The following is a 138,653-nucleotide window of genomic DNA, read 5'->3' on the forward strand; positions in this document are numbered from 1 at the left end:
GGGGCACTCCAGGGGGCACCAGAGTCAGCACTACGGGGCTTGCTAAGGGGAAAAAAGTTCTGGGAACCATGCACTGTGGCGTGCACACACCTATATTGGAATGGACACGAGCAACACATCTCGAAGAACAACAGTTACTGGTAAGTAACCTTGTTTTCCTGCATGCCAGCAATGCCTTTCGCAGGCTCTGGGCTTTGCCCAGTAACCCTGAAGGATGAACTTTTTACTGGCGGGCCTCAGTTCCTGTCTCCACCGGGTATACAGCAAGCATAGCCTGGCCACACTGCCTCAAAAATACCTGCTGATGAAGTAGTAGCCCGTCTGCTCTCTGCTTGCTGGGGGGGGTTCAGTAAGCAGAGGGCTGTGCAGGCCAGGGAGGGACAGGCCCATTTCTGCCCATAGATCCAGTAGGGGAGCCTCACCCTCCTCCTCCCAGCACCGCACCTGGCCCCGGTCAGAGTCTCTGTCATAATAGGATTTCCTCATGTTCACACCATACACTTGGTGCCAGGGGGTGCAATTAGACAGAGCCAACACCACTGAGAGGCTGCTGACTGCAGTACACTTACTCCAATTTACAGTGAGATGAGTGGAGAATTTATAAAATGTGCCTCCATGATGTAATCCATTGAGCTCAGCTACGACACCCCAGGGAGGAAGCTAGGCCACATGCACTAATATGAATAGCTAAAATATGCAAGTTTATTTTTCATTGTACCTACTCACACAGTGCCGTGTATAAAGTATTTTCCAATGCTCTGGCTAGTTTAGAAGAAATCGGAAGCAGCATTGTACAGATCAACATTTTATTGGCGGGAGAATGGGTGTAACGTGGAAGCTGTTAACACTTCCGTGCTGCAATGCTTTGGTTGTGGAGGAACGGGGCCAGGAAAAAGTAAAACATGCCGTAATCTCAGCCAAGCATCAAGAGGGAATGCAGGTGGCTAGTCCCACTGCCAGCCCCTAGCTGACTAGAACACACTGCCCTTTAACCAGAGTTGTGCTGAACGCGTGCAGGGAGGAACAGTAGCTGCCTAGTGTCACAAAGGGTTGGGCTTGCCAGGGCAGCACAAGCTGAGCTAGCTGGAAGCAGATTGCTGGTGACCACATTGTGCCTCTCCTGCCCCTTTGAAAAATAATGCAGGGCTTTGGCCACCCACACACAGAGCTTAGGAAACCCAGCGTGGGGCCCTTTGTAAGAGCCCAAGAAGCTTTTCAGGGAAAAGGCTTAAAGCCCCTGATCAGCAGCTGTCAGCAGAAACAGCCAAACGTCCCTCTGACAGCTGCCCCTCCACCAGTGGGAGTTGTAAAGAGAGAAGGCGCTGGCAGCATTTTAACCACCATGCTTTCTAGAGCTGCTCCAGGCAGAGTCAGGCAATGTGGGGGAAGGAGGCCAGTACCATGTAGTCTGGAACACCCTGTGGTGCTAGCAGTCAGGGCGCTGCTGTGGGAAATTTGAAGAAAATAATCTTAGTACAGACAAGCCCCATGAGACTTTCTAAAGCCCACAGCCCCCCGTCCCCCAGCCAGAGAGAGCAGCTGATCTTCAGCTGAGCAGCATCCAGGCTTACCCTGATGTTGCGATGTTACCACTTAGTACTAGCTTAGCAGTACTAGGGCACTTCCCCAGCACAGGGCCTCGTGTGTGAAACAGGCTCAGTACGAGCCAGTCTCTAGTTATCACCGTTTCCAGCCTTTCTTAGCCCAACGCTCCCCAGAGCTTTACTTCTTGGCCATGCAGCATCAACGTGCCACCCCCTGTGCAGGCACAAACCCTCGCCTTCAGCTCAGCCACGAGGAGAACCTTCGATTGTTTTCACTGCCCAGGAACAAGGTGATGTGCCCCAGGCAAGTCAGACTTTGCAGTAACTGCATGTCCCCCACAGCAGCTCATTCTGCGTGTCAAAGGCCCAAGGCCACCCCGGGCCAGCAGCACGGGTTCACTGCCGGTCCTGGGGCAGGCAGAGCGGGCTGCAGTTTTCAAGCTCTCCCCCAGCTTCCCCTGTTCTTTTCACGTTGCCAAAAGTAAAATATGACAGATTTTTAAAAATAATGCAGCTGCTTCCCTGCCTTGGTAGACACTGGCCACAACCATCCACCAGGACCCTTGGCACCACACACACTGCACATTGTGTATTGAAGTGTTTGCAAGTTTCCTTTTTTTGGGGCCGTGTAAACAAAAAGGAAAATGCTCCCAAGCCCCACTTGCCAGCCCCCTGCCCCGAGTTTCTGTTGCTTTGTTTAAAACACGCCCTATGCATAATTTATTCGATCCTTTGAGAGAGTCAACAGGAAAAATCCCAGCTATCGCTTCCGCTCGCCCTTCTGTGTCCTCTTCTTCTCTTTCTCCTTCCGCTCCTGCTTTGCCAGCTTGTCTTTCTCTCGCTGCAGTTTGTCTTGATCTTTTTTCTTCTGGGACTCGTCCCGCAGTGAATCTCGCTCCAGCTTCCTTGCGTTCATGACATCCTCCACATTTGTGTTTCGGAACAACGCTGCTTGCAAGGTAAGGAGGATAAAGGACGTGCTTTGGTTCATGTAGCTCCCTGGGCTCTTTTCAATGCTCTTTCCCCATGGGGATATATTTAAATTGGTGCCTAGGAATTACTGCACACACCCACTGTCGGGGAAGCTGCACTTTTCTAGACCCCTCCCTGTCCAGTAGCACTGAATAGTGCAGCTTTTCTCAAGCAGGGTCAGCAGTCCCTGCTGCGCTTTCTTCATGGTTACTTTGCAGCTGATGCCCATGGAAAGCAGAAGCCTAAAGGTGGCTTCTGACTCCAGGCATCGTACACAGCCAATCTGTGCGCCCAGAAAAGCAGCATGGATGGAAGCAGCTCTTCAGAGAAGATTGTCTCACTTCACTGTCTCTGCCGAACGCTAGCCCCGTGCACAGCCAAAGGATGGTGGCTGTACACACAGGATTGGCATAATGGCCAGGGACAAAATTCTCCGATTGCCGAGCAGTGGCTTTTCATAGCTGTGACCATGAACTCCTGGCTCCTGCACTACGCCTCCACGGGGTTAGGAGAACAACCAGCGGTCCCACCAGCCCCACTTCTCCTGGGCCCTCCCAAATCCCTGTGTGCTAGGGGGCAGCGATGCTAGTGATGTTAGGGCAGTTGGAGCCTTGGAAAAGCAGCTTTTTAATGACTAAATCTAAGTAAATAGGCGAAGTGGCACAGCCCCTTCTGTAGACACAGTGATAGCACGGTGACGATGCTCAGCCTGGTGTGGGACAGCGCACACCTGTACTACCAGTGTCACTTCACCCCACTAGCAGGTTGTACCACTAACTAGATACGTTTCTAAACCAATCTGATTAGAGCAGGACAAAACCTGTGCCTTGGCCTTGTACAAGCACCTCGCACAGGACAGATCCTCAGCTGGTGTAAATAACCTTCGGTCCACTGACTCCCATGGAGCTAGGGTGACTTGCACCAGTTGTGAACCTGCCCCAGACACAGATTAGGCTCTGGGGGTGCTGAATCTTTCACCGAGTGTCCACCCTCCTCCCCACCCCCACTAGTGCCGGATGCTGAAGTGAAATGTGTTCATTAAAAAGGCAATAATCTGAATAAATCGCTCCTTTCAATACTGGGCAGGCCGGGTCCTCCTCCAGGCAGCCTCAGCTTTCAGGCAAAACTGGGCAGGGAAGATCCACCTTTCCAAGGTAACAAAACCCAACCGTGGGGGCTGGGAAGTCTCAGATCTTTATTCATCAGATAGCAAGCAGGGCACAGCTGCCAGGTTGGTCCTTGGCAGGTCACCTTTAAATCACCCCTGTGTGTCTTACACAGGGCATAGGCAAGCTACTCACCGACGAGCTACGTCATTTCACCTCTACATTTGACACAAGCCCCAGTGTGCAATGTGATTTACAGCCAGGGCTGTACAGATCTGATAGTAGGATACGTCTAACTTCTAGACATGCCTTATGGTCAGCAGTTGCCTTGGTAACAATTAATTGGCTCTCTAATTGTAACCACAGCTAGGTAGAGCTAGACAACGTAGGTAGAATTGTAATTCCAGCTCTCCCACTGCTTGCGTAGGAGTCACACCAATTGCTTTGGTCCTCTCTGAAAACTTAGGGGAGGATTTTTCAAGTTCATTTGGTGTTGGCCCAACTCTGCTCCCACTGAAATCAGCAGATTTACCTTGGACTTCAATGGCAGCAAAGTCAGGACGACCTAGGACACTTCTGAAAACAATACGCTGCATGGTTAAGAGCCCAAACCCCCACAAGACAATGCAGAGGCAGTCAGGGCCAGTGCACAGAGAAGACCAAGGGGAATTCAGGGCAGAACTGCAGTCCTTCCAGAAAAGCCGCTGTGGCTAAGTGAGCTGGGATTTGAAAAGGATACATTTTTCTGATCCAAGCGCTAGCGCTGCTGCAATGCACGCATCCTGTTCATCTGATCCAGTGAAAGAACTAAGGAAACCTGGAGACTATTAATGAAACTTTGCACCTAGGATCACAAAACATGTCAGAAATTCATTCTTGCAACACAATTAGTGACATGCAGAAGCCGGGGCACAGTGTGATAGAATCATAGAGTTGGAAGGGACCTCAGGAGGTATCTAGTCCAACCCCCTGCTCAAAGCAGGACTAACCTCAGCTAAATCACCCCAGCCAGGGCTTTGTCAAGCCACAGCTTAAAAACCTCTAAAGATGGAGATTCCACCACCTCCCTAGGTAACCCATTCCAATGCTTCACCACCCTCCTAGGGAAAAACTTTTTCCTAATGTCCAACCTAGACCTCCCCCTGCAACTTGAGACCGTTGCTCCTTGTTCTGTCATCTGCCACCACCGAGAACAGCCTAGCCCCATCCTCCCTGGAACCCCCTTTCAGGTAGTTAAAGGCTGCTATCAAATCCCCCCTCACTCTTCTCTGCTGCAGACTAAACAAGCCTAGTTCCCTCAGCCTCGCCTCATAAGTCCTGTGCTCCAGCCCCCTAATCATTTTTGTTGCCCTCCGGTGGACTCTCTCCAACCTCTCCACATCCTTTTTGTAGTGGGGGGCCCAAAACTGGACACAATACTCCAAATGCGGCCTCACCAATGCCCAATAGAGGGGAATAATCACTTCCCATGATCTGCTGGCAATGCTCCTACTAATGCAGCCCAATATGCTATTAGCCTTCTTGGCAATAAGGGCACACTGCTGACTCATATCCAGCTTCTTATCCACTGTTACCCCCAGGTCCTTTTCTGCAGAACTGCTGCCTAGCTTGTCGGTCCCCAGTCTGTAGCTGTGCATCGGATTCTTCCGTCCTAAGTGCAGGACTCTCCACTTGTCCTTGTTGAACCTCATCAGATTTCTTTTGGCCCAATCCTCCAGTTTGTTTAGGTCCTTCTATATCCTATCCCTACTTTCTAGGGTATCTACCACTCCCCCAGCTTAGTGTCATCTGCAAACTTGCTGAGGGTGCAATCTACCCCATCTTCCAGATCATTAATGAAGATGTTGAACAGAACCGGCCCCAGGACCGACCCTGGGGCACTCCACTTGTGACCGGCTGCCAGCTAGACATGGAGCCATTGATCACTACTCGTTGAGCCCTATGCTCTAGCCAGTTCTCTATCCATTTTATAGTCCATTCATCCAACCCATACTTCTTTAACTTGCTGATAAGAATACTGTGAGAGACCCTATCAAAAGCTTTGCTAAAGTCAAGGTATATCACGTCCACCGCTTTCCCCATATCCACAGATGAAGGGACTTGCTTGATGTCACACTGAGTGAGGAATGGAACCCAGGAGTCCTGACTCCTTTTCCTCTGCTCTAACACCAAGTAAGAGTTCCCTCATTTTAACACCCAGCTCTCCAAAGAAAAGCCTGCCCTCTGCTGTGTAACGAGTCCCCTCTATTCACTCCTGTCAGAGGAACAGCTTGAGAGATTCTTCTCAGAAATCAAAGGCTGCCTACAACGCCTTAGCCAGCAGGAATGCTACACAGCGGGCTACTGTGGCCAGCCCATTTTATTCCTGGAGACTGCTTCCGAGAACAGATCCCACGAGCCATTTCAGGTGCAGCCCCGCCCATAGAATGCCAGGCTGCACTTTTTGACAAATGAGGTCAGTGCACAGCAGGGGTCAGGAAGTCTCCCCATGGCCACCCAATCCCACACTACACAATTGGCTAGATACATTCAAGGGATTTTTACACCTTCCTCCAAAACATCAGGCAGCAGCTGCAGCCAGAGGCAAGATATCAGGTTTGATGGACCAATGGTCGGCTCTGATCTAGCAGGACGTAGAATGTTGGGCTGCTATCATCAGGAAAGCTAGTAACAGAAAAATGAAACAGCCTCCCATGGCAAGAGTTCCCTGCCTTTGCTTTGCTTACATGGCTCATTCAGACTGTGCCACACACAGCAGTGGGTGATACAGCTCCCGCCAAACCAGCTACAGCACAGACGGGGGCACGAATGGTCCTAGGTCACTAACTAAAATCCAAAGGGGCAAGAACGCCGCAGGAGATACATTTAACTTTCACCCTCAAAAGCAACCTGGGAAGGTGATCACCACCTTCTAAACATGGGTCTTGTGGTAGGGAAAGGATATTCCTCCTCGTCTGTTACATTGGCATACTGGGCCAGGACGGCAGCCTTCCTCAGCTTCTCTTCCTGGGAAACCTTCTTCGGCTTCACAACGATCTGGGCCTGCTTTTCGATCATGCTGGCAATTGCCTGGATCTCATCTGGGAAGGAGAGAAATCAAGGCATTAATGAGTGCCTCCAATACTGCCAGGAGCTGGGGGTCCAACATGGCCAGATAGAAGCTATGTGCCTTTTTTCAATAGGCAATGGCTTGCATGGCCAAATAGCCTTTCATTCAAATTGTGTCACACACTTTATATGTGTAGCATAATTGAAATGCAGCCATCTCTGGGGAGGAGCATGACATTCAACTAGCACACTGCACAGCGAGTAAGGCATGGGACTCTAGTGATCTGTTTCAGAGAAATGAAGGGCAGAGCTGGACCCTGCTGAGATTTGAACTTGTGGCTCAAGGGAGTTTGGCTTACTTCAGAGCTGTAGGTTTAGTAACCTGAGCCATTGACTGCTGGAAGAAATGGCTTAGACCCTTGCAATCTGGTTAGACCTACCCTCTTGTGGGACTGCCCTCTTGCTTTCTTTTGGCCCATTCTGTATGCATGCATGACGAGACACTACTACTCCTGGAGGAGGTGGGGAAGGCCACTGCCAGTTATTTTCCCTATTTCACAAGGTCTTGGTTTCAGCTTCAGTGTAAGAAACTTAGAGGCACGTGTATCAGTAATACCAGTTGTGGCCCCATCCCACGAATGGCTTCATTCAGTACAAATCAATCCCATTTCAAAGATGAACTATTTCTAATGGCGTTTATCCTTGTAAATAAATAAGATTTTAGTGAATAAAATCCAGTCCGCCCTTGGTCTCTCCCTTGCAATTTAAAGGCGCACACAAGCTAAAAGTCATGTTTCTAAATAAGTTTCTTTACCTGCATTACTATCGTGGTAGGTTATTAACTGAAAGAATTAAAAAATCCAAACCACCCAACACAATTTATGCATTTCCCTCCACTCAATTTGTTTCAAACTGGTCAGTAAACATTAAGTAAATCCTTTGTTTATAGTCAATTTCACTGTCAGTTTCTTAGTACCACAACCTTTAGTTGCCAACTGCTGGGAAATACTTGTTTAAAATCAACTATTTTCATTGGTGGGTGGGGGGGATGGTTAAAGCATAGAAACATTCCTGCTAGGTTTCGGTTTCTTAAAGTCATTTCCACCAAATATAAGTTTTGGGCCAAGTTTCCGCTTCCCAGGGCCTCTCTCGGAACAGTTTGTTTGCACAGCCAGTGCCATGAAGTGGCAGATGCCAGCACAACAGGCACATTTTTCAAAGACTTGCAACAAACAGATTTCGATCATCTCAGAGTTAAAAGATCTAGGAAGCCAAAAGGAAAATATTGATCTAAGTGTAATAACTCCTTATTTTTCTTCAGAGTACACATATATATTGCTACATACATTCTGAATGCCCACATCAGAGACATACATGGTCTGGGAAATAAAACTATTGTTGACTCAGTCAGAAGGCAGACTACTGCATGACTTTAGCAAAGCTTTTGATACCATTTCCCACAGTATTCTTAACAGCAAGTTAAAGAAATCTGGGTTGGATGAATGAACTATAAGGTGGATAGAGAACTGGCTAGATCATTGGGCTCAACGGGTAGAGATCAATGGCTCCATGTCTAGTTGGCTGTTGGTAACAAGCGGAGTTTTGTTCAATATGGCACCAAGCAGTAATATGCATATCTGGAATTGCAAAGGGCCAGTTTCCCAAAGCTTAAAGCTGCTGTCGACATCCTGACCTGGGAATGCCGAAGTAGGAAGTGTTAATGAAATCTAGGAACTGCTCACGGATGCCCTACTGGCCACCCAAGAAGTCGCAGAAGAGTCTCCTCAAGGCAGGCACGCCCTCTTAGGGCTGGGCGTGTGTAGCAGCTCTCCTCCTTTGGCACCCTCTGCTGATAGCCATTCTGGCCCTGCCTCATCCTGTGACTTGGCCCTGTGGCCAGGTGACCTGTAGTCCTACCCCTTCTGAGGAAACTTGAGTCCAACATGCTACTGGTTTGGCAGCATCACTCCAGAAGTTTGGCTCAATTTCAGGCTTTTGGGCCTGCCAGCCCTTGGCTCCAAGGTCATCACAACCCCTGCCCTACATGGGCTGGCAGGGAAACCCAGGCCTGTCTTCTGCTCTGGATCCCAGCTCAGGGACCCTGTGTGGAACAGATAAGGTCTGTTTATTCGGCTCTTGTGCAGTATCCCAGGGCTGCTTCTTGCCGTGGCCTGCACCCGGCCTTTCTCACAGCCTCTTTTCTGGCTGACTCTTTTGCAGGCCCCAAGACAAAGGGAAGCCAAAGTAGCTGAGCAACAAAAGAAACAGAAAGGTCCTGCACCAGGCCTACCTGCACCTAGGCAGCTCTGACACTAAAAAGTCTCTAGTGAGGCTCCAGCCCAGCTGGGCCAAGCCGAAGAGGTCTACTCCCTGGGACAGAAGGCCCCCCCGGAGTCACCCCCTACATGCTGCTGTAATCAGCTTTGTGCAAAAGATGCCTTGTGGGGCATCACCTGAAAACTACTAACTCACTGACTACTAACTCAGTAATACCAGGCTGAAATGTGTGCCGTAACATTATATGTAAAATTCTGAACATCAGCTGAAATCATGACTGACACGTTCACCAGACAAGTCTGGGGAGGGGGAGCACCACAGAGGACAAGCTGACACCTTCAGCCAGCTGTCATCAAAGCTGATGGGCAATCAATCACGTCAAGTGGCCATTCTTTGGCAAAGAAACGGGGCAGGAACAAACAGATCTGCATCTTCGCAAGCAACCTCTTACATCTCCAGATTGTCTCTGTCCTCACAGCAGGAGTGAACTTGATCTAGGGGTAACCCTCAGGAAAATGCAATTTCAAAGGGTGACTGAACTATAAAAGTGAGGGGAAAAAACACCCCAGTTGTGTCTTCCCTGTGCATCTCTTACTCTTTCACATGAGGCAACAAAATAAACCAGCCAATTTGATTTCAGAGAGATCCTGACCTGAAATTTGATCAGCCCTATTACTGGAAGCATGTGGTAAGCATTTTATCTTCAATCAAGTCTAGTTTGTTTAGTACTAGGAAGTGTTTTATCTTTAGTTTTCTTGTGACCATTTCTGATTTTAATGCCTTATATTGTACTCACTTAAAACCTATTTCCTTGTCATTAAATACACTTGTTTTATTCTATAATCAAAACTAATCCAGTGTTGTGAACTGTGTGGGTAACTCCATATAAGGTAGCAGACTGTTGTGTATTGATACCCTTAGAGAGGCAATGCATCTAATATATCTGGACTGTCCAGGAGAGGGCTGGACAGTGCAGAACACACATTTTAAGGGAAAATTTGGGACTGGGAGTGTGTTGGGGTCACCCTGCAAGTAGTAACCAAGGCTGGTGGAAGCCAGGGTGGGGTTGGTTTTTACAGCCAGGGTGCTGGAACAGAGCTGTGGCTGCCCACAACACTCAGAGTGCAAAGTACATGCTGGCGGGCTGTTTGTGAGCAGCCCAGGTGGGAGCGCCAGCAGCAAGGCATTGTGAGGCACCCAAGGGTGCAGGGCAGGCAGTGACCCAGCCCCTTGCTGGTCAGGACTGCACCCCGGAATCTCATACTCCCTCAGTCAGCCCCCCTGAGCTGGGCTTTTCTTCTTTAAATCCTCTCTCCAGACATGATACCTTGCACAGGTGTAATGGGCAGAGGTTAATTAGGTCCACATGCTCTCATTAACCCCTTCCTGCTCAATGTGGGGTCCATATACCCTAACACACCATAACTCCACAGACATGAAAAAGTTACATTGGTCAAGAAGCCACCCTTGCTACAAGGAAGTGTGGAAGCAGTGATAAAATCTAAAAATCAATATGGAAAGAAGGGGACTGAAATGGCAAGGAATAAGTCACAAGCTAACACATGTAAGCAACTGATAAGGGAAGCCAAAGGAATCAATGGCCAACAATATGTAAGACAGAAAAAGGCATTTTAAAACATATTAGGAATAAAAAAGGTCCATGGGAGGGGGTCCCCATCTCAGACGGTGCGGGCTGAGCCGAAGAGGCTCTCACCAAGGAGCTCTCTGACTAGGGATGTAAAATACTAAGCAGTTAAACGGTTAACCATTAAGTATTAGTCTTACTGTTAAGACTAATATTTATTGGTTGACCAGTGGCACGAGCTCTCTGTCTCCATGGTAATGGGGTTGGGCCACGGCAGAGGCTGCTGCTGCCGCCTGGGGAGGCAGAGGCCCTGGTGCAGGCGCTGTGGAGCACCCCGCTGTGGAACCCCAGGGATCACAGGTCCAAGACTGGAGTCCCCTGCAGAACCAGGCAGGGGGTTCTACCAGAGGCTATGGGGTGGGGGAAGAAAAAATGATATTGGTTTAATATTTAACCTTTTGTAACCGATATTTACTTCTTTGTCTCTGACACGCTAATGTTCATTTTCCGTACATCTCAAAATACTGGGGAAATTCCAAAGGGCTGGCGGACTTCCAACGTCGTGCCAATATTTTAAAAAGGCAAAAGGAATGAACCAGGAAACTATAGACCACGAAGCCTGGTGTCAATCCCAGGGTAAAATAATGGAATGGTTAGTCTGGGATTCTACCTACAAAGAATTAGAGGCTAAAAATATAACTAATGCCAGTCACATGTTCTCTCTCCGGTGTTTAATTTAGTATCATGTGACATTTCAATTAAACAACTTGCATTACACAGAATTACCAGGGCATATGTTAGATGGACTAAAAACTCCTTTACAAATGGATCTCAGAATGTAGTGGTTAATGGGAGATATCCATGGGTGGAGCTGTTCCTAGCAGGGCCATGCAGGTTGTTGGCCCCAGGCTAATTTAACACTATTAACCATTTAGATGACAACATAGAGTCTTGGCTGGTAAAGCTTGCAGATGACATGAAGACTGGTGGGGCAGCGACTGATAAGGAGGTCAGGATATTGTTACAGAGTGATAGGAAACAAACCAACAAAATGTGTTTTAACCCAGCTAAGTGCAAGGTAATGTGTCTGGGAAAGAAAAGCACAGGCTATACCTGCAGGAGGGGAGACTGTTCTGGAAAGCAGTGACTCAGAAGGACACGGGGTCATCGTACAGAACCTCAACATGAGCTCTCAGTGCAGTACTGCCGCAAAAAGGGCTCATGTGGTCATTGGATGCACAAAAAGAGGAATATAAAATAGAGCAGGGGACGCTCTTCCATGGTAAGACAGCTACTAGAACACTGCCTCGTTCTAGTGTCTGCACGTCAAGGAGGATGTGGAAATACTGGAGAGAGCTCAAAGGAGGACCACAAAAATGATCCCCAGGGGCTGGAAAACAAGCCGTATGCCATGCGGCTTCAGGAGTTCAATCAATTCAGCTCATTGAACAGAAGGTTGAGGGGACTATCACTATGCCTGGACACATGGACAAGAGACATCTGAGAGTGGGGGGCTTTCGACCTTGCTGACAAGTGACAAAGGCACAAGATCCATTCGCTTGAAGGGGAAATTGGACAAATTCAACCTTGATGTAAGATGCAGTTTGCTAGCACGTGGGGTGAATGAACATTGGAGCAGCTTACTGGGGAGGTGATGGACTTGCCCTGGCTTGGAATCTCTAAAATGCAATTAATTAATTATCTTTCAGAGATATTTTAATCCAGTTTCTGGGAGAAGTTCTGCAGCCAGTGTGGGGGTGGGGGACAGCCTGGCTCACTGGTGATGGTCCCTTCTGGCCTTGGAATCTGTGATTCCCCAGTTCAGTCCCTTCCTTCATGGGCTATTGGAAGAACACTTCGCCTGCGTTGCCCTCAACATGTTCCTAATCACTTGTAGCTCCATATTATGATAAAGGCTATAATTTAATCTCATGCTTCAGGGCTTCAACCAGTCACCTGCAGGGGTCAGCAAGGAATTTTTTCCCCAGTACACAAGTGCAATCTGGGAAGGGTTTTTTTGTTTTGTTTCTTCCATCTTCCTCTGAAGCATCTGAGATCGGCCGTGGCTAGAAAGAGGATATCAGCTGGGTGGGCCAGTGGGGTAAGGTGTGATAGAGAATCCTCTGTCTTCAGTGCCTGGCTGATGTCTCTTGCTTCCATGCTCAGGGTCAAACTGATCACCAGATCTGAAATCAGAAAGGAATTTTCTTGCAAGTCAGATGGGCAGGGACCTTTGTGCTTTTTTAACCTTCTTCTGCACCATAGACCATGGTCCACCTGTTGGAATCATAGGACTGGAAGGGACCTCGAGAGGTCATCTAGTCCAATCCCCTGCACTTAGGGCAGGATCAAGCATTATCCAAACCATCTCTGACAGGTGTTTGTCTAACCTGCTCTTAGAAATCTTCAATGACGTAAATTCCACAACCTCCCTAGGCAATTTATTCCAGTGCTTAATTACCCTGACAGTTGGGAAGTTTTTCCTAATGTCCAACCTAAACCATCCTTGCTGCAATTTAAGCCCATTGCTTCTTTTCCCTAATCTTCGAGGATAGGACAACGATTTTTTCCCTCCTCCTTGTAAAAACCTTTTATGTACTTGAAAACTGTTGTCATGTGCTCCCTCAGTCTTCTCTTCTCCAGGCTAAACAAACCTCTTTTCAATCTTCCCTCATAGGACATGTTTTCTAGACGTTTAATAATTTTTGTTGCTCTTCTTTGGATTTTCCCCAATGTGTCCACATCTTTCCTGAAATGTGGCACGCAGAACTGGACACAATACTCCAGTTGAGGCCTAATCAGCATGGAGTAGAGCAGAAGAATTACTTCTTTTGTCTTGCTTACAACACTGCTGCTAATACATCCCAGAATGATGTTTGCTTTTTTTTTTTTTTGCAAGTGTTACACTGTTGACTCATATTTAGCTTGTGATCCACTATGACCCCCAGATCCCTTTCTGCAGTACTCCTTCCTAGGCAGTCATTACCCATTTTGTATGTGTGCAACTGATAGTTCCTTCCTAAGTGGAGTACTTTGCATTTGTCCTTATTGAATTTCATCCAATTTACGTCAGACCGTTTACTTCCACCTCCCAAGTTGGTATCATCCGAAAACTTTGTGTGTAGTTTCTATGCCATTATTTATATCACTGATGAAGATATTGAATAGAACTGGACTCAGAACTGATCCCTGAGGGACCCCATTTGATATGCCCTTCCAGATTGATGGTAAACCACTGATAACTACTCTCTAAGAATGGTTTTCCAACCAGTTCCAATCATCTGGGCATCTAATCATTTCCCTGCCATGGGAAGGTCCTCAGGCATTGGTGGTGCTTTGGTTTCTCCTGTTCTCTGCCTGGGGCATGCAATGGTTGAATCTCTTAAGGAAATGCTTTGGTTTAACTGATGTCATCAGGCTCAATATAAGGGTATCTTGGTGAAATAGAATAGCCTGAGATATACAGGAGGTCAGATTAGATGGTCCCTTCTGGCCTTAAACTCTACAATAGTTGTCAATAGAGTGTAAGCCCAACATTTGGGCTTGCCTGCACTTTGAAGTTTTGCCAGTTGAATTATGCTGGGATAGCTAACCAGCAACATGCTCCTCATGTATAATTGTTTCTTTGTGTTGTGATAGTTCCTAGGAGCCACAGTCATGGACCAGGACCCCATTGTGCTTCGCGCTGTACAAACATAGAACAAAGACTCTCTGCCCCAAAGAACTTACAATCTAAGTATAAAACTAGAAACAACAGATGGATACAGAGAGGGGGAGCCCATGGAAACACTGACACAATCCTGGTCAACATGATAGGCCATGGTCTCACCACACCAGCTACTTAACTCTCGTCAAGTTTTTTGTAAGGATCGCAACAAAGGCGTTTTAAGGAGGGATTTGAAAGAGGACAATGAGGTAGCACTGTGGAGGTTTACATGGCGATCCTCCAAAACAGGAGGGGCAACATGGGTAAAAGCATGAAGGTGCTTGTCAGACACCTATAAAAGTGCTTCCACCAATACAGTTTATGTCAGTTTGAGGAACCACCACAAACTGTACTGGTACAAGCATTTTGATACCAATACAACTGTCTACAATCACTCCCGTAACCAACATAGCTATGCCAGGAACACTTAGGTGTAGACCAAGCCACAGGGTTTTGTGAAGGAATGTTTTACGCAATCAAATAGAAAAAGTTCTGTCTTCCCCTGCACGGCTTTGAACTCAAACAGCAGCAATAAAACTGACCAGCCGTGTTTCATGTTCCAAGCCGAGTGAAAGGCAAAAAAGGAAAAAAGCAGCAATGCCAATGAAAAGTAAATGAGATTTGCAGCCACATTAGTAATCTCAGGATTTACTGCTAACACGGTAAAGGCTTTTTTAGATGTCAGTCTCATTTTGATAGTGTCCCTTTCATTACATTGACTAAGATATGTGAAGCATCAACACTACCTTCTTTTTTTTCTCTTATGTCAACATTCTGAGCTTCAGACCACTTCATGACTATTTCCCTGCAGACATCAGGTAACAGATCTTCTTCCTAGTACAGAAAAAAAGAGACATCTCAGTTTCTGAACAAAAAATCAGTCTGCCTTAAAATCAGCATGAATAAAAGACTCCTAAAGAATCAGAACAGCAAGAGCCATGCCCAAAGCAGAGATTTAACGCTTCATACGAAACTTAATGGGATATAAGAATGTGCTGAAATTCTTTGCTGAATTGGGGCTAATGCACATAATTTTGGCCAACACACAGAAATTTTCCATAAATAGGTTAAATATCTATCATAGCTTCAGGTGTCTGTGTTCATGTGTTCCCCACACAAATGTCACCACAAAGATTTCGATCATTTTGCAGCATTTCAGGAGATTCTGTGTTGGTATTTTTCTCACTTTAGTGTGGCCTGGTCTCTACTGCCAGTGGCCGTCAACTTACTAACGTTCCTTACCGTGGCATCTTCACTGTGCTGTGTCGACGGGAAACGTCCTCCGGTTGACGCAGCATTACTCTTTTCGGGGGCGCGGGTTTACTGCGTTGGCCAGAGAGCACTTCAGGATCGACTGTGCAGGTCTCCACTGCCCACTCAACCAATACCCTGCATCGATACATGGAGCCTGATGCAGCCCCGGTGGTGTAGACACACCCTACGATTCAGCGCTGGCAGGATGTGCTGGGTTCATAGCCCTAGCGAGTGGAGCCCTCTGCAGGCAGCAGCAAGACAGAAGCTTTCAACCATTGCCAGGCTGACTGAGCTCCGGTCTGAAAGGGAGCACCTCTAAGAGCGTAACAGCAGACGTTTTGCCTAAAACATCCCACTCCCAATACCAGCAGGTCGGCTCCACTGGTGGCAGCGCTAGCAATGGCGTGATATGCACTGTGCAGAAAAAGCCCGCTCAGAGCTGCTTCACACATCAGCGGCAGCCTGGAGCACCACCTGTGCTGTTATTTGTTCTAGGAGCCTGCTGTGCCAGGCACTGCACAAACAGAACAGAAAGACAGCTCCTGCCCCAGAGAATTTACAGGCTAGGTAGGACAAAAGAAACAACAGGTGGATACAGACAGACGGTCGGGGGAGAACAAGAAAACAGAGATAATACTAGACAGTGCTCTCAGCAAACCAGTGGGCTAACCATTGTCTTTATAGGCCTCATGGCAAAGTCATCTTCTCTGAGACCCTTCCTGTCCCTCAAACAAAGGAAGTCAGAAGAGAACGCAGAGAATTCTGGAAGTGAACTGTTGGTTAGGTAAGTGGTGTAAGGTGAAGGGATTTGGTTTTGTGGAACATGGGTTGCCTTTATGGGGAGAAGAGGCTGTACAGTTTGGATGGCCTCTGCCTCAGTAATGGGGCGACCAATCTCCTTGGGGACAGGCTGGTTAGAGTAGTCAGGAGGGGGTGAAACTAACACCAAAAAGGGGAGGTAAAAAGAGAGAAGATATGATGACAAAAATCAAGATGTTACAAACAAAATCAATCAAAAAACCAAGGACATGAAGAGAAGAAATTCTTGAATTGCCAATACACCAATGCTAGAAGGGCTGCATAATAAACAAGAGGAATTGGAATTGCTCATTTATGAGCATAATTTCAATCTAGTTGGTATCACTGAAACCTGCTGGGATGAGTTGCATGATTGGAATGTTAAAATCAAAGGTTAGGAAGGATCAAGAGGGCAAAAAGGTGGGAGAGTGGCACTACAAAATGACATTATCTGTTTCCAAGTCACTGTTAACTCAGAAGAAAATGATCTTCAGTGTTTATGGATCAAGGTCCTAACAGAAAGCACAAGATGGGGTAGTAGTTGGTGTCTGCTACAGCCCACCAAGTCACACTGGGGAACAGGATGACCAGCTCTTTGTGCACCTATCTACAATTTTTGTAGGGAAAAAAAGCTGCATGATCACATGGTACTTGAATCTGATGGATGCTTGAGGTCTCATGCTGCCAGGACTAAAACATCCACGGAATTTCTAAATATAATAGGTGACAATTTCCTAATGCAAAAACTGTTGCAGCCAACATGGAGGAATTCTATATTACGTCTTGTCTTCACAGATAAAGAGGAACTGATCACAGAACTAAAAATAATGGCAGGTCAGGTACAAGGGCTTATGACTTCCTCACATTTATAATGTGCAAGCAGAATAAAGTCCAGACCAGCAATACATATACTTGGTGCTTTAACAGAGCCAATTTCACAAAGCTGAGAACCGTTAAGAGCCAAATCAGCTGAGAAGAAGAATTTAATCAGAAACATGTGAATGAAAATTGGGAATCATTTAAGAATACATGACTAGATGCCTAAAAAGCTACCTTCTCAGAACTGAGGAAGAAGGCTGTGCTGGTTAAAAAAAAAAAATCAACCTGGTTTAGAGGGGAAGTGAAGGCAGCTGTAAAAAAATAAAATATAATATAACAAATGGAAGAAAGGAGAAGTTGATAATAAATATAAATCAGAAGTTAGGGATTGTAGAAAATTGATAAGGGAAGCAAAGGGACACAAGGAGAAATCTATGGCCAGCCGAATTAAAGATAACAAGGAGGGTTTTTTAAAAATATATTAGGAACAATTGACAATATTAAAATACTGACAAGGGTATTAGTCTAGATGGAAGTGGTAGGATTATCAATAATAATGCAGAAAAGACAGAAGTGTTCTGTACATATTTCTGACAGATGAGCACAATGGTCCCTTTAGACCTTGGCATCTATGAAAGACTGTTCAGTCCCAAACAGGTACAATTTCTGTATCATAGAATCATAGATGAGGAGGATTGGAAGGGACCTCTGGAGGTATCTAGTTCAAACCCCTGCTCAAAGCAGGACCAACCCCAACTAAACCATCCCAGCCAGGGCTTTGTCAAGCCGCACATTAAAAACCTCTAAGCATGGAGATTCCACCACCTCCCTAGGTAACCCATTCCAGTGCTTCGCCACCCTCCTAGGGAAAAGTTTTTCCTAATATCCAACCTAGACTTCCCCCACTGCTACTTGAGACCATTGCTCCTAGTTCTGACATCTACCACCACTGAAAACAGCCTAGCTTCATCCTCCCTGCAACCCCCTTTCAGGTAGTTAAAGGCTGCTATCAAATCCCCCCCCTCATTCTTCTCTTCTGCAGGCTAAACAAGCCTAGTCCCCTCAGCCTCTCCTCATAAGTCATGTGCTCCAGCCCCCTAATCATTTTTGTTGCCATCTGCTGAACTCTTTCCAATTTGCCACATCCTTTCTGTAGTGGAGGGCCCAAAACTGGACACAATACTCCAAATGAGGCCTCACCAGTGCCAAATAGAAGAGAATAATCACTTCCCTCCCTCTGCTGGCAATGCTCCTACTAATGCAGCCCAATATGCCATTAGCCTTTTTGGCAATAAGGGCACACTGCTGACTCATGTCCAGCTTCTTGTCCACTGTAACCCTCAAAGAATGCAGGAATGCACCAAGTCACACAGTTTTGATTCAGAGTTCCAGATAAAAGACATTTCTAAGAGTAAATATCTGTGGCATGCTCACAACACTTTATTTTTAAGTACAGATTACAACAGCAGTGCCGGTATATTCCATGTGCGTTTGCTGTTCAGTACTTTACCATTTACCAGGAATCTAACATGAACATTTTATCTGTTGAGATCTGCATCCCAAGTGATTTGTGTTACAAATTTATAACCCACTTCCACCAACTGTGACTTGAAGTAAAATGAGCCCTGAGCTAGAACAGATGCTCTCGTATAAAGTTACAGTGCTGCATTACCAACTTCTTTGGCATTTGATTTTTACAGGACTCCTGGGATGAGGAGCTGACATGTTTTTTAAATACACCCACCCTACACTATACAATTACACATAGGAGGCAGTATCCCAAATCAAAGGCCCTCTAAGATCCATGCAGTGATAAAAAATGAAGTCTTTGAAATAAGTTCATCCTGCCCTTCCACTATCTTCCCTCTCAAAGGCCTGGAAGATCAGATAGGCCCTGCAGTGTAACCGGAAGATCAACAAAACTGTGCTCTGGCCAACTAATGTAGGAAGTGAATACCATATCTGACAATACCTCACACCTCCCCCCAGCCCCTTCTGGATCTAACTGGAAGGTAGCTGGGAACCCTAGCTGATCTCTGCTGCAAAGGAAAAGGTGGTCATCTGAGGTATCCAGGATCCAACCAGTTTAAGGCATTTGAGGTTAAAACCCACACCTTAAATTACACCTGGGAACTAATGGATACTAGCCCAGATCACAAGGTGCAGCTGTAATGTGTCCCCTGCAGTGGACACCCTCTCCAGCCAGCCACCAAGTTCTGCAACTGTTGAGATTTCTGATTGGCCTTAAAATGTAGCATGATGTGGTGAATGTTGCAGTGAAGCCCCAGCCTCTTGGTCAAACATAGGTGATAACAAGAATTCTTGGCCAGTGCTGCTACCTGGCTACCCAGAAGCAATGGGGGTTGCATAACAAACGGGGGGGGGGGGGGGGGGCAATTTTACCGGCCCACATTTTCCAGTTATCCTCCCAAAACCCAGTCTTATCCAGACTACATCAACCAACATGCACACAACCAAAGCCCAATCCCAGAGGACCCTGGGAAAACCTACCAGCTACTCTGGTTGGTGATGATGAAAGAGAGGGATAGAGCGGAGTGTCATCCACACACTGGAGACACCCCAGCCTGCACCTCCTCACTCTCTCTCCTAGAATATCATGTGCACTTTGAGCAGGAGAGGCCACCGGACAAAACCCTTGCAGTACTCCTCAAGAAATTCTTTGGGATAGATGAACAATTACCTAACAACAACCCTGTGTCATCAGAAGGAAATAAGAAAGATACTTGAACCATTCCAGCTCTCCCTCACCAGCTATGCAAGCTTAACAGAAATCTGTCAAAATGCACAGAACCATCTGAGGACCTGATATGTCTGGAAGAATCAGCTTTGCTAGTTATTCATTGCTGTGGGTAAAATGTGCGCCATCAGGTTTTTTCCTTAAAGCTTCTCACGTTCCCCCCGAATACATTCTGTGCACCCACAACAGTTTGTGAACTTCTAGCCCACAGGAATCTCATTTGACAACTCACCAGACTCATTGGCTAATTATGCTCAAGTTCAGAAACCGATAGGTTCATAAGACAAACTCTTAAGAGGTTTTGAGTGTTTCTCAGTGGTCATCTGTCCACGACAGACAATATATTTGTCTTATGTAGTTTTAAGGGCTCAGTGCCATGTTGTTTGACTCAGAATTAAAGACGATTTAATCCCATAGAAATTGGTAAATGAGCAGAATTGCAAAATCTTAAGCACACTGCCTCAGGCAAGGACAACTGCACGGGGTCTCAGAAGAAACAGAGCAATCAGTTGGGACTACGCTCTTGTCAAGGGACAAAACAAACTGGCTGCAGGAAGAGAGTAGCAGGGGAGCGCTAACCCCTCAGGCTGTTGGAAGGACAGTCCCAGGGTGCGTCCAGAGGTAGCTAGGTCAGGGCGATTATAACAAAACACAGGATGGCCACACGGGTCCCAAGATTTAACCCGATCAGGACAGTCTTGAAGAGACGCAAGTCAGGGTTTGACCCCCTCAGCAGCAGGAGGAAGCGAGCTCAGAGCCGGGTGCAAAGAAAGGGGGGCATGATAACTCGTTTTAACAGGATGGCTCCTAGGCGCTTCAGCACAAGGGAGGCACGTCAGGGCCAGGTGGGGATTGCCGCGGGAGCGGGAGCGGGTCAGACCAGGGGAGGCTCAAAATCCCCCAAGGCTCAAAGCGGGAGGGAGGTAAACCTAGGGGAGAATTAACGTGGGGACAGGGCGGGGCTGGACGCCCGCCCCTTGGTCCCAGCCCCCTTGGCGGTTGGCAGCGTGTCAGCCCTCCTGAACCAGCCCCCCCTCGGCCCCAGCCCCCGGCAGAGCGCCCCGCGGCCAGCCCGCGCCCTCACCAGGCAGGCGGCCAGGACCCCGTGCAGCGCGTCCAGCCGCTCCTCGTCGCTCTCCTCCTCCCGGAGCAGCCCCTGGATGTAGGCGGCGTAGACAGCCCGGTCCAGCCCCAGCCCCTCCAGCCGCCCCGCCAGCCACGGCTCGAAGCCGCCCGGCCCGGCCGCAGCCGCAGCCGCGGCCTCCCCTCGGCTGGGCGCCGCCATCTTGGAGCGGGGCGGGGGCGTCCCTCACTGACTGACACGCACCGGCCCTGCCTGCCTGAGCCCGCCCGGCCGCGCGCGAAGGGTCCTCGCCGCGCATGTGCAGGCGGGGCTCGGCACGCGCGGCCCGTGGCGCTCAGCTCGCGGGAGCTGCAGCGCCCCCCCGCGTCCGGACTGCGGCAGCCGCTTGAGCCAAGCGCCGGGCGGGTGTCATGGCAACTTGAGCGCGCTCCGCCCCTCCACCCTGCCCGGCTCGCCCGCGCCCCGCTCGCGCCTCATGGCACGGCGCGGGGTCAGCCCCGACCCGCCGGCGCCGCATCCGTGTGGGAGCAGGGGGCGGGCCCGATATTCGCTGCTCCGTCTGATATGGCGCCTGTCACCCCCACCCGGGCCAGTGTCCGCGCTGCCCACCCGCTCACCTGTGCAGCGGGGCCGGCCGGACAGACGGACAGCGGGGCGACGCGGCGGTGGCTCCCCGCGGGCAGAGACACGAACCGGGGGGAGGAGCCGTGGGGCTGTGCTGGCCGGGCAGCGCTGCCGCGCGCGGAGCGGCTTTCCCGGCCCCGAAGGGAAGCTCCGGGTCACTGCGCAGCGCTCGGCAGCAGAGATCGGTCCAGGGAAAGAGACGGAGAATGAGAATACCCCACCCGCCGGGACGGCTGGACAGACAGGGGTAGACAGACGGCTGGTTGGACCAGATAGAGGTTACAGCTGGGGTGACCAGAGCTGCACTCGGGGCTGGCTGGGCGGGCAGGCTGGGCACAGCTGGGGGACAGAAGGACGGGGGTAGGTCCGGCTGGAATGGGTCGATGTGACGCAGTGCGAAGCGGGGAGCCCAGCTCGGGGAATACCCGGGTAGAGCTAATGGACAGTACTACTTAGTTCTTACATGGTGCGGCTTCGCCAGGACGAGCCAGTATCGTTGTTCCCCCCTTGTAGACATAGGGAAACTGAGGTACAGAGGGGGAAGGGATTTGCTCATGGGTCACCCAGAAGTTAGTGGCGGAGCCAGGACTAGGACTCAGGTCTCTCGCTCCTTGTTCAGTGCCCAAAAGCTGACCCTAAGTAACACAAGGCACCTTGGGTGTGATGCTGCGAGCCGTGCCAACAACAGACGTGCACTGCCCAGCGCCTTGCTTGGGGTGGGTAGGTCTGGCCTGTAGAACTACAGTCCGGACTTGCCCTCTTCCACCTAAACTCGGGCAGGGTGTTTACCACCAGCTGTGCATCGTCCAGCAGTGTCCGGAACGCACTGCACCGCACCGCACCGCACTGCACTCTGGCCTGCAGGCAGTGGGTAGGTGTCACCATCCCCGCCCGTGCAAGGAGATGAGGCGGTCCAGTGGACGGGGCACAGCACTGAGTCAGCCACTGGCTCCCGCTCCTGGCTTCGGGCAGGTGAGGAAGGCAGGCAGCCTCCGGCAGCGGATTCCTCCGTCTGTTAAATGGGGACAATGATGCTTCCAACCCGTCTGCAGTGCTCTGCGACCGCCAGTGAAGGGCCGGTCAAGGAGAACGGATGTGACTGTGGACGGGTGATAGTGCCAGGCTGCCACAGCGAGCGACGGAACCGGCGCGGCGCAGCGCAGGCAGCAGGCGGTGTCATCCCGCACGGATCGCAGCTCAGATACCACCGTGCGGAGCTGGTGTAAGAGCTGGGCGGAGCGGGCTGGCTTTGCAGCTGGGTCCCTGCCCGGCTGCCGTAGCACGTGCCCGTGATGCAGACCTGAGCAGGGGCCACCCCGGGGCTGTGAGTGGCGAAGGAAGGGGCCGAAAATCGCATCTCCAGGCCGCGCGCCCGGTCCGCTGGTGTCAGGCAGGCTGGGCCGGGCCTACCCGCGGGCTGCGAGCGCGGCGGGGCGGGGACTGGAGCGGAGTCGGCTCCGCAGGGGGGCGCTGCCGGGCAGGGACAGGCCTTAGTTCCGAGTTGGTCTTTGGTCCCTGACCGGCCGCTGTAGCCCGCTGCTGGTCCGTCGGCGGGGCGGGGCGGGCAGGAAATTTAAATCGGGGGGCGGGCCCGGCGGTGAGGGAGTTTGTCCGTCCCGGCCGGACCGCTAGGGAGCCGGGAAGTGGGATCGCGGCTCGCTGGGCCGCGCCGCTCCTGCCCTTGTACCGCGCGTCCGTGCAGGGCCGGGAACCGGAGGCCGCTGGCGTCCCTCCGCCCCGCCTCTCCGTGGTGTGGCCTGCCCCCAAGGCCGCCGGGCCGGCCGCTGCTCTGCACCCCCGGGCGCTGCTGCTGCGATCCGCCGCCCGTTCCAGGTCTCCGGGGCGCGGGCGGTTCCTCCGGCCGCTCCCCCCATGGCCGAGCCTGACCCCGGGAGGCCGGGCCCTGGTACGTGTGAGGTGCGGAGCCGGCCCGCTCCGTGCCCCCCCCCCCCCCCCCCCCCAGCCGTGCCTCGGGGCCGGCTTCTGCCGCAGCATTTTACCGCCGCGGTGCACGAAGAGCCCTTCACCCCCTGACACGCAGCCACTGTCTGACCGCGCAGCACCGCTCGCTGCTTTAACCCCGCCCGCCGGCACCCCAGGAGCCGGCCGTTACGGGGTGGGGTGCAGGCCTCCGAGCTAATACCAGGCCTCCACACCCAGCTGTGAGGAGCAGGCCGGGAGTTCAGAGGCTTAACGCTTTCTCTCTTGGAATTGTGCTCTGCGTGGCGTTGGGCAGAAGGAGCCCAACCCAGTTCAGACACCCTAGTCCCTTGTGCTTTCCCCACTGCTCATAGGAGAGGCTGACTCTCTTGATGGCTGTGTTTTTTCGCAGGTAGAATGGGTTGCCAAGCAGAGAAGGGGCAAAGGAGACCCCCAGCGAAAAAACAGCAGCAGGAGGTGGCTGGGTCACCCAAGAACCTGCCCTTCTTGGGGAAATCCTTCTACTTGGACCTGCCAAACAACAAGAATGTGCAGTTTCTGGGGGTGACAATAAAGCAGCTGGGTGGGGTGAGTATGAAGGTGCCTTTCCTGTTGGAGACTGGAGAGCACAAAGCTGCTGAGTTGATGCTGCTGTGGGAGTGCTGTGTTGGCAGGAGGCAGAGATGCTGGACGGGCATGGGTGGGATGGAGGAGTGCCCTGCCTGTAGTCCAGACCTCACCATAAAATGGTGGTGGGGATGTTGGGTAGGAGTGCCTTCCTGGAAAGCCCCAGCCCTGGCACTTTAATGTTAGTGCTTCCGTCTGCAGGGCTTAGGAAGTCACGAGTGCTCTTTTCAAGGCCAAAGATGGGGATACAAGCTGCTTGTGGTTTTTTTTCATGTGGGGCCAGGTTTACGGAAGAGCTCAGCTCCCACAAGTGGTACCAGTTCTTCAGGAGCTCAGCCCCTGGCTGTGTGTTGGGGTCTGGTGGTTGGGCTGGGTTCGATTCACATACCCACAGCTGGGCACCCAGTAACCGTACCAGTGAAGACTAGGAGTCAATCTCTTGAGTGCAAAGCTGTTTATTGGAAAGCAGGCGTCACAGACAGCAAAGGCTACACAATGCCTCAATTCCCCAAGTATAAACCCTCAGTAACTGTGCTGGCCTCACACAGTATCCTGAACAGCAGACAAAGCAGGTACAGCTCCTAATTCTAGATGGAGACCATTTCTGTTCTCCTCCTTGTCCCTTCAGGTACTGGGGCTGTTTTCTGAGTCCCTTGAAGCAGAGTGTCAGTTAATTGAGGCCCTCTGAGCACACAGTCCCTCTTCTGTCCAACAGCATCACTACATCTTTAGATACGTGTGGATGGATAGAACGTGATATTCCCCATGCTTACACCCTTTTTCCAAAGGAGTCACATGTCTCCAAGATATGCAAAATATGCTTTCCTAGCATCTCATCAATTCATAATGTAGGAGGAGGCTACAGGGTTCGGCTGATATTCACTTTTTCCCTTAACTACTCACCCGGGCACCTGATGTCGTGCTGTTCTGTAGGATCAGTTGACCCAGGTCAGTTAGTCCCAGATTCACCATTACACACCTGTATGTACACACACTAGGCAAACTGGCTCTTGGCTGACCATGACCATTTGGTCTTCCACCTCAGCACAGCTGCCCAGACAGGGCCTGGACACACCTTCATGGCTCATGTCAGTGCCAAGTGCAAGTATGGCTTTCTCCATGATTTTCCACTGTCTGGTGCTAAGAGGCCCTGCTCCCAGAATCCTCTAGCACTCAGGCTTACCAGACTTTTCCCCTGCAATACTATGTAGTAATTCAGCACCATCCCACAACTGGCCTCTTGAAAACATGGCCATTAAATGGGAGCTGAGCTCTTGAAGTCACCAAGGGCCATTTTTTCAAGAAGTGTGCATTTGGGAGCTCAGTGGCACTGCGAGTAATCCCTGTACAGAGGGGCTGGGCAGTGGTTCTGAGTACATGTGTAAATTGATTCTCAGGTGTTCCTGCTCACTAGACTGACCAGTATAGTTCCTACAAGGTATCTTTCAGTTGCACATAATCAATACCCTAGCAGGACTGGGGAGTAGGCCGTAAGACTGGAAGGAGAGAGATGTCTAACTTAAAGACAAGGTCTTGTCCAGCACCGCTCCTTGCACTAAGGCAGCTGAAGATGGTGGTTTCTTTGCTTCGCTGGTTCCCGAGATGTTGCAGATCTTGCTGTGGACTCAGTGGCTCTGCAGCTGACTGTTTTTGTCTCTGGTTCCAGGTGATTGAAAGCTTCTTGAGTAAAGAAGTCAGCTATGTGGTTTCCAGCAGCAAAGAGGCCAAGCTGGGCAGTGGGCCTGGGAGACAGACTGAGAAACGGACCAGCACCGCTTCAGGGGATGCCAAGGCAAAGACTCTGCCCGCTGCTGTGCCCAAAGGGAGCCATGCAGGGCTTCCCCACAAGCCAGCAGACAGTGTAAGGACTGTGAAGGTCTGAGCAGCTTTAAGCCTTGGGGCATTTGGCTGTGTGGGGATCAGAGCCTGAGAGCAGTGTCTGCCTCGCTGAGCACATCTGCTGTGTACTCGTGTCTCCCAGTCCCTGGCACTGTTCACACTCAGATCATTAAGCCCTGCTCTCGGGCAGGGGCTCCACATGCCACGTCTTGGTTCGGTAGCATTTTTAATCCCCAGATGTCCTGCAAACTGTCCATAGAGATTGGTGCCACTGCCTCTGGGGTACAGCACTAGCCAAGAGCAGACAGTGGCACAACATGTGCTCTTCATTTACTAGCCTATGATGCACAGCCTGAAGAGGGGGAATGGTAGGCAGGCAGATGACCTCCCCTCGGTGCAGCATGGCCTGCCCACCCAGCTGATTATTTATCCATGCACCACTGATTAATACCATGGGGATTTGCACAGATATGTAGCAGGATACGCTGGCATGAAAGATGATGCGTCCCTTCAGGGTTGCTACAGACTGGAAGCGTGGCAGGCCTAGCTGTCTCGGCTAGAGGGTGTAGATGGTCTTCTGAGCCAGCTTTAATGCTGGAAGAAATTGTTTATTTGGCTGATTTAGTCCCACTGCTCAGATGAGATAATTGGGGCTTGTTTCTTGTATGGAGTTGCTTCTGATTTCCTCTTGTGTGACTTGTTCTGGGACTGGGGTGCCCCAACCCCACCCCAGATTGTGTGTGCAGTGAACAGCTCTGCGTCTCCCTGGATTTTGCACCAGGCTCACAAATGTTGCTAGAGCACAGGAATGATCATCAAGGCGCTGGTATGATGACATCCAGGGCCCCCTACCTAGAATTTCCAGCTTGCAAGGAAAGCATCCTGTCAGTCCCGCTCGCACTCGGCACGCCCCTGTCTGGGGTGGGGGGCTGACTCAGCAGATCTAAGTTGAACTCCTGTTGGGAGCGCTGGCTGTTTGTGCTGCCGCCAAGGCGGAAAATGCCTGTTACTAGAGGAGACACTGTAGCTGGGAAAGAGGTGGAGGCAGTGGGGGTAAGATATGGGGTGGGTTGGGAAGCAGCAATGCTGCCAGAGATGGGAATTATCAGGTCAAGGGGAGTGGGCTAAGTGTTGCACTTCAAGGCCCATCTTCCCAACCTGTGAAACAATCAATGCCTCCACTGAACTGTTAATACAGCATGAATGGGGCGCTGGCTGTGACAAACTGGGCGGCCATAGGGGCAAACAAAGAAATGCAGGGTCAGATGGCTCCCAAACTAGAAGTAACCTTGCTCTCTCCCTGAGGTCTGAAAGGGCATCCTACTGCATCATGGCCTCTGCTGGGCTTTCCTATACAGAGGCCAAATGGCTTCCAGAGCAGATCTAGGAAAAATCCCCTGGCTTCCCTGCTGTGCTGTTAACCTGACCTGTGCTGCAGTCTCTGACCCATCGTGCTGAAACCTGGGCTGGTCTGCAGGCTGGGGGGATTCCAGGCGTCCCTGGCAGGTGCTGCCTGATGAAAGCTGCTTTCGGCCCCATAGGGCAGAACTTCAAAGTACAAAAGCCCCTTGCTGCTGCTCAAGAGAAGCATGGCTTTGCCCGAAGGTGGTCTGCCGTGAAGAACCTGGGTGGAGAAGGGAGCGCTTGGGGCTCTGAGGGGAACTCTCTCCTGGCAAGGATAAAAACTCCCTGGAGGACAGGAAGTTTGGGCGTCACAGGGCATGATGACACTGAGAATGCTCTGGGCAGCAGCACACTGTCCCACCCAGCCCGCGGCTCGTGGGCCATTGGGTCTGAATGCTGTTTGGCTTGTCTTCTGCAGGCTCTGATCAGCAGAGGGAAGGAGCTGCTGCAGAAGGCCATAAGGAACCAGGTGAGTGGCATGCTGATGAGCTTCCCCTCTAGGCAGGTAGGTGCAAGGCATTGCTGAGCTGGAGAGCGATCTCCGTCCTGTGCTTGGGGAACGGTGCAGAGACGTGTCCCATCTCTAGACACCACCTGGGCCATTGCAAGTACAAGTCCCCCACCTGAGAATGCAGGACAGTAACCCTGCCTGGTGCTCCTCACAGGGTCTATTCCTCTGTTCCCACACGCTGCCTCCCAGAGCTGGCCCTTGGATGGGATGTTCTCGCAGGTAGCTGTACCACTGTTGTTCAACCCTACGTGTGTGTCTGTGGCAGTGCTGTAGTGTAGACGCTGCCAACATCAACAGAAGGGGTTTTCTGTCAGTGTGGGTAGCCACCTCTCCACGATGCGGTAGGTTGGTGCATCTACAGTGGGGTTAAACGGTGGACCTAAGAGTATCGCTCAGTGTATGAAATCTTTCACAGCCCTGAATGGTGTAGCTAGGTTGACCTAAGTTTTTTTTCTTCTTTTAGGTGTAGACCAGGCCTATAAGAGCATCACAATGGCATTAGGAGAAGTAGCAATAAGCTGGGGAGAACTAAAGCCACAGGGTTGACATGGACTTGGTGTAGCCACATAGGCTGGCTGGGGAGTTGGAGGAGGCTTTCCCTCTAGCCCTTTGTGCTGGAAGGTTTCTGAGGCCACAATAACAACAAACATGGCATTGATGTTTACCTAGAAGCATGCTACAGCCAGACTTAGTCTAGTTCATACTTCCAGCTCTGAGTCAGGCTAAGAACACGTCTCTTCCCTGTAACGTGGGCCCTAAGACTTGGAAATGCCATCTTCATCTGCAAATCAAGAGATCCCCTTGGGGGCAGGGAGTTGGTCCAGGACTGAGCTCTTTGAAATGTCAAGGCTAGAAATGGCTACTCCTAAATCCCATCATTACAGCAAGAGAGCCCTTGCTTCTAGTCTTGAAGAGAGCAAGCTGGCAAACATCTCAGCTTTGTTACCAAGATGATCTTAGCTACCAGTGATTTCTGGTCAGTCAAGATAAGTTAGAAAACTTTGTGCAGTGGGATTGCAGCCTTTCCACTAGGGAAGCCCTGGTTTCTAACTTGAAGTTCTCAAAGTGGCATCTGCTAAAATCCTGCTGACTGGCTGGTCTTCCTCCTTTTCCCCCCTCCCCCCAATGCTGTAATCTCGTAGCCTGTGGAGGCCAGCAGTCAGACAGATGTCTGCTCTACCCCGGTCTGTACATCACTGAGTCTCCTCTTGTTTGCACAGGACTCCAGCAGTGGCAGTATCCTTGCCAATGCTCGCTCCTGGGGTGTCCGGATCTTGAACGTGGATGGTATCCTTCTACGTAAACTAGCTGCATTGTGGAGAAGGGACTTTGACCTTCAATGTCTAGCTTCTGAATCTGTTAAATCAGTGAACTGGGCAGAGAAGTAAGTCAGTGACTCTGGTTATGGGGGAGCAAGAATTCAACAGCGACAAAGGGTCACATTGACTGAGGCTTTACTGACCCGGGGAAACAGACTTTCAGGGGAGTGTCTTCAAAGGTCTGTGTGTGGGGATTGGGCTCGGTCAGACGCCCTCGGTTCTTCTCTTGGCAGTCTGCCTCGAACCTTCCTCTCCTGATCCGAGCGTTCCACCAGCCAGCACCGAGCGCCCACTGCCCAAAAGGAGAACGGGGGGTGTGTGTCAAAGGAGCGCCCTTTCTGGACGGGATGGCCCTGAAGGCCTCTGTGTAAGCACAGGTCCCGTTTAGCATGAACAGCCTCAAGCAGCCCTGCTGAAAGTGCCTTGATCCTGGCGTGTAGAGAGCCCCCTAGAGAAGCTTGCTGAGACTGTCCATGAAGAGGGGAGCACTGGGGATGCCTCTCACTGGCGATGGAGCTGGAGCAAGTCTTCCCCTCAGGCCATCGGACAGCAGGGATTCTAGGTCCCTGCTGACCTGGGCTGGACTCAAGCCAGCGACTGAGGCTCCCTACCCTGTGCTCATGCACACCTAACCTCTCCAGCGTGAGTTCAGGCTAAACTCTAGTTTCCTGGCTAGAAGTGGGCTGCTGCATCCCCTGTGCGAAGGGAATTGCAGCTACATTTGCCTTGGTGTGGGCTAATGGGAGCTTGTCCAATAACAGATATTCCCTCGCCCACCTTGTGTCTCTCTGTCATACCCTGTGGACCAGCGCTGCAGACAAACATCTAGGGCCAGACATTCAAAAGCTCTTGGCTCCCGTCGTGACACTTAGAGCCAGATTGTAGCACCCAACATGCAAAGCTCCATCTCCAACCTGGCCACTAAGGCTTGTCCTTCCTTCCTCCCTGGAAGGAGAATGTGCAGTACCACGGCTTTCCCGAAAGTGGCAGAGGAGAGTGCTAAAGCGCTTTCCCTGGTAGGGCTGGTAGATGTACTGAGCTGTATTTCATCTTCCATTCACGTGGGGTGCTGAGCAGTAACAGCTCCCTCTGTGTCTCTGGGCTTTGGCTCCTTAACATCCACCCTGCACAGAAATGATGGCCTATGTGCAGCAGCTGCTGCTCAGCATGTCGGGGGCAAGGAAGCTGAGTGAGATGACAACGGTAACTGAACTAACGCTTGCCCCCAGTCAAGAGCTTCCTGGCAACAGGAACAGAAACAAGTGTTTAGTCCTTCCTGACAAACCCACGGTGCAGCCCTCTTACAGCAGAGGAGCTGCAGGGTTTGCCTAAACATGAGGAGTCAATGAGCAGGGCCACTTCCAGCAAGGTCCCACAGGGTTTGGTTTTGTCCAGTGCTGATCAATATTTTATCAACAATTCATAGATTCCAAAGCCAGAAGGGACAGCTATGGTGATCTAATCTGGCTTCCTGTATACACAGGCCACAGAATGTCTCCCAAATGATCCCTAGAGCCGATCGGTTAGAAAAACATCCTACAGGGCAGGTTTTCTAATCCTTTAATCAGTCTTGTGCCTCTTCTCTGAACCCTCCCCAGTTTATCAACATCCTTCTTGAATTGCAGACTCCAGAACTGGACGCAGTGTTTCAGCCCTGGTCTCACCAGTGTCGAATAGAGGTAAAATAACTTTTGCTCCTAATCGAGAGTCCCCTGCTTATGCATCCAAGGACTTGCCCTTTTGGCCACAGTGTCGCACGGGAGCTCATGTTCAGGTGATTGTCCACCATGACTCCCAAATCTTGTCACTTCTTCCCAGGACAGTCTTCCGTTGTGTAAGCATGGCCTGTGTTCTTTGTTCCTCAGTGTATACATTATGTTTAGCCATATTAAATCACACATTGTTTGCTTGCACCCAGCTTACCAAGTGATCCAGATCATTCCGAATCAGTGACCTGTCCTTTTCATTATTTACCACCCCCCAATTTTTGTGTCATCTGCAAACTTTCAGTGATGACTTATTAATGACCTGTAGAAAACATAAAAACTGTTCAGTAGCCTTGGCCAAGAACAATCCCTGCAGGACCCCACTAGAAATACACCTGCTGGAGGATGAGTCCCTGTCTAGTTCCATTGTGAGACTTACTATTTAGCCAGGTTTTTAATCCATTTAGTGTGCACCATGTTCATTTTATATTCTAGTGTTTAATCAAAGTATCGTGCAGTACCAAGCCAAATGCCTTACCGAAGTCTGTTACATCAACACTTACCTCTTTTTCAACCAGTCTCATAAGCTCAACCAAAAAAAAAAAAAAAATCAAGTTTGACACGATCTATTTTCCATAAACATTCCAGGCAATGATATAAAATCTTTGGTAAAGTTTACAGATGACCCAAAGATTGGGGCAGCAAGTAATGAGCACAGGATCCTGTTAGTGACCTGAATAGTTAAATGATCACAGTCCAACAAAATGCATTTTAATACAACCAAATGTAAGGTATTACATCTAGGAATCCGGTTATACGTACAGAATGGGGACTGTTTTTTGGAAAGCAGAGACTCAAAAGGCCGTGGTGTGTGGTGTAGATAATCCCTCCGCATGAGATCTCCATGTAAAACTGTGGCAAAAAGAGCAAGAATGAATACAAATGTCAGGTAGAAGTAGGGAAGTGGGGGTTTTTTTAAGAGCAGGTTAGACAAACCCCTGGCAGGGGCTGTCTAGGCCAGTGTTTCTCAAACTGGGGGTCCTGACCCAAAAGGGGGTCATAAGAGCAGCAGCTGCTGGCCGGGCACCCAGCTCTGGAGGCAGTGCCGCCACCAGAAGCAGCGCAGAAGTAAGGATGGCATGGTATGGGGGGGTCATCCCTTTTTGAGGGGGTTGTCACAGCTTGAAATATTTTCAAAGGGGGTCCCAGCAAAAAATAGTTTGAGAACACCTGGTCTAGGCTTACTTAATCCTACCTTAGCACAGAACTAGATGATCCTCCCAGACCTGCCTGGCAGCGGTAAGACGGCTGCTAGAACACTGTGTCCAGTTCTGGTGTCCGCACGTCAAGACAGATGTGGAAATGCTGGCGGGAGCTCAGAGGGGCCAGGTGCTGGAAAAGGAGCCCTGTGATGTGAGGCTCAGGAACTCAGTCTGTTCATGTTATTGAAGAGCAAGTTGAGAGGTGACTTGATCACTGTCTAGGCACTGACCTTTGGGCAAGAGATCAGACAGAGAGTGACCTTGTCAACTTTGCTGACAAAGGCAGAACAAGATTCAGTGACTGGAAGGTCAAGTTGGACAAATTCAACCTTGATGTAAGGTGCCATTTCTAGCATTGGGGGGGATTAAACATTGGAACAGCTTATCCGGGGAGGTGGCAGACTCACCCTCACTTGGAGTTTCTAATGTGAGATCAGGCATCTTTCTGACAGAGGCTTTAATCCAGCTTCTGAGAGAAATTCTGCAGCCCGTATGTGTGAGGTCGGTTTGTATGGTCATGGCGGTCATTTCAGGCCTTGGAATCTCTGAACCCCTGTTCAGCCCCTTCCTTCATGGATCATGGGGAGAACAGGAAGCTCTGCATTGTCCCCCGCATGTTCATAACACGTGCAGATCTGTAGTAAGACACTGATTATTAGCAAATCTCCCATTTCAGGGCTTCAGCAGGTTGCCTGCCGAGATCAGGAAGGAATCTATTCCTCAGGGCACAATTGACCATTGGTATTCTGGGTTTTTCACCTGCCTCTAAAGCTGCAGGGATTGGCCCAGCTGGGGAGGAGACACTGGACAGGGTGGACCAGTGCTCTGAGATGGTGCAAAGAATGATTTCTCCATTGCCCGGCTGGTGTCTCCTGCTCATATGCTCAGGGTCACGCTGACCACTAGACCTGGGGTTGGGAAGGAATTTCCCCCGAGGTCAGATTGGCAGAGATCTTGGGGATTTTTCCATCTTCCTCTGCAGCGTGAGTCACTTACCAGATCTTCTGGGTGTGTCACTTGATCAATCCCTTGCCGTTGCAGGGGCCTCGGGCGTTGGTGGGACTTCGCTCTCTCCTGTTCTCTGCCAGGTGGCATGTAATTGTTTAGTCTCCTGAGGACTGAAATCTTTAGTGTAATGAGTTACTGGGCTCAATATAGGTGTATCTGGGTGGTGTTAGTGGCCTGTGATAGATGGATAGATACAGGAGGTCTGATTAGATCAGTGATTCGCAACCAGGGGTATGCATATGTGGAGGTCTTCCAGGGGTACATACCATGATCTAGATATTTGCCTAGTTTTACAACAGGCTGCATAAAAAGCACTAGCAAAGTCAGTACAAACTAACATTTCATACAGTGGCTTGTTTTTACTGCTCTATATCCTATACGCTGAAATGTAAGTACAATATTTATCTTCCAATTGATTTATTTTATGGTAAAATGAGAGTAAGCAATTTTTCAGACCTAGCGCGCTGTGACACTTTGTATTTTTATGTCTGATATTTGTAAGCAAGTAGTTTTTAAGTGAGGTGAAAGTTGGGGTACAGAAGACTAATCAGGTTCCTGAAAGGGGTACAGTAGTCTGGAAAGGTTGAAAGCCTCTAGCTTAGATGATCTGATTCTTTCTGGCCTTAAACTCTGACGCTGTCAGTATAGTTAAATCAGCATAACCTAGCCTACTGTGGCTAGACGTACATTGATATCAAAGTGCTTATTCTGTGCAAGAAGAGGATCACCTTAGCTCAACAGAGCTGAGCCCATGCTAGGCTTTTACTGCTATAACTAAATGGGATTTAAAAAAAAAAAAGAAAACCATCCCCAAGCTGAAATACGTCTACCAACCCAACTTCGGATGCTGCCCGGGCTCGTGCTAGGCTGGCGTGGCTGAAGACAGGCTGAGACCCCAGCTTAAGACACACCCAGATTCCAAACCTACTCACAAGGGAAAAATCCAATTTTCTTCACCTCACTTGGAAAGGACAAGGGAGGTGAAACCACGATGCAGCATGTGGTTAGTCATCTGAGAGCAGGCTTGTGCTAGGGCTTGTATGGTGCCTTGCATGGGGACAGGCTGAGAGTGGCCTTGCTTTCAGAAGGGCCATTTGTATGCTCTTGTTTCCAGGAGACTGCTCTGGGTAGAGCTGAGCTACGCTGATCAAGTGAAATCTAGATCTGAACCCTGCCAAGAACTCCTGTGTCACAGCAGCCAGGCAATGCCTTAAGGATAAGGATGCTACATGCTGTCATCTCCCCGCTCGTGGCTCTGGAATCAGTGGGCTATGAGACTTGTCTATGGCTGGCCGCCATCCTAAATGCTGTCTGTTTTTCTGTCTAGGTGAAGTGTTTCTCAGCTGGGCCAGGAGTCCATAAAGGTCAGTACAGAAACTTTGCTCTCCACTTATGTACAGCTGATTGGGAAACTTCTATAAAACACCCCACACTGAAATGTCAACAATGATTTGTTTTTGCAAAATCTTCTGTTCCATGAAAGCCATTTACCATCAAAAAGTTCAGCCAGAAAACTCTTGCCTGGCTCTACTTGTAATGCTTCAAAGCTAACATGCTTCCTTCTGTGGCTGGCTTTATGCTCTTGATTTCCAGCAGGATCTTATCTAAAATCATGGTCATCATTTGTCCACTTATCTACGTCTCATCGGTGCTATGGGAAGCTTTACAGCTTCTAGAGTTGTCATGGTGAGAACTGAGCTACTGCTGTTTCATTCTCTGAATCCACTGTTGGCTGTGAAACGAAGTCTCAAATAACACATTCTCCGGAGGGGATGAAGTGTTCCTCACATCCCACTCGCTTCTGTTAACAGAAGGCTGAAATATGCCACTGAGACACCAATTTAGGGCTGACACTGCCTTAAATCCCCCCAAACTGCATGTTATGTAGTTAACTCTCCACCACACAGTTGGGATCTGCAATCCAGAGCGTGTAGCACCAGTGGTGTGGCTATACTTCAGTGACACTGATCTGTGCCCTGCCTCGCTCCACTAGAACGGGAGCATTCGGAGACACTTTTGCTGCATTCAGAGTGTTCAGGCTGGAGTCGAGTCTGAGACTCTTAAACCTCAAAGGCAGGTTTGTTTTGTTTTTTTGTTTTAAGGTGACCTCCAGAGCTGGGGGAGACAATGGCCCAGTCCCTCCCTTCCTCCTATATAATGGGATAGAGATGGATGGAGATCTCTAGGAAACCTTGCTTCCTGCTGATACTAAACTTCAGTCTTGTCTGTTGTGGAAGAACCTCTAGTGAGATGAGAGCTAGTGTAGAGATTGCAAACATGAAAGCTGAACCCTTGGGGGCGGAGTCTGTCACTGATCAAAACTCTTTGGCCAAGCCACTCGTGGGCGTCCAGAGATGCTCCCAGTCTCATGTTAGGTCCCTAAATATGCAGTGTGACTTTCAAAAATGCTGAGCCCCCCAGCTACCCAGGAGAAATCTTGGCCTTGTGCTTTACCAGCTACTTACCTTCAGTGACTTAACATCCTTGATAGAAGATCTTGGCTCAAACATGCTCAGATGTCTTGAGGTCAATCCAGCCCAAGCAGCAGTGGTCACGCTTGGTGTTCTTGATATCCCAAGGCTGAAGGGGGAGGGGACCCACCTCTCAGGCCTGGCCCATCATACAGAAGCGAAGAGGGGCACAATCCCCAGTTCCCTAGCCCTTCCAGAAGGGACTCTCCTGTCTCCTTCGTGGCCTTGGTGAGCGTGACACTTTGAGAAGACAATGTCTAAGCTGCTCCTATGCTTCCTCAATTGGCAAGATCCTCCTCAGCTAAAACACCAGCCCACCTTGGCACAGCCTCGGAGACTCCAGGTTTACTTGCCTTGTGCTGCCCACTAGGGCAAAACCACAGCAGGAAGGCACAGCCCTGAAATTCCCCCCTTGGGAGTGATCAGCCTGTTACACCAGACATCCTCTCCCGGGGTAGCCCGACACCAGTGGCGTACCGTGGGTCTCTGGTGCCTGGGGGCCATGCTTACATTGCCCCCCCCCCCATCTCAGTAGTGCCCTGTGGGGGGATCTGCGGGCCCATGTCCCACTGTCCCCTACTCCTCCCCCCGTCGGTGGAGACGCCTTGCGGGGGGGGGGTCCCACTCTCTCCTCGTCCTGCCCCCTCCCCACCCTGTTGGTGGCAGCCGCAGCACCCCGTGAGCAGGGGTCTGCAGGCCCGGTTCCTGCTCTCTCCCTGCTGTGGGAGTGGCGGGGGCTGCCTGGCGGGGGGGGAGGGGAGAGGCTGTGACTGGCTCTGGTCCCTGTGGCTCCCTCCTTGTGCCCAGTGCAGGGGCGGAGGAGCCGGGAGGACGCTCTGGCTGCTTGGGATGGGGTGGGGCGGCTCCTCTGAGGAGGGTCTGGCTGGCACCCAGCAGCATGGTTTCTTCCACTGTGTGACACCCAGGGGGCGAGTTCAGATTCAAGTCCCCCAGCCAATGCTGGTCTCTAGGAACTGGGACCCGCTGGGGGTCCTGCCGTGGAGTGCACTCTGCACTTTGGCTCTGGGCCTGACCACGAAGTGTGCCCTGATCAACAGAACTGAACACCCTCTTACTCGCTCATCTGCAGCCGATTTGAACTCTTCCATGTCTCTCAGCTGCCTGTTAAATCTTCCTCAGACTGAACTGTCCCTATCCAGGCTCTGAACACAGGCAGTCATTTAACAGGCGAAAGATACACCTGCTGACTGCATGGAGCCCAGGACTGAACTGAGGCTCCCCACTGCTACCTCCTGGGGTAGAAGCTGGGAGGGAGGAGCTGTGTGCTGCCCGGCAGCCAGCGGATTCTGCTTCTGCATGTTGAGGTTGCAGAGTGAATTCTGTAAGCTAGAAAAACTCCAGCTGGAAAAAAGGAGTAAATTTAACCGTGAGGGCAACAGCCCATTGGAACAGCTTCAGTGGGGTCTCCATTGCCTGGAGTTCTTCAGCAAGACAGGATCTCTTTCAAAAAAGATGGTGTAGCTCAGCCGGAAGTTCTGGGCTGGATGCAGGGTGCAGGATGTCGGACGAGATTAAAATAGTCCAGCCTGGCTCATCCAACCCCCTATGAATATTGAAAGGTGGGCAGTTGAGCATCCCTCCCCCTGCATGCATACCGCACGTTCGTTGGTGGCTGGTTGGGGTTGGGAGTACTTTCTGATTCCTGTCAACTTCAACTGTCCAATATGCTGCTAGCCCTGTGTTGCACAGTCTGAGGCGGCAATGTGTCTGCAAGGGGAAAGCTGGAGGATGTAGAGCTGGGTAGGCAGCAGACGTGGGAGTCAGTGGGCTAAGGATTGTAGCAGCTGAGGCAGTCAGCAGTGAAAGTTGTCCATTGAAACATCAGCACTGCTCTCATTAGGCTTCAGAGTCCACTTGGGGAGATAAGTGGACAATCGATGCCACTCAGAGCTATTGTTTCAGGCTGCCTGCAGACTCTGGCAGACATCTGTCTTGGTTACAGTTGATTCTTAGCATCCAAAGTGCTATGCATATTGAAAAAAACAAACTTCAGATTTGGAGCCCAATTCTGTGTAGCCAGGTGTGCATTGGGGGAGGGGGAGAGGTACCTGTCCAGGCCAGCTGCTAACTGAGAAATTCTCCTTCTAGTGGGAAAACTGAAGCCCCCGTTTCTGAAGATTGAGGACCAGAGCAGGTGTGTGAGCCATTTCAATCTGACCCTTTTTTCCCCTCTGTGGCCAGACTTTGCACTCCTGGCTGGAGGACTGAGGAATCCCTTTTACAGATGCTCCCACCCGTCTGACTTTACCATAATCATCCACCCCCCTCATTCACAAGCGAGTTGCTGACATACTTCTAGTGATGGGCAAGGAGAAGGATAAGCATGGTGCAGAAATGTAACCTCCTCTTTATGCATGATGGACTGGCGGTACAGAATGGAGACCTAGGTTCAGTTCCCAACTCAACCAGATTTCCTGGGAGATCTTGGACAAGTCACTTAAACTCTTTGGGCCTCAGGTGCCATGTGTTAAATGGGGATAACTTTTCCCTAGTGTCGTTAGATTGCAAACACCATGGGGCAGGACTTGTTAGCATACAGCAGCCAATACAATGGGCTCTGGGCCTCTACGTGCTACCTGAATAACTTGCAGAATTGCGGCCTTCCGAGCCATAGGGAGCAGAGATTCCAGCCTTCTCCTCGACAAGCTGCTTTTGGTTGGTGGCCGGTCCAGTCAGAGGTCCAGTCAGAGGTCCTAGAAGCCACAAAATCTGTGATCTGTGACCAAATCATACCCTTATTTATGATGCGCTTCTCTGACTAGAATGCAGCTGTTTCTGGGGTGTAGCTCAGCAGTTTGTTCCCAGGGCATAGCAAAGTAATACAAGCCTTTATGGAAGTGTGGGAAAGGACCGTGTCTGGACCTCAAGTGCCTCGTGTGCTCTTCGCAGTAACATCTAAAGGGGCACTGGCCAGCAGCTGCAGGGCCCAGTGCTAGGTCTTGGAGGAATGTGTCAAAGCAGAAAGAGCAGATGTATGAATTCTCAAATGCCAGCATGTTCAAGGTAAAACCATCCATGCAGGGTGGGACACTCCGACCCAACGCTGGGCTAGAGCGTAAGAAGCAAAGTGGGAGAGATGGACAGCACATATGAACTTCTTGGGCTAGGAACCGTCTGTTCCATGTCTATGCAGCGCCTAGCGTAATGGGATTGGGTCCATGACGGGCTTGCAGGTGCTACCCCAACACAGATAATAGACTAGACCAATTTGTAATGTCCCAGGCTTGGAGTGTGAAGCATCCCAAGCTCAGGAATGAGAACTAATCTCAATGTTATCAGCTTAATCTCAGCTGCTGGTAACAAAGGCATTTCTAGCTGAGATTCCTCGTCCCTCAAAGATCTTCACAAACTGCTGATTACGTACGTTGGGACCAGTCCGATTCCGCACGGGGGATTGTGGGGGTGCGGCAAGAAGGATACAAATTGCAGTTTGCCGTGGGATTCACCATTCCAAAGGCCTTGTCCTACACGTGGAAAAATCAAGTACAGAACTGCCCACTGGCACCTGCCACTGGGGGTAGCAGCCGCTGGAGCTGCGGGACAGAGGATGCTCAAAGAATTAAGAGTCCTTCAGGGCTAGGCAGCAGGGTGGCAGATGCCTGCCCCCGCACTGTGGCCTCTGCTGCTGGTGGTGCCCTGCCGGGGGGCTGCGGGTCTGAGCTTGCCTGTGCAGCTGCTGTTCACCCCCTGAATAGGAGGTGAGTCTCCAGTTCATGATGGAGAAACGTGGTGAGTCCAGGGCTGCCATTGTCGCAGTCGAGGGCACCTTCCATGGGTGCACAGGTGGGGCTAGCCCACAGGCATGGAGTGAGGGAGCTGGCACAGGCTGGAGCTGCCCCAGAGAATCAGCACAAGCCTCCAGAGCTGAACCCTTGCTCTGCAGCTCAGCCCACCTTCTCCAGGCAAGCAGGGGGCGGGGGCCTACCTCAGTTCTCGCCCCAGGAGGAGTCTCTGGGCCAAATCAAGGCCTGGTGTAAACACGCTGAATCCTGAAGCTGCAGGAGGGCTCCACTCTCCTCTGTCTAACAAGGGAAACAGGAAGTGGAAGTGCCAACCGGGGCGCCCTGTGCTTGACCAAAGGCTCAGTGAGGAGGTGTGGCGAACCCTGTAGTAGCCCAGGTAAGTGGTGACAGAGCCAAAATGGGTCACAGCTGTGCTTCCCATCTGACACTGGTGGTTCTTGCAGGAGATTCCGGCCCTTCCATCACCAATTCAAGAGCTTCCCTGACCTGAACTTCCTGACACCGAACGGATCCAGCCCATTTGAGCCTCCGAAAAGCCCATCAAGCTCCTGCAGGGTCAGGTAGGTGGCGACTCCCTTGTGCAAGCTGCCAGGGAGCGTGGCTCTTCCAGCCCCACCGCTGCCTTGGAGGCATGGGCATCCCGGACTCCCTGCGCTCACAAGGGGCGCCCTGGCTCCTTTGCACAGGGGGCAAAGAATCTCCCCTTTGTTCCACAGGCTTAACCTGAGCAGGGATATTGTTCCGGGTCAGAAACCTGTCCCCAGGGCAGGGCTGTGGGCGGCAGGTGGCATTGCCATCCCCTGGACCTCACCGTGACAAGGGCTTGTGCCTGAGCCTAGTCCCACCTAGACTGCCCTGGGGCAGGACATCAAGTGAGCCTGTCCGTGTGACCTGGGACGCAGGAGCGCTACGGGGCTCTATGCGCCTCTTCCCCTTCCCACCCCTCCCAGAAAGTCGGAGGCGGGAGGGGGTGTCTGCAGGACTCTGTCCTTGATCTTAGTTCTTCTGCTCTGCTCCACGCTGGTGCAGCCTCACCTGGAGTGTTGTGTCCAGTTCTGTGTCCGGTCCTATTGATTCTCTTCTGCACCTTACCCTGGGTAACTTCAGCCACAAACTTAACTGTTCTCTGCTGCCAACACACAGATTTTCCTCTACTCCAGACCGATTTCCTTCTGTCCAAACGGAAATCTCTGCCTGTGTCTGTCATCTCCTCGTGGATGTCTAGTCTCCAGCTCAAGTGCAACATGACTAAAACTGAGCTCTTAATCCCCCCCCCCCCCCACTAGATCCTTCCTGCTCCCTCCTTTCTCACTGGTCTTAGCAGTGTCATTGTACAAAGCTCTGCTCAGACCTCCCCTGGAACACTGGCCAGAACTGTGCACCCTTGTGCACCAACAGTGGCTGCAGACTGGAACAGGTGCAGGGAACAGCTGCTAGGATGATCAAGGGAATGGAGAGCTGATTGGAAGAGCTTGGCTTGTTTAGCCTAGTGAGAGGGTGGCTGAGGTGGGGTATGATGGTCTCTGGTTACATGGGGGATGAATATCCGGGAGGGTGTAGAGCTATTTAAGATAGACAGCATTGGCCCAAGAAGAAATGGGGACAAACTGGCCATGAACAAATTCAGGCTGGAAATTAGGTTGTTAACCATCAGAGAGATGGGCTTCTGGAACAGCTCCTACTAGGAGCTGTGGGACCAAGAACATGAGTTTCAGAGCTAGACACTCTTGAGTGTGGTTGTAGGAAGAAGCAGTGGCGCCGGGGCTCCTGTAGGGTGCGATCCTGACCAGTAAGGGGCTGTCACTGTCGGCCTTGTAACCGGTGTTTGCTGTTGTAGCTCCCCCCTGGGTCACTCACAGCCAGCTCATGTGTGCGTGTGCACGCTGGACCAGCCGCCCTGCAGCCTGCCTACAGTGCCACTCTGGCTTCCACCAGCCTGCTCACTACTTGCAGGGTGACCCTAAGGTCCCAAATTCTGATCCCAGATTTCCCCAAAGCCATGTGCTTTGCAATGTCCAGCCCTCCTGGAGAGTTCAGAGACCTCCTATGGGGTGTTTCTTCCTTTCAAGACACAAACACTTCACAGCTTGTTAACTGAAGTGGGGGTGTACACCCTGCCCTTTAAATACAGCACCCAGTTGGTTTATGGGAACAATGAAATAAACTTATTAACAAAATATAGAATCATAGAATATTAGAGTTGGAAGGGACCTCACGAGGTCATCTAGTCCCAACCCCTGCCCAAAGCAGGACTAACCTCAGCTATATCATCCCAGAACAGCCTAGCTCCATCCTCCCTGGAATCCCCTTTCAGGTAGTTAAAGGCTGCTATCAAATCCCCCCTCATTCTTCTCTTCTGCAGACTAAACAAGCCTAGTTCCCTCAGCCTCTCCTCATAAGTCTTGTGCTCCAGCCCCCTCATCATTTTTGTTGCCCTCCGCTGGACTCTCTCCAACTTGTCCACATCCTTTTTGTAGTGGGGGGCCCAAAACTGGACACAATACTCCAAATGCGGCCTCACCAGTGCCGAATAGAGGGGAGTAATCACTTCCCTCGATCTGCTGGCAATGCTCCTACTAATGCAGCCCAGTATGCTATTAGCCTTCTTGGCAACCAGGGCGCACTGCTGACTCATCCAGCTTCTTATCCACTGTAACCCCCAGGTCCTTTTCTGCAGGTCCTTTTCACCCCTTATATGCTGCTGCCTAGCCCGTCGGTCCCCAGTCTGTAGCTGTGCATGCACTTGTCCTTGTTGAACCTCATCAATTTCTTTTGGCCCAATCCTCCAATTTGTCCAGGTCACTCTGTATCCTGTCCCTAGTCTCCAGTGTATCTACCACTCCCCCCAGCTTAGTGTCATATGCAAACTTGTATTAAGTGACTTCAAATATAAGGAATGAAGCTAGAAAAGGTTACAAATAAAACAAAATAAAATATGCTTCTAAAGGTCTAAGACTTAATCCAGCAAGATACGGGCTTTCATCCAATCACTTCTCACCAGTCGTTCTTGCCAGCCATGGCTGACTTTTCCTCAGTCAGGACCTTCCACAAAAGTACAAGATGCTGCTCTCCTGTCTCAGATGAGATCTTGCCTAAGCAGATTTCTCCTCTATATTCAGTTCCAGAGACTTCAAATCCCTTCACCCCCTTGGTTGAAGGACCCATCTTTCTCAGCGTGGGAGGGCGTTAGCCTCTTGGTTCTGTTTAGCAAGGGATGCTGAAGGTGGCTTCTGTCCTTTCATGTATCATCCAAAGCTCAATGACCCTGTTTCAAGAGGCAGGATGGTCTCCTGCTGTTCTTCCTATGCCCCTGTATCGTTTCTGTGTAAATAGTGCTTCCGTTGTTTCTGATTCTGCCGTGCTCAATTTACGTAGGAGACAGGTAGAAACTGTGACGTTCCCTCCTGTGTGGGCAGATTGCACAGCCTGATGTCAGTGTGGATCCATAATTCCTCATTGCATTAATACCCACATTGCACGGTGTTTGTAATCGCCAGGGTCTCTAGCTGGCAGAAAAGACCTCGCCCTGTGCGCTTTTTGAAGACAGTAATGTTGTAGTCAGTCAGTTAAGCAAATGCATCTTCACCTGTGGTTCAGCGCCGCCGGCGCCCTCCCTTCCTTCTTCCCCCCCACCCCCCGTCTTTATATAGACCAGTAAACCTTTGCAATGGATTCTTCTGAAAAAGGCAAACCCAGGCACGCGTCTCTCTCCTGCTGGGTGTAGACTCAGGCTGTCTTCTCCCCCACTTGTTAGAGTGAGGCTTGTCTCCACCCCTTATATGCACAGAGGTAACTACACATTGCTTTGTGCTCTGTGTAACAACTCCCCCCGACGTACCTGGTTCTCACATTCTAATGGTCATTGCATCATATATTCATAACTCTTAGTACCCATCGCGTACATCCAGCCTGCAGGAATATTAATGGCCAGCGAGTTGATTTCAAATCCTACTTCACAGGTGCATTTTGTGCAAAGATGATTACGGTGTGTGCTTTCAGTCACACGCTGTATTCACGCCCTACAGGCAGGAAGGGATCTTTTCCCAATGTGTTCTGGGTTTTTCTCCTTCCTTTGAAGCCTCAGGATAGCTACATGCTCAGGGTCTAACCGAGCGTCGTGTGTGGAGTGGGGAAGCAATCTCCCCCGGTCATGTTGGCAGTGAGCTTGGGGGGGTGTCTCACCTTCCTCTGTAGGGTGGGGTGCGGGTCACTGGCCAGGGTTATCCTGGTGTGTCACTCCATCATTCCCCTGCCACTGCAGGGGCCTCGGACACTGGTGCTTCTCTGTCCCTCCTGGTCTCTGCCTGGGGCACGTGACAGCCCAGTCTCCTGCGGGCTGTGAGGCTTTGGTCTAGTTTGTGGGGCGGGCTGGTGGCCAGTGCAATACAGAAGGTCAGACTAGGTGAGCTGGTGGTCCCTTCTGGCCTGAAACTCTGACTTGATCACTATGGACAACACCACTGTCCAGCCTGTCACTCAGGCCTGTAACCTGGGCATCCTCTTCATCTCAGCCCACCCTGTAGGTCCTCGCATCCAGGCTCTGTCAACTGTATCCGTTCTTTCTTTTCTGCAGAACATCTCTCAGATCCAGCCTCTCCTATCCATCCACAGACCTAGGACCCATCCAGCCCCATTTCCCATCTCGATTACTGCAGCCTCCTCCTATCTGGCCGTGACGCGTGCCGTCTTTCACATTAGAAATGCTGCTGCAGAGATCGTGCTGCTCGCCCTTTGTTTTGAGCATGTCACCCCTCTGGTTGTGTCCTTCCACTGGTGGCGACTACTCCATTGCCTCAAACAAACATAAATGGCTTGTCTTCACTCAAGGCCCTTCGTGGCCTCTCCCTACCCCGCCTGTCACCTTTCATTGGCTCTCAGAAGGCCAACTCCAACCTCTGATCTGTCCAGTGGTGCTAGCCTCCATCACCCACTGGTTATGCTTTCAAACAAGTAGCTTGGAAGGAGCTTCCTATAAACGTACCCAAAGCTTCCTCACTAACTGCCTTCAAACGCTCCTGCCGCAGTGCAAAGTCTGTCTGTATCTGTCTTGTCTCATACTTAGGGGGTAAGCCTCTGGGGGCAGGGACTATCTCTTCCGTTTGTTCAGTGCCTAGCCCAACAGGTTCCTAGGCATGGGAGCGATACAGATACCTAGCCGCGTGCTGTGTCCCCTTGCAGAGTCCCTGAGGGCTGTCTGACGCACAGCGAGAGAGAGCAGAGCCCCAGGTCCAGCCCAGCCACCGTGCCCAGGAGGAGGAAGGGGTTTTGTGAGTGCTGCCAGGAGACCTTTGAGGAGCTGCAGACGGTAAGGGCTCCACCAGCCCCGAACCAGGCCTAGCCCTGCACGGGCTGTCTTGGTCAAGCAGTGCCTGGTTGACAGTCCTGTGCAGACCTGCCCGGCACAGCCTGTCCAGCAGGGGCACAGCAGATCGTACAGGTTTGGCTTTGGCTCCAGCGTGAGCTGGGCTCGGCTGTTTCTCTGACCGGTCTAGGGCAGCCCATGTCCAGCTGGGAGCATGAGTCACGGGGACAGTGTTGCACCAGGCCCGGGGAAGCCTGGAGTGCCGGCGTGGGTGCCCAGCCCAGTTGCTGGGAACGACACCATGGAGTGCTCTGTTCTTGCCCTGTGATATTTTGGCCTTGGGTTGGCATCTGCATAAAGGGGAGAGCAGCATTCCCATTTGTGCCAGGTCTGTGTACCCGTTAGCCCCAGCTGCTGTCCCCGCAGGAGGAGGTGAGCAGGCCCCTCCAGGGCAAGGCCCCTCTAACTCAGCTGGCCGCCTCTGGGTGTGCTGCTGCTGCTGCTCCCTAGGACTGGCCCCAGCGTGTCACTTAGCTCAGCGGCACCTGCTGTCAGTGCAAGATGCTGCTGGCCCCGCACTGAACTTCCCCTGGCTCTCCCTGTGCAGCACCTCCAGAGCCCCCGGCACAGGCGGTTCGCACTGGATGCTTCTCAGTATGCGGCTGTGGATCACGTCATCGCCCAGCTCACCAATGACTTTGCAGTGCTCCCGGCCTGGTCCTCGCCCCCCAGGTAACTCGTCTGGAGCTTGCTGCCTGGGGGCATCAGTTACACTGAACTGAGCCCCCAGGGTTCAGGGTCTGACTTGGGCATGGGAACGTTCCAGCCCAGGTCACAAGGGGTTAAACCCCCTGCGACTCAACTGCTCAGTGACCTGTCAAAGGCAGGCACTTCTGGGGGACTGGCCCCTTGGCAGAGCAGGGCCAGGATGACCAGTTCCTTTCGGTGTCCTCCCCTCACTGCACCCTCAACTACACAAGAGCCCCTCTGGGCGGGCTGTTCTGGGGGCTCCTAGGGGGAATTTCCCACGGACTCCTCGTGCCTGTTCCCAAGGGTGGCGCCTGTCCTGTGGCAGGAGCCCTGAGTGCCCAGAACACGTGCGCTGCTCCTCGTCCCCGGCCCCGTGCTGGGGGCTGGAGCGTGTCCCTCGCGGGCTGGCTCAGTAGCCAGCAGGTGACACTGCTGAACTGCGGCCGGGAAGGGAGTTCTGCACAGCTGCACTTCCAGCCCCTGCCCTGCGTCCCCTCCCCTGGGCTGCCAGCTGCCTCCCCTCTTTTCTAAATATCCCAGCCCCGCGGCTGGACCAGTGCTAAACGAGAGCCTTTCTCTCCCAGGGCCCCCTGCTCTGCTGCCGCTGATGACCAGCATGGCGACTCTCGAGCGAAGGCCGTGGAAGGAGTGGGCGTGCCAGCTGCGGAGCTGGGAAGGAAGCAGCAGCTGGCCATGAAGGACTACACGGAGCTTCGTCCCACTGCAGCGGCCGGGCTGGGCTTGCCGGGCGGGCAATGCTCCACGTGCCCCGAGGAGATGCCGAAGGAGAGCAGTGAGCTCCCTCCCGCTGCAGAATTGCCAGCTGGGCTTCTGCTGGGGCTGCAAGCTAGGCCGTCAGCTGGGACGGGCCGCGCGTGGTGGCAGCACGCAGACAGGTCTGCTTTCAACCATGGTGCAGGGGGGGCTGCTGCTCCTGGTCACAGCCAGGGGAGCCGTGCCAGCCCGGGCGGGGCTGGAGCGGCTGCTTGCTCTCCTGAACTTGGCCAGGAAGCGCGTGAGCCCCCAGGAGCGTCCCCCCGCTCCAGGAAACGCAGGCGTTCCTGCAGCTCCAGTGCTCAGCAGGAAAAGAAGCCGAGGATCCTCCTGAGCAGTGATCCCCTGTGTCTGGAGAAGCCGCCGGGCTCCATGCGCTGCGGTTCGGTCCAGCAGGGGGTGGGGCTGCCGGCAGGAGGGGTTGTGGGCACAGCTCCCTCTGGGGCTCCTGGAGCAGAGCTCTTGCTTCCCAGCAGGCTCTGCAGCCCCCCTGCCTCAGTGACTCCCCAGGACCGTGCCCAGGTACTGCCAGCTCCTCCCGTGCCCGTTCCGTTGGCTATAGCCCACCCCCAGGCTGCCCAGGCAAACGCAGCCACTCGACAGGGCTGGGCCAGAGGGACTCCGTGCCTGCAGGAGGGGCGGCCTACGGCGAAGGTCTCCGAGCCTGCCTGCTGTGTGGCTGGATCTGGCCGTGAGCTGCACTCGCCTGCATGGGACAAGGCCACCTGTTCTGCCGTGCAGCGTCCCCTCCCAGTCCTGCCTGTCCCTGGCGCCAGGCGCTGCTGCTGTTTCCCCAGCTTGTGCTGCACTGGAGCAGATGAAGGGGCCCTGCCTAAGCCATCCCACACTACAGCCCTCGGCCTAAGCCTGGCCCCCCATCCCAGCATCCTCCAGCCTGGCCCCTCCAGCACCCCAGCTGGCCCAAACCTGGACTCGTCCTCGGAGTCGGACTGGGACATCCAGCTGCTTCCCGCCCTGGGTACGCTGCAGGGTCCCAGACACAGGCCTGGAGACCTGGCGGTGCTCCGGAGAACCTGCATCAACATCCGAGACAGCGGCTACCAGTCCCACCTCTACTCGGTCCTGAAGCCGAAGTCAGAACTGGACTGGGCAGGCAGAGAGGACGAAAGCTGGCAGAAGTGTTGCACGGAAACGGAAGGAGCCCCTCTCCCATCTTGGAGGCCCTCCGGGGCAGCTGGAACAGCTAGCCCCTAGCCCCCCAGCGCACAGACACCCTTCCATAGCTCTCCACTGCTCCAGGGCAGCTCAGCAGAGGTGCCTCTGGCAAACAACCTGCCCTGAGACTGCCAGAAGGCACCAGCTTGGCCTGAGCCGGGCTGGCCTATTGCACCGACGTCTGGGGCCGACAGCAGAGCAGCCTGGCTGGGTTGTTACTGCCTGACCATGTAGGATGGCGCGAAGCCTGGAGTATTTGGGCAGCACTTAGCAGGTTTGGCTCGTGTGGTTCTGGGCTATTTTCCTGCAGCTCCCAGGCGCCCCTTGCTACTTGTGGTGCCGTTAATGGGGGAGAAATGAGCTGCTGTCTGTATCGATTCCTCTTCCTGGTGTATTGGCTTCTGCTCTGCACCGGGGGCCCTCCTTCTCCCCCTCCAGTGTCTCAGCTGCCAGGTGCAGCTAATTGTTGGTGTTTAAAACCTGCTTGTTTTAAAGGACTCCCCCCTCCCCCCACAATAAACAGTGCTCCTGTCCGTCAGACTCTGCTTCAGCGTGGGCACCTCTGCTCCAGCTGCTGCTCCTTCTGCTGGGCCGTGGCCCTGGCGCAGGCATTAGGAGAACCAGGGCATGGCGCTGGCAGGAGAGGGGCCTGGCCCACAGGGGCAAGACATACCCCCACCCCCCAGGCAAAGGCTCATGAGTGGGGCTCATCTGCCCCGTGGCCTCGCTGGGTGGGTGGGGCACTGCTAGAGTGTGGGGCAGCCAGGCCTACCTGGGAGGGTCTAAACATGCTATAGCGTGCAGCCCAGCAGGGCCCCCTGGCACTGTGCCTGCAGGAGCCTGTCTCAGCACAGCTGCCCTGGGGCCTGTGCCCTGCAGGGTCCCCTCGCCCGAGGCAGTCCCCACATCGGTGCAGAGATGCTGGGAGCTCCACCATAGGTGGAAGGTTGGCTACAGTCGTGTGCCCTAGAAGGGGCCCCCCTAGTGCCCGGCCCGGCCTGGTGGCAAAGGCTGACGGCCGTGAACCTGTCCGTGCAGACAGCGGCTCTGCCACTGGAGAAGGAGCCAAGTCCTCTGCTACCCGCAGCCCTGGCTCTGCTGTGCTGCTGGCTGTGGGGGGCTGCGGAGTGTGGGGTGCTAGGGCTGGAGAATTGCAGCAGCCCCATCCTAGCCTGGCAGGATGGCAGCGCTGGTGCCCGCCCCAGGGGTGGCCGGAGCGCTTCCTGGGCGCTGCTCAGAACTGGCGTGGGACCACTCCAGGCCGCTGGGAGCAGCCCTGCCCCCGCTAGCAGCTCCCAGGCCTGTCCTGCTCAGAGAGGTCTCCCTGAGCTGGCCCCTGCCCCTGCATGGTGGGAGGCATGGGTGGTACAGGGTGTCTCCCCCTGCGGGGGAAGCAGCCGTGCAGTGTGTGCCCCTTGCTGCCCCCCTTTGGGGCTAGGCGCTCGCTCGGCTGCAGGCTGGGTGACTGGCCCTCGGGGCTGGTGCGAGCGAGGGGGTGGGGCCAGGCCTCCTGCGCCCCGGCCTGCTGGGTTGTGGCAGGCCCCCTCCCTCCAGCACGCTGGGCTGGGGAGCCTCCTCTGGCCAGCAAGAGGGGCAGCTCTTCCCCTGGGCTCAGGAAGGAGGGTGCCATTGCCCAAGGGAACCTTCCCCTGGGCTCGGGTTGGGGGCAGCTCTCTGAACATCAGCCCCGCTCCCAGCGGGCGGCCCCGGGGGCCACTGTCGGGTCCTCTGCTGCAGCTGCTCAGCCAGGCGTGTGGCTAATGGTCTCTGCAGCCGGGCTCCTGCTGGAGGAGAACATCCTGCGAAGGCCGAGGGTGGCAGAGCCCCCCCATGCCTCCCCCCGAGGGGTGCCTGGGTCCCAGGACATGCTGGTCACCCCCATGGGCTGCAGAGCTGCCCCTGTACGGCTGCTCCAGCGGGGCCTCGATGCCCACGGCACACTGGGGGCAGAGGTGCAGTCACTGCATGCACACGCCCTTTGGAGGGAATGTCACCCTCATGCTGTGACCCCCCCTGCAATGTGTGAGGCAGGCTGTGTCCCCCACCTCCCTGCTCAGAGTCCCGGTCACCTCTGGCCCCAGGCGCAGGGGGCATTTCCACCCAGGCTGCATTGCCCGTGCCTGCTGGCTCAGCCAGGCTCATGCAGGCGGGGCAGTGCCATGGCAGTCGTCTCCCCAGGTGCCAGGGGGCTACTGGGCTGCACGGGGGGCAGCGGCAGGGGCAGAGGCTAGGCCAGCCCTGGTTCGGCGCGGGCTGGGCTGGGCTGACACTGGCTCTGTCCAGCGTTGCAGCGCCCCTGTGCTGACGGGTCCGTTGGGCCTGGCCTCCCATTACATGTGTGCAGGGCCTCTTCTGCCTGGGGCTGGTTACTGAGCCTAGGAGGAGAGGGTGGGTCTCTGCTGGGCAGGTCTGGCTAGACAGCAGCGCCCACTTCAGGAGCCCTTCCTGCCGCCCATGCAGCCAGGGCAGCTGCTGGGGCTGACGGGACCTGGGGGGCAGGGAAGGGGTTTTTAAAGCATTGGCGGCTGGGGTTCTGCATCCCTGCAATGGGGTGGGTAGCAGTAAGCGGGACTGGGGGAGGGCCTGGGGCGCAGGCCCAGATGCCAGCCTGTTCCCAGCTCTGTGATGGACTCTGGCCAGCAGTGGGGGACAAATTTTCCAAAGTGCAAAGACGTGTTCAATTGTACACGCCCAAACCCTGCCTGCCACGTCGGGCGTGCCTGTAGGGCACACGCACGTAGTGCACAGACACAGCAGTGGGCGCGCACACCCTGTATGCATGCATGCATTGCACACGCCTTGCACACGGGTACCCCTGCATGCACTGGAGGCTGAGTGGGCGTAATTCAGCGCGTGCAGTAACGATGGCCCTCAAGCCCTCAGTAAAATCCAGTGGATCTGCCCTGCTCCCTCGGCTCTGCGGTGCCGCCTAGTTAACATTTCACAGGGGTGAGGATGATAAAAGGAAAGCTGCTTGGCTTAGCGCTGGACAGAGCAGAGGACAGCTCTGCCACTGATCTGCTGGGTAGCTGGGGCAAGTCCTGGCCCTGCTCTGTGCCTCAGTTTTCTTATCTGTAAAGGGGGCGTAGTGACACTGACCTCCTTTGTACAATAGTGTGAGGCTTATGGCTGAAAAAGGATGAGTAGCATGAAGAGCACTGGCTGGTGGAGATCACGTGGGGAGGGATCCTCGGGTTTAAACTACTCCATTCACTGGTTAAAACCCCCCAATCTCCACCCCACCTAAGCCAGGCTGCTTTCCCGCTGGGTTTGTGCCTCAGCTGCTTCCTGTTCCTAGCAGCCCGGTTCCCAGCCAGTCCTGCAGCCCTGCTGGAGCCTGGGACAGCAGGACGTGTGTAACTGCAGAGTTGTGGGCTGGAAGAAATACACTCGGTTAATGGAATCCGGGACAGAGCCCATCCCATGTTCCCTGCTGCAGCCTGAGAGTGGCCGTGCGGTGCTACCCTGTCAAACCCACAATGCTGGCGGGGGCAGCAGGGCCTGACCCGGGGGTCCAGCATGTTCTGTGTGGCCCCCGGACGAGCGCCTGCTCCATTCCACAATTGCTACACACACAGCTGCTGTGGGGTGTGTGCGCGTGTAGGGGGATCGTTCCTGGGTGTGACTAGAATACCTCCTCCCAGCCCCCCACCCCTTAGCACAGGGGGTACCTGACCCCAGTGAGGGGGGGCAGCTGCTTGCCTGGGGGGAGCACAGATGAGGCATAGGGACTTGCTGGGCCCCATCAGATGAAGGGTGATGTCCTGGGGCCTGCCAGGCTGCAGGAGGTGCTGGCCCCTCAACTCTGCACCCCCTGGTAGTGACCGGCACCGAGACATCCCAGGGCGGGTCAGGCCGGCTGGAGGGTGATGAGGCTTCCTGCCTGAGTCTGCTTATTCTCTGCACCTGGCCCTGGTCCCTGTGTCGGCCGAGTCACAGGCTGTGGTACAGGAGCTGCCGCTGAAGGTGAGTGTAGCAATGACGGGGGAGCTGGGGGTGCACGACCTGCTGCTGCCAGCGGGCCCCACTGATTCCCACCTCCCCCTGGGATTGAAAATGACTTTATTGCCGGGGAGAGGGGACCAGACCATTCCCAGCCCCGGCTGTGCACCCCCTCCGGGGCAGCGCCAGCCCTGCTGCTGGGAGCGTTATACCCCTGGAGCGGGGGCGCCTGGTGCTGCCCCTGCCTGAGACGGGACGGGGGGTAGCTGGGCTCCATTGCCAGCGGCCAAAAGGGCAGAGGAGCCTTATTCCGCAGCCAGGCCTCGTGGAGCAGGCGTGGGCGGTGGGAGGTCTCCAAGAGGAGCTAGTGCAGCTGTGGCATGGAGCCGCCCTTTGGGGGTGCTGGGCTGAGTGCAGGGCCGTGGCTGGTGTCCTCACTGCAGCTGGCCCCCAGGAACCCGCTTCTCCTGCTGGCCCCGTTCCACCCCATGTGCACAGAGCCTTCCCAGCCAGGGATCCTGGGGCTGCGGCCAGACCCGCTAGGGGAGGTGACTGCTTCCAGGCCAGGCTGCTCCCGTGGGCCGTGTGCAGAAGAAAGGCAGCGTCTGCGGCTCTTTGGGGGGCTTTGAATGGGCCCACATGTGCTGCACACTCCTGCGAGGCCGGGTGAGGGGTGCACAGGGAGAGACAGGCACAGAACGGGAACGCTGGCGGCAGTGAACCAGTGCTGGGGGCTCGCCCACGTCCCTCCGCACCGCTGCGCACCTCTCCAGCCCCACGAAGGCCCTTTGCCAACATCTCCCTCCTCCCTACTCTCTCCCCTAGAATGTGGCGCTGGAGTTCCTGCGTGGCCATGGGCGTGACAGTTCCCAGCCCATCCTCACAAAACACCATGCAGATGCTGACAAGCACCTGGGGAGATACATAAAGAATAGCTAAGGATCGCTACACCCACCTGAAATGCAGCCATCTCTGAGGTGGAACGCAGCAGCTGGTTGACAGCGCCCAGTAACGCTGCCCATCATAGAATCATAGAGTTGGAAGGGACCTCAGAGGTCATCTAGTCCAACCCCCCGCTCAAAGCAGGACTAACCTCAGCTATATCATCCCAGCCAGGGCTTTGTCAAGCCTCAGCTTAAAAACCTCTAAAGATGGAGATTCCACCACTTCCCTAGGTAACCCATTCCAGTGCTTCACCACCCTCCTAGTGAAAAACTTTTTCCTAATATCCAACCTAGACCTCCCGCCCTGCAACTTGAGACAGTTGCTCCTTGTTCTGTCATCTGCCACAACTGAGAACAGCCTAGCCCCATCCTCCCTGGAATCCCCTTTCAGGTAGTTAAAGGCTGCTATCAAATCCCCCCTCATTCTTCTCTTTTGCAAACTAAACAAGCCCAGTTTCCTTAGCCTCTCCTCATAAGTCCTGTGCTCCAGCCCCCTAATTATTTTTGTTGCCCTCCGCTGCACTCTCTCCAAATTGTCCACATCCTTTTTGTAGTGGGGGGCCCAAAACTTGACACAATATTCTAAATGCGGCCTCACCAATGCCGAATAGAGGGGAATAATCACTTCCTGTGACCTGCTGGCAATGCTTCCCCTAATACAGCCCAATATGCTGTTAGCCTTCTTGACAACCAGGGCACACTGCTGACTCATATCCAGCTTTTTATCCACTGTTACCCCCAGGTCCTTTTCTGCAGAACTGCTGCCTAGCTCGTCGGTCCCCAGTCTGTAGCTGTGCATGGGATTCTTCCTTCTTAAGTGCAGAACTCTGCACTTTTCTTTGTTGAACCTCATTAGATTTCTTTTGGCCAAATCCTCCAGTTTGTTTAGGTCCTTCTGTATCCTATCCCTACCTTCCAGGGTGTCTACCACTCCCCCAGCTTAGTGTCATCCACAAACTTGCTGAGGGTGCAATCTACCCCATCTTCCAGATCATTAATGAAGATGTTGAACTCCTGGGGAACTCCGCTTGTGACCGGTTGCTAGCTAGACATGGAGCCATTGATCACTACTCGTTGAGCCCTATGCTCTAGCCAGTTCTCGATCCATTTTATAGTTCATTCATCCAACCCATACTTCTTTAACTTGCTGATAAGAATACTGTGAGAGACCGTATCAAAAGCTTTGCTAAAGTCAAGGTAGATCGCGTCCACCAGTCAAGAAGCGAAGGAGGATCCTGTCTCGAGCTGACGCTTCCATACCAAGGTGGAGTGCAGTTACCTGAGCTGGAGTGTGGCTAACCTCTCAGGGTCTGGAATGACCAGTGCTCAGCTCAGCACCTCTGGTTTTCATGCTCGTGGGAAGCTGGCACCGCCTGCAGCACACGTGAGGCTTTGGCTCTGCACAGATCCTGCAGGAACAGCCCCCGCCTCTGTGTCACTGCCGCCGCTTCCTGGGTGTTCCCTGGGTGTCTCCCACCACTAGTGCCTGGCACAACCCTGCTGCTCTGCTTGCTTCTCGCTAGAGGCCGTAGCGTCAAACCACCCAGGCAAGAGCAGGGAGCGCCCTGAGCTCCAGGAGACCTGCCGTAGCCGCCTTCTGAGCCCCGGCCAGTCCTGCAGCCAGCGGCAGCAGCTAGTCAATGGCCAGAAAACTCCAGAAAGCTTTGTGACCCCTCGTGCCCTGGAACGGGCCCTCGTCACCAGCACAGGCTCAGCCAGGTCGCCAGGGAGACTCTTCATTTACACAGGGCAGCGCCACAGCTCACCCCCCTCAGGGGCTCCTGGCCCCCAGCTGGGATTTGGGGATAGAATTTGCTGGGTTTGTTTTTGACACTTGGTGTGTTAGCGCATGAGCTCCCATTGCTGAACCGGGTGAGCAGACGGCCCCCGGGGCTGCCCTGGCACAATGGAGCAGCTCCCGGCTCCAAGGAGCCGGGTCCCAGGCAAACGGGAAAAGTCTGGGGCTGACTTTTTCAGGAACCTTTGATGAATCCTGAGTGGCTGGAAAGCCGAGGGCTGCCCGCCTTGCCCCGTCCCAGGCTTTACGGCTCGGCCCTCCTCCTGGCTGCGCTGTGGCCTCCCTTAGCTTTGTTACAAAAGATCGGCCAATACCGTGTAAACACGTTTTTTTAAAGATCCAGGATTCAAATAAGAAGAAGCAAGAGCCTTAAATCCCTGCACGTCGTGTGTTAAAACGTCCCGTGTTAGCCACTAGCCCTGGTACTCGCCCGCCCTCCAGCCGCAGCCACTCCTCCGCTGTAATGCCTTTGGCCTTACTCAGCCCCGGGAGGCAGGGCCAGGCTCTTCACCACAGGGGACAGATGGGAAACTGAGGCACAGAGCGAGTGGGTGACTGCCCAAGGTCACACAGGACTAGATCATTGAGAGAGCAAATGATCCGACCAGTAACACACCTGTCACCCCTGCCGGCCCCTGCCCTTCAGTCCCGGCTGGGCACAACGTGGCGGGTATGGACCAGCTCTGCCAAACGCATCCCAGAGACGCCCCATGTGAGCCCTGCATGGTGACAGCCTGAGGGGTCCGAAGGGGAAATGCACCTTGGGTGAGAGCAGAGGGACCCACAGGGCTCGGAGCTGGGCTGCTCAAACGTCCCAGGGGGTTTAGGTGCCCAGCTCTCGTTGCATTCCCGCAAAATTCCTAACACCCCTCGGCTCCTTCAGAAACCACAGCCAGCCCTGCCTGCTCCCCCCATGGTGCCGCCAGCCCTGCCTGCTCCCCCCAATGGTGCCACCAGCCCCTCCCCTCCCACCAATGGTGCCAGCAGCCCCTCCCCACCCCCCATGGTGCCGCCAGCCCCTCCCCACCCCCCAATGGTGCCACCAGCCCCTCCCCTCCCACCAATGGTGCCACCAGCCCCTCCCCCCACCAGTGGTGCCACCTGCCCCTTCCCCTCCCACTGCCCCTCCCCCTCCACCCCAACGGTGCCACCTGCCCCAACAGCTCCGCAATCATGAGACTGGCCCGGAGTCCTGGCTGGTTTGGTACGTACTCTAGCAGGTCGGGTTTCTGACCGTGGACTCCCCCACGTGCCCCGGCCCAGTGGGCTGCCGCCGGTGCTCCCAGGGCTCTGCGCAGGGGGGCGCTGGCCCCATGGCAGGCATCTCTGGCTGCCTGATGAAGCAGAGCTTCCAACAACCGCATTAATCAGTTCTGCCCCCCAGAACCACATCTGCCCCACAGACCTGCTTCCAGCCCCCTGCCTGGCCCCTATAGCCCCTCGTTTGTCCCCACTGCCTTACGTCTGCCCCCCCAGCCCTATGTCTGTCCTCTCCACAGCCCTACGTCTGCCCCCCCAACCCCACATCTGCCCCCCAGTGCCAGGGACTCTTCACTCCCCTCTGCCCACCCCTGGGTGCAGCAGGAGTGGGGCAGAATCACCGTCTTGTCCCTCCTGCTCACAGGCAGGGTGGGGGGAGGGGACAGAGCAGCTGGGGTCTTTCTGCTCCCCTTCCCCAGAGAAGCTGGAAGTAGGGGTGCAGGGCGCTGCGGCACCTCCTGGCTTGATGAGTTTCCATCCTACCCACGGGTTACAGTTCCGGTCCGTGGCTCTCAGGCCCCCACTGTGCACATTGTTCCTGCGCCCCTGCCCATCCCCCCAAGCTCCACTCCTGCGGGGGGCTTGGCCCGCCCCTGCAGCCGCCCTGGCTGGCTGCTCTCCCCCCCCAGAGGCATGAGTAAGGGTATAAGTGCTGGGGGGTAGCACGTGCCACGCAGGCACCCCAATTAACATCTGGAGAGGGGCTTTGGAACCAGAGGGTCTCGGGAGAGCCAGCCCCTGCGTCGGGGATTCAGAAAACAGCCCCAGGACCTGGAGGGACAAGGAGAAGAACAGAAACAGTCTCTGTGCAGCATTGGGAGCTGTACCTGCTTTGGTTGCTATCAGGAGACTGTGGGGCCAGCACAGTCACTGCGGGTTTCTGCTGGGGGAATTGAGGCAGTGTGTAGCCTTTGCTGTCTGTGACACCTGCTTTCCAGTAAATACCTTTGCACTGAAGAGATTGAATCTGAGCTTTCCCTGGCACGGGCACTGAGTGCCCAGCTGTGGGAATGTGAATTGATCCTGGCCCAACACCAGTGACCCGATCAATGGCTGCCTGGTTCTTCCTGGGCCCCTCGGGGCTCAGGCTAAGTGCTGCAGCATGCCCCGCCTGCCCTCCGGCCTGCCATGGGCAGATCCAGCTTCCACCCTGTGAGCGGGGGCCAGGATCCCTGGGTGGCCAGCAGACCTGGGCAGTGCCACAGTGACAGTGCGGAGGGGCTGTGTGTCCCGGTGCCCGATCCCCCGCCTGCCCTGGAGCGGCCTGAGGCGTGGCTGGGCATTGGTGGGACACTGGCTAGCTGGGGGGCGCTCAGTGCGTTGAGTTATGTCCACTCTCCCTGGAGCCCAGCAGCCCCAGCTCTCCCCAGTGAGCGCTTTGGGGCTCTAGCTCACACACTGCACCACCCTGGCCAAACGCGCTAGTGTGGACGCAGGTCCCCGAGCCAGACAAGCTCTGGCATGAAACTCTGTGTTGCCAGTAAAAGTGCATCCAGGGCCTGGTGCAGAACAGCTCCGTTGGTCAGAGCCTGCACCTCTTTGTAGGAGAGCAAAGAGTTAAAAGCTGAACAAACGGTCAGGCCTAAGCTACAGGGAACGGGGTCAAGGCACAGGCAAACCTTGTTCCTGTTCACTGGGGTGAATTCTAGCTAGTCTGTTCTCGCTCGTCTTCTCCTCCCTTCCTGGCCAGCTGCGCCGGGGAGGAGGCTAACAAAGAACTAGCGTCACCCCTGCATTATCTGCCTTCCCCCGGCCTGCCTTCACTGCGAAGAACATTAGTGTAAAATGTATAGGTTTTAAGGTAATGTGCCTGCCCTCTGTATGGCAATCCTGTAACAACAAACAGGCGGGTATCATTGTGTTCATCATGCAGTTGTTAATGTTCATTTTATAGGGGTCACTGTAACCAAATCCAGGTCTATGGGGAGTTGCTGGCAATGGATACATTTACAGACTGTTATAGATAAAAGGATTGTAAAGTAACCCCCTCGTTGCTCACTCGCGGCGTCGAGGTGGAACGAGCAGGCAATAAAGGTTCTGTCTCCCCAATCCACCCCCAGGACAACCTGTTTGGTTATGTCTAACATCTGGCATCACAAACAGGATTCCAGGGGAGAGAAGTGCCTGATCACCACTCCTCGCCATGGGTATGTTGGACGGGCCCTTTACGGTAACCACGGTTATGGAATATATTAATAAGTTGGTAGGGAAGTGTGGGGGGCCGTATGGGGTGCCTCCCGGGGGAAGTCAGGACTGGCCAGCCATCCAGGGGTGGGTCCAGGTCGCGTCCAGGTCTTCCCAGGATAAGGAAAAGGCTATTTTGGTGCAGACTTTCTGCTAGGGCTTGTCTGGATTACGGGATGAAGTTACAAATCTTAGAAGCCAGGCTGAAACCTTGCAACAAATCACAGAGGAGCAGCGCACAGTTAATCATCACAGTGTGCTTGTGGTTAGAATGGCTGAGAGCCACGTGGAAGATCTTAACTGCCTTAAGTCAAAGAACCTGCCCTAGAAGGGTCAAGTGGACGCCTTAAAGCAATTTCTGTTACCCCATCCCCTCTTTATCCTCCCCTTCTGGCCAGTCCCTCTGCCCCCCCTCCCCCCCCCCCCCCAGCCTATGAGAATAAACTCAGTCACAATAACCCTGTTTGTCCTATCGTGACCCGGACAGTTGTCTGTGTTCCCAATGTCCCTCTGATGTGGATCTTCGCCGCCGGTCTGGTATCCAAATTCCCACTGGTCCCCAGTGGGACAGAGAAGAGGGCCCCACTGTCCATCATGTGAATCAGCAAAGAATGTGAGCAGAAAAATCCTGGAGCACAGCCTTGGGGTGGTGACACCCCCAGCTTCACTCCGGTGTCTGTAGCAGCAACTCCCACTCTTCTCTCAGAGCCAGGATAGAGGGTTGGGGGTGCGGGTTTCCAAGGAGCCCCACAGATTTATTGTTGCTTTCTGCACCTTTTTTGGCTTAGGTTTTTCTTCTTCCTAAGTCTCTGTCTGCTTTTTCTTTCTCCTCCCCTTTTTCTTTGTGTCTTCTCCCCCCTCCCCTTTCTCTGTCACTTTTTCTTCTTGTTTGAGAGCTAAGGGTTAAAGCCGCAGTTGGACTGTTAAAGAATGTTGCTGTTAGCCTGTGCTTTAAAATGATTTCACAGGACTGAATGGTTGCTTTTCACCCCCCCTCCCTCCCCGCTCTTTTGTTTTTCTAAAAATTTAATGGAGGAAATTTTGAATCCACTTTGGATGTAAGGAGTTTTTCACAAAGCACAGAGTAAAGCTGTCTTGCAAAGGTTGTACTTGGTGGCTCAGGTTTTACAAGCACAATTCCCCACCTTAAGAATGCAGCTCAGTAAAACCAGTGGCTGATGAACACAGCACTCTAAGTAAGAGAATGAGGGTTTACGATCACAAAAACGAGGTTGCCAGTGAAATGTTAAAGCTACGGCAGCAAGAATAATAAAGAAAGCTAAAATATGGTTAATTGAATGCACAAGATTTAAAGAAAAAAGAAGAGTTAAAAGTAGCTTTTGTAGAAGTGAATACTACAGAAGTTAAAAACAAGTAAACAGTTAAAAGTTGTGGAATTGTTAAAAGGTAATAATTGTAAATATTAGAAGGGTAATAATATTATTAGAATATTGTATTGAATAATATTCAATAAGGTAAATCTGTGTATAATTTGGTACAGTCACAGTGCATGGGAACCTGATAGTTAAACAAATGACACAAAGGGGTCAGCGAGTGGCTACTACCGTGTTTTTGTCCCCAGGAGCCTTTACAGCTATTCTGAAGGAAAACGGGCCCTTTTCCTACAGGAATCGTCTGTAAACAATTCATTGTAAACAACTTCTGCGGATGGCAGGGGGACGATCTGATTTTAATCATTGAATTACTAAACAATTGGTCAAATTTACAAAAGTGAATAAGGGGTTTCCATTAAAACTTGACTGTTTCTAAATGTACAAAATGGGAATCTGGATATAGGTGTGTAAAAAAATTAAAGAAGTGTAAGGGATGTTAAGCAAATACATATAGTTAGTGTTGCTTGGCTTTGTTATTAAGCATTTAATTTTTTTTGGATACCTTAATAACAACAGAACATAATCTTGGCAGGAGCAGGCAAAACAAGAAGAGAAAAAAATTCTGAATAAAAAAAATCAAATTCAAGATTTGCAAAAATCTGACCTAGCATTGGTGGGCTCCCATTTCTCAGGTGAAGCGTTATAGTTCATTAGCCAAAAGGAATGAAGTGATTTTGTTATTCAGAACTGTGGCTGTTCTTGTGAATAATTCCCACGGCTGCCGGGGTGAGACATTACCAACCTTGCTATCCACCCCTCGATCCAGTGGACCTCAAAGCGTTTAACAGACAGTCCGAGCCATCATTTATGTTGGAGAATGTATCTTTCCCCCCGCTTTAACCAAACAAACAAATGATTCAATGGTCTAGGGTGCCTGGGAATCTGACAGGAGTGTCATCCCCCTTTGGATTCCATTAAACTCTTCGGGCAGGTACCACCCTTTAACTGGATCTGTCATACCACCCACTCCCAGAGTGAAAGAAAATGCACCATGATTGGCCCTCCACATCTCCCCCTCCTTCTAAAGTATCAGTTACCAAACCGTCTCCCTGGTGGTCTACACCCCTCCAAAAACCTCTAGTCCTTAATGCACCCCGACTGCAGATATCTATCACCTTGTTCCCCACTGATTGGTTTCTGGGTAATACCTTTACTAATTGTTCCCAATGTACCAGAGTAGGAGACAAAATGCTGCTGTGGGCAATTCCCAACTCAGCAGGGGTGAATCTGTTGTTAACTATTTGTGGGAAGGGTGGAACTCTTTACAGGAATCTGACTCAGCATCTGGAGTCCAAGGCCTGGAACATGCCCTGGGGATGCTGAACAGAGGGGGGATATTGCAGGGATCTGCCATGAGCTCCACTAACCACCTGCTGGGAATGGTTATGTTAACCCTTGAAAACCTCACCAAAAGCCTTTAATTTAATGGAAAGTGTTAAAACTATTTTATGGGGAGAAGCTTGTGACCAGGTCCAGCAAACTCTAACAGATCATTCTGTAAACCTCTTACGGGATGCCCGTCTGGGGGAATGGCCTTCTGGATTAATGGGTACCAATATAGCAAAGCAATTAAAAAGCTATTGGCCTTTCAGAGCCACCTGGCGAACAACCCTCGGGGAAAAGGAGTAGCTAGAAGGAACTGGACCTCTGCCACCCTATTGCAAGCGGGTTTCGGGGGTGGGTGCAAATGGGGATGGACCCACGAGCCGGTGTGGCAGGTGCGGGTTGGAACAAACGACACACGGTTTCTGGTTGGGCCAGAGGTCTACTATCCACAGATGGGACTAATTTGGGCAGGACAAGGTAACACTTGGGAGGGACAGTCACAAGAACCACCACCATTAGGAGGTATAGAACCGGTATCCCCTCAGCACTGGCTGAAAAGGGAAATGAAATCTGCTGGGAGGGATCAGCTGTGCTCAATGGTCAGGGGCTAAAGGATGGAAGGTGTGTGGAACGGGTGGGGTTTGGACCAGGAAACTTTTTCCCTGCAACTAGGAAACTCCACCTAACAAATCCGCGTACCGGCCATACCACAGCTTAATATAACAGGACACCCACCAATTCCAATGAACTGGACTAAGGCTGTATCTGAACTCTCCTGGATAAAGTGAGACTGCCTGACACAGTTTGTGAAACAACTCCAGATCGCAGAACGCAGGTTTTGGAAGCCCAGGCCCTCCGAGGAACCAATGCGTTCCAGCTAGCCGCTGGACTGCCTGCGGACTGTGCTTGGACCGATGTAGCCTGTGCCCTGCGAACTGGCTTGACAGACTCTCATTCACTCCTCGGCCGTATTACTCAGGCTGTAGGAATATTACTTATATTCGTTGTTTTTTTAATGATGTTTATGGGATGTTTCAAACTTTGCACTGTCCTAGCCTTCCCCCGAAAGCCAGACCTGTAGTTTTAGGCATATTGTCCAGTCTGTAACCCGCCTCCCTCGTCTCCCCGTAGCATGACCGGTGGACCAAGGCATTGGGCTGTCTGGAGCCAGGGCCTCCTGGACCAGTGCCCCACCGGCCAGTGCGCGGGAAGGGTGGGCACCTGGGCCTTTCTTTGAAGTTAGTAAAGTTGCCCCCTTGTTGCTCACTCGCGGCGTCGAGGTGGAAGGATCAGGGAATAAAGGGTCCTGTCCCCCCAGTCCACCCCCGGGACAGCCTGTTTGGTTATTTCTAACACTCTTCACCCCCCGCTGACAGAGTTTGTAGTGCAGACCCGGCCTGAACGTGCAGGGGGTCTTCAGAGCGTGGACGTGGGGCAGGGGGGTCTTGGGTGAGACTTTACAAACCTGGCCCTGCGCGGCTGCTGGGGATTCCCTCCGCGCTTTTCCTACACAGGGATTCGCTCTGTTACCCCCCTGGCCAGCAAGGCCGCCCAACTCTTGCAGTGTTATGCACGGTTGGCAGCTGCTCGCCCCCCAGAGGTGGCTGTTTTCGGCAAGGCTGCTTTGGCCTGGGCCCAGATGGATATTGCTAGAGATGTGGCCCTATTGTTTGGTGCCACCAGTGGCTTGTCTCTGAAGCGGGCTCAATGCCATGCTGCCACTGTGCCACCAGGGCATCCCCCGCCTGGGGCGGGCGTGTCACAGAGGCCTGGGTGCAGATCCTCACACAAGCCAGGGTGCTGACAGCAGCCTCTGAGCAGCGGCGCCTCTCAAAGGCCTGGCGCAGGGAGGATCCGTCGGGGTTTGCAGAGCTGCAGCTGGGGAGGGGAAAGCCTCTGGCAGAGGTGCTCTGTGTGGGGGACGGCTCTTCCTGCCCCAGGAGGAGCAGAAGGGAAGGTGGAGGCTGCCTGGTAGCAGCTGCGATAGCCATGTAGGCTGGAGCAGGTGCTTGTGAGAGCTCAGAGGATGCTGGCAGGCAGGGAGGGAGGGATCTGAGCAGCTCACGTGTCTCCTCTGCCTTTTTCCTCCTCTCGCCCTCCTAATGTTGGGCTTTTCTCTCTGTCACTGCAGACTCTGGAAGGAGAAATAGCAGCCTCTGGGCACTGCAACCTAGAACCCCTTGTCCCTGCTCGCCTTTCCTCTCCCACTCGCTCCAGCTGGGCTGGTTTTCAAAGATCCATTTTCTCCCTCCCGCCTCAGCTGGCAAAAGACAGCAGAGGAAGAGCGAGCCCCGGCGCTCAATGCAGAGGCAGAAAAAGAAGAAAGGGCAAGAAGGTCTCTCCCCTGCAGCAGCGTGACCGCAGCCGGCAGCTCCCAGCCGATGCTGAGCCTGGCAGGACTATGAGGAAAACATGAGCCTGCTGCAGAAGTGGCTGTTAGCAGCTTGCATCTCCCTCGTGCCTCAGGCAGGTCAGTGGTGCCCCTCGCAGCCTCTCAACTTCGGGCTCCCCTGGCCCTCCCGGGTTCTGTTTGCTCCTGGGGCCAGCAGGATGGGGCTGCACCGGGCGGGAGCATCCAACGCCCCAAACCCCAGCACACCCTGCAGATCCACTGCCACCTTTCTACCCCTGCTGTCAGGAAGCGGGACCCTGGCTGCAGCCCCCCCATCCCCTTTCCTTCCTTGCTTGTTTTTCCCCTGCCCTGCAGGATCTTTTGCTGCATCCCCACATTTTTCTGCAGTGCCTCCCGACACCAAAGTGGTGGGAGCTAGGAGCTCTTCCGGCCCTTCCCCTTGCCAGATCTGTTTAGTGCTGAGGGGGGATTTCCCCAGGACTGGCACCAATTCCCTCGCCAGCTGAACCCAGCCAGTCCACTGGCTTCACACCCAGCCGCCCCTTGGTGAACTCGGAATGCAGCTGCAGTGTCTGCTCTCCTTTGCAATTGGCAGGTCTCACTAAGGTGGAGATGCAACCTGGTGCTGTTCAGTGGCGGTTTCACAACCCCAGATGGGACACAAGGCCAGTTGCTTCAGAAATCACCCACCCCAGCAGGTTAGTGGGGCAGATCTCAGGAGGAGAAGTCCAGAAGCATCAACTGGACACCAGGGTCAGGAATGAGCCTCGAGGCGGAGGCGGCCCTGTAAGTGAATCCATACAAGCATCCCCCTTGCACTGTGTCTTTCAGCGCGTGGCACCGAGGGCTGGGAGCGCTCCCCGGGTCCCCCCAGGTAGGGGAGGAGGAAAGGCGTTTCCAGCCAGGGTGGGAGGAACCCCGTGCTGTGCTTGGGAGCCAGATGGCCCGGTGGCGTGTGCGCTGGAACGGATGGGTGGTGAGGAGCTAGCTCTCTGTTACTCAGAGCAGGGCAACTGCTTTGTGGATCAGCGGCACACAATTCCAGGGGAAGAGGCTGTGTTTGTGTTGCCAGGCTCAGTGAGGAAGGGTGTTGGCGCCTTGTGCAATCACGGCTCAGCCTGGTCAGCGTCGGGGCACGCCGTGGGGTGGGGGGAGGCACCTGCCCCTGCCCATCCGGTGCCGATCAGAGATCTCAGGCCCCTGGGGCTGCCTATCTGTCACCTCCCACCAGCTGCCGAATCCCCATTAAATCTGGGACTGCAGGTATGCGTGCGGGTGAAGCCAGATTCCATGTGCGCATGCAGCAGGCTCATGCATAACCAATGGGATAATCACTCAGGCGCAGGGGGAGGGAGGCACATTTGCTGTAACAGGAGCGGGTTATCATAATGCTCCCCATTAACCGGTGGCCCTGCCCTGCGGGTGGATGCAGTGACAGGCACGTGCAGAAACCCCTCCTACTTGCGTTGCACTGGGGGTGGGATCCAGCCCGGGCAGAGACCCGCACGGTCTGGGCTCCTTTCGTGCCCATGCTGTGGGAGCGTCACTCAGTTGCAGCAAACGGTCAGCCAGCCTGGCACCTTTCCCTGCTGATGGATCCCCTGCCTCAGCCCAGACAGAGTCCCCCGTGGAGCCCAGCAGCTGAGGTCTGGGCCCTTCCCCCTGGGCACCCACGTACCGCACTCAAACCCTGCCTACTACCGGGGCATGATTCGCTGCCTGGGGAATAGACCTGCCAGTCAGGCATCCTGCCCCCTGTGCTGCTCTGGGAGAGCCCTGGATCCTGGCAACCCGCTGATGCCTGGGAGCTGCTGGTGGTTACTGCTTGGGCAGGTTCAGTCCATACAGACTGTGGGGCAGCCCTGACTCAGGGCCGAGGAGGCTGCAGCCTGTCTGTAGCAGGTGAAGTAATTAATTGGGGTTAGTCCTGCTTTGAGCAGGAGTTGGACTAGATACCTCCCGAGGTCCCTTCCAGCCCTAATCTATGATTCTATGATCCACTGAGCCCAGCTCTGACTGCAGAATGCAGAGCCCAACCGGGCCTTCACCCAGCCCTGCGTGTTCATCCCGCACCACTCCATGGCTCCCCAGAGGTTCCCCTGCCCTCGCGCAGCACAGATCCAGCCAGCCCTCGGTGTGGTGCTCTCCCACGAATCCATGGAGCTCCCAGGGCAGAGGGCTTCAGGACTAGGCGCCAAAAGGATGTTGTGATTTCCGAGCATGGGAGTCTCGTTGCCCTGTACTGGCTGATTCGCTGAAGGATAACAACCCATTTTTGCTGCCAGCTAATGGAGCTGCCCTTTAGTGCCAGTGGCAGGGGGCTGTGGTGCAGTGTAGAGGTCCCAGGGTCAGACCCTGCTGGTAACCTCTGTCAGGGTTTCATTATAGCTGCTTCCCCCTGGCATTTAGGAAGCAAAGCAGCTTCTTTCTCCCTCTGATGCCCCCCCACCCCATCCCCCCTGGCTAGCAAAGAGAAACTCTTTCTGAGGCTCCAGGCAAAGTGCTCTGGACTCAGTCCCCCAGGCCTGAAAAAGGCAAAGCCCGGCCTTGCCAGCTGGGGCTGCTTCCCCCTGGGGGAAGGGGAAGCCCTGTCTCAGTGAGGATCCCTGCACCCCCCACCCCAGGGGCTCTGATGGCAGCTTTCCTTTGAGTCCCAGGGTGTCCCCCAGCCAGCACCTCCCACTGGTAGCAGGCCCTTTGGGGCAGGCGGTTGCTGATGCCAGGTGCCACTAACTTGCCTCAGGAACATATCTGCCAAAGCCAGGCCAGCCTGAGCCCAGGACTGGGACTGGGCCTCGGTGCCGCGTGCTGCCTGCGATATGCTCTTCGGCTGCTGCTGCCCTGGGGCCGCTTCCGTCTGGCCCCCGCTGCTGGCAGTGGGAAGATGCCCGGTGACTACAGGCGCTGTCTAGAGGAGCAAGGAGTGGGACCTGGGGCAGGACCCAGCTGTGCCATGGTGCAGCCATTGTGTCCAAGGAATCAGGCAGACATACACAAGGCTGCTTTCCAGGAGCCCAGACGATGCCGTCCCCTCACTCAGGGAGTTCATGGCACGCTGCTGTCCTGACATCAGCCCTTTTCCTGGGTCTTCCTCCGGCCCCTTTCCTTCCTGCCCACCCTCCACTCTGCTATCGCTAGCTACGGCCCTGAGTGCAGGCGCCTGGCCCGCTGGCATTATACACTAGCCAGGTGACGCAGTGGGGAGCTGGGGAGGAGCCCCAGGCCCAGTGCTCATGCCCTCCTCCGGCACCCCTCAGTTTGCTAGCATTAGTGAGTCAATTCCTGCAGCACCGTTGGGAGGTGGGTTAGCTCCCGCTCGCCTTTAACCGGCCGAGCAGACCGAGCTCACACAGCTCATTAGCGCAGGGCCAGGCCTACAGACCCTGACTCCCAGCCCCCACATCACCAGCCCAGCCTTTCTCGACTTTGGAAACTGGCAGGGAAAAGCAGCGCCCTTTGCCACTCAGCTGTATGCGCTGGTTGTTACTGCAGGGTGCTGAGGGGGACTGGGTTGTCCAGACTGCTTTGTTATTGTAGGGCTGCTCAGAGCCCCACACTGCTTTGATGTCGGAAAGTTTCTCATGACTGCTGAGGTGCCCTCAATAATTACTGCAGGGTTGCTGATGCACACTGGGCTCACCTTGCGGCTTTGTTATTGTAGGGTTACTCATCAAGTTCTATTTTGCTGGCCCTTTTTTTTTTAGACAAAACAGTGAAATGTACAGATCAAATTTGGGATCCTCCCACTGTGAAGAAACCAGGTCTTGCTATACACTTAGACGTCTATATGGCATTTGCTTGCTATTGCACGACGTTTTAATTAAAAAATTAGAGTGCTATAAATTTAACATGGCACACGTTAAATGGATTTAAAAACTGGCTAACTGATAGGTCTCGAAATGTAACTGGAAATGGGGAAACATCACCAAGCAGCCCCGTTTCCAGTGGGGTGCCTCAGGGACTAATTCTTGGCCCTACGCTATTTAAAATTTTTATCAATGACCTGGAAGAAAACAGCAAGTCATCACTGATAAAGTTTGTAGCTGATGCAAAATTGGGGGCAGTGGTAAATGATGAAGAGGCCAGGTCATGAGACGGAATGATCTCGATTGCTTCGTAAGCTGGGCACAAGCAAACACTATGCATTTAATACAGCGAAATGTAAATATGTCCCGCTAGGGAGGAAGGACACAGGCTGTACTTCCACAACAGGGGCTCTGTCCTGGGAGGCAGGGACAAAGATTTGGGCTTGGTGATGGATAAGGTTAAGATTCTGTCACAGGTATTTTTAGTTAAAGTCACGGACAGGTCATGGGCAATAAACAAAACTTCACGGAGGCCCGCAACCTGGCCCTAACTTGGACTAAAAATACCTGGGGGTGGGGGGGAGGGGATTGTCAGAGCGCTGCCGGGGGCTTGCATCTGCTTCAGGCCTGCTGCTCCTGCAGTGGGGCTGACCGCAGCTGCTCCAGCCCCAAGAGGACTGACCCAACCTCAGCCCGCAGACAGGCCCAGGGACTGCTGCTCCCACAGTCGGCTGCCGGCCAGCTCTTCCAGCAGCCCCGGGGCTGACATCGGTCAGCTGCTCTGGCAGCCACTGCTCTTGCTCCCGCGGCCCTGGGGCTGACCACTGGCAGCTCTGCAGCCACGCCACTGCTCCTATGGCAGAGGCTGACCACCACTGCTCCAACCCCCATGGTGCTGTCTCAACACAGCCACTGCTTCAGCCCTGGGCCCACTGCATCAGCCCGCTGACAGCTGCTCCCGCCCTGCCGCAGAAGAAGGCACGGAGGTTCCAGAAAGTCACGGACTCCGTGACCTCAGTAACAGAATCTATCCTTAGCGATGGAGAATCAGCTGAACATGAGCTCTCTGACACAGAGGCCAGAGGGGCTAATGCGATCCTGAGATGCATAAACAAGGGAATCTCAAGGAGGAGTGGAGAGGTTTATTTTTACCTCTGTATTTGGCACTGGTGCAACCGCTGCTAGAATCCTGTGTCCAGTTCTGGTGCCCACAATTCAACAAGGATCTTGATAAATTGCAGAGGACTCGGGGAAGAACCACTGGACTGGTTAAGGGATCAGAAAACCTGCCTTGTCGTGATAGACGCGAGGCACGCAATCTGTTTAGCTTAACCAAGAGAAGGTTAATGGGTGACTTGACCACAGGCTGTAAGTATGTATGTGGGGAACAAATATTTAATGTCGGGCTCGTCAGGCTAGCAGAGACAGGGCGAGCACACACCAATGGCTGGAAGTTGAAGCTAGACAAATCCAGACAGGAAATAAGGCACATTTTTAACAGGGCACGTCAGTAACCATTGGGACAATTTACCATGGTGGATTCTCCATCACTGACAATTTTTCCATCAAGGTTGGATGTTTTTCTAAAAGCTCTGCTCTAGGGATCATTGTGGGGCCGTTCTCTGGCCTGTGTGTACAGGAGATCGGCTGGATGATCACTGTGGTCCCTTCTGACCTTGGAATCTAGGAATATCCAACCCTGCTGGGCGCTGCTTACGTCCAGGCCCTTAGACCTGATAGCGAGAGTCAGTGCTAGGAGCTCTGATGACCCGGTCTGTACTGCCCCGGCACTGCCCAAACCACCTCCAAAAGTCCTGCCCAGGCTGAGTGTGAAAGCTGGCCTGGACTCTCTGGGGAGGTGGGGCTGTCTCTTCCTTACTGAAGGGAGCTATTCCCAGGACATCACAGCAGCAACGTCGCTTTCACCGTAACAAAGATTTTTAAATCAATGCCTAAAGAAATCACTCTCTGCTCCTAGTGATGATGTGTGAGGGGTGGATAGAGCAAAGGACCAAGAGTCAGGACTAAAGCGCCACCCTGTAGCTCCCGGTCCTGGCAGCAGGGCTGTGCGGGGTGGCGGCGAGTGTCTGTTCCTGGGGAGGAGGCTGGGGATGGAAGGGGCTCGCTGGCGTCTGTCCTCATGTTCAGAGCTTTGTCTTGTCAGCGTCCATTCGAAGTCAAGACCAGGTGACACTGAAGGGTGATGGAGGCCGATCTGTGTGCCAGGGTGCAGGCCATGCAGGACGTGGCGTATCAGGGCAGAGGCACCGAGCACTCGGGCGGAGGGTGCAGTCACCCATCTCCTGGGGCGGGCTGCTCCCCAACCAGCACTAGGAACTCAGGTCCCAAGCACTGAAGGATGCAGGGGGGGTGAGGGGCGAGCACCCCACTGCTGGGCTGGCTGCGGCTGGGGGAGCCGGATGGGAGCTCTGCTCAGTGGTGGGAAGTTCCTAGGGCTTTCTGCACCGCGGGGTAGCTGGTGTGGGGCGAGCTGTAACAGGAATCACACCAGTTCAGCTGCCTGGGGAGGAGACGGAGCAGAGAAATGGAACAGACTCATTCAGTCCTTCATGCAGCAGCCAGCCGTTCACTTGCTGGGCGACCCCTCAGCTGCATACTAACCCCTGATCCTTGCCTTCCTGCCTCTCCCCGCTGTCCCCCCGAAGCTGCAAGCAGATCAGATGCGTGCCTCTCGCCCTGAGATAGCCCCATTGCTGTCACTCAGCACACGGAGGGTTTCGGTTACTGAGTCAGCCAGGGATGGAGTCGGGCTCTCCGGTTCCTCTCATTAATTGGCTGTTGCAGCTGACCTGGAATCTCTGCAGCCTCTGACAGTGAAACACCCTGCGCCCACGAAGGCAGAGTAGTGCCCAGCCTGCTCCCTCCCCCTGGACCAGTGCAGCTTGCGCCGCTCTTCACTGGCGCCAGGGAGGTCTGACACTGCCGGGGGCCCGAGGCATGCAGACCCAGCCAGCCCAGTGTCTCCACCGGGCCAGCACCAGGTGCTGCGAGGAGGTTTGAGCCACGCAGAGTTTTCTAGCAGGGCAGGCTTTCAAGGGCACAGCGCAGAGCTGGGGAAGGTTTGGGTTCAGGAGCCGAACTGAAAAATAAAAAATAAAAGAACTGTATAAAACGGGATTAGTCTGAGCTGAAACGCAGGGTTGTCGGTTTTTCTCACTGAAACAAAGAAAACATTTACAAAACTCATTTCGGATCAATTGAAACATTTTGTTTGACCTGAAAATAATTTTTTTTTTTTTTTTTTTTCATTTTGGGTCATTTTCAGGTATTTTTCGCCCTTTTAAAAAATTAACTACATTTCAAAATGAAACAATTTTGCAGCAAAACACCCAGATGAACTGGGTCAAATTTTTGGATTTTTTTTTTTCACTTTATCTTTTTGGTTGAAACAATTTGCTGAATTTGACCTGAATTCCACCTGGATTTGTAGTTTTGGTGCCTTGCAAAATGATTTTTGTGAGTGAAAATTTGCTGGAAGCATGTTGCCCAGCTCTACTCAGCGCCCACCCAGTGTGCTGGGCTCTTTGGAAAACCTGGGATGAAGTCAGGGAATCTTTCCCTCTCTTCAGTAGGTGCTGGCTCAGGTCCTGACATGCCTCTGGGGGAAATAACCCCAGGCTGTGACTGGTTGGTTTCTGCCAGAAGCATGAGCTACCCCCAGTACGGACAGCACGTGTGTAGGCAGGTGACGTACTTCTCACTCATGTATATGGCTGATCTTTTCCTGGATCCTGGGGACCCATTGGCCTCACTGAGACCTTGGAGCTGGGAGTTCCACAGGCCAACTATTTCCTTGTAGGGGAAATAACTGCTTTGATCTTGGTGTTGTTGCCACGTCTTTATCCCACCCTCCCCACCCCTCGAGCTACAAACGAGTTGGAACAATTGCCGTTCTCTGTTTGTGTGTTGCAGGTCAGAGCTTGGGTGTGTTAACAAACTAGTGTGTGGGCCCATGGTGTTGCTAGAATAACTAGAAGGGGAGGTGAACACTATTACTGGGGGAACACGGATTTTGCTACTCATACTTCATAGAATGGGGATAAATAATGTTGGGAACAATTTATTTGCCTTATTGAAGCTGGCTTTGCCGTTGTTGTGAGCAGCAGCAATTCTGTTGACAACTCTAGTCCAATCAAGAGACTGTTATTTTTTTCAATAGCCACATGAGCCAGGTCCCTTAGCCGATCATTTGTCATGCGGTTCCTCCGCTAATCTTTCACCCATCAAAGGCATGATAATGTTCTTTCACCTGCAGCGCGTGGCGGAGGAATACTCACATCTAGTTCATGCAGGTCGGGGAAGGCAAGTTTTGCATTTATCTGGAAAAATTAGCAGCTTCAGCAAACTCAGGCTTGGAGCGCTGCTCTTCTTTCTAGCGTTTGATTCCTTTTGGCAAATGTTTTACCTCCGGCTTTACCCTGTCTATGTTGCATCTATGTGCTGCAATTGGTTTTCATTTGAAAAAGTCAAGGATGTGCTTATTCTTCGGGTGAAGGCCACAGACACCAACAAGAGCAGATTTATTTTCAGAAAAACTTTGACATTCTCCAGTTATTGGAGCAAGCACTGGCAAAAAGATGTGTGTGACCAGTATGTGTGTAGGGCAGCCCACCTGAAAATACCCAGGTCAGGACAGGAGAGCAAAAAGGAGAGCAGATTCTCCCAGAAGTTGTGGCTAACACTGAAGTTAGATTCATCACCCAGTCACAAACAGTGCTCCTGGTTCCCCACACTGGTTATCAAGAAGCTAAGACAAGAAATTACACAGCCCCCTTCATTGCATTTCATTCTCTGGCTCCCAGTCAGCCACTAGGTCCAGTAAAGAGATAAATTATTTAAAAACTATTCACTTTACCAAAATGTTCTTCTAATCCCCCAAAGAATCAGCCACAGCACCAGATCAATATTAGTTTGGATCTTACCCAAAATCCCAGGCTGCCAGCCAATTATTTAGTAACTAAAACTAAAGGTTTATAATGAAAGAAAAGAAACAAACAAACACGAAGAGAGATGTTAAGTGATCAAAGCAATCAGATACATACAAATGACTTCAAAGTCCATATATATCCGATTCACCGCAGCCCGGTGAGATTTGTTGGCTTGCAAAGTCTTTCTGGAACACATCCAGTGCCTGGATGGGTCTGTCAGGCCTTTGTTTCAAAGCTTCAGCTGTAGAGAAGTTGATCCAGAGGTAAGAAGCAGGAATGAACAAAGATAAAATGGAGAAGATGCAGCTGCCTTTATATTCTTTGCCATGTGGCTTGTGCATCCTGTGTTTCAAACACAAGTTCACAGCACATGGGCTGTGAAACACTCTTGGAGTCCCTGTCCACAGTCATGTCCCTACATGTCCTGCTGACTCATAGGCGTAGCCCCTTGTTTCTCTCCCTGGGGCATTGTATAGCTGACTGCCCTTGGTGGGTCATCAAGCAGGCTGGACAGTGCTGATGCTAATCTGTGTGGGGGTGTCACCCAGAAACACAGCACAGGTGTGGAATACAGATGTGTTACACATGCTTGTCACTTACAATACCAAGATGATACCTAAATATATAAACACGATTGTCATGTTTAGCAAATCATAACTTTTCCACTGATACCTGACATGGCGCATCTGGTAAGATCCATTGCAGTTTTGCAGTGCTGACATCAATAACATTATAAATGGTCACCCTAGTCTGTACAGCGTCAGGGCGTTTCCTGAGGTCTCCTTTCCTCTTCAACTGGTGCCCCTCTGGGTGCCCCTCTGCAGCTGCGCCTGCACCTCTCAAGCCCTTGATTGGAAAGGTCTAGGCTAGCAGTGGCTGTTCAGCCTGCGTACATGCCCTGGTGGCAGACACGGAGGCTCCGCAGGGTGTGTGAGCGAGTCGTCCTTCTCTACCACCTTGGCCATAGCAGGGCCACCTTGTGTGGACTCGCCCCCTGTTGATTCTTGCAGTTATAGTGTTGGTCAGTGGTTTGTGTTAGGATAGTTAATTAGTTTTAGGTGAGTGGATTGTTTCCCTCTCTCTTCCCTCCGGGACACTTGTCTTCTCCTGGCAGGGTTTGTCTGCCTCACCAGGCTTCAGATGTTGTCTCTCCTGCTAGGAGGCTGTTCCAGAAAGTGATGGGCACTCCAAATGTGTCCATGGCCTGGGGGAATCCCATGTCTCCCAGAAATGTTCCTTCTGCTTGATCCTTCAGTCCAGGGCAAGGAAGAACAGGGCGGTAAAGCCATGGAATGCTCCTGCAACCCCCTCTGAGCCAAGGTAGGAGACCCCTCCCCACCCTGTATATCTGTCCCCAGACAGATCCAGCACCCGTCACCTTCAGAGCACGCTTCGCCTATGAATGGGAGCCCTGTAGAGCATGCTGGGAAGACTCCCAGGCACAGGAGCACAGACTCACTCTGAAGAGCCAGCTCCAAAAGAGACCATGTCGCCATCAAGGTCCTTGGTCTCCGAAGGGACCATTGCGGCCAAGGACTCTTTCTTTGGCACCTGTGGTCCTGCAACGCCCCGGAGCTCCAAGGACAGGAAGCACGTTTCTGATAGGGCACCAGGACCCTTCACTAGAAAGGAAGGCAAGCACAGGGACCATCAAGTTCGGTCCTGTCAGTGGCACCAAAGCTTTTCACTCAGCCACCGATGCCATCGCATGTCTGACCCCAGCCATCGGTGCTGATGCAAGCGGCTTAGCCGGGGCTCACTGTGCAAGCGGCACCCTCCGCCCACGCAAGCAACAGCCTGCAGAACGCCCATCATCGCCGGTACCATCGGCTCCACGACTATGGCATCAGTACGGGGTCCTTTCCGGGCACACATGAATTCTGATCCTTGGTGTTGGATGAACCAGAGTCCCCGTTACTGATGGGGACTTCCAAGTGTCTCAGTCTCTGAGCATCTTCCTGTGGCATAGAACTTTCCTCCGTCCTCAATGTCTGCGTCCCTGTGGGAGGATGTGGAGAAAGAGGACTCCCACTTAGTCTCCTTGATCTCAGTGAAGGGTTCTCCTACATACCCCTTTGGAAATCTGCCTTCACACAGGGAGGACTTTGCAGGTCACCAAGGACGGTGGTCCAAGGCTGTCTTGCATGCTGTCACGGATCCCCAGGATTGGGGCTGTGGCCCCAGCTTTGGAGCAGTCTCTAGGAAGAACCCTTGAGTGGGCCAGACCCCTGGGGGACTCACTCGGCCACCAGGGGAAGCCACGTGGCTTCTCCACCTTCTTAGATTGAACCTTGGGCCTGTAGCCCCTGGTTCACACTGTGAGCTCTGGTCAGCGAGTCCTAGGGACACCAATCCCGGATGGAGACTGGTTCACTCTTCAGGGATTAATGCACCTCGCCCAGCGTTTGCAGTGACCCTCACACGTGGTCACAATGGTTCAGTTTATTAGTCCCCTGGACACAGCACAGGGAGTCCTTAGGGGAGCCCAGAGAAATGAAGGTTAAAGCAGCATCCAGTCTGGCCAACCCAGAGCCTAGCCATGCTGCACTGAACCCCTCGGTTCAAGCTCTGTCTGTCGCTCCATCTGACCTCATCGGTCAAACTCCCAGTGAGATCCCCGACTCCTCCTAGCAGCCAGCTCTTATCCCCGCCTCATCCCCTCCAGTCCTTCCAGCTGGAGCTGGGGAATGTTGTGTAGCTGCCTGAAGGCGCGGTGGGGAATCCATGTCCCTCCGGATCACTGATTGCTAGGTGTCGGTGTCCTGTCAATTGGATTTGCTGTTGTTTTCTCAGATGCTCCAGTGCTATGGAGACTACAGCCGAGACAGCTGGCAACACCCATGTCTCTTACCCTGCCTGGAGAGCAAACAGTCCTTGCCCACCCTCAGGGAAGCGATGCAGCATGCGGGGCAGCTGAGGCACATGAAAGACTCATAAAATATTACAAATATTCCCACTTCGTCACACATGCCACCCTGCTTCCTTAGAGACCCTGCGATGGCCGTCCTGGGACCTAGGGCTGCCTATTGGCAGTGATCTCAGAGGCCACAGTGCCGCCTTCAGGGAGAGCTGGGTTTCACGTCCTCTCCCTACCCACCCACCACGACAAGAGTAGATGTCTGAAGAGCAGGAGGCCCAGGCAGAGGAAGAAGTTACCCCTGAGACTCCCATTTCATCACTGTCACTGGCTGAGGCAGTTATGCCACCCCCACCTTCCATGGCCAATGGCCTCAATCAGTTTCAGAGCTCATTAGAAGGGGAGCAGACGCTCGGCAGATCCTGCTGGAGGAGGTCATGGAGCTGGAACATAAGCTGCTGGGTATCTTGCAGTGGCAACACGCCCCAGAGTGGAGATCCCTATTCATGAGGCTCTCCTGGGCCTGGCTAAGACAGCCCAGCAAATGCCTGCCACTGTTCCACCAAGGGGCAAAGGGTGGATACCAAGTACTAGATGCCCCTTAAAGAGTCTGACTTTGTATTTTCCCATCCCCCACCTCACTCCCTCATGGCGGATGCGATGAATGAATGGAGCCGGCAGCACTTCCGGAGATCTGCGCCCTGTGACAAGGACCAAAAATGGCTGGATCTCTTTGGATGACGTCTAACTCAGCCGCAGTCCTGCAGTTCCCAATCACACACTACCCACGTCATGGCCAAATACACCTTTACTGGTTAGGACAAGCTCATGGCCTTTATTGAGCAGCTGCCCCACAACTGCAGGGAGCGATTCCAGTCCCTAGTCATGGAGGGTCAGCTATGGGCCAGAACGACTCTCCAAGGGTCCCTAGATGCTGCAACCACTGCTGCCAGACCAGCTCTACCACGGGAGTGATGCACAGGGCGTCTTCGCGAGACCTTCACAATACAGTAGAGCACTTCCCTGGGATAGTCAGAAGCTCTTCCTGGAGATCAGGAAAGACTCCCTGCACATGTTGAAGTGCCTCAGGGCTACCTGCCTTCCTCGGGCACTTACACACCTGTGAGCAAGAAACATTTTTGTAGGTCCCAGACTGCCCAGAGGTCATACCCTGCTCAGTTCTCAAGGTACCATAGACCCAGGGAACCCCCAGGCAATCAGGAACACTTGCCTCAATTCCTGCCCCCCAGCAGGGGCAAGGCAGTCAGGGCCATGGAGGGCGACTTGTCCTGCATGTTCTACACCAACAGGCAGGGCGGAGCGAGAGCCCTCTCCTTGTGCGCTGAAGCCAGACAGCTCTGGAACTGGTGCCTAGCCTCCACGTCCACATCTCAGCAATCTACCGCCCAGCATCCAGAACACCCCTGCTGATGCGTTTGGCAGACACTTCTCCTGTGACTCTGAATGGGAGCTCGACACTCAGGTGCTCCACAGCCTTTACCCTCTCTTCTGTTCAAGGGGGGATCTGGGCACCACTTCCTGGGGGACGCCTTCTACTTCTTGTAGACGCCTTCTACTTCCTGGGGGACGCCTTTCTACTGGGGAAGAAAAGTCTGTTCTATGCCTTTCCCCCAACGCCCTCTTTCCAAGGGTGATGAACGGATCAGGCAGGACAAGGCCAGAGTTATTCTCATAGTACCTACCTGGCCAGGGCAAACTCAGTACCCTGACCCGCTTCAGCTCTATGTCCAGCTGCCAATCATCCCCCATCTCCGATCTCAGGATGTGGGTTGCATGTGTCACCCAAACCAGATGGTACTTCACTTCAGAGCCTGGATCCTGGATGGTTCTCAGGGAACGAGACTTCCTGCTGTACGGATATGCAGCAGGTGTAATTAAACGATAGGAAAACATCACCCCACATTACTTAGCTGCAGAAATGGAAGAGAGTCGACCATTGGTGCAGTCGTTGCAATCTCCGGCTGGAATTGGTTCCTCACCCTAGCTTGCCTGCTGGATCTGAAGACATCTAGGTTCCCATCAGCTCAGTCAAGGTACACGCAGCTGCCACTTCAGCCTTTCAGTCCCTAGGTGAGGGATTCTCCGTTTTTGCTCCGTCAGTTTTGTCTAGATTTACGAAGGGTCTGTATAAACTCTTCCCTCACATTAGATAGGGCACCCCACGGTGGGATCGGAACCTGGTTCTCAATCGCCTTATGAGACCCCTTCAAACCAATGGCGACCTGCTGCCTACTTCGTTTATCTATGCAGATAGCCCGTCTTAGCTGCCATAACTTTGGCTCGTAGGGTGGGAGAGACACGAGTCTCGATGGCAGATTCGCCCCTTTATGATGTTATTCAACAATAAGATCTTTACAACCACATCCTACCAAATTCCTACTAAAGGTTGCATCTTATCTACCAAAGCCTCGTAGTTCTCAGCAGGAATCCTGTTTCCTTATCCTGGACCTTAGAAGGGCGTTGGCCTTCTGTCTGGGTAGGACGCAGCAGTCTAGGAGGTTGCCTGGACTCTGTATCCTTCGCAGATAGATCTCTGGGGGCGCCGGTCTCTGGTCAAAGCCTTTCGAAATGGACAGCGGGTTGTATCTCTCCCTGTTCTGAATCCGCAGGGGCTCAGCCCCCTCAGGCGGTGAGAGCACATTCAGCCAGATCGCAGGCAACAGCTGCTGCATTTGGAAGAATGCCCCAGGATGCGAGCTGTGCGGAGCCCTCCTTGGACGTCAGGCCATATGTTTTGAAAGCATGACGCCCTGCCCCCGCCCTCCCAGCTGATGCGGCACTTGGCTCTGCAGTGCTGCTTGCAGTTCTGGCCCCTGTTCCGCCCTCTGCGGCACCGCTTGTGAGTCGCCCGCAGCAGAGTCCCCAGCGGGACCGGACTCGAAGAAGAAGGAAATGTTACTTCCCTGTGCGCTGTCCCTGTGAGTGCTCGGACCTGCCCTCCTTCCCCTCTGCCTCAGTTGTTCCCTCAGGGATGCCTGGCTGGAAAAGGCACTGAGGGTGGTTCGCCCATGCTCCCCTCTCTAGCCTCGGTGTCTGCCTGAGGAGACACAGGGCGTGTGTGCAGGCCAAACGGACACTGCTAGCTAGACATCCCCAGTCAAGGGCTCAAAAGGCGTGTGCACACTGGAAGTGGAGCCTTTGGGGACACACATCTGGAAGAACTACAGTCCCTGCGCAGGGCAAGTAACCTTTCCTTAGTGAAAAGGGGCCGACACATCTGTCAAAATGTGTTCCTCAGCAACTTTCTTACACAGCTGTGGACTCCCCAGAGTTCAGGATGCTCTCAGTCATTTTCTGAAGCTCTGGTAACGGTGTCACTCCGCATTTCAGCATCGCTCCTGTTCAGAAGTGCACTGATCAGCATGCCGGGGACAAGTCACACTTGGCTGCTTGCAGGTCGTCAGATGTAACTTTAAGCAGTTGAAGAATTGTGACTATGCAAAGGAGGCCAGTAAAGTCAAATACTGACCTAAGCTCTCATGCACCTGCTACCGTCCCCTCTTGCCAGAGCCGGGGGGAGTAGGGTGAGTGTCACAAAAATGGATGAAATTGTCTTTTCACAGCACTACAAGCAGAAACTTGGCCTGCCCATCCAGTGTCACAGAGCTTCTTCAATGCTGAGACTTTATTGTTGGGATCTATTTCCTTCTGAATGGCCGTTAATGTAGCGTGTGCAGCTGATCCAGAGACAAACGTGTACAATTTCTCCAAGACAGTGAAAAAATCCAGCTCGTTTATTTCCTTTGCACACACCAACGAAAAGGAAATTGTGCCCGTGCTTGAGACAGTGACATGCTGTGCTTGTGGTGCTGCTTCCTGTACGAGAGCTTGCACAGAACGACGTGTTCTCCTCGTAACATCGGGAGTCGGGGCACTGCAGCTGGGCACATCGGTACCGCGCCGGGGCAGTGTGTTCTTCACGTGCTGAAGGAGAGACTTTGCAGCAAGTGACTTGGCAGGATGGAAACCAAGAAACCGTCCACATGCACTGCCGTGCAAATCGTGTCTCAGCACAGCTGACACTTGTCCCAGAGCGGGGGTAGCTGAGGCGTGGGGGGGTCAGGTCGGGGGGGGGGAGCCCAGAGCGGGGTGGAGTGGGGCGGCGTGTCAGGATGGGGGCACCAGCCGGGCTCGGGGCACATCAGGCTGTAGTTGCTGGAAGGCTTCTGGCTGTGGAGCTAGAGTTGTCCCATTAGCTGCAGCACAACATCCCAGGGGCCGACACAGGTTGGTTCTTGTATTCTTCTGGCCCCACCAGGCTCCCCCAGCGTCCCCCGCCCGGACCCATAGCCTGATATCTGGGGCTGACTCACTGGGTGCCTGGGACAACCCTTTTCCCCTCTGTCCTATGAGGCCTCACTGCTCTGGGGGGCAGAGGCTTTGGGGGCAGGAGGGGAGGGCTGGCTTGGGACTCTGGAGAGCCAGGTTCAGGTCCCAGCTCTGCTAGAGGCTAACTTTGAGACATGGAGGTGCTTTGGAAAAGCCTGGCCAGCTCTGTGCCTCAGTTTCCCCATCTGTAACATGGGGATAATGGACCTTCTGTTCCCCCACCTTCTGTCTGCCTTGTCTAGCTGGCCTGAGAGCTCTCTGGGCCAGGGCTGTCCCTTGCACTGTGGGGATAGTAAGGCACCAGGGCCAACCTGCACTGCACTGCATGAGGACAGCTCTGGTGTCAGGCCATCTGCAGACTCAGGCACTACGGCGCACCTCACCTGTGGGGCGTTTCTTCAGCCCATAAGAGCTAGAATTTGTTCTGAGGAACTTGGGAATCACCAGACAGGACGAGTCCAGGCTCCGTCTAGTGCAGGAGCCGCCGGTCTCCAGCCATGGCCAGCACCAGCTGCTCCAGGAAGAGAACCCGTCCTCCAGTGGGCAGCTGCAGAATTACCTCCTGCTCGATCAGCGTTAAATGCCCTGAAGCAGGAGGGTCAATATCCCTTATAGGAGAACGGGATGATCTCTGCTACCACGTCAGACTTGCTCATTAACCACAGAGACGGCAAATCCCACCAAGCTCTCAGCCTCACCAAGACCTTGTGGCAGTGAGTCCCACATACTAGCTGTGTGCTGTTGCCTTTCGGGTTCATTGACTGTCCCTGTGGTGTTTGCAGACAGGGTGGAACGCTGAGCCTGAGCTCCCTGTTCTGTCCCACTCACTGTCTTGTGTCCCTCTACCCTGCCCCTCTACTTCGCTCTTTAAACCGGACAGTCCCAGAGCTCCCGTCTTTCGGAGTTGCCCAGTGTGGAGCCGGGGCGCCCAGCACTGAGCCGCGTAGCTGGTGGTGGGACCCGCTGAGGAGGGCATGACAGTGTTTCCGGGGTGGAGCGGAGCCCCTGGAGTTAGGCATGCACTGCATGGCGAGGTCGGGGCATGCACTGGGGGCCTGGGCATTTACAATCTTTTTAGGGTGGCTGGGAGAAAACTGCCGTGTTGCCAGGCAGACGTGGTGGTGTTTTGTTGCCCTTTTCCTGCTGTCCGACCTGGGATAGGTTTGGCTCCGTCCAGGGCGTGCAGCAGCCTAGGGCCGGTGGCTGTGTTGTGGCCCAGCCATGCTGGACTGGCCTCATGGAGTCTCAGGCGTTTCCCAAGAACGACCCAGAGGAAATGCCGCAGTGCCGCCATGCAGTGAGCGGGCCTCTTGCTGGCTCTGCAGCGACACCAGCCTGCATGTGTGAGCACATTAGGGCCTGGCTCCCGCCGCCAGGGCTTGCGCTGGAGAGAGAAGCCGTGAGCTTCCCAACTGGTTGACCCAGCCAGGCCCTTGTGCCAGCAGAGCCTCCTCTCATCGCCCCTGGGAGGGCTGTGGAATAGCGATGCCCCCTTCAGCGCCTGCCTGCAGGGAGGGTTACAGTGCTGGGGGAGGACGGGGTTGCAGTGCTGGGGTGGGGCACTGCAATGCTTGGAGGTGCTTTGTTGGGGGGGGGTTGCAGTGCCAGGGGATTGCAGTGCTGGGTGTGCAGAGCCAGGGAGCACACTGTGCAGGGTGCACTGTGTGTGGGGGGTGCAGAGCTGGGGGTGCAGGGCCAGCAGGTGCAGTGACGGGGGTGCATTGTGGGGATGCACGGGGGGGGGGTGCAGGGCCAGCAGGTGCAGTGCCAGGGGTGCCCTGTGGGGGTGCAGTGCCGGGGGTGCAGTGCCAGGGGCTGTGGTGCTGGGAAAGCCATGCCAGCAGGTGCAGTGCCAGGGGTGCATTGTGGAGGTGCAGTGCCGGGGGGTGCAGGGCCAGCAGGTGCAGTGTCGGGGGTGCACTGTGGGGGTGCAGTGCCGGGGGTGCAGTGCCAGGGGCTGTGGTGCTGGGAGAGCCATGCCAGGGGGTGCAGTGCTGTATGTGCAGTGCCAGGGCGCACACTGTGCGGAGTGCACTGCGTGTGTGGGGGGTTGCAGTGCTGGGGGTGCAGTGACAGGGGCTGTGGCGCTGGGAGAGCCATGCCAGGGGTGCAGTGCCAGGGGCTGTGGAGATGGGAGAGCCATGCCAGGGGCTTGCAGTGCTGCACAGGGTGTGTTTTAACTCTTGGTCTCTCCGGTTCTTGCAGTTTGTGCACCTGGCTCAGGTGAGCTTCCTCGTTCACGCCTTTGGCTTGGCCTTCACCTTGGACCTGGAGCTGAACCAGTAAGTATTTCCGGGGGTGTGGGCGCCCCTCGGGCTGAGAGCAGGCGAAGCTCTGCCTGCTGCCGCCGGGCTGGCTGGGAGACGGCTCCACCAGCAGGGATCTGCCTGGCAGTGCTGGGACCCTTGTAGCGGGGGGGCTCCGCAGCTGTGGGGTGTGAGTTTGCTGGGTCTCAGCCCAGGAGCCCGCAATGGGCCCCATCTAGTGATGGCTGCAGAGGGGACATGGGCTTGTGGTATCAGCCTGGCCCCCCGGTTGCACGTGTGCTGTGTGTGCGAGGGAGGCTCTGGGCACGTGTGCAGGAGACGCTCTGAGCGAGGCGGGTGTGCGCCGAGTGCCCGGTACGGTGCTGGCTGGTCCCAGCTCCGGCATGGGGTTAAAGCTGCCCCCTTAATATTTCCTGGAGCCCTTTGGCCCGCCCAGCGCTGGTACTGACGTCCCAGCCCCAGGTGTCAGCAGGGCGAGGCGAGCGCCAGAGCCTGGTGTAACGGGACCTGGGGCGATCGACCCAAGGGGCTGGCGACTGGGTTTCTGGGCCGTGGAGTGACCCTCTACCGGGGCGGGCAGACTCTAGACCCGGGACAGCCCAGCCCCACCCTGCCCTCACGGTGAGGTGCCTCCCAGTGACCCGTGCGACCCCCCAGTGCAAGGCCCCAGTGAGGAGCGGGTGCAGCGTGGACAATGTGCTGTGTGTGTGTGTGTGTGTGTGTGTGTCTTCCCAAGGGGTGCGGGAGCGAAAGGGGACAGGGCAGGCGAGGGGCATGGTCCAGGGGCGGGCGGCCGACCGTGCCGTCACCGGGGGAAATGACCAGCGGCTCCTCCCTCAGTGGACACATGGATGGCACCAGCCCAGCCCACCGGGGACCCGATTAATCTGAGCCCCCACATCACCCTCCTGCCTTCGTACCCCGGCCTGGCCAGCGGCAGCTCCTCATCTCTCCCCTCCTTTCCCCGGCAGCCACCTGCTCTCCTCACACTACGTGGAGCGGCACGTCGGCCCGGATGGGAACAGCAGCCGCAGCCCGGTGAGTGGGAGGCAGCCCCCGGTTTGCTGGGCCAAGGCCGATGCTCAGAGCTGCCGGGCAGAGGCTCTGCAGGGAGGCGGACGTGGAGCCGCAGGGCGAAAGGAGGCTGGGGGCCCTGCCATGCGGTGCTGGGAGCTGGCCGCGGCTCAGGAGAGCGGGCGGGTCCTGGCTGCCCTGTGGGGCGAAGTGAATCAGGCCCGTCGACGGGGCAATTTTAAAAGGGGCCCAGGCCGTGGGCAGTGGGGTGAAGCTTCCTCTTGGGGAGGCCGGCTCCCTGTCCCCCCTCGTCTGCCCGTGGCCCCGCCCACCGTCCACACGTGCTCCGCCCCAGGCCCCGCCCCCACTCAGCCCGCTTGCCACCATGTCCCTCCCCACCAGCCCCCCGAGCTGTCGCTCACCACCTGGGGGCAGGGGGAGTGTGGAAGAGAGGAGGGGGACCGAGCGATGGGGGGGAGGGACACAGTGCGGGAGGGGCAGGGCCTGGGGCCCCCCTTAACTCATGCCACGTGAACTCCCCAGCACCAGCTACCATGGCCCAGTCTGGCTCATGGGCCCATCGTCTCCCAAAGGGTCAATGGCTGTGAGTGCCCCCCCGCCCTGGTGCCTCGCAGGTTCACACGCTGCCTGTGCCCCCCTGGGGGAGGCTCTGGCCTGCCTGGGCAGCGTCTCTGCAGAGCAGCTCGCTCTGGGATCTTCAGTGTCCTATAGTGGTGGTGCCCGAGGACCTGTCGGGGATCGGGGCCCTGTGTTGGGTGCCCAGACACGCCTCCCCAAAGAGCTCCCGAAGCCAATAACAGGTGGAGACGGGGCCAGGGCGGCCGGGGTGAGTGAGCGAGTCCGACAGCAGCTCCACAGTCACCCGGCTCAGCAGAGGAGCAGCGCCAGCCAACACTGGGCAGGGCACACGTGCAGCCAGTGGAGCGGCTTCAACCCAGACCCAGGCCCAGCGTGTCTGTCTGTGCTTAGGAGAGCAGGACTGAGGGGCGCGGGTGGAGCTGTGTGTGTGGGAGCCCAGGGCTAGGATAGCAAGAGGGGCGGGTCCTGGTGAATCTGGATTTTGCCCCAGAATAGATCAGCAGAGCTGCAAAGTTCCAGGAGGGCATGTGTCTGGGGGGTGTCACTCAGGCGTCTCCTAATGCTCTGGACACGTCCCCAGCCCAGGGGGGGCAGGGAGCCCCCTTAGTGCATGCGGGAGGGAAGCAGAATGACAGCAGCTTGCTAGGACAGCCAGCGGAGGGGCGGGGGATGGGGAGTGGGTGGGTGCAGCTGCTCAGTCAGTGGCAGGCGCTGTCATGTTAAAAAGATGAATGGGTCTGCCATAAATAGCCTGGCGTCTCTCCCCCGGCAACCCCGCCTGTCACGCAGATTTCACGCTGCCGCTCAGCAGCAGGCAGCCCTGGAAGTGGAGCAGCAGTAATGCCGAGGGACTGTGAAACACACAAGGCTGCCTGCTCTGCCCTGCCCCGCCGTGGTCTCCTCTGCCCTCGCCCTCTCACTGATCCTCCCTGCCGCCCTGCTCAGGCCCTGCCGCTCCTCAGGTCCTCCGACCTCTGTGCCAGCTGGGGCCGTGGTGACCAGGGAACCCCAGCCAAGACCAAGGCCGGGACGCTGTAACCTGTGCAGAGATGGTTCCTATAAATAGACACTGGAGCAAGGGGATTTTGGAGCCAACCGAAGGCTGCGGGTTGTGCGTCAGCCCTCGCCCAGCCGCACACGAGCATGTGGCGATTGGGCCGCACACACGTGCACAGGCATTTGGAGGGGAAGAGCACTGTGCAGCCAGCAAGGGCAGGCAGGTGTGGCATGCACAGCTCCCGGCACACATGCAATTGCACTAAGTGTGCACACAACGCACATGCAGACAGGTGCATGCACACCTCCTGGCGAACACGTGTGCAAGGCCATGCATGCACACGCAGACAGGCGTGCAGGTAGGGTAAAGCCCATATATAAATGGCCAGGGACATTGACATAGGACCCACACTCCAGGACATGCATACAGGCAGGTACATGTGAAGACCAGACAAACAGCCACACAGAGGATGAAAGATCCCCCCCACACACACACACACAGCACGGCTGGGCACACATGCAGATGGGGCTGTCCACAGGCATAGAGACACACCTTTGCACACGCAGGGGCACACACCTGCCGTACAAGCAGAGGTGGGCAAACGTCTGATAGCAACCAGCAAGCTGGTGTGCGGGGGGACCCCAATACCAGTGCAGCGAAGGGGGCTCTTTGCAAACACATAAGACCCCAGCCACGAAGTGACTGCAAATTGTTATCCCGTGTTCCAGATGGGGGAACTGAGGCATGGACTCGCCCAAGGTCAAAGCCAGGAATAGCATCCACAAGCCCTGACTCTGAGTCTTCTGTTCTTCTCCACTAGCCTGTGCTCCCTCCCAGAGCTGGGACAAGAACCCGGGAGGCTTGGCTCTCAATCTGCTCCACCAGCCACCAGCCCACGCTCCTTCCCTGCTGTGGGGCGAGCCCTTGGGAAGGGCGGGTGGCTGATGGCTCTCCTTGGCCCTTGCTCTGTTGCAGGGAGCGGGGGAGCACTGTTACTATCAGGGCAAACTGCGAGGGGCGGCGAGGTCCTTTGCAGCTCTGTCCAGCTGCGGCGGTCTGCAGTGAGTACCACCGTGGGGTCTGGGGGCGGGCGTGCATGGAGCCCTGCAGGGACAGAGCGGCCCCGGGGGAGCGCTCTTGCAGGGATCCCAAGGGGGATTCGGGTGAGGGTGGGTGTCATGGTCCTGCCCTGCCGGGCAATCCAGGGCGCTGCCTTGCATTGACTCTGTGTGCAGGGCGTGGGCGTGGGCGGTTCTCTTCAGGAACGCTGAGGGCAGCGGGGTTGCCAGGTCCCTCGCTGCCCAGTGGTGCTGGGGGGCAGGGGAGCGGGTCCATCTGTGACGAAGGAGTGTCTGCTTTCCCTGCAGCGGTGTCTTCTCTGACGGGCGGGACACATACCTCATCGAGCCCCGCACGGCAGCCGAGGCTTGGCAGGTAAGGGTGGGCTGGAATTCCATCGCTGCCTACTTGGGTTCCTGCTCGCCCGGCTCCGATTCCCAGGGAGGTGAAGGGGAGGTGAAGGGGAGGCCCAGGGTCACAGCACTGCCAGCCACCAGCAAGTGGACCAAGCCCAGCCTTCCTGGGGCTCAGACACCAGTGCCAAGTTCTGGGCACTCAGACGCTGGTGCTGGGCAGTCCTGGGCACTCGGATGCTGGTGCTGGGCAGTCCTGGGCACTCGGACGCCGGTGCTGGGCAGTCCTGGGCACTCGGACACTGGTGCTGGGCAGTCCTGGGCACTCGGATGCTGGTGCTGGGCAGTCCTGGGCACTCGGACACTGGCGCTAGGTTCTGGGCACTCAGATGCAGATGCTCAGACCCTGGCACCCGGCAGTTCTGGGCACTCAGACCCCGGTGCCGGGCAGTTCTGGGCACTCAGACACTGGCACCCGGCAGTTCTGGGCACTCGGACCCCAGTGCTGTGTCACCTGCACTGGCCCATTTAAATCCAAAACCCTGCGGTGGAGGCAGTCCGAGGTATTTGCCAAAGCGCCTCCTTTCCCGTGGTTGCCATGGCAGCAAATGGAAGGAGATTCCAGTGACGTCTCCGTCTATTCCCCATCCAGTCCTTAGCCTCCCCCTCCCCCACGCTCCCTTAGGCCATGGAGTGTCTCACCTCCCCCATCCTTGCCTCAGTTTCCCCAGCCCCATGCCATCCCCGCAGGATGGGCTCTCAAGGGCTGTAGGGACGAGAGCCCCCGTGGGCTCCATGAGGCCCTCAGGCACCGGTGGGTGGGGTAGCGGTGTCTGCCATGAGGGGCAGCCCCTCCAGCCGCCAGGCCTGTGCAGGATCCTGGCTGTGGTCCCCCCACCCTTCCCCTGCTCTCACCCCTCGCTCCCCGAGGCCGGTAACCCAGCCGCCTGGCAGCACGGCAGGGCTGAAATCCTATCCCTGCCGCCCTGCCGCTAGCCCAGCCCGAGGAAACTGGCCCCTCCAGCTTCAGGAGTCATCAATTAATGATCCCCTGGTGTCAGCGCAGTGCCAAGGGGGTGAAACACAGGGTCTTCTTCTGGGCGTGGATGATGGACCTTGGTGCTGGGACCCCTGAACCTGAACTGGGGTGCTGGGACCCCAGTCCCTGGACCCGGACAGCTGCCATTGGGCCGGCACTAGGACCTGATCCTTGGGTGCTGGGACCCCAGTCCCTGGACTTGGGTAGCTTCTGTCAGGCTGGGGCTGGGACCGTGGTCCCTGGGCTGAGGCAGCCCCAGTTGAGCCAGCACTGGGACTGTGTTCCTAGGCTGGAGGGGATGCTGGTGTGAAGGGATGCACGACCCCAGTGTGGGTTGTGTCGGGGACGTGCACAGTCTGCAAAGACCTTGCTACACGTCCTGTCCCTGGGCCGGTGGTGAAGCCCTCGCTCCCAGGGTTCCCATGGGGAGCCCGGGGACCCTGTGGGGGGGCAGGGCTGTTACACCCAGCGCTACCTGTTCCTCTGACTCCTTAGAGCCCAGAGCTCCAGCCCTCTGCTCAGCTGCTCGGTCAGATGGGCAGAGCCCTGGGAAGCGTCTCGCTCCTCTGCTCCCTGGCTCACGCTGGCTCAGTATCAGGGACTTTTTCTGAAAGGCTCTGCTGAAAACCTGACCCAATTGTCCCAGCTCCAGAGCTGCTCCCTTGGTGCCACTGGCAGGGGAGAACGGGCAGGGAAGCATTCCTCACCTCTTTCACTGGGAAGGATCCCGAAGCTGTTGTGTTCAAGGCTCACTCAGCCACACTGCCATGCAGCCCCTCTGGGGCGGGGCGGGGCGGGGCGGGGCAGCACACCAGAGTGGAGAATAACCCCGTTCTCCGGTGGAGCTGTCCCCAGTTCTGCACCGCAGGCCCCAGGGAGCAGTGGGCACCGTAAATACAATCCTGCCATGCAGGCCAGTTCCGGGGGGCTGGATGGACTTACCGCAGTAGGGGGTGGCCAGCACACTGGAGTTCACCCACCCGCCCGTGGGGAGCGCTGCCCCTCCCGCCACCCACTCAGGAAACCAGGGCAAGGAGGCTCCTGTCCCAAATCCACCCTGCCAAGGAGGCCAGGCCCAGGCTGGATGCTGGAGCTGGACAAGCCACCTGTGACTTTCCTGCTCTTCTGTTCCCTGCCAGGGGCCCCTGCCTCATCTGATCCACCGCATGCCTGCTCCCCACCCCGCTCAGGGGTGCACAGAGCCAGGTAAGTGGTGCATGCGAGTCCCCGTCCCCAGGACACCAGGGCCCTTGTGTTGGGGCCCGTGAGCCAAGACGCTGGCAAGAAGCTGATCGACAGAAGCTGCTTTCACCCCCCCAGGACTCCATTCTGTGGGCTCCCCCCAGGAGGGTTTGCTGCCCAGAGAGACCCGCCCTCTGCCTATGCTGCCAGCTGGCTCCCTTCTCCCCTGTGTCACAGATCCCCGTCGGCGTGCCAGGCCCCAAGTCTCATTCTTCCTTCAGGGGAGGCCACGAGGCTCCCCGCCTCCTGAGCCTGGCCCTCTGGGGGCCGGCCCTCCTGCTTCTCCCCGTGCTCAGATGGAGCCCTGGTTAGGGACTTGCCCACTCTGCAGGGATGGATGCATCTCAGCGAGTGTTTACAGCAGCAGCCAGCAGCGCGGCTGGGTGTGTTAGTTAGCTGGACACAGGCTAGTGCTAGGGGAGCCCAGAGAAATGACGGTTAAAGCATCGTCCAGCTCACAGCCCAGCCCAGCTGTAGCGACCTCCCTTTTCAGGCCCTTTCTCTCTGGCTTCCTTCCTTAGTCAGTTCCCAGGGGAGAGAGCCCCGGCTCCTTCCAAAGCCCACACTTTGTCCCCCCCACCTCCCAGGCCTTGCCCGGAGCTGGGGTCTCTGTGGAGAGGCAGGAAAAGCCGCTCCCGCGGGCGGGGGGTGCTGAGTCTCAGTGGCTGGTTTTGCCACTGTTGATTTGGATTTTCCATTGATCTTGGTTGGTCTCGGCCAGTCCTTTTTAAGGACCGGTCAGTCTGCTCAGACACTAGGTGACCCCCCCACACGCACACCTATGTCTCTTAGCACGTCCTGAGACTAGAGCAACCCCCCCACTGATGTCTCATAGTCTTCCCGGAGAGCAGACCTTTTCCCAGCTGTGTCCCCGACCGAGGCGCACGTGGGATTCCTACAAACCATTACAAAAAATCCCACGTCACTGTTAGAAATAACCAGACAGGTTGTCCCGGGGTGGATTGCGGAGACGGAACCTTTATTGCCTGCTCGATTCACCTCGACGCCGCGAGTGAGCAACGAGGGGTTACTTTACCATTTTTGTATTCATAACAGTCTGTAAATGTATCCACTGCCAGCAACTCCCCATAGCCCCGGATTTGGTTACAGTGACCCCTATACAATGAACATTAACAACTGCATGATGAACACAAGGACGTGTCCTTTGGTGTTACAGGATTGCCATGCAGAGGGCAGGCACATCACCCTAACACCTATCCATTTTACACGAACGTTCTTCGCAGTGAAGGCAGGCCGGGGGGAGAAGGAAGATAATGCTTCTTCCCACCCTGGCCTTGTGCAGGAGTGGCGATAGTTCTTTGTTAGCCTCCTCCCCGGCGCAGCTGGCCAGGAAGGGAGGAGAAGACGAGCGAGAACAGACTAGCTAGAATTCACCCCAATGAACAGGAACAAGGTTTGCCGGTGCCTTGACCCCGTTCCCTGTAGCTTAGAGCTGACCATTTGTCCAGCTTTTAACTCTTTACTCTCCTACATTCACCACCCTGGGTCACTCCGCCTTGGGGCTTCCTCCAGCCGCCCCTGCCTTGCACTGGCCCCCTTCGCCCCTGGCTGGAGGATCCAACCCTGGGACCACTTGCCTTGGCCCTGCCTGCCAGCCCCGCCATTGCTCCACCCCCCACCCAACACGACTCCTCTTCTGCCCCAGGCTGCCTCTTTGCTGCAGGGAATCACCAGGGCCCAGCCGCCCTGGCCCGAGTGAGGAGGCGGCGGCAGGTAGGGCTCGGCTCAGCGGGGGGGACGAGGGGGAGACTCAGGGGTGGGGTGGGGACTGGGAGCTGAGCACTTGGGGGTGGGGGAGTTGAGTGGGGGGAGCTGAGAGCTCGTGTGGGGGCAGGGGGGAACTGAGGGCTCATGTGGGGGCAGGGGAGCAGATGGCTCTGGGGTGGGGGTCGGGGGGAGCTGAGGGCTCTGGGGTGGGGCAGCGTTCAGGGCCCAGACTGGCCAGGAACCACAGGCTGTTCAGTCCCAGCAAGAGGCTGGCTGGGCGGCCCAGGGCAAGTGTCCCCGTGATCCCCCTCCTGCCCGAGCCGTCACCGCAGGGGCTGGCCTTGCTCCTGGCTCTCTCTGCCTTCCCCAGGTGCGGCGCGCCCAGCACACTGTGCACAGCGAGAGCAAGTACATCGAGCTGGTGGTGGTCAACGACCATCAGCTGGTGAGTGCAGCCCGCGGCCCCGTCCTGCAGAGGGAACGGCCCGGCCCAGCCTGGCCGGGGGCAGCTGGGATCTCGGCTGTGCTCAGAAGACAGCCCGCGGCACTGGGGCGGGTGGGGTGGGAGCCCCCCGTCATTGCTTTCCTGTCCATGTTCTTTTCCAGTTCGAACAGCTGCGCCAGTCTGTGGTCCTCACCAGCAACTTTGCCAAGTCGGTGGTGAACCTGGCTGATGTGGTGAGTGTTGGCTGTGCTGGGACGTCCGGCTCGCTGCCTCGGCTGCTGCTGGACGGGGGGCGAGTGCGGCAGGGCAGGGACCCTTCCCCGCTGAGATTGCAGGGGTGCCTGGGGGAGGGCCATGCACAGCCCTCATGTCACGGGCGCCTGCGGAGGTCGCAAAGGCTGCTGAGATTGAGCTGCCCGGCCTCCTTCCTCTGCCATTGCAGATCTACAAGGAGCAGCTGAACACGCGCATCGTGCTGGTGGCCATGGAAACGTGGGCCTCCGAGGACAAGATCCACGTGGAGGAGGATTCGCTGCAGACGCTGAGCGAGTTCATGAGATACCGGAGGGAAGCACTGCCGGAGCAGAGCGACGCCGTCCACCTCTTCTCGTGAGAGCTGGGATGGCTATACTGCCCTCCTCGCCCCCACACCCGGCGCTCCTGCCCTGCCCCCTACAGCAGCCCATGCTGGGAAAGGCTCCTGTAGGACTTTCCTATTTTAACTAACCCTCACAGTCTTCCATGAGGTAGGGCAGGGTCATTATCCCCCTTTTATAGACGGGGAAACTGAGGACATGCAGTAGATTGAATCTACCTGGATTTCAGTAAAGCATTTCATATAGTCCCACACAGGAAATTATTACTTAACTTGGAGAGGATGGGGATGAATAGGAGTATGGAAAGGTGAGTAAGGAACTGGTTAAAGGGGAGACTAGAGCAGGTCAGACTGGAAGGTGAACTGTCAGGCTGGAGGGAGGCTGCTAGTGGAGTTCCTCAAGGACTGACCCTGGGCCCGATCATATTTCAGATTTTCTTTAATGGGCTTGGCACAGAAAGTGGGAGTGTGCGAATACAAGTTTGTCTTACCAAGTTGGGAGGTCTGGCCTATATGGAGGAAGACTGGAGTATCCTACAAGAAGATTTGGGTGACCTTGAAAACTGGAGTAACAGAAATGGGATAATAATGTAGAGTACAAGGTCATGCACTTAGAGGCTAAACAACAAGAATTTTTGCTCTAAGCTGGGGCTGTACCAATGGGAAGTGACAGAGGAGAAGGACCTGGGCGTTGTATCGGTTGATCACAGGATGACTATGAGCCGCAATGTGACCTGGCCGTGACAAAGGCCAGTGTAGTCCTAGGATGCATCAGGGAAGTGTTGTTAGCATTATACAAGACAGTGCTGAATAGAGGGGAACATGCTCAGGCTTGAAACTAAATGAAGGTTTCTAACCACCAGAGGAGTGAAGCTCTGGAACAGCCTCCCAAGGGGAGCAGAGGGGGCAAAAATCCTAACTTGTTTCAAGGCTGCGCTTGAGAAGTTTATGGAGAGGCGGGTCTGCCTACAATGGCAGGTGGCCCTCACACAACTGTTATTAGCACATCTCTCTAGTGGCTGGTGATGGGACACGGGATGGGGAGAGCTCTGAGTTACTGCAGAGCATCTTTCCCAGGTGTCTGGCTGATGGGTCTTGCCCACATGCTCAGGGTCTAACTGGTCGCCATATGTGTGGTTGGGAAGGAGTTTTCCCCAGGTCACATTGGCAGAGACACTGGGGGGTTTTCGCCTTCCTCTGCAGCATGGGGCACGGGTCACTTGCTGGTTTAAACTACAGTAAATGGTGGATTCTTGATGCCTTTAAACCATGACTTGAGGATGTCAGTAACTAGCCGGAGGTTATGGGCCTAATGCAGCAGTGGGTGGACGAGGTTCTGTGGCCTGTGATGTGCCAGAGGGCAAACGAGACAATCATGATGGTCTCTTCTGGCCTTAAAGGCCATGGGTCTCTGAGGCTCGGAGGGGGAAGCCTGAAGCCGTTAGTCAGCAGCAGAGCCAGGAAGAGAACCCAGGAGTCCTGACTCCCAGGCCTGTGTCTGGGCAGGAGAACAGATTGTCTTTCCGTTCCCTTCTCCGTGCCAGGTTCCTGTCCCAAGACGAGCCAGGGCCAAGCCTGGCAGCGTCTCACTCACCTCCTCTCTCCTTCTCCCTTGCAGCGGGAGGACGTTCCAGAGCAGCCGCAGCGGGACTGCCTACGTCGGAGGAATCTGCTCGCTCGCCCGAGGAGGGGGGGTCAATGAGGTGGGTGGGGAAGAGGGTCCTGCCTGTCCCGGGGGACAGGAGCCCAGGGCTTGGAGGGAATGTGGGCCTCTCCATGCAGCTTTGACCCCCATCAAACACGGCCTCCCCCTTGCAGATCGGAGGTGATGGGGGCTGGAGGAGGGGGCTGGGCTACGGAGCAGGATTCTGAGGGGCTGTGGGACTGCACTGGGGGGCCATGGGATTGTGGGGCAGGGCTCTGGGAGGTTGTGGGGCTGCAGGATCTGGGGGGAGTGGAACCAGACGCCGGGGGAGGCAGTGGATGTGGGGCTGTGAAGGGGGCTCATGGGAGCTCAAGGAGCCCCACTTGTAGAGGCCTGCACAGCAGAGTCCCGTTCCCTGCAAGAAGGAGCGCACAGCAGGGGCTGCGGGATCCCTGCCCGCCCAGCAGCTCTGACGGCTTTGTGGTTTCCCTCCCCACCTGTGCAGTACGGGAACGTTGGCGCCATGGCTGTGACTCTGGCTCAGACCCTTGGGCAGAACATCGGCATGATGTGGAACAAGCACCGGAGCGCCGCAGGTAACGGCACCGAGCGGGCAGAGGGGGGCTGAATGTCTGGCGCTGGCACCTGCAAGGGGTGCCAGGAACAGCTGGCACTGCCATTCGGTTGGCATGTGTGCGTGGTCACAGGCTGCAGCTGACCCAGCCTGGGCTGAGTGTGTGCTAGGCGGAGGATTGCTAGGTCAGTCCTGGGACGGGGGCACCCTTCCTTCTGAGCCCGTGGGTCTCACCCTTTCCAGTCGTGAATGGAGGTGTGGACCCCTCGAAATCGAGTGTCTGGAGGCAGAGCTGAATTCTGCTCAGTCAGTTCTCATGCTAAGCCTTTCGCGGACCCGGTAGACGTAGGCCACGGACCCCCAGGGCACAGGTGAGAACCACTATTCAGACCCACTACAGAGCCCGCTTTCCCAGCATGGTGCTGCGGGGGCTGGTTCCCTCCCTCAGCTCCTGGCTGTGTGTGGTCAGCTCACGATCCCTGGCCTGGTGCCTGGGGTGGAGCTGGCTGTTAACCTGTCCCTGCCCAATCTTCACGGCACCTCCGTGTGCCTGGTAAGTGCTGGGAGCCGGACAGCCCAGCAGAGAGAGAAGCTGCTGCTGTGGGCACAGGCTGGGCAGGGGGATGAGCGGAAGTGCCTGGCTGTGGGGGAAAGCGGCTGTGTGGGGGTGATGGGGCCGAGGAGGGGTTTGGAGAGTCAGGCAGCAGGGGCATCGGGAAGGGCCTGCTGCTCTCTCCAGTGAGTAAGGAGCCTCAGGCCGCAGAGCTGGGGGTGGGATCGCCCGCATTGCCGGCACGTGCAGTCTGGGGGCTCTGACCAGGCCCATGGATGGTGGCCAGGACTGAGGGCGCAGTACCAGACTTGTACCAGGAGGGGGCGGGGGGAGCGCGAGAGAGTGCTCTGGGTGCTCAGTGCTCCCAGTCTGAGCAGGAGACTGGCAGATCCTTGCACCGAGGACGCAGGACGACGATTCGGGGCTGCACCCTGAAATGACAGAGTGGGCTGACGGACGTGTCCACGTTCCTGGAGCGGCTGAGCCCGCTGCTTTGCAGCTACTGAGGGGCGGACTGGAGAGCGCCGGGGGTGCCGGTGATGCTGCAGGGGGGAGTTACCAGGCAGGCTCGATGTCTGTGCCTTTGGCTCCTGTCCTGCCCCAGGACTGCACAGCCTGGGGCTCCCTAATGCGCTGCCACCACGTCTCTCCGCAGGGGACTGCCGGTGTCCCGACTCCTGGCTGGGCTGTATCATGGAGGACACGGGGTGAGTTCCCAGTGGCTGGCAGCAGGGGCCTGGGTGTCCCGGGAATCTGAGCCTCACTGGCGGCTCGCCAGGGCCCCGGGCCCAGGTCCAGGCTCACCTGGGACACATGCAGGGGTGGTGCTTGCGGCAGCCCCACCCCTGCTGCTCACACAGGTTGCTGGTGACTCTGTCACCCAGTCCCAGCGAATTCTGGGGCCCCCACAGCTAAGCCCGGCTCATTTTCCCCCTGCAGTTGGGACAGACCCCCATGCCCACAGCTGACAGCCCTGCCCACTGGACAGGCCAGGCACAGACTGCACACGGCAGAGCCCCCACAGCTGATGCGCCCCCTTCCCAGGCCCCAAGGCCCCAGGCTGAGCCGCCTGCCCCAGCCGGCAAGCTGCAGGAGTGGCTGGGAGGGAGCACTGGCTGGCAGCAGCTGCTTGTGTGCTGAGGGACCAGCTGTCCATCAGCATGCACAGCAGCTCGGATTGGCTCCTGGAGCTGAGGGGGTGGGACAAGATGGCAGTGGTGCTGGTACAGCACATGGGTGCGTTTCGGAGCCCTGGTCAGGGCATGCACTAATCACCAGCTGCTGCCATGAAGAGCAGCCCCACTGCATGGTACACGTCTCCTGGCCGGGCCCCAGAGTACACTGCACATTTCACCTCCTCCTGCAGCACCAGGACTAGGTCACTCTTGGAGAACAGTGAGCCGCATCGGTGTCCGTTTTGGGCCCCCCACTACAGAAAGGATGTGGACAAGTTGGGGAGAGTCCAGCGGAGGGCAACGAAAATGATGAGGGGGCTGGAGCACACGACTTATGAGGAGAGGCTGAGGGAACTAAGATCATTTAGTCAGCAGAAGAGAAGAGTGAGGGGGGATTTGATAGCAGCCTTTAACTACCTGAAGGGGGGTTCCAGGGAGGATGGGGCTAGGCTGTTCTCAGTGGTGGCAGATGGCAGAACAAGGAGCAACGGTCTCAAATTGCAGTGGGGGAGGTCTAGGTTGGATATTAGGAAAAACTTTTTCCCTAGGAGGGTGGTGAAACACTGGAATGGGTTATCTAGGGAGGTGGTGGAATCTCCATCTTTAGAGGTTTTGAAGCTGCGGCTGGACAAAGCCCTGGCTGGGTTGGTTTAGTTGGGGTTGGTCCTGCTTTGAGCAGGGGTTGGACTAGATACCTCCTGAGGTCCCTTCCAACCCTCACCTTCTGGGATTCTCTGCGCCGATGAACAGACAGACACTCGGCTTGGCTGGCGTGGCGGGAGGCCCCCCTTTGCTAGCTGATCGCTGGTGATGTCTGTGTTGCTGTAGAGTAGCTGCCTGCCAGCTGGCGGCTAAGCTGGCCTGGCAGGAGGTGAACAGCAGCCAGGCATGTTAAGTTCACCTGCTCTGTGTTCAGCAGTGGGATGGCATGTGACCCTCACTATCTGCTGGGGAGGGACCAATTGACCCCCCAGCAGCCAGGATTGGAGACTCAGGCCTGACCCTTTTCTGTCTGCTGGTGCATGTCCCCTGGCTCACACGGCCGATGCTGCAGGAGCCTCAGCAGAGGGCTTGGACTGCAGCCCCGGGCACTGCAGGGCAGGCTGTGGGTGGGATGGGAATGCCCTGCCTGCGAGTGACAGGCATTGCTGGAGTGTCCAATGCCCAGCCAGTGCGTGTCTCATCCTGTGGTGGGGACGGGCAGCGTGTCGCAAGCTCACGGGATGCACCCGTCCGCGCCAGACGGGAGAAACCCGCCACGCGAATGCCAAAGACCAGTGGAGCCCCATGGCTCCTCCAGCCCCATGGAAAACGGGCCCCATGTCCCAGCGTCTGTGGCCAAGGGCGGGCAAGCACAGCCAGGAGTCCCAATGGGAGCAGAGGCAACATCCCAGCCCTCTTAGCCAATCACATTGAAGTGGTGGCAACAGCCCAGCCCTCTCAGCCAATCCCATTTGAGCACAGAGGTGACATCCACCCGTCCCGTCTGTCAGGCGGGAAGCTGTAGTCCCGCCCCGCCCGTGGGGTCCGTCGGGGTTGTCAGTCCTGTTGGAGGAAGGCGCTCAGGCCCCAGATGAGCAGGTGCCAGCATGTGCCAGGCTGGCCTGTGCATTCGCTCTGCACTGGCGAGGGGGACTTGAATAGCCTGCCGGGCTGAGATGGGCGCATCTCCCTCGTGGCTGTCCCCACGTGCCATGCTGCCTGCAGCGTATTCATGGCCACGCCAGAACCCAGCGTGTTCCTGACACTGCGTGCGGGCGCAAATGACACTGGCTGTGAAGGACTCATTGGCTCCATGCTGCAAAACCCGAGCTGGAGATGGGCACCCCTGCGTTGCAGAGAGGGACGCTTCGGAACAGAAGCCAGGCATTCTCGGCTAACAGCTCACTCCACTGGACCATGCTGCCTTGTCCAGTGGGGCCTGGAGACTCGGGGTTCACGATCATAATGAGGAACCTACATTTATTGCGGAGCCCAATGGGGACCAGGCAGCAGAGGGCGTTGTAAAAACACGACAGTCGTTATGTTCGTTAGCGAAGGGGGTGTTGTCTGGCTGTTAGCAGCCTTGGCAGCAGTAGCCAGTCTGGGGTCCTGTGACTGCCCCGCTGTGTGATGTGGGGCAAGTCCCTTTGCCTCTCTGGGCCTCAGTTATCCCATCTGTAAAATGGGCTTGTAATACTGAACTGCCATGAGCTGTGCAGAGGCTGCTCAACTCAGTGGGGCTTGAGCCGGGCAGGATGGAGTGTGTAGTAGCACATAGACTTTGGGGAGGGGACATGGCCCTGGCTAGCTGAAGGGGCAGGTAGCCCACTGCACTGGGTGTTGGGGGGACGATGCCCATCCCAGTGCACTGAGACATGGGAGCTGTAACAGGGCTGGCTCCCCTCCCCAGGTATTACCTCCCTCGGAAGTTCTCCCGCTGCAGCGTGGAGGAGTACAGTCAGTTCCTGCAGGAGGGAGGCGGCAGCTGCCTCTTCAACAAACCCCTCAAGGTAACCCCCTCCACGCCGGCCAGCCTTGCCTCTGTGCAGCTCGGGGCCGGGAGCTGCTCTGCCGTGGCCCGGCTGCACGGTGCCGAGAGCTGGTCCCCTTCGCCGGGCTGGTGGATGTGCGCTTGGTGGCTCTCGGTCCCAGTGCCTGGTGCGCAAGTGCCCGCAGCCGAGCACGGCCCTGCCCATCAGCCCCGCACCAGCTGGCTGAGCAGAGGGGCCCAGGACTGGCTTCCAGGGCGGGTGCAGTGGCACTGGAGCTGGGCCTGAGCCAGAAGGTTGCCAAGCCCACAGCAGATGGGGAGCTGCAATGGAGAATTTCCCTTCCTCCAAGGCAGCGTGGCTGGGATGTCACCTGGGGCCGGGGGTGGGATCCGGAGCCTGCCGCCACCGCAGCAGGTAGCGTAGGCGCCAGATGCTCATTTCCCAGACGGCCTCACCAATGGCCACAGACCTGCCCATTGAGAAGGGCCCTGAGCTCCCATGGGAGCCTGTGGCAGGGTCCCCAGGGGCGAGCCCAGCCCAGCGTCCCATCGCTGGAGAGGCAGGCCCACGAAGGCCTTGGAAACACGTCCTGTGCAGCTGCCGAGACGAACGGCCTGGCTCCGTCCTGCCCATTTGGCCTGGGAGCCCTTGAGGCAGGGCCCATCTCTCCCCATGTCAGTGTAGTGCTTGGCCCCAGTGCGCTGCACCCCACGGCACGGCCCACGCCCGCACCGAGTGCAGGCATCATCTCAGCACCTCTCTCCTGCTCCCCTTTGTCTGCAGCTGTTGGATCCCCCCGAGTGTGGCAACGGCTTTGTGGAGGCCGGAGAAGAATGCGACTGTGGCTCACTTGCGGTGAGGGGCTCTGCTGGAGGGGGCGGCGGCTGTTTTCAGTTCCCCCCACGGGGACGGAGGGTGCCCCGGACCTCGAGGGAGGGCACAGTTGTGGGATGGGGCCACTGGGGGCATCCATGATGAGGACCCAGGTGTTGCAATGTGGGGCTGAGGGAGAGGGGGCGAGGCTGTGGCTGCCTGGCTGGGGTGCATGCTCCGCACCTCCCTGCAGTTCAGTGGGAGCGAAGACAGGCTTCAGAGGCAAGGGAGGGTTCCCGGAGCCAAGCCCTGCTGCTCCCAGCCTGCAGCTCCAGCTCAAAAGCAGGGCGGGTCAGAGCCTGGTAGCTGGGCCTCGGGGAGGGCATGGGGGGCATTGGGAGTAGGCATTGCTGGCTGCGTGTAGGACTGCAGCCTTAGCCCTGCAGCCTGCAAGCCTGAGTACACGGCCACTGAGCCCCGCCCGGGGCAGTCGCTCCTTGGCACGGGCCCCACGCGGCAGCTGCTTGTGTCTGTCCTCGGCAGGAGTGTGCGAAGGGTGGAGGCGACTGCTGCAAGAAATGCACCCTGAGCCACGACGCCCTGTGCAGCGACGGGCCCTGCTGCAAAGGCTGCAAGGTGAGGGGGGCGCGTGCGAATCCTGTCCTGCAAGTCTGGCTAGTGCAGACCGTGGGCACCAGCGGGCGATGCAGTCACGTGCCGGGGCAGCACCTCTCCAGGGGCAGGGCAGGTTATTATCTGAATGCTCCGGGCAGGGGCCGGGGGCTACCTGGAGGTACCAAACCGGAGACGGGCCCTGCCCCGGGGCCTTCCCGCACAGACCTGACAGCCCTGGCTGGCTCCACCGCAGGGCAGGGAAGACAGAGCTGGCCAGGCAGTGAGCATCCCAAGGCTGGGATCCCCGGTGCTGGGTGGCTCAGCTCTTAGAGCACCGACGAGCCCCAGGGTCACCGCGCTGGGCCGCGCCAGGGAGCACCAGGATGCTTACCCCGAGGGGCTGAGCACATGCTCTTCCTGTCCCTGCGCCCTGCCGCCACGTGCTGGTGTGGCCAGCCCAGAGCAGGGATTTCTGCTGTTGGGACCTGCAGCGCTGGCGCCGGCTCCTCTGCCGCACCCCGGTGCCAGTCATGGCCTGGGCGCCCATCTCTTTCAGTACGAGCCGCGGGGCGCATCGTGCCGGGAGGCTGTGAATGAGTGTGACATCCCGGAGACCTGCACTGGGGACTCCAGCCAGGTGAGAAGGAGCTGGGGGTAGGGGGGAGCTGAGCTGGGATCCTGCTCGTTGGCGGCTGTGTGACGCCTGTTGGACGAGCTGCCTCCAACAGGGCCTGGAGGCTGTGCTGAGTCCTGCCCTGCGGCAAGCAGCCCGGCCCCCAGCTGCCTGATGCCAGAGCCCCAAGCCTGGCCCTGGGGTGGACGAGGGGGTTCCTGCTGGGCAGAGCGGTGCCAGGGGCCAGGACTGGTGGCGTGGGGTGTGTGAGGAGCCGGGGCTGGCAGAGCAGGGGGCATCGGCAGAGCCCACGGACATTCCTCTTCTCTCCGCAGTGCCCGCCCAACCTGCACAAGCTGGACGGCTACTTCTGCGAACACGAGCAGGTAACAGCCCTGCAGAGCGCGGGCAGGCCCACGCCCACTCCCCAGCCGGGCTGACTGGCTCGCCCACGCCCGCTCCCCCAGCCGGGCTGACTGGCTCGCCCACGCCCGCTCCCCCAGCCGGGCTGACTGCCTCGCCCACGCCCACTGCCCCGCCGGGCTCACTGGCTCGCCCACGCCCACTGCCCAGCCGGGCTGACTGGCTCGCCCATGCCCGCTCCCCCAGCCGGGCTGACTGGCTCGCCCACGCCCACTGCCCAGCCGGGCTCACTGGCTCGCCCACGCCCACTGCCCAGCCGGGCTCACTGGCTCGCCCACGCCCCCTCCCCAGCCGGGCTGACTGGCTCGCCCACGCCCACTCCCCAGCCGGGCTGACTGGCTCGCCCACGCCCACTCCCCAGCCGGGCTGACTGGCTCGCCCACGCCCGCTCCCCCAGCCGGGCTGACTGGCTCGCCCACGCCCGCTCCCCCAGCCGGGCTGACTGGCTCGCCCACGCCCGCTCCCCCAGCCGGGCTGACTGGCTCGCCCACGCCCGCTCCCCCAGCCGGGCTGACTGGCTCGCCCACGCCCGCTCCCCCAGCCGGGCTGACTGGCTCGCCCACGCCTGCTCCCCCAGCCGGGTTCACTAGCACAGCCGCTTGTGCAGGCGCACAGGCACAGCTGCTCCATCCAACACGTCCCACGTCCAGCCCAGCCCGCTGCACGCCTGAGGCAGGCAGGCAGGGAACTCCCATGCCTGACCGCTCGCTGTGTGGCTGCCGTCCCCATGCCATGTGACACGAGCCGGGCATGTGAGCGGGTCTGGACACGTGTGTGCCCATCTGCAAGTGTTCCTGGGTGAAATCTGTCTCTCTCTGCTCCACAGGGCCGCTGCTACGGTGGCAGGTGCAAAACCAGAGACAGACAGTGCAATGCACTCTGGGGGCGTGGTAAGTGCCTGCTTGACCCCTCCAGCGTCCCCGCCTCAGCTGCAGCGATATGGGGGGTCAGGCTCAGAGCACAGAGTGCAAAGGGGGGCTCATGCAGAGCAGGGGGTGCGGCAGGGGGGGGGTGTGCAGAGCAGCGCTGAAGGCTGGATCCCAGCAGCCCAGGGTCCATGGCCCCCCTGGCGACGCACGCAGAGCTGGCAGCTGGGGTCACTGGAGTGCCCAAGTCACTGAGGCCCCATAAGCCAATCTCTGCTCTGGCTTCTGTCAGCATCACTGCGGCTTCTCACCCAGAGCTGCCCTCTGGTCCTGCGCCCACAGACACAGACGAACGGCTCCTTCTCGTGGACGGGGAGATCAGAATCGGGCCCTTTGTTTCTTTATTATTCCCAAGCAAACCAACATCCAAACCCAATTCGCTTCCAGCGAAGCAGCAGCTCCCCCTGCTTCTCCTTGGCCGTGCTTCTCCTTGGCCGGCAGAGCCACACAGCTCTGTTAAAGGCCCACCCTGGCCCCAGAGACACCCGGACCCAGTGCACCGCTGGCCTCCCTCTCAGCCTGTCATTTACATCCATGCCGAGGAGGCGCGATGCTCCCGGCTCCCCACGGACCCTCGCCACTCACAGCACCAGTGTAATGGGTGGCACCAGGTGGAGGGAATGGCGAACTGGCCCAGCTGTTTGCAATAAACCACTATGACTGTTAGGGGTCGAGGCCCATTGAAATCAGTGGGGCAGGACGTCACCCTACGGGTTAATTCTCTTCTTGCCTATCCCTCATAGACCCCCCTGGCGCTGGCTATCCTCCCACTCACGCCAGTCATTCCACTGCCTTCCCTGCGGTGAGGTGACATACACCCGGGTAAGGTACGGGAATCAGCCTGGGCCGGGCAAACGCTCCCTGGAAGGCTGTGGGCTCAGCCGTGGGCCGTAGTGGGCGCGTAGTGACTGCAGCCATTGTGGGGCGCCCAGCACGGCCCGGTGCCACGCTGCATGTGTGTCTGGCGTGGGCGGTGAGTGGGCGCTGGCCCAGGGCTAATGGAAGTTCTGGCAGTTCTGGGGGCTGGGACGCCTGGGTTCTGTTCTTGGCTCTGGCACAGACCTCGCGGCAACTCAGCCGCCCGCTCCCTGCCCCACGGGTCGAATGGAGGAGCGTGATGGGACGGGTCCCACGCTGACACGCCTGTCCCACGGGCTCACAGGCGTGTGCTCTGCCATGGGAAGGACTGAGCCAGGAGCAGACGCCTTGCACCCCTGCCAGCCGCTGCCTGGGCGGAGCATCGCCCTGCTTGGGGCGGATGGGGCGAGGGCAGGGCATGGCTGCGGGTAACCCTCCGTCTCTCGCTACGCAGCGTCCGCCGACAGGTTCTGCTACGAGAAGCTGAACGTGGAAGGGACCGAGCGAGGGAGCTGTGGGCGCCAGGGCCCGGCCTGGGTACAGTGCAGCAAGCAGTGAGTGCTGGCCTGGGGCACCGCCCGCTCTGTGGGGTGGGAGATGGGCATCGCAGCGTCCCCTGTGCATGCCCCAGCGCACACACCCGTACCACCCCCTCCACTCACTGCCACCATCGGCCTGGTACCTGCTCTGTGCCAGGGAGGCTCTGACCCCCTCCGCCCCCAGGACACGCCACTCCCTCACCCTCCCTCTGCCGCCATGGGGCCCAGCCCCTGTAACCAGTCTGCCTGTCCTGTGCGTGGGGTGGGGCAGCTGTCAAGCCCGTTACATCACTGGGGACCCTTGTCCTGACAGCGTTCTCCCCTCCCCAGCCTTGCTCCACCATTGGGCCGGGCCGGGTGGGGTGCAGCTGGGCCTGGCCAGGCTCCCTGGGTAGGGCGCTGAGCAGCTGCACTTCGTGTGCACCTTACAGGGACGTCCTGTGCGGCTACCTGCTCTGCACCAACATCTCGGGCCAGCCGCGGCTGGGCGAGCTGGGCGGGGAGATCACCACCATGACCTTCTACCACCAGAACAGATACATTGACTGCAGGTGGGCGCCGGGCGGGGCCGGGCGGGAGCCAGGGAGGGGGCGAGCGCGTCACTTGGGGCACCCCGACACAGGGCTGGCCACGGTGGGGCCGGCTCGGTTGCTCTCTCCTGGCTCAGCACATCCCAGGTGGCCTGGTTGCAAGTGCCCGTCGGTGCCCGCTGGGAGCACCTGCCCCGTAGCTGCAGCACTCTCGGGGTGACATGCCAGGCAGTGCGTTGTGGGCTGGCGGAAGGGGAGCAGCTGAGCGGGGACGGTGCGTTCCTAGGAGAACCCCATTGTGGCTTGGCGTTGCTCCGGCTGGTACAGCCGGGCCCAGTCTCACTGCCCCCCAGTCTCAGACCCCAGTGCTGGGCCCCATGTGCTGCACAGCCCCTGGGCACAGCCCAGCTCACGGGGTCCCGGGGACAGACCCCGCTCTGACACTCCTGGGGCCTGGAACCAGTGCCTCAGCACACACCGCCCCCGCCCCTGGCACTGGGAGCGCTGGTTCTCCATCACCCCTTCAGAGGGCCGGTGGCAGGGCGTGTCTGTGCTGAAGTCAATCCGCCTCCCCGAGTCCTGCCGGAGCCCTCGCGATCTTACCCCGGGGTGAGGCCGACCTCGCCATAGCACTCGGTGCAGAATTTGGCACAGCCCCGAGCGAGGTGGCTGGGTCCAGCTCACGGGCCAGCGCAGACCCGGCCTGAGCAGAGGGCGCAGGAGTTTCACTGCTCTGCCGTTACCCTGCAGATAAACATAACAGGCTCTGCGCCCCAGGCTCCCAGCCACCGCCACCGCCCCGTAAACGGCAGAAGGGAAACAGCAACGTCCTGAACCCAGCGCCCTGCCTGGGCCCTCCTGGGCCGGGGGTTTGGCCAGTGTCTGCTGGCAGGCATGGCCAGTCGGGTGGCCTCTTGCCTAGAGACACCCTCTCTTTAATTGCCCCTTTTGCCCATGTGCGTCCAGGGGGTTCAGGGCTCCAGCCCCCATTTCTGCCCCCGTGTGGAGAGATGTTCAAAGGCAACGGCCCCCTGGTTCCCATGGGGCGTCAGTCAGCACTGAGGGGCCCGGAGCGCTCCCCAGCCACAGTCGGCCGAGCAGTGGCTGCTGCGACCCACCCAGGAGGTGCCTGAAGCATGATTGGCACAGATCTGCGCCCTGACGGGGCCATGGGCAAGGCTCTGGGGCCCTTGGGACATGTTAGCCAACCCCAGGGGATGGACAGTGTCACCTGCCCCCTCCCTCAGCCCCTCTTCCTCTCCCCAGAGGTGGCCATGTCCAGCTGGTGGATGGCTCGGACCTGAGCTACGTGGAGGACGGCACGCCCTGTGGCCCCAGCATGCTGTGTCTTGACCACAAATGCCTTCCAGCATCAGCCTTTAATTTCAGCTCCTGCCCCGGCAGCTGGGACAGGAAAATCTGCTTCGACCATGGGGTGAGTCCTGGCCGGGGGCTGGGATGTTCCAGGGCTCCCTCTGCCCACAGGGAACAGCTCTGCAGGGTGGAGACCTCACAGCATGGGCGCATAGAGGCGGCCCCTGCCCAGGGCACCCAGGGTCTCCCACCTTCACTGCCCCCCGTGCCCCATTTCCACCCCACAGGAGCAGCACTAACCCCTGGTGGGCGTGCGGGGTGCTGTGCTCTGGTCTCTCCTTTCCAGCGCTCCCAGGCGAGTGCACGTCGCTGCCTGCGGGGGGCGCTGCATGCAGACTCCATGAATCCCCTCTTCCCGGCGCAGCCAGCCCCATGGCAGTGGGTCAGACCGATTGGATGGCTGACCCCGGGGCAGGGTGGGAACCCTGGGGGGATCCCCTGCCATTGGGCGGCTGGAGCCGGGGCTATGGGAGACCTCAGCCCCGCTGCTGTAATGCTCAGGGCTCTTAGGTTGTGGGGCACCCCATGGGGAGGTGGCGGGAGCCCAGCCTCGAGGAGGCCAGAGAACCTCCGTTGCAGCCCCAGCCCCAGGGAGGCCCCGCGCGGATGGACTTGACTGCCTGCGACACTCACCCGCCTCCCGGTCCTTCGCCCAGGTCTGCAGCAACGAGGGGAAGTGCATCTGCCACCCGGACTGGACGGGGAAGGACTGCAGCATCTACAACCCCGTCCCGGAGCCCCAGCCCACCGGCGAAACCGAGAGATACAAGGGTCCGTGTGTCCCCGCGGCGGGGGGTTCTCGTCCACCAGGCCTCAGGGCCGAGATCCCCAGGGCGGTCATGGGCCAGGCTGGTCGCCCTCCCCCAGAGACATGGCACCTCCCTGCCCAGCCTGATCCCACCCCATTCCTGCCCCCCAGCCCTGCCCAGGAAATGACCCCCACCCTGGCAACCCCCTGCCCGTGCTCCTTTGCCCCTGCCAGGAGCCGTGCCCCGCCCCACATGCTGCGACACGGCAGGCTGTGGGTCGAGGCTGCTCTGTCTCTGGCGCTCCCTGTCCCCAGACGACCCAGCTCGCCCCATAGATCCAAATGCCCCACTCTTCTGCCTAACGATGGGGCCACACAGTCCCCCCCCAGCCCCTCGGTCTGTCGGGGGGGCCAGCTAGAGGGGTGTCTCCACAGGAGACTTTTGGCTGCTTTTGGCTGTGGTTTGCCCCTGGGCATAGAGCCATGAGCTATGGCTGGGGTGCCAAGGGGCACGAAGCCCTGCGGCAGAGCCTGTGGTGCCGTGGCTGATGAAAGGGAGGGCTGGGCCTGCAGGAGCACCCCCCCCGCTGTCTGAGGCAGCCCGGCTGGCTGCAGGGAGCCAGGGTGCAGTGGAGGGCCCCTGGACAGCAGAGCTCAGGGTGTCCCAGACCCATGTACGACCCGGGCGGCAGGGCACTGGATGGGCTCCGGGGCAAGCCTGAGCCTTGGCATCTGCTGAGCCCCCAGGGAGGGGGCAGGACCCCCGCAGGTGGTCCCTGAGGGTCCGAGGGCAGGAGCGTGTGCTGGGAAGCTGGTTTTGTGCCAGGCTCGCCGTCGGGAGAGTGGCGCTGGGGGGTGCCATGCCCTGCGCTGCTCCCCTCACTCCTGGCTCAGTGCTTGGCCATTGCCCCACGAGAAGCGGGGCTGGGCCCAGGGGGCAAAACCGCAGCAGAGTCCAGGGCCATGACCTGCCCCTCACAAGCCAGGCCCTCGCTCTGCAGCTGACCCGTGTCCCTGCTCTGCTCCTGTCTCCTCACAGGTCCCAGCGGCACCAACATCATCATTGGCTCCATTGCGGGGGCCGTGCTGGTGGCTGCCATTGTGCTCGGGGGCACCGGCTGGGGATTTAAGTAAGCAAACACCGCACGCCCCTTCCTGATTGCACGCTCCCTCCGTGCCCGGCGCGGGCTCTGTGCCCCAGAGCCGCCCAGCTCAGCGCCAGGGCCTGCCAAAGCGGGGCAGCCATTTCCCAGGCCAGGGGAGCCCCGGCATGGCAGCGCGCTCAGCTGTGTGGGTCAGGCTGGGGGACTTGGCAAGTCTGACCCGCTGGAGGAAAGGGTCGGGCCCACCAGCCCTGCTGCTAGATTGTGCCCCCGCCCCTCGGGCTGGGCCTGGCCCGGAGCAGCCATGGGGCAGGGAGCGGCTGGCTGGCAGACGGGGTAGCAGCAGCACAACTCCTGTGCGCCAAGGGAGGGGGCACAGGAAGGGAGCTGCGCACTGGGGGGTGGGTGCCCACGCTGCTGATCCCCGGCCCTGCCCCCATGGCTGGGCTCCTTGCGGGGCTCAGGGAAGCGGGTGAGGCAATAGGTGCCTGGCCCCTGCAGTGCCCCAGCCTGCCTGCAGCCGTAGGGGGCACTCGGCACTCACGCCACACGCATGGCACCCTGTGTCCCTGCCAGCCCAGGGCCGTGCCTAGTGCCTGGCAAGCCGGGGTGGCAGAGGGCGAGGGCTCTGGGCAAGGGGCCAGCGCGGCGGGAGAGTGGGGGACAGACAGACAGACAGGGGACAGAAGGAGCAGCATAGAGCTGCGGGTGGGCAGAGGATGCTGGGCTCCAGGGGCCAGGAGGGAGCCGGGCAGAAATCACCAGTGAGGAGCATGCCCCCGCCACACCTGATGCCTTCTGGGGCAGAGTGGGGCAGAGGGGCGCTGGAGTGGGGGGGCCACCCAAGGAGGGTGGCCGGCAGGAGTATGGGGCCCAGTCCGTGGGCAGAGGTGGGTGCACGTGTAGGGCCTGCGGTGTGGTGACTGCATGCCCGAAGTGGGGTGCGCTGCCCTGCCCTGACCCGCATGGAGGGGCGGTGGGAGCCCGGGCCCTGAATCCACACGCCAGGTATCTGGCAGCAGTGCGGGGCTGGGTGCTCTGGGCAGGGCCCCCCAACCTGGGGGCTGTGCCAAGGCGCTCCCGGGGTGAGCTGGGGCCCTGCTCCGGCCTTGGCTGGTGGTGCTGCCGCACCGTGCTGCGGGGACCAGGCGTGCGCTCTGGGCGTGGGGCAGCTCTTGCGCCTGGGTGGCCATGGGCCCAGACCCTGGGGGGTCCAGCAGGCTGGGCTGCTGCTGTGCTGGTGTTCGGGCCCCGTCGGCTGTGCCCGGGGGCGCCAGACAGTGTGAGCAGGCAGTGCTGCTCCCGCTCGGGTCTGGGCTCAGAGCCCTGGGCAGCACCAGAGCTGGCGAGGGAGCCCCTATGGCAGGGCAAGAGCAAAGCTTTTGGGGCAGCCGTGCTCAGCGGAAAGGCCCCTGGGGCTGGAGCACAGGCTCCAATGCCCCCTCCCTGGGAAAAGCTGCCCCTCATTTCCCAGGCCACGCCAGCCACCTGCCCTGGCCCTCCACGGCCCTGCTGCCTTCGATCCCCCCCACACTGGTGCCACTCAGAGCTCAGCTCCCTGCAGCCTGCACCCGAAATACTTGGCAGGAAGGGCTGAGAGCCCTGCCATGGGTCCTGCGCGGGGCTCCAAGGAGGGGTCTGTGCTGGGCACCCATGGCTGGGGGGCAGCCCCTCTGCCCTGGCTGGTCCCACGGCTCCCGGGGATGAGATTTTCAATGGCACGCAGGGCCTGATTTTTCAGCGCCCAGCACCCAGCAAAGTAAGGCAGCACTCCAGGCCACGCCTGCAAAGCCCCGCGGCTGGTACTGACTCCCGGCTGGCCCTGGCAGAGCATGGGCCCTGGCGGGGCCGGGGCAGAGTGGGGCAGGTGTTGGACACACACAGCAGCGCTGCCCCTTGTAGGCCAGTGCAAGCGCGGCTGGGGCTGAGCCTGGCGGCCTCGCTAACCGTCTCCCTCTCTCCTTTCTCCTCGCCTCGCCCAGGAACATCCGGAGAGGAAGGTATGGCCCGGCCCAGCAGGGGATGGTGTAGCCACCCTCACTCGTCTGTCACCCGTCTCCATCCCATCCCATCTCATTCCTCGCCCGCCGGCTGCTTGGACGCTCCCGCCGGCTCCTGCTGGACGCTGCTTCTGCCAGGCTGGAACCCGCTGCGCATGCCCGGCTCTTTCCAAAGGCGCCGTCCATCCGTCCATCCATCCCACCCAGCCATGGCCACTGCTGCCGGCGCCGCGTGGCTGGGCCCCCCTGGCTGGGAACAGGCCGCAGTGTCCTGGGAGCTCGGGCCCGCTGGGCCAGGCCAGAGGCAGGGGGCAGGGGCAGGCAGCGCTGGGTCTGCACTGCTCCAGTGTCGGGCTGCAGCTGCCCTTGCTGCCAGCAGCACCTGCTGCCCTGTGCGTAGCAGGATCCTGCCTTCCTCTCCCTGCACCATCTCCTGGCCAAGAGCCGGCTGCACCCCACCAAAGGGCCTGGCCAGCTGGAGATGGGCTGCAGGAGGAACATGCCAGGCTCAGCCGGCTCCCCCGCCCCCTCCCTCCATCGGCTCCCCTGAAGTTGCCCCATTCCCACGGCGAGGCGCCCAGGCCAGCCCTGCCCGGCAGACGCAGGGAGCGGCCGGTCCCACGGCAGGGACTGGATGGGGGGGGTGGGGGAACCGTGCCCCTGATGTGAGCCTCCCACCATGTGTCAGTGTCTGTGTGTCCATCTGGTACCCCCTCGGGCCGTGCCTGTCTGCTTCGTCGCTCGCCATCTTCTGCTGAGGAGCCCTGCCCCACCCCCAGGCTCTGCCCCACACATGGGGCGCAGGTGGGGGAAGCAGGGTCGCTAGGCTAGAGGCCTGAGCTGGCCCCGTGCTAGCTGCTCCGTGGGTCAGTGGGCATCGGGGCACCCCAGGCCCGGCCTCGCCCCGCTCGCCAGGCACCCTGTGCTGCATGTCCCGAATGCTAGCCAAGGCCGTGTCTGCCACCGCCCTGCACGCGCGAGCGCCCTGGCCCGGGTCATGGGGGCAGGGCATGGAGCCTGGCATCAGCCTGCACATCCCTCATTCGAGGTGGCCAGTTCAAACCCTGCCCCGGCCAGTTCACGGCAGGTGCCTCCTCTGGGTCCCACTCCAGTGGCAAATCACGGGCCCCCAGGAGTGCAGAGGTGGGGCCAGGAGCGTCCCAGCCAGTGTGGGGTGCCTGCAGCCCCTGCCCCAGTGCTGACTCCCCCCCAGCTGGAGGTGGGCCTCAGACACGGCAGCGTGGGGCCCGGAGTGGGCGGGTGAGTCTCCTGGACCTCCAGGCTGGGTGCGGCGAGGTGAGGCCCAAACGTCAGGCCCAGGCAGGGGCCTGGGTGGAGACCAGCGGCTGGGATGGGGCTAAGCAGACGCTGCAGCTCCGCTGACCCTTTGCCCAGGCTGGGGCATCCCGCGGGCCCTTGCCCGCATCTCCTGACCTGCCCCTCACTTCTGTGTTTCAGGTCGGGAGGGGCCTAGCACGTCCACCCCCTTCTGGCGGCTGTCTGTCTGTCTGCCTGCCTGCCCTTCGACGGGGCGGGGGCGAACTCTCCTCACACACAAGCCAGCCACCGAATAGCGATGCGACGCGTGAACAATCAGCCACGTCTTCCGCTGCTGCCCCGCGCCGCCGAGCCTGGGAGGAGAGAGCCTGGCTGGGCCCTCCCGCGGCTGGCGCTGCCCTTCTGACTGCCACGGCAAGGGCCCGGGTGGCCCCGACTCTGCACAGACCCTGCAGCCGTGTGTGGCCGTTGCTCCCCAAGGGCACCCGCTCCTCGCGGGGCTGGCTGCCGCCCGGCCCTGCCTGAATGTAGCTTCACCCCCCTGCACTGGCCTGCCACCGATGCCTGCACCCACCCACCGACCCCGGCACAGCTGGCCTTCCTGTGGGGCAGAGACTGGCTGGCGAGGCGCCGGGGATGGGCGAGGCGCCGGCTGGGACGGAGGCAGAGCCACCTCGTGACCCGGCCTCTGTGGACGTGGCTGGCCTGGCCTGGCCGCAGCCTCACTGTGTCTCCAGCGCGTACCCCGGCGCTGCCCCCATGGCTGGGGGATTGCTGCGCCGAGGGGCGGGAGGTCTGCGGGGGCGATGGTTACTCAATGCGACAGGATGAATGTAGCTGGGGCAGCGCGGGGCTGGGCTTTGGGGGTGTCGGGGGGGGGGGGTTGAGATGTTGGGCTGGCGTCTCCCCCTCCCCCCGCCCAATAACCTCTAACGGCTGCAACCCGGCGAGGAGGCCAGGACGCCCATGTGGCCGCCAGCCCAAACCTGCCCCGGCCCCTCCCCGCCAAGGCCCCGGGTAAAACCGACAACCTGCCCGGGGGGCCGAGCTCTGCTGGTGAGAGAGCCGCATCTTCAAACTCCTGCGGGCTCTTCGCGGGTCAGCCCCAAAGCGCGTCGCTCACCAAATAACAGCTGGTCCCTCCCCCACCTTGTGTCTCTGCAGTCCTGGGCCCAGCAACACCGCGAACACACTGCCCTGGGACACGGGTCATGCAGACACCTGCCAGAACCAGCCTGGGCCGACTGCCAGCAAGCTGCCCCTCCGCACTGCCCTGACACAGCCCAGCCGCTCTTGTGCGTGGGCCAGGTGCTGGACTGGGAGCCAGGACTCCTGGATTCTCTTTCCAGCTCAGTCACAGCCTCACTGTGCAGCCTTAATAATTGTGTCCCTGCCCGTGCCTCAGTTTCCCCAGCTGAAGCAGAGGTGTGACGATGCGGCGCTGTCAGGAGGGACCAGGCTGGCTCTGCTTGTCTCTGTGCCCAGGGCCTTCGCTCCTCTCCGTGAAGCAGCTGTTCCACTGCGGTCATTTCTCCTGCCTTCCTCTGAGCGCAAGCGACCAGCCCCTCAGGCCCCAGCTGCTGGGCAGGGAGCAGTGAGGCTGGAGGCTCAGCCAGGTTCCCTGGTCCCACCATGCAAGTCCAGAGCTTTCCAGGCGACTCGGAGAGACCATGTTGGTGCTGCTGCCTGGGCGGGCTGGCCCCTTGCCTCTGGCACAGCTCCACGGCCACCCAACACTGCACGGGACCGCCAGGGCCTCAGACCCCTTTGCAAACTCCTGTTGGAGCTGGGTGCGCAGCCAGCCCCAGCAATTTAATTCAGCCCACCACAGACGTGAAGCTGCTGAGCTGAGTCCCCCCAGCACAGCCATCGCACCACTGTGCCGGGGCAGGAGAATCGGCCCTGCCGGGGCAGAGACCCCATGGCCACTGGAAGAAAAGATCTTGGCCCTGGAAAGTGGCTTGGGGGGGGGGGGGGGGGGTTTCCATTCCCGGTCCCTGGGGCAGGCTCGGCAGCAGGTGTGGGGCCAGGGGCTGGCTGGTGTCACAAGCCTGGTAAAATAAAGCACCGGGCAAGGTTCAGTTGCACAACCCAGAGGCTGTGACCAGTGCAGCAGGGCTGAGTGGAGCTGCCCCACCTCGAATGTTCTCCGTTCCCCAGAGCCCTGGCCAGCCCCCCCAGCCCTCACCCTGCTGGCCTGGCAGGGCCCCGCATCCCACACCCACCCCAAAGCCTGTGTTGGCTTTGCCGTCTGCTCACAGGACACGCACAGCCTCTGCTGGATCACAAAGGCCGCAGGAGGGACCCTCACCTGGGGAGGTGAACGAGGGGCTCACCAGGGACTCCTCTAGGGCGGACGGGGTGAGGGCTGGGGGATGCGGCATGGGGGAGACACTGCTAACTGCTGACGGGTTTTTGGCTGGGGGCATCCCGGCCCTAGTAAAAGCCAGGCCTCTTCCAGCGGGAGGGAGGGTTGGAGGGGGTGGCTCCTGAGTTGTTTCCAGCTAGCCCGGAGCAGGGCAGGCGCTCTGCCCTCTGTGGCGGGCACAGCATGTCCCACTAGCTGGGACTGGGGCGGTTTGACTTAAAGCTGACTTGGGTCTGCTCCCTGGTGTGCGGGTGTGAAGATGGTGTAAACACCATCGACGTCAGTGGGGTAACCAGATTTACACCACCCGCTGGGCTCCGGCCCGAACCTATTTTGCTTGGTGTAGATTCCCCCCCCCCCACCGCATGGCTCTCCGTGGCCTGGCTGGGTTGGGTGTTCGGCGGTGGGGTAGCAATGCCAGGACACAGGCGCGTTGGCAATTCTGGCCCAGGTTTTCAAACATAGGAGCCTCGAGGCAGGTTCCTAAAGCCCTACTGAGGCACCTAAATAAATGGCCTGATGAGCCGAAGTGCTGAGCACCCACAGCTCCCATTGCAGTCAACGGGTGCTCAGCACCGCTGGGATCTGGAGTCTATGTAGGTGCCTAAATACAGGTTTTGGAGCCGAACTTTAAACTCCCAAGTGTTTTAATTGTGGCCCATTGGAATAAATCTCCCCCCGTGTCTCCAGTAACCCAGCTAACTCAGATCAGTGCACAGGACAGAACTGACAGCCTCAACACGCTTCCAGGCTCTTCATCTCTGCTTGGACCGTGAAACGCGGCACGCCCGTCGCTCGAAGTGGCCAGGTTTGGGTTGCAAAGACAGCAGAGGAAAATTTGTTAATTCAGGGAAAAAGAAGTTTCTTTTTTGGGGAAAAAAGGGTTCTTGGAAACATTTGCAAAACCTAAACTTGAGTTTATGGGGTGTGTCGGAGCCGCCGCAGGCAAAACCCTGCCCTGTTTGCAAGCCCACGCGTGTGGGGGAACCCGAGACTGGCTTAAAGCAAAGTAGCGCTGACGAGTGTCTAGCTCCTGTCTTAGTGCAATGAAGGGAACCAGCAGCAGGGTGAAAAGCGAGCGGGGTGTTGTTAGTACCACAGAGCAAACGCTGAGCTACAGACCTGGCGTGACAGCAGCCCTGGTCCAGTGCCTTTACGTCGGGAGTTAAACACACAGGACCAAATCCTGACCTCAGTTACGGGCCTGCCACAGACTAGCTGGGGGGGACGGGAGCATGGAGGCCAGAGCCCTGCGCTCAGTGCAGCCACCCACGGCAAGGGGCAGATCCTGCTGTCGCCCTGCAAGGGGGCAGACGCCACCATTGTCCTTCGGGCCCCGCAGTTTCCACCAGAAGGCAGAGCTACTCCGTGGCCAGCCGCGAGCTCGGCCCTGGGAGCTGCCGAAGTGCCCCTGCGGGCAGCGCCCGTTCCGTGCTGGGCGCCACGGCACAGAGCCCGTGCGCAGGGAGCCTGGCAGCTCCGCAGACAGAGGCGGCTGCACGGCCTTGCCCCACGCTCAGCCGTAGGCTCCTCTTAGTGTTGTCATCTGGGGCCGCCGCGGTCCCCTGGCCCAGCCGGTGCAGGGGCTATAGCGGTTGGGAGTGGACCTGGCACATGCTGGGAGGCAGCAGCAACCATTTCCCCTGGCCCTTGGCAGTGGAGACCTGGGAGCTGCAGAGGGCAAAGTGGGGCTTACGGACCAAATACGCCACGAAGTGCCCGATGCCACCTGTGGCCGTGTGCCTTCCGCCCCCGGCTTACAGGTGCGCTCAGAGTGAGATGGAGCACTTCCGTTTCCACAGCTGCCAGTTCCTGGGGAGCTGCCCGTGGCCTTCCCCTGGACAAAATCTGGGTGCCCCGTTCTGTGCCCAAGGCTCAGACCCTGGCAACAAAATGCCACCTGCCTGTGGCAGCATTGCGGGAAAAGAAGCAGGCAACGTAGTGTCACCACGACCAGGGCAGGCAGTCCCTGGGCGCTGCTGTAGATACACAGCGGCCTCTTAACAAATGTAGGTGCGTGCATGGGTGAACTGCGTGGCATGTTGGGCTGGCTGGTGTCTGGATGTGGGAACCCCCGGGGGGGGGGGTGCAAGGGGTGTGATGGCTAACAACCTCCGTGCCCACATGGAGCAATCTGAATCCCTTTAACATTACCCAGTAGCCAGCACCGAGTGTCCAGCGGGAGCCGAGAGGTCGAGGGAAGGACCCGCTCCCGTTTGCCTGCAGCGGCGCCAGGCGGGAAGCCCTTCCCAGAAGATTGTTCCCCGGACAGCCCCACTTCGTCTTGGTCCCGCATCCCGGCACGCATCGGGGCCCCCAGAACCGGGTTTGTCCAGGCCCCATGCAGCATGGGGATGGCGCATGCGGCCTGCCTGTCTGTTGTGTTGCTCTGCAAGGGGCCCAACGCTACCACCACGGGGCATTGTGTGCACTGCACTGTACGTGCTGAGGGCGGAAGCTGGGTGTTTGGACCAGGGGCGGCGAAAGATTAAAGCACAACTGTGAGGTTTACACGTGGGCCAGTGTCAGCTAAAGCTGCCAAGCGTGGTCAGGTTTCATTGGTCTCCATTAGAGAGTTCACTATAAAGCCGGACTTGCCGGATCCTCAGCCCTCCCGAGTCCTTTCCCGCTCATCTACAGGCTGCAGAGACGGCCCCTGGAGAGTCCTCAGAGCTGGGCATGGTCCGGGAAGCCAGGATCTCCTGGAGTCTATTCCCAGCTCTGCTGCTGGCCTGCTGGCTGGGCCTGGCAAGTCTCCAGGCCGCTGTCTCCCTATCTCTAGAACAGGGTTAACGCCCGGCCCTGCCGCTCCGTGGGCTGGGGACTGATTGCACCGTGCTTTGCAGCTCTGCAGTGCCGGGGACACGGCCGGCGTGTTACAGAACAGCTGCAGGGGGATCCATGTTGGGAACTGGGCCTGTGCCCGTGTCTGCTCCTTGGTGACAGACGGAAGGTGTGTGTGTGTGTGTGTGTGTCTGTGTGTGCACGGTGGGGGGGGGCGGGGTTGCTGGGGTTTCTCTGTTGAGGGGTTAAGTTGTTTTCCTGCTTGTTTTTAACACTAGAAATTCAGGTCCCGTCTAGCCCGGAAGATTCTGTGCCTAGGCGCTGAGACGGGACCAAGGCCAGTCCACAACTTTTTAAATGGGGGGCTCCATGCCCCCTAGTTTTAAAACCTGGCTGGGGGGAGGCCACGGCCCGGCCTGCTGCAGCCTGCCACTCCCAGATCCTGCTCAGCGTCCTCACCTCCTGGCAGCCAAAACTGCAGCAGCAGCTCCTCCGGTCCGGGTGCAGCAGGAAGCGGGTAATGGAGGGGCTGGGGGGAGTGGCGGCGTCACGGGGCGGCAGGGCCTAGGGGCTGAGACAGTCAGGCAGGACTTTTGCAGCCTTCCGGTGCCACGGTTCGGTGGTCGCTGGAGAACTAGTGAAAGGGCAAGAGCTGGGATGTCGAGCCAGGCTGGAGCTTTTCAGCCGCCCGCTAAAAGCCTCCCTCCCGGCATGTCATGCCCAGCCTCGGCGCCCCAGCGAGCCCTCCCTCTAGCCCAGGCTGGCTCAGCACTGCTGCGACTACTGTGGCTAAAGGTTGAGCTAAGCAAGGAAAAAACTTGCAAAGGACTAAAAGAAAGAGGCGCTGAGGCCCCTCGGCTGGGTCACGAAGTGAAAACAGGCGCGCGCCCGGGTGGGTTCAGATGCTCCCAGGGGCTGTCCCAGTCCCCTTTCGTCAGCAGAGTCGCACAGGCACCAGCTGTGCCGCACGGTGCATTCCAGCAACACGTGGCCGAGGGCCCCAACACAACTTGTTAGATCACAGCCTCATCAGCGGCCTCCCAGGAGTCCTGCTCCCCAGCGCCACGCACCAGTGTTGAGTCACACTCGTGCATTGCACTCGGACGTGCACTAGCAGTCACTGGGTGCCCAAGGACCAAGCTGCCCTGGGAGGCAAGTGTGTTAGGATTTGCACACCAGCGCACCAGGCTGAGACCCTGACACTAGCACCTGCAAACACATCATGCGGCAGTTGGTTTCCAGGTAGCCGCGTCGTGCGGCTCTCTGGATCTCACCCAGCCCCAGCTGAGGGGAAGCTTCTCTTGACTTTTCAAACTTCATTTACAATAAAAAGTCTTTGAAAAAGAATGGCCCTTTTTTCCAATGCCCTGAACCCCTCCTGCTAGCCCAGTGGGGACCTGGCTCTGTGGCAGCCCCAGCTGCAGGCTGAGCACATGCTACCCAGAAGCAGCCCTGACGTTACCTGCACTAGAAGTCATGTTGCACCGGGGTGGGGCGGGGTGGGGGGGAAACGTCACAGTTATCACCCTGCGGAATGCCAGGGCTGCCGAGCGCAGGGTGCAGTGGGGGCAGAACGCCGGCCTCCTGTTCAACGCGCCTCAGATAACGGCGAAGCTCCACCAGCAGCAGTGACCCGATACTGTGCAGCTGAGCAGTAGCAAGTCAATCCAGCAGCGGGGCGCACCGCCCCTCCGCACACAAGACTGCCCCAGGCTGGCGTTCGCCCTGCACACCTGCTGCTTGGCCTCCCCGGCGCTGCGCTCCAGAGCCACCGCTGGGTTCCCAGCAGCTGCTGTGGAAATCCATAGGGCCACTCACCGTAGCCTGAGCCTAAAGAACCCAACCCATGGGAGGCTGGGCGGCAGCACCACCTCCACCTGCAGCTCACCTCAGCAGGCACCCCACCTGTGGTCAGTGTGCCGCGCCGATTTCCTCTGCGCTCAGCGCCGGCTCCAGCCCCAGAGACCATCGCCCCCGCCATCCCCCTCCCTGAAAACCCCGGGGTGGGGCAGGGGGCAGGTGTTGGGGGAAGCAGCCCGCTGCTGAGGGAGCCTGGGCCGGGCCTTGGGCAGTAGCTGGGTGCTCCAGACTCAGGTGTTGGGAATGTCATGCAAGCTGTTAAGGGCTGGGATCGGGTTATGGGCAGGCAGCTTTCCAGCCTCCTTTGGCATGGCTATTTTGGGCTGGGTGTGGGAGAAACACAACCAAAATTTGCCACTCAAAGGTGGGGCTCAGCTTAAAAAGTCTGAAAACCGCGGCCCGAGGGTTTTGCAAACTGATGCACCTAGGTCATGTCACCCACCATTGACATGCAGCCACCTCTGGGGTGGAACAGGGCAACTGTTTCATAGAGCTCAGCAAACTTCACAACAGCTCAGGGCAGGGACCAAATGCGAATCCGAAGCGGCAGGGGGTTCGTTGTTCTTCCCTGTCACTAGAGAAGGGGTTTAGTGCCACACTTCTGCTTTGGTCTGGCGCCAACGGCCGGCAGCGAGCGTCGGGGTAGAGCAGCCCCAGCAAAGCTTGATCCAGACCTGGCTTCGCCGGCTGGGCCGGGCACTGAGCCGATTCCCTTCGCAAAGAGCTGCTGGGGCGGCTGATGCGCTTTGCTTGCCAGCCACCACTGGGGGGGGCTCCTGTTCTGCTCCGTGCAGCACCTCGCCCTGCTCCCGGCCCCGCACCCAGAGCCTTCCCCTGGGGCCCGCAGCCGGGCAGCACCTCGCACCTGCAGGACCCTGTGCCTGCTCTCGGCTTAGCGCCACCGAGCTAAGCGTGACAGGTGGAAAGGGAGAGCCCTGCCCTGGCATCCTGGCTGCTCGGCCCAGGGGCCCTCTGAGCACAGGGGGCAGCTGCTACCCATCCCCACCCCAGCGCCCAGCAACCCGCAGAGGGTCACTGCCTGCGCCTGCTCCAGGGCCTGGCCCCTGCGCTGGGGGAAGGCGGGCGCCACTCCGCGGGCGGGCGCCAGTGGGTGACACAGCGAGCGAGTGGAGGGGGAGGCCCTGATCACTGGGAGCTGTGACTGCGCCCCTCAGCAGACCTGGCCTCTGGACCCTGCAGCCTGGCGGCCCCCCCATCCCCTGCCCCTCGGTCCAGGGCTGCCTCGGGGCAGGTGGGAGCTGCAGGCCGGCAGAACGCAGCTGCCCTCCTGCCTGGCGTCAGGCCTCACCTGCACCCAGCTCAGCAGCTGCGCTGCCCCCTCCTCCCCCGGTCCCCAGCTCGAGGGGTGAGCTGTGTCCTCCGCCCTGGCTCAGGCGTGCGCTTGAAAGTGCAGAAACCTGGGGAGGCTGGGCCCAGCCAGGGGTTCTGTGCCCTCATTCCCCCCTCCCCTTGGTGTCCTCTGCCCCCCTCCCCAGCTGCACCCCCAGCCCCACATCCGTCCCCCTGCACTCCCACCCAGGCTTTGGGGAAGGACTTTCTGCTTGGGGGTGGGGGCAGCTCCAGCAGGGCCCCTCCTTTCCCAGAGAGCAGCCAGCCCCCTTTGCGTGGGGAGGGAGGGGAGCAAAGGCCCCCAAGTTGCTGGGCTCTTCCAGCTCCTCCCCCACCCCACAAACGCAGAGGGTTGGGGCTCTTCCTGGTGCTGCTCCCCCAGGAGGCGGGCATGGGGCAGGCGACACGGGGAACGGGCTCACAGGGACCGCCCGGGCTGTGTCCGACCCCTGTGCTGCCTGCACCCTGCAGCGACAGCCTGACCGAGCTGGGCCCTGGGCCTGCACTCGCCCGGGGAGGAGGGGGCCGGTCACTATTTCCGAGGGGCAGCCGGCGAAGAGGGAGATCTGCGGCTTTGGCCTGTGTGGCTTATTCAGCCGCCCTGTGCCTGATCCCGGAAAGCGACACACACGAATCCGGCAGGAGGGAAGAAAGAAAACGGCGGCTGTTGCAAATGGCAGCAGTGGGGAGCCCTGCCCTGCCCCCCACGGACCTCGGCCTGCGGGGTCTCGGGCTTCAGAGAATCATAGAATCATAGAGTTGGAAGGGACCTCAGGAGGTGTCTAGTCCAACCCCCTGCTCAAAGCAGGACTAACCTCAGCTATATCATCCCAACCAGGGCTTTGTCAAGCCGCAGCTTATAAACCTCTAAGGATGGAGATTCCACCACCTCCCTAGGTAACCCATTCCAGTGCTTCACCACCCTCCTAGGGAAAAACTTTTTCCTAATGTCCAACCTAGACCTCCCGCCCTGCAACTTGAGACCGTTGCTCCTTGTTCTGTCATCTGCCACCACCGAGAACAGCCTAGCCCCATCCTCTCTTCTGCCTTCTGCCTTCCCTCAGCCGACCAGCGAGAGGTGTGGGCGTTTCACCGGTGCAGCGGTAGGCAGCCTGCAAAAGCAATTGGGGATTAAAAACTGTTGCACTGTGATGATGCAAGGCCAAGGCGCTCGGCTCGCTCAGAGACACAGAGGCAGCCCCTCTCCAGCCGAAGGGCTGCTTTGCCCCTTTCCCCGCGGTTTATAAATACGCGGCATTAATGCCAGAAGGGACCCCTGCACCCGTGGAGCCTGCTGCCCTGCCTCCCGCTTGCCAGCCGCTCATTCAACAGCGCACGTGGGGCTCAAGTCCTGTCAGTGTTTTCCTTCCTGTCCTAGACTGTTACCCAGCTGTTGAAAAGCTGCCGTGTTCCACCCTAGAGCTGGTGGCATTTCGGCAGGGGCTGTGGAGGAATCTCCTCACCCCAGAGCCAGGCCCCTGTGAAGCAGTCAGGAGACCCAGCGAACACAAAAGCACAGTCCAGTCCCTTGCAAGTCCACACTGTTCAGGGCTTTTCAACTGTAAAATCCTTGGGCGCAGACCGTCCTTTGGGAAACAATGCACTTACTGTGCCCCGGGCGTCACGCCCAGCCTCCGTGGCTTGGGGGGAATGAAATCAATGGCCTCCCAGCCCCAGCCGTGTCCCTGCGGAGGCAGAGGGACGTCCCCCTGCTCGGAGCAGCGAGCGGGACAATGTGCACCGCGGGCTCAGCTCTCCCTGCTTTGCCTTGTCAAGCAGAGCAGCAACCGGCCGGGGCTCCGGGGCCCTCCCGTTCAACGGGCTCATTCTCACCTTGCCCATGACCAGACAAGCGCACGCAGCCAGATCTGAACTGAGCGACCTAGGGCAGCGTGGAGCTGGCCATGCAGAGACAGCTCCAGCACCTGGAGCTGAAGGAAAGGGCTAATGGTTCCCAGAGCCTCTCCCTTCCCCCACTGGCAGACCGGCCACGGGCTCAGCGCCTGTCTGCTTGGCCAGCGAGCTGCATTGAGGCTGGACAAGGAAACAAAGCAGCCCTGCGTGAAGAAGAAGAAGAGCAGCCTGACACTTCGTGAGATGCCCAGGCCTGCCTCACCGTGTTACGCCCTGCCTCGGTGACTAGGAGCATTGCCGGTCTGTTAGCCACACGAACAATCTCCCCGGGACTCTGCCCGCTCTGCAGGGAACACGGGGTGTGCCCCAGGCCCCAACCCCGCAACTGCGGCTCCCTGCACTGGACACGTCCCATCAGTACCAAGGCCACTGTCCCCAGAGAGCTGCAGGTGACAGCTCGGGGCATCGCTCTGTGATCTAGAGAGGGGAAAACGAATGCAGGTTTATTAAGAAGGAACAGAGACAGAGCGATTCAAGGGAGGGCGGAGTAAGACTAACGGAGGCAGAGCTGGTTACCCACAAACCACGACACACCACACACCCCTGCCTGCACTGGTTACCTTTCCGACGCTTTTCCCAGGAGTCAGTCCTTGACAGCGCTGCTGGTTTTTAGTCATAGCAGGATCCAGATTTTCATGATTCCCCTGCCCCTACAAGGGGTTTCCTCAGTAAATGGCTCCCAAAGAGATTCTTTCCCCTTCTTCCTGGAGTCCAGCCAACCTTCGACAGGCATCTTTGATGTGTACCCCAGGTCAGACTCTCTGTTACACCGGAGTGCTCACATCACATCATGACTGTGCGTGCCAACCGCAGGGCAGACTGCCGGAAAAGAGGGCAGACCCCCAGATGTGGTATATTCTATTCTTAGATTTCACCAGGCCAGTAACAAATGCGAACTCCTGGCTCACTAGCCTAGTCTTACCACGCAGTCACTGACGGTCCCTGCGCCAGTCTATCTTGCCACCCAGACAAACGGGACTTTGTGATAAAAGGTCACACCAAAAATCACAGCACAGTCAGGTTGCGCCTAGTCCCAAGAGACCAGTCACTTACCCCAGATCAACTGGTACTCTAGACCTTACACCAGAGACATGCTGGTAACCAATTCTATAGTGAACCAAAGGGTTGTCAGCTGAGACAGGGAAACGAGAGTTATTGGGAGGTTAAAGCAGGTAAAATATATGTACAGGTGAGTCACAGGCTGCAATCCCAAATGGTGGCAGTGATGCAATAAACTGCCAGTTTCCCACAAGTTTTTTCATGGTTCGCAGATTGTCTCTAGGGATCTCTGCTTTGCATCTGGTACACTTCCTGTGAGAGTCCAAACAGTCCAGAGATGCAGAATATTTCCTGGAAGCCATACTTAGTTTCGTCTCACAGAAAACAAACTGCCAGTGTCACTCCCCAGCTGGGCGTCTCCTCTGAGGCTGGAGAGGGAGGGAGGAAGGCATTTTGCGTCTTTGAGCTGGGATCAGCACACACAATGGCCACTTGCTTTGACATTAGCACGTTTCTGTTAAAGCTCTTCCTTTGCATTCCACAAGGCTTCTCTCCCGTGTGATGGTTATTTCATTACAGGAAGATACACACGGTAAACGTTTGCTAGTCCATTAGAAGGGGATGCAGCTAAGTGAAAACAATGCAAGTAACAACCCACTAGTTCTCATGACGGTTAAACACCAAATACACTCATAGATTTAACAATCACTGTGATCTACACTAATACACATGTGGCCTGGGGCACTGGCATGAGCTGGTGCCTGGTCTGCCAGCATCACACTCCCCTCTCCCGGTGCGCGTCCTCCGGTTTGCTGGCACCATGCTGCCTACACAGGTCCATTAACTGATTTTTCCTGTTTCCTTCACTTCCAGACGTCCCTCCCTTTGTATCTGGCCTCACAATGCTAATGTTTAGTAGCCACAGGGAGGGGGACTAGATGGGCGTCTGCCCAGCACACCTGTTTGTCCACTCCGCCTTGTTACACACTTGTGAACACCATTTTCATATGTACGCCGGTCCTTACAGTATCTGCACAGACGTTTTACAGCAACTGTAACGCCCAGTGTGTCACCAGCCAGATAAACACTGTGAAACCGGTGTGTGAGGTGCAGTGAGCTTGTCGGGCCTGCTAGGAATTGCTAACACAGAGTAGTGAACCAGCTGTGGGATTCTGGGCTGCAGGCAGCAGCTTGGGAAGCTGGACACAGAGCCCCCTGGGCCGGGCAGGGCCCCCTGGGCCGGGTAGAGCCCCCTGGGCCGGGCACACAGCCTCCAGGGCCTAGTTAGGCACTGGGCAGGGCCCCCTGGGCCAGGCAGAGCCCCCGGGCCTAGTTAGGCACTGGGCAGCCCCCAAAGGGAACAACAAACCCTCTGGTGACGGGGACGTCCTCTCTGCACAGAGGTCTCAGGGGGCTGCACAGGATCCCACAGTGCGACTCGTGCTGCCCCCAGGAGGGTGCATTGGGGGCAGGTCACAGAATCCTCCCCCCAGAGCAGGAGGCAGCAAGTGCTCCTGAGCCCAGGGGAGGCCCCTAAGGCAGGGTGGCTTGGGGTGGAGGGAATTCTGGGAGGGGGGGGTGACGTTCCCCCCCGAAGTCTGGATTGGTGTGTAGCTGTGACCCCAACTCTTCACTCCTGGGCCCCGACTCACTCCGCTTTGCTGTGGGAAACACCCACTCCTGGGTCAGCCCACGCCCAGCCTCCTGCCAGTAATCGGTCCCTGGCTCAGTGAAGGAGGACTTCTGGCCAGCCGCTCATGGGATAGACCCCAGCAAACACCCCCAGTCCCAGATGCAACCCCAGGCACTGCCGTCTTGCAGGGCTCAGTGCTGCACGCTGCACGCTCGTTTACATTTGTCCGTCAATTTATCAAAGAGATTGGTGTACCCCAGCTATGTCCCGCTAAGCAGAGCCTCTGCACACACCGGATCCACATGCACCGTTGTAGATCAAACAAACAAACACACACGTTTATTGACTGCAGCAAGATTTTAAGTGATTATAAATCAGATTGATGTGAATTGAGGAGTTGGTCACAATTAACTAAAAGGTAACTCGCATCCTAAACTACGCTTCAGACTTCAGTAGCTTTTCAGTCTGTGATGTTGTCTTACCCACAGCCGGCTGCGATGCCTCTTGCAGCTGCCCGCCCCCAGCGGGCAGTTGTCAGTCCTTGATGTTGCTACGAAGCTGGAGTCTAGGGAAGAGCCCCTAGACAAAAACGCCTCTTCCTTATAACAAGTTTCCTCGACCCCCTGGGGTCAGGTGAGCGGCCCTGGCCGGCAATGGGCCTGATTCCTTCCACTTGTGCCAAAGTGCTCCCAGGTGCTTCGGCCAGGCCATTGTTCCTGTAGGCAGGCCTGTGCGAGGCGTGGAACCGCGGCTTTGTGTGTGTTGGCATCTAGTCAAGCCACGTGAGACACACCTTTGGGGCTATGACATGGCAGAGTTTCATCTCTGTACATTGCAGGGACCAGGCTCCCATAACAACAATGTTCAGTGTGTCATTAACAGTCCAGAAAGAGCTGCCACGGCACACCTTGCATTAGACAACACACAGTCACACTGCCCGGGGGAACACAAATGATACACAATCACACTATGAGTGCACATGGGTACAGCGTGTCACAGGGGCGTCACGGACAGGCAAGCTGAACCCTTCCAAAGGAAATGAAGGAGCCGCTCCCGCTGCACCCGCACGGCAGGGCCTGCACAGCGCCAGGGTCCGGGCACAGCGGGCAACCCCTCCCAGCGTGAGCCCCACTCGTCTTTACGGCTCGGCCTCAGAGCCCCTGCTGCCCTGCCAGTGTTGGCGGTGGGTCTCACCCCGGCTGCCTCCCCATTGCCAGCCCTCCTTGGCATTCCCTGGCCATCTCTGGCAGCCCGGCAGTGGGCACATGCAGCCAGCTGTGGGATAGATTAGCCTCCAGCCCAGCTCCTGGGGGAGCCCCTCCGACCTGACCCCTTAAAGAGCATCTTTGATCCTCTCTTAGCCCCAGTGTCTCCTTAGCCATTCATGGCCCCCAACCCCAGCAGTGGTTAATCCCGCCCAGGGAGCCAGCAGCCCAGAAGCAGGTTGACCCCACTGTGCTTGCAGAGTGACTGGCTTGTTAGCACGCAGCGATGACGCTTCGCCCTGGGGCGGGACCTTTGGTCGCTCACCCCACTTACCTGGGGACAAGGGCAGCGGCCCGGCCTCGGTGACGTAACTCAGCTTCCTGGCGTGCTTGTTCTGTGTTGGTACCCACGAACCCGCTGGTGGGCTGTGACGGGCTGAGCTCCGGCCCGAGCTGGCTGGCGAGCGGAGTAGCGGCGTGCAGGTCCCTGTCTGGGTGGTAATGTTTGCTCTGTGTCGCGTGTAATTGTGCTTGCTTAGAAAGACGGGCTGCTAAAGGAACTCAGGCAATCACACACTTCATAGCCTCGGAGGAGAAGGCAAAGCCGCCTGCAGAGGCGGCCCGGCTTGCTGGGAAACCCACAGGGTAGGCAGGGCGCTGGGCAGCCTGGCGACACCCGTCAGGAGGAGAGAGACGCCAGTGAAGGGACCAAGCGGTGACGGCTGAGGAGCCAGGAGCTCCTGCCGGGCCATGGAGGGGGAACGCAGGTGCAGGTGCCCTGAACGGTGACTACAGCAGGCTGAGCAAGTGTGACAATCCAGCCTATAACTCTCCATCTCCCATAGCATCTGTCCCATGGGGACCAATCTTCCCTCAGGCTGTGAGCGCGCTGGGGCAGGGCCTGTCTCTCCCTGGGTACAGCCCAGCTCGTGCAGGCCCTGATCGCCCGGGAGGAGCCTGCCTCTAGCTGGGCATTAGGTCACTGAGGCCATTTACCAGAGCGTTTTCCAGGAGCTACCGGGGCTGCTCTGGTGCTCACTGCTGGCAGCGAGCTGGTCCCGTGAGCAAGGGGCTACACTCCAGCCCCCCATTGCCAGTGGCTGGGAGTCGTTCAGCTCGGGGACACCTGGGGCCAAACTCACCCGGTGCAAGGGGGCGGGCCTGCCACTGAGCAAGGGCCGTGCCCACTCACACCAGAGCGGACTTAGCCCTGAGCGCGCAGGGTTGAGCAGCGCAAGGAAGTTCCATCTTCCGTCCCAGACAGTCCGCTCCTGGGCCGGGGGGGGATCAGCTTTGTAGCTGTGAAAGAGCCGAGCCAGGCCGTTGAAAGCAGGGGATGAAATCGGGGCTGGGTGCGCACGGCTCAGCAGTCAGAGGCAGCAGTCACAACGAACCCAGGGAGATTCTCCAGGGCAGCGAGCACATGCCTTCCCTGCACACAAAAGGCTGTCCTGTTGCACAAGCCACGCACACAGTTAACAGAGCAGCGTGCTCCCAAGCCCCTTCGCACCCCAAGGCAGGAGAGCGCTGCCAAGCTGCAGGGCCAGGACTTGAACCCAGTCTTCTGACTGCTGGCCGGGGGTACTGTACTGCTCGGCAGAGGTGCAGAAGGATGAGCTGTTCGAACAAGACGGATGGAAGGGACCAGGGCACAGGCGGTCTGGCCCAGGGGCTGGGGTCTGCACGTCAGGGACAGCAGTCGCGGAGCAGGAGTTGGAGGATCTCAAGCGCCAGGTTCAGTAAGCTGGACTCGGGGTCAGAGACTGGTGACACTAGGCTGGAATCAGGAGGCAGGAATCTGGGTCACAGCCAGGCTGGGGATAGTTCCAGGCCGGAGTTGGGCTGGGATCAGAGACTGGAGATCAGGTGAGGTCTGGCATCGCAGCAGGCCAATGTCTGTGTGGCTGCCCAGCCAACTTCCTGGGTGAATCCCCGGGGCAAAATAGGGCACTGGGCAGTCAGAGAGCCACAGGGAACTGTCACTCCGGCTGCCCGGGGTGGCACGTCCTGCAGTGCCTGTTCATAGAACCATAGAATATTAGAGTTGGAAGGGACCTCAGGAGGTATCTAGTCCAACCCCCTGCTCAAAGCAGGACTAACCTCAGCTAAATCATCCCAGCCAGGGCTTTGTCAAGCCTCAGCTTAAAAACCTCTAAGGATGGAGATTCCACCACCTCCCTAGGTAACCCATTCCAGTGCTTCACCACCCGCCTAGGGAAAAACATTTTCCTAATGTCCAACCTAGACCTCCCCGCCTGCAACTTGAGACCGTTGCTCCTTGTTCTGTCATCTGCCACCACTGAGAACAGCCTAGCCCCATCCTCCCTGGAACCCCGTTTCAGGTAGTTAAAGGCCGCTATCAAATCCCCCCTCATTCTTCTCTTTTGCAGACTAAACAAGCCCAGTTTCCTTAGCCTCTCCTCATAAGTCCTGTGCTCCAGCCCCCTAATCATTTTTGTTGCCCTCTGCTGGACTCTCTCCAACTTGTCCACATCCTTTTTGTAGTGGGGGGCCCAAAACTGGACACAATACTCTAAATGCGGCCTCACCAATGCCGAATAGAGGGGAATAATCACTTCCCGTGACCTGCTGGCAATGCCCCTCCTAATGCAGCCCAATATGCTGTTAGCCTTCTTGACAACCAGGGCACACTGCTGACTTATATCCAGCTTTTTATCCACCGTTACCCCCAGGTCCTTTTCTGAAGAACTGCTGCCCAGCTCGTCGGTCCCCAGTCTATAGTTGTGCATGGGATTCTTCCTTCCTAAGTGGAGGACTCTGCACTTTTCTTTGTTGAACCTCATTAGATTTCTTTTGGCCCAATCCTCCAGTTTGTTTAGGTCACTCTGTATCCTATCCCTACCTTCCAGGGTATCTACCACTCTCCCCAGCTTAGTGTTATCCGCAAACTTGCTGAGGGTGCAATCTACCCCATCTTCCAGATCATTAATGAAGATGTTGAACAAAACCGGCCCCAGGACCGACCCCTGGGGCACTCCACTTGTGACCGGTTGCCAGCTAGACATGGAGCCATTGATCACTACTCGTTGAGCCCTATGCTCTAGCCAGTTCTCTATCCATTTTACAGTCCATTCATCCAACCCATACTTCTTTAACTTGCTGATAAGAATACTGTGAGAGACAGTATCAAAAGCTTTGCTAAAGTCAAGGTATATCACATCCACCGCCTTCCCTACATCCACAGAGCCAGTCACCTCATCATAGAAAGCAATCAGGTTGGTCAGGCATGACTTTCCCTTAGTGAATCCGTGTTGACTGTTCCTGATCACCTTCCTCTCTTCCAAGTGCCTTAAAATGGATTATCCACCGTGCTTCCTGGCTGGGGCTAGGCACTGCTCCTTGGGGATGGTGGGGGAACGCCCGCCAGCCCAGCACTGCAGACCCAGGCCCTTCCTGTAAAGGCCTGGGCCTCTGCCTTGCCATCACTGGGAGTGGAGGCTCTTGTCCCTGGCCTCTCAGGCATCGATCCCAGGGCTTGTTTTTGAGGCTGAACAGAGAATTTTTTGAGCTAAGGAAAATCATTAGCCAGTTTGCTTAAGAGGCAAGAGGGTGAGGACAGGCCATCAAGGTGGAGAACCACGGAAATTAGTGACAGGAAGGAGCCACTGTCTTAGGGCACTAGTCCATCCCGGGAGCCCCAGGCCAGTGCAGGACCCTGCCCTGTGGTATTGCCCAGGCTGGACATGGTGAGCCAGGCCTGTTCCACTTCCCTTGGGTTGCTCTCACCTGTCTTCGACCAATAGCTACATTTCCAGGCTTCCTCGCTCCTTCGCTGCCCATAGGTGATGGAAATCCTCCGTCTATGCAATCCTGCACTCCTGGAAGTCATCTTTGTCACGTGCTCTGCGTGTGGGAGCAAAGGATCCTGAGGCGAAGGGTTTGACTGGGTCTCTGCAAACTTCTGTGGGACACGTTCTTGCAGACGGGCATTTCTCCGTCCTTTGCCCTTGCAGAAGATAGGCAGGGGTGGAGAAATGCAGCTGCTGGGGGCTTGCATTGGCTCGCAGCGCATTCCCCGGGCTGTAGAGACAGCACTGGTTAGCGCTCTGGCTGGTGGGGCAGGAGGCACCCAAGGAAGCTGATGAATTATGGCCTGTCTGCTTTATTAACAGACGGCCAGATCACCCAGGGTCTCAACCTCCATCCTCCCGTCACTCGAGCATCACAATTCACCCAGCCCAGGCTCTGCTGAGCCTGCCATGCAGCTTTGCTCCCGTCTGTTGCAGACAGGTAAAGGAATCCCCAGATTACCAAGCACCACGCTGAGCAAACAGTTTCTTAACTATTTACAAGTTTATTTGGGGCAAAGGGGATGTGGGGGACTTAAGCAGATTAGAAGAAGAAGAAGACACAAAGTACACTAGGTAACGATTATATGAGTTTCAAAAGTATAATCAAATTAATGTTACTTATACCTGAAAACTATAACAAGAATACTATTTAAAATCTTACCACCACGAGGAACAGGGTCATGACATCTGACCAATGGGGGACATGAGAAAAACTCGGATTCAAAACTCGGACCAGTTACACTTGACTCGACTCTCGCCCAGCAGAGGACTCGGGGGTGGGAAGAGGTAGCAGCTCCAGGTGATCAGGCTGGCGGGCCGACAGCTCTTCAGCCAGGCCCGCCGAAATGCAGCAGTTATTATGCACTTGGAGGGGTGTGCAATATTCGTAACAGCTGATGGCTGCCCCTGTTCGTGAGAGGTGTGCAGTATTCGTAACAGCCGATGGCTGCCCTGGGCTTTTTGCAACGTCCCATTGTTTGCCATTTCAGACGTGCTATCTTAGGTGTGTCAGTAAAGGTCCCGATAAGGTCAGGTCTCAGGTCTACTGTAATTGCCGAGCGGGAGGGGGTGAGCAGGGGCGAGTGCCGGTCACTAGATATTATACTGTCGCCACACCGTCACCCAAGGAAACTGCAGAGATAAATTCTTCCCTTGCTCAGGCCACAGTAAACACAGAATAACTTCAGTGACGGGCAGGCGCGGCACCGGCATGAAACTCGCCTGGGAGCAGAATCCAGCCCCAATCCCTACTGACTCCAAAACCCTGGATCACATGAGGACCATTACCCCACTGCCTACAAGCACTGATTCCTCAGCCTCCAGGAGTGTGATGAGGGCCCGGCAGACCAAACAGGCGGCCCTGGCCTCCAGCTCTGCTCTCGACCCCCCTGGGGAGTGGAGTCACCCCAGCAAAAGCAAAAGGAGCAGGCCAGGCCCATGGCCCTGAAGAGTCCATGAGCTAATAAGTGATGCAAGAAGTTGGGGGGGAAGCAAAAAGCAGGGAGAGGAGGGGGCGAGAAAAGACAAACGTTCTTCCAGGCACTCAGATAGGTGGTGATGGGGAAGGGGAAAGAACCTAAGTAACCACGGATCTGCGAGGAGCCTGCAGGTGTACGTGGGGGAATGGGCCCACTGTTGTGGGGAACTTTCCTGGCGCATGCACTACCCCGGTGGAGCTGGCTAGCAAAAGGATCTGAGTCCTCGCTCCCACTCCCTTTACCCAGAGGCCAGCCTGGCCTCGAGGGCTCCCCTCCCACTCTCCTGTGTGGTGGGGTCCCTGTAACCCCGACAAGGCTGGGCCCAGGATTCCTGGGGCTCAACCCCCAATCTTGCCGTGGTCCCTTAGGACAGGGGCTAGGGTGTCCCCACCCCGGGCACTAACTCTGCACTGGGCGCTTCCCTGACCCACTGATCAGTGCAGACAGTGCAAAGCAAGACAATTTATTAAACAAACAGCAACCAAACATCAAATACAAAATAAGAAAAGAGGAGAAAGGCTAAAGGAAAACACCCAGCACGGCCCCCTGACACGGGGCCCACACACAGCGTCTCTGGGGCGTGAGGGACGCTCACAGTCTGTGTCACACGTCGCAGGCCCCTGCCCAGGCCTGGCTGCGCTGCAGGGATGCAGAGAGTCAGACACGTGCTCTGGCGGTGGCCACACGCCCCCCGGCTCTAGGGGCAGAGCCCTTCTCCCAGCACCAGCCCCCCTGTCAGGGTCACAATCCCCTTGAGTCCAGCCTGCACGGCCTCTGGGCTGGGGGCATCTCCCTGCGCCGGGCTCTGCCCAGGGTCCCGCTCACGTCGCTGCCCCCAGCTGCTCAGCACAGCCGGCCCCAGCCGGCTCCAGCCCCAGCCCCTGCTTGGCTCTGCTCAGTGCAGCTGTGCTCGGCTCGGCTCGGCTCTCTGGGTGCTGCTCTGGCTCTGCTGCTGTGGGTCAGCTCAGCTCAGCTCCATGGGCCTCTCCTCTGGCCTCCAGCCGCCGGCTGCTCCGTCCTTAGCTCTGCCCCGCTCTGCCCAGGCCAGGCAGCTGCAGCTCACACAGAGGATGGGACCCCCCCACCTTCCTGGCTCCCTCATTGGCCTGCCACCCTCTCAATCAGGCTGACCTGGGTTGGTCTCTCCCCACGGGCCCTGGGGCTGTGTCTGTTTCAGAATCCTGCTTCCTCCAGAGATGCCAGCCAAAGAGACCCGCTCCGTTCAGCGAGGGGCTAATAGACCCTTACACAGGGAAGTGGGGGCACTGACCTGCTCTGGGCCCGTAGGCGAGTCATGGCCCCGCTCTGGGCCTGTTTCCCCTCCACCCACTGATCCCTTTGGGGCCGGCCCTGTCCCTCCCTGTGTCTGTGAAGCACCCAGTGCAGTTAAGGCCTGAGGGGCTGACGCTGCAGGCGGGGAGCAGAGTAGGAGGGTCACTGCCCAGGACGCTGTGGGGACCCCGCTCTGGCGTGTGCACGTCGCTAGGTCAGGGCGGCGTGGTTTTCTGGTAACCACTGCTGCCTTGTGCGCGGCGGGCAGCGTGGAAGGAGGGAGCCGCTGGCGGGAGGTGAGTGAGACGAGCCGCTGGGCAGGGCAGAGTTGCGTGGGGAGCAGCATGGGAGAGAGGCAGACAAGCAGGCACTGGGATCAGTGCCACCGGCAGAACGAGGCTCTGCAGACACAGCCAGAAAACGGGTCCGGGCAGGGAGCAGGGCCCTACCGCTATCATTGTTCCTGCCGCTGCAACACGTCCCCGACTTCACACCCTGCAGAGGACGCGGAGCGTGGCTCAGTCTCATGAGAACTTGGGCTACTCGTGCCGGTCCCGCGCAGCCTGGACCACGGACTCGTTTCCAACTCTGCGGGCAGCTTTGTAAGGAGCTGCTGAGTTGCCAGAGCTCATGTTTTACCTGTACAGCGATGTGCACAAGGGGGGGCAAGCAGGGCTGGGCCCCCTCAATCAACAGGGCCACAGCGGGCCAGGAGAGCGAGCTCCTTTGAGCCCGGGCAAGGCTGGGAGATGACAGCGCCTCTGGCCACTGGGGTACAGTGAGCTGCACTGTCCGTGGGGGCGGGGTGGGGGGAGGCAGCTTCTCTGGCTGTGGGGGGCACAGAAAGTGCCCCTCCAAAAGGGGACACATTTTTATTGCTGTGCACGCCCCTGTGTCCTTGGGAGGGAAGCAGACCAAGGCCCATTTCCATGCAGTACATCGGTGGGGAGGCCTGTTCCGAACTGTGAAAGACTTTGGCTGGTGAAGGATCTCCCCCGGCTGATCAGGGCACTGGCTCTGAGGTCTGGTTAGCACTCAGGACTAGTTACTAGGCTCATTGGTAGCGTGACTGCCTTTTCTCAGGGCTGCCTGGGGCTACATACGGCAACCCCAATGGGAACCAAAGTGCTGGACTTAGGCACGGGGGCAATAAAGCAAGGCCAGGATTCCCAAAAGGGCCCAGTGTCCACAGGCGGGTCCAGAATTTCAGGAGCGCTCTGCGTGTCAGGTGCTGAGCTCCTTGGAAAATCCACCCCGCGGGGCCACAGCGGGAACTGCCGGGTGTGCAGTGCTTGGACATCCAGCCCCATGGATCCAAACCCTCCTGCTGGCGAATGCTGGGGGAAGGCAGGAGAAAATCTGCACATTTCCTTTACAGGATAGTGCAGGGTGTACAGGCCAGGGGCTCTCCGTGTGCGGTGCAGCTCACTCCACAGGGAGGCACCCAGCAGCGGAGTTCAGGACCATCTGCTAGCAGTCCAGGGTCCCCTCTGTGCACACTCACGCACCTGCCGGGTGCTGTCCAGGAGCTGGAGCAAATCCCAGCCATCCTTCTTGCTTCTGCTGCTAGGGGGTGTCCAAGGCCCTTGTCAGACTGCAGGTGGGGAAATCGCATTGGATTAACTGAGGTGGCTAATGCAGCCGCCATTTCTCCGATTTTTGGAAAGGTCAGCCACACGGCTTATTAAAGCAATAATCCTCATCTGCTTGCTCTGTCCCCTTCAGCTGCATCCTTTCAGACGGAAGCTCAGGGCTTGGCAGACGCTACCAGACAGCACGGAAGATTGGGAACGATAGGAAAGGCAGGCAGAGCCTAGTGAAATTGCAGCTACTGCAAGAACGGGGAGACGGGGCAGCCCTGGTTTCATACGGCAGCTCTGCATTCATCACTGCATCATCATCCCTTTGCTGCACCCCAGGGAATTCCAGGTTTCCTCCAGTTTTCCAGCAGAGTAGGTTTTTCAAGTGAAATATTGTCAGATCATGGTGCAAATTTCCAGGACTGTCATTTTCAAAAAGTTATGGGAGTTGTGAGGAATGAGACACACAAAGGCCGCAACTAATGGTCTGGTAGAAAGATTCAATGGGACTTTGAAGTCTATGCTGAGGATGGATGTTACCCAGGCAGTAAGAAGTGAGAGCTTAAGGCCTGTAAAACAGGCTAAGGCCTAAATGGAAAAAGCCGAGTGAACAGAAGTATAAGGGGTCACTCAAGTTAACTGAAATTGGCACAGGAAAGTGCTGATACTGCAAGATTGCCAAAATATTACTAAAATATGTAGCAGGTATAGGAGGCACCAAGACATCCTGACACCAAAGAGATAACCAACTCCCTAAAATGACACTTTGATGGATAGAAGTGACAAAATGCGATACATGGAGTTGTTTTGCCCAAATCAGCCAATTAATGGAAAAAGGTGGTATTAGACTACGTCAAGAGGGTGACAACTACCTACGTCAAAGGGGGCAGAACGAAAGTGTATGTAACAATGTATAAAAGAGGGTGTCAGAGGGAATACTGGCGTCCACTCCAGGGGATAACGGAAAATCCCGCCGTTGGGCCGAGGCCATTGTATACGAAACTGACTCAGAGATACTCTGTAAGTCATTTCTCATTGTGCCGCACGCAATAAACCTGGCCTGGGTGCCTTCGTTACTCAGCTAATCCGTGGTCATGTTGATTCATTCGATCGTGAGAGCTGTCTCAGTTTCCTGATCAGAGCTGGGACAGCATCTACACAGGGACACACGCACGCAGCCTACACTGATAAACATCGGTGACCAACACACCGATTACCACAACCCAGAGAGAGAATGATTAGGGTGTGTTGCTTCCTTATTGTGATTTGCGTACAGGAGTGCACCCCAAAAGCCTATGGGGCTTGTCCCCTTGGATCTACTTTCTGGAAGACAGGTGAGGAGTCCCCTAGATTTACTCTGAGGTTCTTGAGAGGGCAATACAGAAAAGTCAGGACAGTGTGCAGGGGAATGTCTCTGGTAGAAAGGATGGTGGATTTAGTGGCTCAGAATGTGAAAGCAGTCAGGTGTCAGACCGCTCGGTCTGCCAGGCATTCTGGAGAAAGAAGCCTTATCAATAATAGGGGAACTTTGAGGCATATTCAGGAGTCGGAGACACCCCTTCCTACACCATTTTTGTACCGCGGGTGTGACACTGGCAGACCAGGTGTCAGCTCATGCCCAGGTCCCTGTGGCTGAAATACAGAGCTGGAATCACGCTGGCTCCTCTGTGCGTTCGGATTGTTAAAATAGGTAGTAGGATTAGGAGGATGTTTAGCGTTTAGACTTGATTGAATGCTTGTGAGTTGCTGCCTGCATTAATCCCTGTAGGACGGGCTCCTGCCCGGTCCAGTCCTGGCGGCCCAGGCTCAGAGGAAGGCCACTGCGCCTTCCTACAACACAGGGGAATGTTAGTCCTTCAGTCTTTCGCCCCGGCCCTCAAGCAGGGCGGGCGAGCGAGTCGTCTTTCGCCCCGGCCCTCAAGCAGGGCGGGCGAGCGAGGAGCAGTGGCTCGCGTTTAGCGGGCGGCAGAGTCTAATTCCCTTTTGAGGATTGGCAAGGATCAGGGGGGAGGGGAGGGGGACGCAGGCCCACGCAACTCCACTGCGTCCCAGCCCAGGGCCCTAGCAGTGGCACGGGTGTTGCCACTCAGTTGGCGGGGCTCCTGCCGCAACACGCCGACTGGGCGTTACCCCTAGTACAGCCACGCCTCTGGCTGTCCCTGGGCTCCTTCCTCCCCGGGTTCCCCAATACCTGTGTCTGTCGGCTCCTCGGGGTCGTCGGGGTACACCGCCCGGGGTAGGCCAGTCAGTCCTTCGGCGTCCACGGGGGGTAGACTGGGAAGCTCCTCAGCGAGGGGCAGCTCCTCCAGATCGTTGGGTTGGGGGTACGGTTCAGCCTCCGGCAACTCCTCCAGGTCGGATCCCGCCTCCTGGGGTTGGGCGTCTGGCAGCTCTTCTAGGTCCGGACCAGCTTCTGGGCGGAACTCCCAGCTCTCTGGTTCAGGTGGCTCGTCCCAGCCGCTGCGGGCCTGAGGCTGGGCCCTGCGCCTCGGGCCTGGAGACCTCAGCCAGTCCAGAGGGCCCGGAAGCCCAACCCAGGCCTTAGAAGCGGGTCGCCGGGGCTGCAAGGGGTTTACCTGCGGCCGTAGTCTGGCGTGGTTCAGCCCCTTGCCGCAGCCAGCGAGGCAGTGCGTCTGCCTTCGCCGGCAGCCTTCTTACTTCTGAGCTGCAGGGCCTGCTCTTTATGGCTGCCGCCCTCCCTAAGGCTCCGCCCCCGTTGTCGGGTTGGCCGCCCGGCAGGACCTATCGGGGCCCAGCGGCCTGGTTGCCGGGCAGACTGGGCTGCCGGCAAGTCTAGAGTCTGATTGGGTGCCTGCGGCCCTTCCGCGGGCCCAGGCTCCGAGGAAGGCCACTGCGCCTTCCTACATCCCACTTATAACGTATGTATCCCACATTGTAAGGTAATATGTAAGCCTCTGTAACTGCGCAAATCACCAAACCAGAAAGCGATTAACTAGCGTGAAATGCTGATTTCCAACAGAAGGTCTTATGTCCTTCCCAACAGAAAAAGGCCATGGGTACCAGCCGGGCTAATGTGGAACATTGAAAAGGACAAAAAACTTTGCTGTTCCCCCCATGGAGATGAGTCATGCAAATGAATTCCTCCCATCAGCTGAGTTTATTTATGAGGATGATTTAGTTGGGGTTGGTCCTGCTTTGAGCATGGGGTTGGACTAGATGACCTCCTGAGATCCCTTCCAACCCTCATTTTCTATGATTCTATGCAGCTCAGAGCACAGGGGGGGAAAGGGAAAAAAACCCTAACAAGAAAGAACTGGAGCTCTATGCTGATTGGACTCCGGGAGCAGGGTTTCTAGTCATAGCAAGAGATCCCCAGTGCTTAGCCTAGGTTAGCCCGCGTTACTCCTACAGGCCATATAAATCTTGCTTATTACAGAAGCTTCTATAACCTTCTGAAGTTAAAGATTGTAACTCGTGTGGATCTAGGTTTACCTGCTTTAACCTTGTAAATAACTCTTCCGTTTTCTTTTCCTATTAATAAATCTCTAGCTAGGATATTCCAGGATTTGCTACACGTGGTGTCTTTGGTGTGAGATCTGAGGTGCAATTGACCTGGAGTAAGTGACTGGTCCTTTGGGTCTGGCGGCAAGAGACCATCTATTACTAATGTAGGGTTACCTGGGTGGCAAGACAGACTGGAGCACCCAGGGGACTGTCCGTGACTGCTTGCTAAGGCTGTCCCACTGGCTGAGGAGTTTACACTTGGTGAAGTCGAAGTATGGAACTCACAGCCAATTTGGCGTTTGTGCCTTGCCTGCTTTGTGACAGTCTGACCTCAGGTTGGTTCTCGCACGCTTGAGCCACGGCAGGACAGCTTGCTGGCATGTGCCTGGCTTGGATTTGCTGCGCCGCTCATGCGTCCTCCCTCCTGACCCGAATTCAAATGGGCCAAGGGCAATATGCAGGCAGCCTTGAGACCTGGGGCCAACAAGAGGCTCCACAGGCAGCTGTGGCTAAAGACAGTGTGTGTCACACGTCCTGCCGCCTGCCCTCTGACCAGACTCGACGGTGGGCTGAGGGAACCTGCACCTGGCTGACGAGGCTGCTGCAAATTGGCTTGGCAAGCTCTGCGTGTGGTAAGAGGAACAGTTCAATCACATCAACCCAGACGTGACCCGCACCCAAGTCCATCTAGTGCTCAGCTCCGGTCTCAGGAAAGAGGTTAACCCTTCCGACCCATACATGAGTGGGTCCCTGCATGAGTCACACGGAATTTTAATGAAAACAACACAGAAATTTCTCACATGCTCCTTGGGCGCATTCATCAAAGCAGTGACTGCTTTACCCTGTACAGGTCAGAAACCCCCCACCTCATCATTGAGAACAGCAGGCTAATAGCTGCTGATAGTTACACAACATCCAGCGCATCTTTGAAACCTCCTAGAAGGAAAAAAAATCTTATAGAAAACAGAAAAAAAAAAGCATATTCTTAGCTAGCACCATGCAGCTCTCTGCTTTTACACAACCAGAACTCTCGGAACGGACGCCTTTGTTCCTCTCATTCCAGACATTACTAGTGACCATCTGGCTGCAATTGTTCAGTGAATGGAGCAAGCAAAGCAAAATACATTTCCTGTTCTGGGCTTGCACATGGAAAAAGAAAAATCATCTGGGACGCCCAGGCAGTCTTGTAAATCCCAGGGAGTCAGTTAGGACTGTGACATCAGAGGCTTGAGATGTGGCAATAGGGGAGTCTAAAGGCCTGGTTTACCCCTAAACCTGAGATCAACCTAGCTACATTGCTGAGGGCTCTGAAAAAGTCACCCCCTGTGTGACATAGTTAGGTCGACCTACCCCACCCGGCAGACAAAGCTAGCTCAGTGGAAGAATTCTTCCACCCACCTGGCCCCCACCGCTTGAGGAGATGGATTCACGCAGCAATGGGAAACCTGCCCTGGGTGTAGCAAAGTGTCCACACTACAACGGCGAAGCTGCAGCATCGCTGCTCTGGTGCTTGTAGCATAAACATACCCAAACGGTTGAATCTCTCGCACAAAGAAGTGTTGTTGGAGCCGGGTTGGTCCCGATCTATTAGACAGACAAGGTGCGGGAGGTAATAGCTTTTATTGGACCAGCTTCTGTTGGTGAGAGAGACACGCTTCGGCCTGCCACAGCTAATCCAAGGTGGAAGAGATTGTTCAGTCTGAGGCATTAACACACATTGTAGGAGACCAATCAGAGTGACGTGGCCCTTTAACACCCCTGCAATGGTGGGGTTAGGGGGTTATGGACTGTTGTAATAAGCCATAAAGCCAGTGTCTTTATTAAGACCAGGATTTTTAGTGTTTAGCAAAGTTATGAATTTTATCTCCCAGGCTCGTCTTTCGAAGGGGTCCTGCAGGCTTCCTGTGAGGATGAGGACAGAGATGAGCTGTGGAGTGATCGCTTTGGTGACACGGTGTTTTTGTCTTTGATCATTTCTCTGCGAGAGTTCACTCGCGAGTGCAGTCCGTGTCTGGTTTCACCCCCGTAGTTGTTACTGGGACATTTAGTGCATTGGATGAAGTGCACCACACACGACAGGCACGTGTAGGACCCATGGATCTTGAAGGGTGTGCTGTGGAGAGCATTGATCATCGTAGCAGTGCAGACATGTCTGCAGGTGGCAGCTGTTGTGGTCTGTGGGGAGCTGGCGTCTGAGGAGGCGCTTGGTGAGCTGGGGGGTTGTTGAAGACCTGAAGAGGGGTGCAGAAAAGATTTTGTTCAGGGGGAGGTTGTAATTGTTTGATTATACCCCGTGAGGGAGCTTCAGTTCAGAACTTTGCTAGACACTAAAAATCATGGTCTTGAGAGACACTGGAATTGTGGCTGATTACAACAAGCTGTAACCCCCGAGCCCCCCCTTTATTGCCCTGTGACTGCGGGGTGTTTATGGGCCACTCACCTGAATGGTCTCACACGTTGTGCTAACTCCTCATGCTAAACAATCTGCTCCACCTTGGCTTTAGCTCTGACTCGCTGAGGGCTTGTCTACACTTACCACGCTCCAGTGGCACTGCTGTAGCGCTTCAGTGAGACGCTGCCTACACTGACAGGGGGCTTCTCCCGTCAGCGCAGGTAACCCACCTGCTAGATTTACAGAAGAATTCTTCCATCGGCCGAGCGCTGCCGACACGGGGACTTAGCTTGGCTGACCTACAGTGCTTGGGGTGGGGATTCTCAGACCCCTGAGAAATGTAGTTCTGCTGACCTAATTTTCTCGTGTAGGCCAAGCCTGAGCTCCTTTCGCAAACCTGAGGAGCTCGGTGTAGCTCAAACGCTCCTCTCTTTCACCACGGAGGTTGTGCAAATAGAAGATATCCCCTGCCCCACCTTGTCTCAGCTGCTACCGTGCATGCTCAGGGTCTGGGGGGAATGGCAAATGGGCAGAAGCCAACACCGCAGCATGAAATGAACTGGCTAGATCTCATCCTGCAGAGGAGGGCTGCCCAGGACCTGCAGGATTTTGTGTTTAAAGCATCAGTCCCAGGCAAGGGCCCTTCAGAGAATGAATGCTGGGTTCACACACGACACACAGCCCTCGCCACTCACAGATCCGGCCCTTCTTGCCATCTAGGAAAGGACACACACAGGTCAATGATTAGAAGCAGTTGCACAGACGCTCTTTGCCTGCAGGGAGCAGCTGCCAGTCCCCGCCCCAAGTCCAGGGCTTTTGGGAGGAGGAATGCACCAGCAGGGAGGATTTCCACCCAGTGTGTGGACAGTGCAGGTAACAGAGCAGCTGATGAGTCTGGTCTGCTAACACCCGCAGTCTCGCAGCTTCACAGCCCTGTGCAAACATTCAGCATGGCCTCACTCCTGCCTTTCGCTGCAGGAAAGCAGTGGGGCTCCCTGACACAGGGATGCAGCAGTCTGCACACGTGCAATGAACTGCAGAATCAGGACCAACCCTGTAAGGTGCAGTAGGAGTGAGCCCCATTGGAGAGAATGGCTTCTGCCTCAGTTTCCCCAGAAGCTAAGCATCTGCAGCTTCCATTATTATTAGGTGCATTCAAGTAGCACCTAACGGCCCCCCTGAGATTGGGACCCCATTACAATAGGTGCCTACATCACATAGTACACAGTGATTCCTAGGTCATAGCGTTCACAGTGTGAAAAGAGGAGACGGAAGACACCCACAGGAAGTATCATGATGCTCATGTTACACTTGGGAACGTGGGCCAGGGTCACATGGCTAGTCTGTGGCAGAACCACAACCAGATCTCAGATTTACCTGGGGTGCAGTCCAATACGGTAACTGCAAAACTACTCTTCCTCTCTGCACAACTGAGCCTGCATCAACAGGACTTTCCCTTCCCTTCGTCAGGACAAAGTGGTAATGGAATCATGTCTTGTGATGGGAAAATTCCACTGGCTGGAGATTTTGCAGTTAAACAGCTGCCAGCAGTAACACAAACAACGTGTGTTTCAAACAAAGCGGATCCCTTTCCTTCACCCCGGCTGTCAGAAGTTTCCTAATTAGGCTCCAGCTGCAAACGGGAAACAAATCAACGCACAGGAAAGAGGCAGCATGGGAAAAAAATGGTGAGTTTCTTTTGAAGGTGGAGAAAGCTGTAAAGCAGCACACACAACACCCACCACCAGTGTGAATGCAGTATGCAGCGTGTGTGTGCTTGTCTTGCATGTTGGCTACAACTCCATTCTGAGTCGGGGTTGATTTACTAAGAAGCATTAAACATCTGCAGTAGGGATTTATGTATCAAGTTCCAGGTGACAGTTAAGAATCTGGGGTATGCTGCGATGGGCCCCGCAGCATTCTGCGATCACTCCAGCCGTGGGCTGGGTCGAAACTGGATAGTGTGAAGCACTTGCAGAATCTTGATGAATTTTCAGAGTTACAATGGGTCATATTTACAAAGCAACTGTAACCCACCCTCTGATTTCTCTCACGCTAGTCCCGTAGTTACACACATTTAGAATAATAAATTAGCCTCCTTGGCATTACATAGTGCTTTTCATTCATAGCTCTGAAGATGCTTTACAAAAGGAAGATAAACCTCATTTTACTAAGGGGGAAACTGAGGCCCAAGGATCTTAAGGCCAAAATTTTGGGGTGTCCAACTTGAGACACCTCGGACCTGATTTGCAGAGGAGCTGAGCACTCTCAGCTCCCAATGATGTCAATGGAAGCTGCAGAGACGGAGCACGCCTGCAAAGCCAGGCTCCTAGGCACTCTAATTAAGTGGCCACGTTGGAACATTTGGGTCCAAAGGACTTTCTCAAGAT

At 56.7% G+C, this 138,653-nt stretch overlaps 4 protein-coding genes across 8 annotated transcripts; 2 read left to right on the forward strand and 2 right to left on the reverse strand.

Moving 5' to 3' along the window:
• Positions 1-721: 721 nt before the first annotated feature.
• Positions 722-21,204, reverse strand: CCDC43 (coiled-coil domain containing 43). Its single transcript, XM_067556225.1, has 5 exons — positions 20,952-21,204; positions 14,985-15,072; positions 6,567-6,702; positions 4,362-4,420; positions 722-2,492 (listed from the first exon to the last, which is right to left on the reverse strand). The coding sequence occupies exons 1-5, from the start codon at positions 21,150-21,152 to the stop codon at positions 2,305-2,307; spliced, it is 672 nt and encodes a 223-aa protein (XP_067412326.1). The 5' UTR covers positions 21,153-21,204; the 3' UTR covers positions 722-2,304.
• Positions 21,205-22,294: 1,090 nt separating this feature from the next.
• DBF4B (DBF4B-CDC7 kinase regulatory subunit) lies at positions 22,295-49,035 on the forward strand. Of its 5 annotated transcripts, XM_067556226.1 has the most exons (13): positions 22,295-23,481; positions 23,908-24,083; positions 25,789-25,983; positions 27,784-27,834; positions 29,097-29,163; positions 30,328-30,398; positions 30,821-30,874; positions 34,499-34,535; positions 37,752-37,797; positions 39,850-39,966; positions 44,585-44,711; positions 45,316-45,440; positions 46,043-49,035. In XM_067556226.1, the coding sequence occupies exons 1-13, from the start codon at positions 23,448-23,450 to the stop codon at positions 47,445-47,447; spliced, it is 2,505 nt and encodes an 834-aa protein (XP_067412327.1). In that variant the 5' UTR covers positions 22,295-23,447; the 3' UTR covers positions 47,448-49,035. The 5 variants fall into 5 exon arrangements, with proteins under 5 accessions (XP_067412327.1, XP_067412330.1, XP_067412328.1 ...); XM_067556229.1 differs by lacking the exon at positions 25,789-25,983 and having other exon boundaries at positions 22,296-23,481; XM_067556227.1 differs by lacking the exon at positions 30,821-30,874 and having other exon boundaries at positions 22,299-23,481.
• Positions 49,036-62,405: 13,370 nt separating this feature from the next.
• ADAM11 (ADAM metallopeptidase domain 11) lies at positions 62,406-107,546 on the forward strand. The gene is made up of 26 exons (XM_067556243.1): positions 62,406-62,726; positions 63,205-63,395; positions 80,777-80,853; positions 81,810-81,876; positions 84,425-84,510; positions 84,817-84,883; positions 87,040-87,106; positions 88,809-88,876; positions 89,241-89,315; positions 89,477-89,548; positions 89,758-89,924; positions 91,529-91,613; positions 92,061-92,151; positions 93,338-93,389; positions 96,250-96,349; positions 97,115-97,186; positions 97,688-97,780; positions 98,316-98,396; positions 98,708-98,758; positions 99,622-99,685; positions 101,034-101,133; positions 101,550-101,669; positions 102,915-103,083; positions 103,679-103,793; positions 104,810-104,900; positions 106,856-107,546. Exons 1-26 carry the CDS (start codon positions 62,669-62,671, stop codon positions 106,902-106,904), a joined length of 2,328 nt encoding a protein of 775 aa, XP_067412344.1. The 5' UTR covers positions 62,406-62,668; the 3' UTR covers positions 106,905-107,546.
• Positions 98,773-99,425, reverse strand: LOC137158500 (keratin-associated protein 6-2-like; the record flags this gene model as incomplete). The annotated part of the gene is made up of 2 exons (XM_067556284.1): positions 99,275-99,425; positions 98,773-98,888 (listed from the first exon to the last, which is right to left on the reverse strand). Coding segments are annotated over exons 1-2 (267 nt in total), but the record flags the coding sequence as incomplete, so codon positions are not given.
• Positions 107,547-138,653: the final 31,107 nt, after the last annotated feature.

This window comes from Emydura macquarii, unplaced genomic scaffold (genome assembly GCF_026122565.2).
Source record: "Emydura macquarii macquarii isolate MOO-44397 ecotype Brisbane River unplaced genomic scaffold, CSIRO-AGI_Emac_v2 contig_1692, whole genome shotgun sequence".
In the NCBI taxonomy this organism is placed as follows: domain Eukaryota; kingdom Metazoa; phylum Chordata; order Testudines; family Chelidae; genus Emydura; species Emydura macquarii.

Excerpts from the sequence above, each read along its gene's own strand:
- CCDC43 (XM_067556225.1), bottom strand. The coding sequence starts at position 21,152 with ATGGCGGCGCCCAGCCGAGGGGAGGCCGCGGCTGCGGCTGCGGCCGGG. Across the intron at positions 6,703-14,984 it reads CATAAGAGAAAAAAAAGAAG|ATGAGATCCAGGCAATTGCC; the intron begins GTAGTGTTGATG and ends TCTCCTTCCCAG. Across the intron at positions 4,421-6,566 it reads AATGTAACAGACGAGGAGGA|TGGATCAGATGAACAGGATG; the intron begins ATATCCTTTCCC and ends TAGTTCTTTCAC.
- DBF4B (XM_067556226.1), top strand. The coding sequence starts at position 23,448 with ATGGCCGAGCCTGACCCCGGGAGGCCGGGCCCTG. Across the intron at positions 24,084-25,788 it reads CAATAAAGCAGCTGGGTGGG|GTGATTGAAAGCTTCTTGAG; the intron begins GTGAGTATGAAG and ends CTCTGGTTCCAG. Across the intron at positions 39,967-44,584 it reads TCAAGCTCCTGCAGGGTCAG|AGTCCCTGAGGGCTGTCTGA; the intron begins GTAGGTGGCGAC and ends GTCCCCTTGCAG.
- ADAM11 (XM_067556243.1), top strand. The coding sequence starts at position 62,669 with ATGAGCCTGCTGCAGAAGTGGCTGTTAGCAGCTTGCATCTCCCTCGTG. Across the intron at positions 96,350-97,114 it reads TCTTCAACAAACCCCTCAAG|CTGTTGGATCCCCCCGAGTG; the intron begins GTAACCCCCTCC and ends CTTTGTCTGCAG. Across the intron at positions 98,397-98,707 it reads GCACTGGGGACTCCAGCCAG|TGCCCGCCCAACCTGCACAA; the intron begins GTGAGAAGGAGC and ends TTCTCTCCGCAG.